Raw genomic sequence first — 144,179 nt, 5'->3', positions numbered from 1 at the left:
GAGGAAGTATGGCAAGAAAAACATCAGCAACATCAGTAGTTAACATGTAAACTTACAAATGAATCTTTACCCATTGTAGAGAAGACCTTTATAAATTCCTGTTGGATTCACTACTTCACCTTCTAAGTTAGGTTATGGAGTGCTTCAAGGAAGCCAGCAGCCGCAGCTGGATCTATCCCACAGTAATCCTCTGTGCAAATGGATTCTTCTCCACAATGAGGCCATCGGAAGCCTTTCTCACTCCTTACCTAGCTGGACCAGACAAAAACCTAACAATTGAGGAGGTATGTAACCACTCTCTAGAGCAATAATTGCAATATTTAAAGCAATAAATTGTACAGCAACAACTGAACGGAAGATAAAATGCTCAAGAAAATAGACAAAACTTGTCTAGAGAACCTTATTTAAGATTCTGCTTACAAGTAAAGATCTTTGCTGAGAGTCAACATTGGAGTTTCTACATTCTTAGTGCTCTGAAACCAATTCAACTGTTATTTAAGAAATGGATACTTTCAGCCACCTAAGTCAGGTCACCTAATCCCTCTCCAGGACTGCAGGAGAAGCAATACTGAGATTTATTTATGCTTATTGTGGAATTAATTACAAGGACAGTAAAGCGACAATTGAAAACAGTGAGAAAACTCACTATTATAGACTTCTCCCTTCTGACCTGTTAGATTACTGTATCACCTGTATTACCAGACTGTTCTACGCATTAATTAGCCTGTGCAAGTCAGATTCACACTTTCCCTTCCCCCAAAAACCCCAAAAGCATATATGCCAAGTTTCCTTGCTCTGCTCCTGCAAGGAGTGGTGGCTGCTTCAGAAATACCCACTGTAGCAAAAAGGGGCATGGGTAATAAGCAGCTGAGTCACAAGGTTAACGGTATAATTAAAAAAAACCAAGCTTTATACAGGCACATACACCTAATACAAAGAGCAGTCATTCCTGATCTACACTGGCAAATTCAGAAACCATCTAGCATAGCAGGAAACTAAAGTTTCTTCTGAAAAAGGTATCCATCTATTTTCTCAGCTGCTGAAACACCGCTGGAGTCGAACTGCTTATGCCAGAGCCCCTCCCCAGCACAGCCATCGAGCACGCCACTAGAGGAATGCAGATACCTTGACAGCATGTAATCAAATCCATACCCCTACCCAAGCTGCAGGCAAAGCTGGTCAGGCAAACGCCGAGTTTGAGAGGCGACTAATACACAGCACTGTTCAAGATGACTGCAGATTAGATCCCAGAAAACCAGACTTCTTTTTCAGAGCAGCCACTGAAATTTGTTCAAGTACTTTTCCATCAAGGACTTGTATTTACTTCTAACACATAAATATTGAAAAGCATGTATTCATAAGGTATTTCTAACAGTAAGAGCTATGTAATCACTATGCACAGATCCAAACCCACTACGGTAAGAAGGCTATGATTTTTTGTCTAATTCTACCAAAAGGCAGGATGATCAAAGAATGATTTATGCACAAAGACAAATAGGCATTTATCTGCAATCTTGGATGAGAATAGAATTAGGTATTAGACAGACCTCTGCTCAGAAGCAAAAGCTGTTACAACCCTTTAAAAAAGTAGGTATCAAAAAATCTACTTCCTTATCACATCTCTGCTTCTATTGGAATGGGTTTTATTTTAAGCCAGTCTACATGCTTCTGTAATGTTAGTCTTGCAACGTTCCCTTTTACCTACTTAGAGTATATTTGCTGCTGTATACTTTATGGTAATCTAAGCAGGCACAGATCATGGCTTCCTGTCATCACAACTCGTTTTGTTCCAATACCATCATCAAAAGACTCAAAAAAACCAAACCAAACCAAACCAAAACAACAACAACAAAAAAAACAGAGATTTCTTCTTACCTTCTAGGTGACAAACCAGATTTTCCCAGTCTGGACATACTCCTACCTTGCACTCCTTATCCCAGTCTTCCTCATTACAGACTACGCGCGCTACAAGCCCATCATCATCCTGCAGGGCCTCAGCTTCATCGTCACGTGGCTCTTGCTCCTCTTTGCACGCGGCGTGCTGGCCATGCAGCTCATGGAGTTCTTCTACGGCATGGTGACGGCCACCGAGGTCGCCTATTACGCCTACATCTACAGCGTCGTCAGCACCGAGCACTACCAGAGGGTGACCGGCTACTGCCGCAGCATCACCCTCGTGGCAGCCACCGTCGCTGCAGTGCTGGGGCAGCTTCTCGTTTCCTTGGCCCACATCTCCTACTTCTACCTCAATGCCATGACTTTGGCTTCCCTGGGATTAGCATTTGTGTGCTCCCTTTTCCTCCCGATGCCCCAAAAAAGCATGTTCTTCCACAGGAAGGATGCTGCAGACAAGTCTCCCGGACCAGACAGAGCGACGGAGATGTTCAGCCCCAAGGAGCCTGGAGGCCACCAGGAGGACACGGACCCTCCCTCCGCAGGGACGGGGCCAAGGCCCGAGCAGCCGGCTGGCCAGCCCCAGCCCCGGCCCCAGCCCCAGGTCCTGCGGGTGCTGGTGCAGCTGAGCAAGGACCTAAGGGAGTGCTACAGCTCTAGGAAACTCCTGTACTGGTCGCTGTGGTGGGCTCTAGCCACTGCCGGCTTTAACCAGGTTATCAATTACATCCAGGTGCTGTGGGACTTCAAAGCCCCCTCGCACAGCGCTGCAGCCTACAACGGAGCTGTCGAAGCCATTGCAACTTTTTTAGGTAAGGACGTTAGCACCTATTTCTAATCTGTCATCCCCCGATGACCTTCTTCAGGAGCGTCTTTGATGCCTGTGTATTTCCCTATGAGAGTCAGAGACCAAACAACAGGAACCTTCAACATGCAATTCCCTACAAATATTGCATAAAGTATGTTACCATACAACCTACGTGGAGTCCTAAAAATAAAAAAAAACTAAAGTTAGATTTTATATTTTCATAAGAATACTCTAAGTTTCTCCTTCTGCTATATAATAGTAAGAGCTTATGTTCTGAACCGTTTAAATCATGAATTCAACCCCACGTGGTGAAATACCTGTTCAGCATGACTCTGCCTCCTCCTCCCCCAAATATGCATAAACATGCATAAAGAGAAGGTGGCTTAAGAACTGAAGGTCAGCATATTAACAGAGAAACTGCTCTAGATAATCTGGTTAAAGCGTGGATTAAAATCATTTCAGCATCAGTTATTCTGAACGAACATTCTGTGAGACCATGTATATCTTAAAAAACTTTACCTGTGGATGTGACATACAAGGAGAGAGAGAACTGGGAATGGTTAGCCCGAAAGCAAGAAAGCTCGGAGGGGGCTTTATCACTGTGTATAAGTACCTGGTGGGGGAGTAAAAGGCTGAGACATTGCTTTCTTGCCCAGTGATAGGACAAGAGGCTATGGGCACAAATGTAAACATGGGATATTCCACTTACACACATGAAAAAACCTTTTTTTATTATTATTATTGTAAAGGTCATCAAACAGTAGAGCAGGTTGCCCAAAGAAGCTGTAGGATCTCCATCCTCGGAGATAATCAAGATTCAGCTGGACACACACATGGGCAACCTGCTCCAGCTGACCTGCTTCGAGCAAGGTGGGGTTAGACAAGATGATCAAGAGAGATCTTCTACCCTCAGCTTCCCTGTGATTCTGAGACTTCCTTTATTACAATTACCTGATCTGCCTGAATGGCCTCCTCCTTTCCCTGCAGGCCTTCTGCTTTACAGCCATTTCAAAGCTTCACTTCTTCCTTTCAGTAGCTGTGCAGCACCAACAGAGCCTCATTTTCAAGCTCACATATCCACAGCTCCATAACCTCCTTTGCATCAGCAGCTCTCTCTCATTCCTGCAGGTAACTGGCCATCCACGCTTCCTCCCTGCAAGCAGCATGAAATGTGTTTTACTGAAGCTACCCCAAAACTAAGTGTCTCACTTGAGCACTACTCCTAGGAGGATTTTGTGCTTTCAAGTGCTCTGGCACTTGAATTGTATTTCAGAAAACAAGATAGCACTTGTGTTACTAGGAACCTCATTGCTTAGGGCAACAAACGGATCAAGGTGCAAATCTACTTTAACTTTTACATTGTGCTGTAGAGCAGCTGCAACCAGCAAAGTGTCCAGCTCGGCACTAACGCATGCACCCTGGAACATCTGGTATCTGGTACTTGTCTGCCCTCCACAGCTCCGTGAAGTCTGATGGCTCACACTGCCACAGAATGCAAGTGCTGCAGGAACCAGACTTCTTCCATCTAAGCTCCTAATCCTCAGAACACTGCGTCTCAAAACTTTCAGAAACGTGCAAGATCCTCTCTGCAAAAGGAACATAAAAGATATAGCTGGATACATTCTGCTACTGTATAGCTATACTCTATACAGAGCCATGTGGAGAAAAGTAAACCTCATCATTACTGACATATAAATTAAGGCACAGGAGTTTAATATGGCATATTACATTCAAGTAAGGAGTTTTACTATATCTGGTGGTCAGAAAAGAGTTGACAAATGCAGTCCATAAGATTATTACCAGCAACCAAGGCTACAATTCCCTTAAAAAAAATGGATGTAGGAAGGAGTATAAGATATATAATTCATTCATGTCCTTAAGACCTTCATGAAATGATCTCCATTACACACCTTTTTAGTGGTGAATGGTTGGTGGAGTTTCCCCCTCTTTTCTCTTTACTTCAAAATGGAATAACATGACAACAGGCAGGGTCATGTACTGCTGTGCCAAGGAAGCCTCTTCCTTGGAGTAATTCAGAATAGGATAGCTCCATAAACAAGGGAAACCGAAGACTCTCCTAATTTAACAGTGTACATAAGCCACACCATTATCGAAGCCCACTGCAGACCTAAGCAAGAGTCACATGGGTGATCCTAGGATGATCCATTCACTTAATTATGCCATAGCTCTAAAGGGATGATACTATTTTACAGTTTTAACTGTTATTTTCAATTTTTAGGTTCAGCAACATCCATGGCAGTTGGCTATATCAAACTGAATTGGGACTTGTCTGGAGAACTGGCTTTGGGGATTTTCTCTGCAATGGATGCTGGTTCTCTATTTCTCATGCACTTCACCAACAACATCTGGGCATGTTATGCTGGCTACCTTGCCTTTAAGGCATGCTATATGCTCCTTATAACAATAGCAACGTAAGTATAACTCACCCTTGCTAACAATTCTGTTGATTTAAATCAGTAAATTTCATATCATACTTTACATTTATGATATTTTTAATGAACACTTCCCTTTAAATAAGACGTTGAATAAGTTGTGGCAACAGCACATTATACTATTTCTAACTTATATAAAACTATGGTTAAGTATGATTAATTATGGTTAACTATAGTTACTATGACATAACCATTATAATGGTTACTCCAAGTAACTACCTTATTCTGCACTTAGCTGTGTAAATCTTTGCTAAACATCAAATGAATAAATACAAGCCTTCATTTCTGAATGTTTGTAGCTTACTGCATTTCACAGCATTTAGAGAGTTATCACACAAGTAAATTAAGCAAAGTGAAACATGCATTGTTAGAAAATACAGTTTAAAAAAAGGCATATGCAGTTCTGTAAGTGGCTGGAGGCCTCTAAAGTATCTTTGAATGGGAATTACAGAGAAATCTAGGGTTAAATACAAGTGCAATAATCTGAAAATTGGTTCCTTCCACAGCCAGGTTACATAGAGCTATGGAGAGATAAGCAACCCACAGAACAAGTTTCTGTCCAAGTCTGCTCACTATCAGTTACACAGCAGAAATATCCACTCAAAAGAAAAAAAGAAAGACAAGAAATAAGTTAATGTGTACATTCATTTTTAGGTTTCAGATTGCTGTCAACCTAAGTATGGAGCGCTACGCTCTAATGTTTGGCTTCAACAACTTTGTTGCGCTGGTGATTCAGACAATTTTAACCATTGCTGTAGTAGATTCAATAGGCCTGGGACTGGATATCAGCACACAGGTAAGCACCATTGTCCATGCTACTCCCCAGCCCCTTCCTGTCCTCCAGACGAGGGGTGGGAAGGGATTAGCTCCCTGACTAGCTTAGCAGTCACTCACTTGAAAACAGGTTCCTCTAAAGTGAACTTGGCAGCAGCCACTATAACCTACTTGCCCTTTAGTCCTATCAGTTTTGCATGTCTGGTATTCCTTTAAGAAAGTTTCCATAAAGCTAAAGCAAAGAAGCACTCCCTATGATTCAGTTTCCTTTTATTTAAATGTTTACTACTCGTCAATTTGTTAAAATACCCTAAACAGAACTAGGAAGCTAAGTAAAATGTAATCCAAACTATCTTCATTACTAGGGTCATTCTAATTTATGTAGTTACATGTATGCTTTAATTCTGAAGATATCAGTCTCATGAGTCCCAGGCAGCTTTCAGAATTAGTTTAAACTTGGACGCCGAGTAAGGTCCATTTCAAACCTTCATCTTTCAGCAGGCTCAGTAAGGTAGAACAGGAACATTTCAACAGTATTAGCATTTGGGTACTCAGAAGTTTGGAATTGCTCAAAGACCAAATCTTAATTCTCATTATGCCCATACTATGTCAAGGGATGTTCAAACCACAAAGTAGAATTTTTTGAAGTGTCATACCTGATGGGATTTCAGTAAGACGACTGATAAAGCTACCCACTGACAAATTTGCCTAAGAATTTTTAGAGAAAGCAGCTGCTCACCAAGATCAATTTTACAAAGTGAGAAAAGCTTGGAGCATGCTGTAATACAAAAGACAGGAGCACATCTATTTGCAGCATTCTATGTTTCACAGGAAAATAAGAGAAACTCAGTACTCTTCTACAACTCATCGACAACCAACCTGAATAAGATTAGTTTAGGGAAGTTTTAAGTAGGGAAGAGATTTGACAACACTATTAAAAAAAAGAAAAAGAAAGGAATCAGATAGTACAGGGCAGCTGTCCTCCTGCCTTCTTGAGATGGGGAGTAAGGAAGCATGTTCTCTCGCTCTGCTTTTCCAGCATCGGACTTGTAGGGGGTTAGGCCGGGCAGCCAGACTTCTGGAATTCTGTATCCCACAGGACCATTTTGGGGAGCAGGTGGCAGGGAGGGAAAAATGGCAGTGTAAAGACACCCTAAATGTTTTTTACTAACAAAATAAAATAGCTCTTGCTTCTTCCTCTCCCTCCCTGCCATCCCATTTCCCAGTTTCTCATTTATGGCAGCTACTTTACAGTCATAGCGGGGATTTTCCTCATCAGAAGCATATATACCATTGCGTCCATCAAATGCAGAACTACCAGTGCAGCTGGTGCAAGTACTGATCACTAAGCGGGTGCAGGGACGGGAAAGGACAAGAAAAGCTGCTTGCAAGCAACAGTGCAGAAGGCTCCATCACCTGAGCAATGACTTAGGAGAAACACAAAGCTTGATCAGGTAGGATTGGTGAAACAGGCTCCAGCACACAGAGCTCTGCTTTCCCCCCACTCCAAGCAATCATCTATTTCAACTCAAAAATAATAATAGAGGTCTAACATGAAAACTTATATTAGTGCTCACAGTAAGAGGCAAGTGCACTCAGAGGCCTGAACCTCACAACAGGAAAGCTTAGGAAACACACCTTTGAACTTCCACTTCTGCTGAGGATTGCAATGGAAGGCAATTTCACTTTCAAACATCTTCACACATTTTAAATGAAAAAAACAACTACCACACAGCAGCAAAGTGATCCTCGGATAAACTTCCTATGGAAACCTTTAAGGCTTATGGTTTTCTTACCTGTAAGTTGTGACACACATTTTAAATATATGCTACCATAGATAGTGATAAACTATTTTTCTAGAACTGCTCTTTCTGTATGTTCGAAAATTGATTACTGCAATACCATAGAGCATAGCCATGCTGCCATTTTAGCTTATTCTCACTAATCACCAAGAGGCAGTCTGTTCAGATTCTACAGATAAATACATCCCACAAATCCAGAATGATAGAACTCTAAGAATTCATGTCATTAGAGACAGATAAACTGCTATCGATGCAGTGAAAATTTTGCCGTAAGCTCAAGATGCATGGAGACAGCACTCTAAGTGCCCTTTAAAAGACTGTATTTTTTTTTGTTTTTAACCATGGGGAGGCATTTCAATGCCCCCATAAGGCAGGGACAATTAGTTCCAATTCTAATTAGTTACATTGGAACATTTTTCAATTTTGAAGTAAACTAATGGATGTCACAACCATATTTGAGGATGTCCACTTTAGAGTTAATTTCATGAGATGGTCAGTTCCACTGTACTCCTTTATCACTATGTACAAATTTGCAATGAGACTGATACTTACCCCTATTCAGCTCACAAGTCAAAATGATATAATTCTTCAAAAACAATCTTTTAAATTGTTTGAGCTTACTTCTATGCCATAAGAAGTTTTCCCTGCAAGACAGCAAATTATCTGCATTTTATTTATAGCTCCCATCTTTCAGTAATTCCAACCAGATATGCTCCCTTTAAATAAAACTCTTGATAGTAGTTGATTTGATACAGCACTTGGGAATTATGCAATCATTCAAGTTAAATAATTTAGAATGTAGTATCTGGGCATCACATCCCCCATTTTGGAACTGTTTCATGTTTTATCTTATGCTGTATCCTACATGTGAAAGAATTAATATATTAGGATTAAAAAAAATGTAGAAGCTCTCCAAATTAACATCTACAACATGAAGCAGATGAAATTACAAAGTTCAAATCTGTACAGCAGAAGAGGCTACTGAAAAGCTAATGGAAATATGGCTTTTGGGGAACTATGCCAATTACATGAGCAATTATGTGAGTAACTAGCTGCAGAAGTCTCTATGACAAGAATTCATTTTGTAAATACATCTATTATTAAAAAAAAAAAAAGCAACCAACAAAACGGCTATGGTGTCAGTTTATGCTCAGTGTCCTTTTGCAGTACTCAGCTTCGTTTGGACCAGAACAACTTCAGCGATTTCCATCTCCTTAGCTCTTGTCCAAAGGCTTTGCATCCATTCACATGATGGCAGCACAGGACTGTGTCCCTTCCAGAGGGCTGTTTCTCTCTTACTGATGAGATATCTAGGCAATTTGGTCTAGTTCCCTGCTCTAAGTATGTTGACGGGTTCCATAATTCCTTCTGAATTCTTGCTTTTCCCACTTATTACTGCATTAACATGTCATGAGCCCCACCCAGGTAAGAGTAACAGATCAGAACTACAACTATTTATACCATACTAAAAATTGTGTTGAGCCCAAGGGCACTAATAAAATCCCGAAAACAACTCGATCACAGGAGAATTTAGCGGATTTCCCAAAAATTCTTGGGATATAAACCACATCACCCTGCATCCATATCCAGCTGCTCTTGCTGAAGGGGGAGGAAGGGGAAGGGAAAATCAGAGTCCAAATCTGACAACCACTGTTATAGCATCAATTGTGTTAATAGGACAGTACAGCATTTAAGTGAGGAATACTACTGTAAGCAACCTGTTATACAACCAGTCTGTCCCCAGCTTTGTGGGCTCTTCAATATTTCAGAAAAGGTAAGCTACAGAAATTACCAATCCCCGTGGACAGGCAACAAAAGAAACAAAACAGGCATAAAATACAATGTTTTACAAGCAGTGATCAAGTCTTTCAGTTGAAATAAACAAATAAAATATTCAAGCAATCACTATTACAAGTGAAATTTCTTACCTTAAAAAATTCTCTGTCTCAAATTGGCTTGCATATCCTTTTCTTAAAATTCACCTAAAAATCACCTGATCTAACGTGTTCCTGTTATCTTGGAAACAGCAATAACATCACTTTTCAGCTGGTCAGAAATCGTATTTTAATCTTACAATCTATGTAGTCATGAGATACCTACATTCGTTTGCTTAGTGCCAGTAGTAGACTCAAACTTAAACCAAGTTGTCTCCGCCTTTATGCCTATCATTGCTTATTTGGATATAAAGAGTATTATAAACTTCTTACAATCTTATTACAAGCTAGAGAAGACAGACATTTTTACTACTCTACAAACTTTCAGTGGTGGGCCCTGATAGAACTAGAAGGAGCACTATACCTGTGATCAGATTCACTGTTCTGATCACAGATAAGTCATGCTTAAATACTGACATTTGCTGCCCCACAATTATGCCTCTATCCCAGTCAATTCTTTTCCCTGAAGTTACTGCTTTCCTCAGTGCTTCTAATGTCCTTCATTAAACAACTGTTCTATCAAAATAATCCAAGTTCACTGAAATACTTTGCTGTTAAGGAAGCTACTCCCCTTGAACCAGAAGAGCAGGTCAAGGACATCAAAAGAAACATGAGACATATCCAAGACTAAGCATGTGGAAATTTTCAGCTGAGCTCACCTTTGAGCATATGGCTTTAGATAACTTGTGTGTCAGATTCAAAATACGTACATTTTAACCCAATAAAATGTTACTGTACAGAAGTAAGTGCCATGCAATTGTTTTTCTAATATTTATTTTTTTTCACCTGCAAACTGTAGCAAAACATGATCAGCTTTATTATGCAGACAGGTATCCCTCTAACATTAGAGATTTAGGCATGTATAAATAGAAGAGCTCTTAGGAAAGGAAAACATTTTGAGAAATGAATAAACCTTCAATTTAACTTCATGACTTCCAATACCAATGGTTAAAATGATGTAGCTCATTCATTCCAAGAGATACAACAGCACCTTAAAAGTGGCTGATCTATTTCCCAGTAACATTTTTTTTCACATAACAATGTGTTAAAGTTACAAATACTGATATGCACAAATAGCTATTTTCTAAGAAAAAATATGTACAGTACTGCAGCATAATGAATGTGGTATCTGCAATAACTTATTAGCCAATTTTAATATACATGATACCGCTACTTTTTACCTGCCAATTCACAGGTTCAAGGATGTTACCACAGCCCTCTGTTTTGCACATTATTACCTCATGGTGGGCAGGGGGTGGTTTTGTTTTGTACTGTTTTTTTTTCTTCCTAAGGTACACAATGCAGGCTTTTATTTTTACTTTACTTTTTTTGTGTTTAAAGCTAATATCAGTGAAACAAGACAACAGTGCAAGAGGCGCAGAGATGTTATGTGACCACATAAGAGTTCTTTTAGGTAAAGTGTCTATAAGGCTATAAGAAAGGATTGGTTGATGAGCTTCCTGTTGGAAATTGTCCCGTTGGTGCACCAGCCTTGGGGGAAACAAACAAACAAACAAAAACAACAACAACAACAACAAAAAAAAAAAAAAAAAAAGAGAGAGAGAGAGAAGAGGAAAAAATTAGGATTTAAGATTTTTTTTTTCCAATGTCACAAACTCTAAATGCATGGAATATCAATTGAAATATAACTTACTAGGAAAGATTTGTTTTTATGGTGCAACTTTTCATTTTTTGGTAGCTCTCAAACTGTGCTACTATAAAGAGCATCGTAGGCATCTAGCTCTATTTCAATTTGAGCAGCACTATGAATGCCATGTTGTCATAATACCGAATGCATTTAGAAGGATTCACATGCTGCCTTCCCCAATTTGAAGGGAAAGCAATTTGCATGTGTCTAAACTAAGCGTTACACTTTATGCCTCCTTTCAGATATACATTCAGCTAATATCTTGCAGGGACTCACTTACCATAAAAGGATTACTAGATACTCCAACAGCTGCAACTTGTCCAAAAGGAGTTACTACAGGCTTTGCCTGTCCAAATGCAGCAAAACTTGCTCCTTGGAAAAAAAAAACAGTGAAAATATTAATACTAGTAGCCAACCTAGTAATATATGGATTTTACAAGATTAAATTTGACTTTATCACTCAACATTTATATTAGGACTGCTTTTACAAATTGGTTCCAATACTAGGTAAATATTAGCTGTACTTGCAAGAACTGTTTCTAATTTAAACATGCAGCATTCTCCTCCACCCCAATAAGCCTAGATGTAGATATAAAAACATTTCATACACTGGAAATAAATTCAATTTCAGTAAGAACTTTGAGTGTCTCAGGTGCTAAGTCCTGAAAGTGCTGAAAAGCAGTAGGAAAACCAGAACTGTTTAAGACTGGGAAGTGTTTCCTCCAAAATTAAAGTTTTGTTTTTAAAGCTTGACCCTATTTAGTAATTAAAAACAAATTTAAAAAACAGCCAGAGTTTTTAAGACTTCATCCTCCCCAGCTGCAAATTACTTCTTCATACTTCATTACTTCTTCGACACCAGTACAGGCTGGGGACCGACCTTGTGGAGAGCAGCTCTGCAGAGAAAGACCTGGGTGTCATGGTGGATGATAAGTTGACCATGAGGCAGCAGTGTGCTCTCGTGGCCAAGAAGGCCAATGGAATCCTGGGCTGCATTAAGAAGAGCATCTCTAGCAGGTCGAGGGAGGTGATCCTGCCCCTCTACTCAGCCCTGGTGAGGCCGCATCTGGAGTATTGTGTCCAGTTCTGGGCTCCACAGTACAAGAGGGATGTGGAGCTGCTGGAGAGAGTCCAGCGCAGGGCTACAAGGATGATCAGGGGCCTGGAACATCTGCCCTATGAGGAGAGGCTGAGGGAGCTGGGCCTGTTCAGCCTGGAGAAGAGAAGGCTGAGAGGGGATCTAATCAGTGTCTATAAGTACCTCAAGGGAGGGAGTGCAGAGGACGGGGATGGTCTCTTTTCAGTGGTGGCCACTGATAGGACTAGAGGAAATGGCCGGAAACTGAAACATCAAAAATTCCATAGGAACTTAAGGAAAAATTTCTTAACAGTGAGGGTGACAGAGCACTGGAACAGGCTGCCCAGAGAGGTTGTAGAGTTTCCTTCTCTGGAGATCTTCAAAACCCGCTTGGATGCAGTCCTGCGCCACGTGCTTTAGGTGACCCTGCGTATGCAGGGGGGTTGGACTAGATGATCTCTAGAGGTCCCTTCCAACCCTAAGCATTCTATGATTCTATGATTCTATGATATCTCAGCTATAGGGCAAGACAATATGAATGCTCAGTGTGCAGTCCTATGGACTGCACCAATCAGAAGTAATTCATCCTCAGTTCTCTAAAGAGCCTACTGCTATAATACTCAAGTAAAGCAAACAGACGTGTCTGGGACCAAGTTTCACTCTGATAACAACGAGCAGGCCCAAACTAGATCTGCTTCTGCTCTGGAGAAAAACTGCTCCAAAGAATTATTGTTTATCTATTAATACTGAATCATCAAGAGGACACTCTGAGATGACACTTGACAACATGACTGCTTTGTTAATGCTACTATTTAAGAACCATACCATCTCGGATCTAATGTCCAGGAGTAATTTTATAATTTTTGTATCATACTAGGATAAAGCTTCAGTTAGTCATGGTACAAAATCCACTCAGACAAGCCAACTAAAGAGCTGACCTACAGCATACAATCCTTCTCCCTGTATCAGCATTATTAACTTCATATAAAAAACAAATGCTCTTTACCACTAATGTAGAAGTATTTCCTCCATGCTCCTCATTTAAACAAGATTATCCAAACTGTATAAACCTACCATTTGGCTGCTGAGCAAAAGCAGTCTGTTGAGGGAAAGCTGCCTGGGCTGGGAATGTGGGCTGCTGGAAGTTGCCACTAAAACTAGTAGGAAGACTGTAGGAGGCAGGAGTTCCAAATCCTGCAGGCATGCTCATGGATGCAGTGCCAAATGTTGCTGCTGGTAGGGAAAGGTAATATTCAATTATTTGCAAGAAATCACTTTTTCATGAGTCAAATTACTGCAATAACATATTAAATAGAATATCCTAAAGCCTCAGAGGTCATACAGGAGCTGGATTCAACTTCTACAACTACTAAACTGACTTGTTAACTCAGATTGACAAAACAAGATGCATGACTTCACTTCTGCATTTTAAAATGAAAAGAGTAATTTCAATTTTGCTAGTTCAGTAAACATTCAGACAAACTTTCTAAAAAGGGAATTCTCTTCCACATGCTCTGTGTTATTAAATACTTTTCCCAGTATTTCCTGGTAAGAGGGTTTAAGTCACAAACAAGCATTTTCAAGCAGCATAAGCCCCTGTTTCTCTCCCACTAGCAAAGGAAGAAAATACCTCCCTCATTTTAAGGAAGCAAAATAAATAAATTAATAGAATAAAAATAAAATTATAAAGAACACATGCATCCCATTGCTGTGCCCCAACCTCAGCATTACTTTAGAGAAAATCCTCACCATGCACATCAACTAGCACGCAGACTGCCTACTGCAAACACTCTTAATGTTGAGGGAAGAATTAAACAAAACAAAGGAATTCTTTTCATCTGATTCTCTGCTGAACACTTCAAGTAAATAACATAAAGCATATAGGCAATTCCACATGCTTTCAGACAAATTAATAAAGCACGTTATTTGCAAAAATGCACCAACAAAACCATTATTAAGACTTTTGGGAATTATTCTAGGAGAAAGAGACATATAGAAGGCTTTTTGGTAGAAACACATACCAGGCTTTTGCTTTAACTTCAACATTAAACAGACCTATAAGTGTTAAAAGTTTTTTGCAGATTTTAGGTAAGCCCGGTTAAAAAAAAGTAGTTAATATAGCTTAATTAAGAGTTTACCCCCCAAATTACTTTATGGCAGGACATTATACATACATAAACCATTGATAAAATACATACTGAGCTAACACACTAGCTTTGTTCTCAAGTTGCAGTTAGTGAAGAACCTATGCAACAGCAAATCTTGCTAGAACAGCAAACCCAAAAGCACAATATGAGCAGTGACTTAGGATATTCCAAGAGGCATCAAGTTAGCACGAGTATAAATGTCAGGAGTCACACAAAATAACATTCTCTGTGACAGGGAGGTTATCAATAATGGTTTTGTTTTAGTTGCTCAATGCAAGTTGCAAGTTGCTTGTGCTTCTCTCCCCCACCTCTCCCAGCTGCCAGACACCCACACCCATGCCATTTTAAAAGATGGGAGGAACCTCCTGAAATCTATGTGCAGAGAACCAGATAGCTGCCATTAAGCTTTTACAAGCAAGAACAATTAGCCACACGAAACTTAATACCAAATGTGGCCACCTACCAAAATGAGCCTGAGGAAATATGTGAGAGTGCATTGCTCCCGAGAGGCCTTATGGAAGCCACAAAGAGACCAGACAATGTCAAATAGTTTATACGCTATAATTTCTTAGATAACTACTTTTACATATGCATAACACTTTAAAGCAAATAACTTTTTGATAGTATGACCAGCAATAAATTCACATAATAAACACCTAAAAATAAATGCTACAAATCAGATATCCCACCTAATAAACAGCAAAGCTCATGCAAAAAGTAAGCTGAGCATAAAGGATAAACTACAAGCTTGCACCTTACATTGGAAGAAGTAGAATATTATCTATAGTCAGTATGTCTATTATCTAACATGTAACCTCATTAACATGTAGCAGAAGAAAGTGCTGGAAACCTCTGCAAGCAAAGGGCAGCAGAATTTAGAAGGTGGAAGAAGAGTTGAGTGGTTAAGTTCGATCACATTTAAAGTGGATTTAACCAATTTACTTCAGTGTGGATGGCTACAAAATGGCAGTATTAAAGTTACTTCCTTCACAGTCCATTAAGAATGCAGCTTCTGAAGGCTACGAGTTCTTAAAGATGATCTAAAATAGCATAGCTAGTCGTGCAATTAAAAAAAAAGAGTCACTAAGTAGTTAAATTTAGCTGCAAAGCAACCCAAAAGGAGCTGGAAATAGAATTCATTTTAGCAGGAAACATGAATCTGATCAATTCGGTCTTAACTCAGCCTGATCATCTTAATTCACTCTACCTAGAACTTTGAGCAAAGCACAGTTCAACATTAAAACACACACATAAACAGACAACTGACTTAAGACAGAAAACTCTCCCCCACCCAGAAGTCCATGTAGATAAGAGTGCCAAAAGACAGCAGTGCTTTAAGAAATGAAAATAAGCACAAAATACCATGCAGCTAAATTCATGATTAGTGCTGTAAAAACAGCACAGGTTTGTTTGTTTTTGTGGAGATAAGCTATTATAAAGTTATAATTTACAGAATCCTGAGAAAATTAGACGTAAGCCATGAGCATTCAGATTATATATTCCAACATCATTGTTTTGCTGTTACAGGAGACCTGCAAATCCACCAAAAACCTGCAATCCACCAGTTTCAACCAACATTTATTTTAATTAATCCCTGATCCTGTGAACAGGCACCACCTTCATATTAATTTGAAAAAAAGCATTTTTAGGGTACTCCTGCAGAATCAAGTTTTATTCCAAATACAGTTTGGTATCGGCACACGGGCTCTTGTATGGCTTCTGCAAGAGTTGAATTTTAACTAAAGCAGAACAGGAACCCCCAGTCTCTTGCAAAGTCTTAGAGATTTTTAAAGACTTCTACAGCAGTATATTCCACAGTACACTTTTTAAAAATCTTTCTTTTAAAAACCCACCCCAAACTAGTTTAATAAAATACTACAACTGGAAAGGGAGGAATGAATAAAATCAAGTGTAACAGCTTGGCAGTAGGGCCTTCAAGATGCCCAACTTCAGGGCAATCTACCATGAAACCAGTTTCAAAGAGGAGTTCAGTCTTGAAAGGTATCCTAGTGACCATACAAATAGCTGAGGGAGTATCAAAAATATCTTGAAAGAGGTAATTTTGACATTTTAAAAAAATGAATCTTGACTTTTGCATCCTATTTTTAACTAACTGAACAAAAGACTTAAAGAATTAGAGAGTTTTCTAACCTGTTGCTCCTCGGCTATTTGTCTGGAATGGATTCGTTGAAGGTGCCACTGGGGCAACAGGGGCCGCTACGAATGGATTTGTGGAAGGTGTTGCTGAAAGATTAAAAAATATTAATAAAACAAAGTCTTTTAAAAACAGTCAGCCTGACTTGCATTACATTTATACATCTTTTACAAAGATACACAAATATGGCATGACCTCAAAAAAAAAAATTGATAATAAAGTGATTAACTTGCAAAGTGTGACCTACACAGACAACTATTTTTTGGGCATCCTTTAGGAACTTCAGTATCGTTAGTGTTTGCTAACAGTGTGGCAAAAGTGTTAGTAACTCTTATATACCTCCAAACGGAGCAGGCACGCTCGAAGATGCGGGCTGGGTCTGTGCAGTAGCAGCCACAGGTACTGTTCCAAAAGCATTGCTGAAAATAATCCACATGTTCAGTGTCAGTATCACTCATTTAACAATTAAATATAGTCTACAATTATAGCTGGCATGTAAAAGAATAGAAACGGAATTGGTATGCACTTCTGTATAATCCACTGATGCCACGATCTGAGGCCCTGATGACAGGGTCAGTGAATAATATGCTGAGCAATGGAAAGCCCTTTCCACCAACAGCAAGAGAGAGAATATTGAATAGAAGCCATCAGCATAAAGTTGCAAAGCAAAGGCTTTAGAGGTACTTGCGTAGCTGTAACAGGCAAATAGCTTTCATTAATGATCAAAATGCAAGTGATTGGCACTCTTTACATTAGATACTAAACCTTTTAGGTGGTAACACTTTCCTAGACAGAATATTTGTATGCATACTTAAGATCATAGCATTATCCATGACAAAGGTTTTTAGGATATTTGTAATAACTTCAAAGATGCAGAGAACATTCTCCTTACACTATTCATTTTCTCTTATACAGTGCTATTATAAATAAATAAAAAGCAGTATTCACTTAATTTTTTTTTTGGTAAAGAGAAAAAAAAATATAACCAACTTTAAGCAACTTTTCCTTGAGCTATTTTCCATATACTGATGAAGTGGGTTTACAGACCCATTAATGCTAATGAAGAGTACCTGCTAACGTTACTGGTGGAAGTATATGCATTACTAGAGGTTGCTGTGGAGCTGAACACGCTGTCTAACTCTGCTAGAGCCGCATACTTGTCTGAAGATGCACTTGACTGACTTGGGGCTGACAAAGCAGGACCTGCTGATGCTGTCACTGCAGTGCTGAAGCCACTTCCTTGCTCACTACCACCTACAAGAGAGACATTAGATTAAAAATAACAGAGATGGTTTCTACTTTCTGCTCTGCTAATGGTGACTATTACATGGAAGTTCAGACACAGACATACTTCAGCTTCCATCTTATAAATGAAATATGCCTTACGGCCTATTAAAAAAGTTACCAAGCCCCTGCTACTGGCAACAGTGTCATGCTTCAATAGACATTCTCTGGCCCCAAAGGCCTCTGCTTTTCCCAGAACATAATGATTTAATACTACTGTCTTTTCTTTAGCTAGAAGATTTCATTTTTTTAAAAAACACAGATACTGTTTTGGAACAAACCTCTACATTAAGAGATCAACATTTGAATGCTCACACCACTCGAGAAGGAGTAAAAGTGTTACAGAATAAATAGCAGTGTCTACTCAGCATAGCAATATGTAAACCCATACTCAAGCTTTTCCACATCCTGAATTTACATTTATAAGCATTGAAAGATGCTGCTTCTCAGTCACTTTCTACAGGGACAATGTCCTTACAGGACTAGTCTTACGGCACCAAGCAAACAGAGTATTCTGTAAGACGCCATGAAGGTCAGAGAGCCATGATAAAGGGAAGGGAAGATAACAAAACAGACCAAATAAAAGTCTATACGTCAACAGGAGGGCTGAACTCAAAAGATTTTTGTAAATAATAGATAGGAAGAAAGCTACGATGCCATAGCATCTTTTACCAAAGGACTACCCTTGAGTATCTACTTGGTTCTTTATATACAGGGCAGTTTTGCTAATAAAAGAATTAACTTTGTTGGTTAAAGTTTTAGAATCTTTGTACTGTTACACCTTATCTCTCCACAAGGATTGCTAAGCCAAGGAAACAGAGTTACTTGGTTGAATGTAGTCTACTTGCAGGCTTGCATGGAACACAGACTGAAGCTCAATTCTGCATCTGTGCTAATTAAATGCAAGTACTTTCAACTTCAGCTTTGGCAGAACAGTCATCCACTGCCAATTAACACAAGTTCACCTGAGCAGAAACTGTGAAGGCCAGGCAAGCTTAAGGTAAAGATCAACAGAATCATTTACAGTATAAAAATTTTTGGTAGCTGATGAAACTCGTTTAGTGCTTCAACAAGCACAAAACCAATCTACATGTTAGTGAAGTGCTAGTAGGAGGAAGCTACTACAATTCTAAGTAACTGCAGTTCTTCATTAAACAAACTTTACCCGAGGTTTTAGCTCAAGTATATCACAAAAAAATGCTCCCTGCACTAATCTTTATTTAGAGATTTCAATCTAGTATTCTTCATTTTGACAGCAAGTAGGTTCCTAAATATCCATTCTAGGATGGCATCCTTTTGGAGTGACCATGTTAAATTTAAATTTACATCTTTTAAACTTATGCATATTAAGGGTACATAGCAACACAGTATTTAAATAAGTGAAATTCCGTTGATTGTTTAAAGAACAGACATCTTGGAATACAAAAAACTTATTATTTCGATAGACAGACATCCTTGTGATACAGAATAAAAGCTCTGTAGTACAAACTCGTGAAAGAATAAAGTTTAATACCTTGTCCTGTGCTGAAGATATTATCTAAATTAGCAAGAGCTGCATATTTGTCTGCTGACTGGAGATTCTGTTTATTCACTGCAGCTTTACTGACTGCGGTTGCTGTTGTGTTGCTCTGAGAAGCACTGAAGGCTCCAAAATCAGCACTGGAGGATTTGGGGAAGTTATCAAAGTGAGCAAAGTTAGCATTCACTGATCCAGCACTTCCACCTGTAACAAAACAAGTCAAACATGATCAGTACTCAAAGACACAAAGTCTCTCCAACCACAAATAGTGTCACAATAATGCTACCTCTTTGGGGTTATGTGAGGCAACATCTTCCCCCTGCACCATCCCACAGGTTTGACACCCTTTGCCATATCCTTCAAATTCATGTTGGATTACCACATTAATTTTTAGACTGTAGATCAGAGATAAAAAACACTTTAGCAGCTTAATCACAGTCAGATATTGCAAAACCATGCACTACCCACAAACTGTTAAAGCAGTTTCAGCAATAACACTTTGCTGGGGGGTGAGGGGGGGCGGAAATCAATACTGTTCTCAGTTTTACAAATTCAGGATACAGGACCTTCGTTTTCTTCTCAAGTGTGTCTAATTAACAGCTGCTATTTGGATTTACTAAATGGTACAATATGTTTGATTATTTCAAATATCTGTTCATGACTCCAGGCAAAAAACACAGCCTAGAGGTCCAAAAGTTGCATGCCAAGATTCAGAGAGACTATTACACTCTTTTATTTTCAGATTTTCAAACTGCATCCAATCAAGAAGGGGTGAGAGAAAAAGAACACAGCTCTTTTGATATCAAGTCTCTACTGACCTCAAAGACAAGCCAATTAGAAAAACCTGGCTGAGGTTCATGAAATAGAAATGTATTTAAAGCTACAAGCATCCAAGTGTTCAGAGTCCAGAGTGTTAGATTAAACTAAGTCAGTCATATTTAAATTTAATTAAATTGTTCCATTGGGTACATTAAATGTAACATAGATAAAAATTGGTTAAGGATTCCACCCATACAACGACAACAACAACAACAACAAAAGACAGACAACTTTAATATCTTAATCAATGAAGTTAAGACATATGCAACAGTAGAACTGAAAATGCTATACAACAATGGCAAACAATGAAGCAAGCTGAGTTTTCCACTGCGTGGAACTTACTGTGCACAGCCTGGAGAGGAAAAGCTGAAGTAAATTCACCAAAACTGCAGCTAGATGAAAGCGTTCTGAACGCTGGACAGCCAGAAATTGTGTGTGGGTTAAAGTTAACATAAGAAGGGAAAAAGAAAATTTGAAAAAAAGTTTAAAACGACACCACACTCAAAAGAAAAAAAAAAAAAGAAAAAAGAAAACAAAAAAAGGAAAAGAGTCAGTCAGCCAAAGATCTAGACAAACAGCAAGTGTAAGCTCAAGCAAGAGTTTTAAAGCATGAACAAATTAAAGAAAAACAAAATAAATCTTAGTAGTAGGCTCTACACATGAAACCCTCTGACAGTCATAAAATGTGTGCATATATAGTATATATATGCACACAGAGACATAAGCTTTTAATAGTCTGATGTCCTCTGCATTTACTGAAACCCTTCCAAGGTGAAAAGTCAATTTAATGTTTATCATAAGTAATATGGTTGCATTCTATTTATTAATTCTTTCAGGTGTAGAGCTAACAAACATACAGTGCTCAAAAATCAGACTTCATAGTAGCATTAAAAAAAAAAAACACACACAAGAAGAAAAGAAAAAAAAATCAACACCAAACAGAAGGAATTCATTTTGAGTTTCCCCAGAGCTTCAGACAGCTTGATTGCACTCAAGCAGGCAGATGCAAGAAATAAACTTAAGTGTCTTCCAACCTAAAGGTATGGTTTACTTCAATTACATATTAATCAAAAGTGCTAGGAGTTCTACCTGTATTTTGGGGCTGAAAAGAAGACTGACTTGCTGTGGGGAAACCTCCAAAATTACTCAAGCCACTAGACTGTCCAAATGCATCAAAGTTTGCAAAACCTGCATTTGCAGAGTTCTGCGCTGTAAATTGCAAAGGAACAAAACATGTTAATGGATATGGGGAAAACAAACAAACAAACAAAAACAAACAAAAAAACCCACAAAAACAGATGTATTAAGTTAATTAATGGTCATGACAGCCTCCAGGGACTGTGTTCTACCTTGTAATTTCTTTTTAACATAAAAATTATATGTGATACTCTACAAGTAAAAGCTGTTCTTGAAGCAAATTTTCATGAATTGCTTTTTGCAGACCTAGGTCAGTTGCTGCTACTTCTCTCCTCACACATTCTCCTCCTCGCAGCTACACGACCTAATAAAGTCCAGTTTAGTTTAGACCTACAGTGTTCAGGGTGGACATGGGTTGGGGAAAACCAACCAAAGAGCACAGAATATCAAGGACAGCTGTAGGAGCCAAAGAAGGTATCACTCTAAACAGTGCCTCCCCAAAATAGGATTTGTGGACTAACCAAGCGTTTGTTTGGGAATAAAAATCAGAACAACAGTTATACAACAATTTGAATTCTTTCTATAAAAGGAGCTTCTCTGTTGGAGGGTTTTAGTTTAGCATCACTTGAACAGTTTCCACCAGGCTTATAAGTGCATTTTACTGGAAAATTAAGTTTTACAAAAAGCTAAAAGTACAAGAATATGGAAAATTAATACCAATGTCAAGAAGATAACATTCACAGAGTGAATCCACAAAATAAAATCCAAGGAAATTTCGAACAGAATTTCAGTTAGGTCCTTCCTTTCATGTCATACTATAGGAGGAAATAAAAGTTAAAATCCACCTAAGTTTGAACAGCTGGTCATTCAAGAATGGAAAAATTAAACAGGAATTGCCTGACTGTAAGCTGCCCTGAAAGTCTTAGCCAGTTACAAGCAAACAGAAAATGTTTTAAATCAAATATAAATCAAACCCCTTTAAATAGATAACCTAAGTCGCTCTTTAAATAAAAGAAAAACAAAACAAACAAAACGACAATACATTGAATTATTAGGCCAGCCCTTCCACATCCACAGAAACAATAAATGATGCTGACGGTTTCAATATTGCTGTAGGTCATGTAAGCTGCCTAAAGTTACATTATTCCACACACACACAAAAAAAAAAACTTCTAAAAACATCTGTTCTACAAGTTTATAAACTAACAGGGCATTTTTATACAAGCTACTGCACAGTGCTAGTACTACAATCACAAGTACAAGTATTTCCCCTTCGTGTAGGGGATCAGGAGAAAGGCCAAGGTGCGACTCTACTTCATAAAGTTTTTGTTAAGAGAGCTCATGAGAGTCAACAATGAAGGTGGTGGTGAGATGGGCAGGGAAGAAGAGAAAGCAAGTCTCAAGAGTAAGTGCAGCCCTACAATTTTACCCTTTAAAGTGGGCAAGGAGAAAAAAGTTGTCAAAAAAATAGAGGAAAAAATAGTTTCTGTCATTATAGACACCATTCTAAAGTCTGCAGCTTCAAATTCCAGTCAGAATTCAACTGCAATTTGATTAAAAATGGAAATTATGCTATTACAGCAAGACTTCAACTGGGTATGAGCTACTCAAATATCTGTTTAATTTACTAATTAAGTTCACAAAATGTGTATTACTCCTAGATTTGGGAAAAAAAATGTCTTTGTACAACTATCAAACAGATAGCTATGTGAATCTTGACACTGAAAAAATGAAATGTACTCTATTACAGTCTACGTTTAATAATTATTTTGAATCAGATGATACAAAGTGTGAGTTACAAGATAGCCCATGTTAACACAATAGTACTCTGCTCTTCTGCAGAGTATTCAGGTATTCACCTTGCATTATTTTACACAGGTTCAAACTTTACCATGAGAAAATAGCACAAGAGTAAGGCCCAGATAAGGACCTGACTTTCCTGCACCTGTATGATATGGACATCATGTTCTAAGGATGGACTGTCAATTCCAAAATTAATTCTCCACCTAGAAGGTCAAGAACAACACGAACATAAGAAACCTCAGCAGATAACAGGTAGGTCTAAACCTGCAACTGACTAAAGCTAAGTTGGATGGATGGCAACACAGCAGTCATGGCAATACAAGCTAGTCCTCCCAGGCACTGTTCAACTCCTCCTGTGAGGTTTCCACTACAAAGTGGAATATTCCAAAACAAAAACCTCTATAACAAAGACTGTACTTATTTACTTATAAAATTGAAAATAATTCTCCAGAAAACAATAATTGCGTTGTGCTACTATATTTCTTCTCAGTTAAGTCTGTTCTTGCTCATGATCCATGACAGTTACCCTGTGCCTTCCTAAAATCTATTGCTCGGGTACCGCAAGTTCACAGAACTGCGGGCCAAATAATTCTTAGCTTCTTTTGCCACTAGTGGCAGTATGCAAGCAACAGCGGATAACTCTGCACTCCTCCTACTTCCTTCAAAATATCATCACTTTGCACAAGTTATGCAACTTTGTAAGATAGATACAGAAGGTAAACGAGCAGTCAGCATGATTCCGCTTCAAAATACAGCAATGTCCTGAGGCAGCAGGGTGTATCAGGAAACTCCTAAAGAGGAATATATGAGAAGGTAACACTGCCAGGGTTATTTTCATGCTTTATGTGTGGACATCACATTAGAGATTCTTAAATGTTTTCCTTGCAGCTTCTACACTCGGTTGTGTCTTAACTGCAGAGGAAATCCTTTAGCTGATGTCAACCTTGCCACTGCTCTTCAGCAAGTTCTTTACACAATCACAGTTACCAGATAGAACTCATGAACAGTCCATTCCATTCTGCAGGAGTAGCAAAAGCATCAATGCCCTAACAAGAACACCAGCCATTACACCTTAGACTCTAAGAAAGCTGTGCTGGATCAGACGCAAGATCTGCCATCCCCTGCAACAGTGTGACTGGCTGACAAGTTATATGTTTATGACTCCCTAAACAAACACGTAAAACTTCTTTTGCACAAGTTGGTAGATTCACCTTGTGTATCTAAAGGGAAGAGCCTGTAGCCTCTCATGGCCTGCTCCAGTTAACGCTGCCTTGTGGTTATCACACATTATCCAAATCTTATTAATATTTTGTACTACTGAGCCAGAAAACATCTTTACCAAAAAAAAAAAAAGCATTCGGTAATCACATGTTTGGAATTTGATTTTTTTTTTTTTGTCAGGCATCCAGAGGATCCCTCCCTAATTGCAGGAATCTGCAATTATTGTAATAAAAAATCTGGAGTGATCACATTGCATCCTACCCTTATAGCTATTACCCAGAAGAAATGCAGCAGAATTTTGTCTACCTCTGGAGTAATATTGAAATACTGCTTGAGCAGAACTTCCATGTCCTGAAACTCCTACAGAATCATCAAGTACAAGTTTGAACAGAATTGCAGTTATGGGAAAGAGTTTAAGTATCTGCCATTCTTCAATTACTTGCAACACTGGCCACTTAGCACAAGTTTCATCTCAATTAAATTGACCTCCATGATTAACATGGAAATTTAATTGAAGCATTTTACCAAAAAATCACTGCAACAGCGTGTCCTCTTCAGCCTTACCAAATTCAGCCAAACATTTCACAGCATGTTTTAAAATGTTTCCTTTAAGTACATCTTGATACTTTTCTCAGTTCCTCAGGTATGTGACTTGTGTCCCACCAACCACGAATTTTAATACAATTTTAAACAAATTTTTCCAATTGTTACTGACTTAGCAGCCAGTTTCTGTCAGAAGTCAGTTTCCCTCAGGAAAAAAAAAAAAAAAAAAAAAAAAAAACAGTATGAAAAGCTCTTTCAGGCAAGTCAGGCAAAGATACTTTCCCACAATTACAATGCAAGTTAACAACAATATACTTCAGTCATCACAGGATCAGCTTTTTTCCTTAGAATAGACTTCTAAGGTCCAAGATCTGTGAGCTGAAAATAAACCCCGAGGGCTCAATATATTCTACTAAAAACATTCTTTAAGAAGGCCTACCCCCATCTCAGTCAAGACATACGTTCAATGGATGTTTATTCTTCCTGAAACTATAGCATACTGCCCACATGGGCTTTATTCAGTTTGGTATAGACAAAAAAAAAAAGGAAGAAAAAAAAGAAAGAGTAATTTCTTTAAACTGAAGAAGTCTTCTAAAAAGTTGACATTTTTTGTCCATGTATTTGAACTCCTTTAAAGTCTCCACATCTGTTTTCTTTCTGTGAATGCTCTTCCTATTAATTTTCAGAAAGAAAATTGAAGGTCTAATATCAGTCTCTCTCCACATTATGTTACTCATTCTCACTCACTCCCCCAAAGAATTTAAGTCCTGGTAATAGGCAGAAAACATTTGAATCATACTTATCCTGGAAAACGACTATAGCAACTACTGCCTGATGAAAACATACCCATAGTATCTGCTTTTACCATCATTTGCTTTCAAGCCTTCTTGTAGATTTTTTTATAAGTAAGAGTTAAACAATGAAACATTCAAGGCACAGAAACTAACCTCAAATTACTGTAGTTCAAAGCTGTAAAATATACTTTTATTTTTTGCTAAGTTTAAAAGGGATAGTCTGCTCAGAATACTTACCTGTATGACTGTTGAAGTGTGCAAAGTTAGCAAAATTCGCTGTAGCAGTTGAATGAGGAGCAGGAGCAGCAAAGATATCTGAGCCAAGGTCACTGAGAAGATCAAATTGTTTCTTTTCTTGTGGCTGCTGTCCTTGAGATCGAACTACAACAGGAGACTACCAATAACATTTTAATTAGCTAAACAAACAAAGCAACTGATATTTTACTACAGTGACTTTTTTGCAAGATGCTGAAAGGACGGAGTACTTCTAGAATAGCTCTACATTAATACTCTCCTCACTGGTAATTCCTTCCAAATCAAAGTTTATGAAATAAAACTGCATTTTCGTAGACAATCACTTCAGGAACAAGTAACCTATTAAAGATGCTCTATCCGACACAGAGATGCCGTAGGGCAGGCAGGCATTCTACCTATGATACTGGAATGGTTAAGGGAATTCTGGAAAAGGCTTCCATTCATTAAAGAGCCTTGAAAGAATAAAGTAGCAGCAAATAAACAAACAGCTTCAAAATTATGCGTTTCTATAGTACTTGCAGTGTTAAATAAAAGCAGTAAGATGTAGGTTTGCAAATCAGAAAAGTTATTCATCGCATTCTGAATTTTGCATTCAGTAAAGGATAAAAAAAAACCCTCATAGGAAAGCTAGAGGTTGCAAGATTCTGTGTTTTCAGACTGCAACAACTCTAATCAAGGGCTGTCTGTTCTCTAATGGCAAAACAGCTTTCCAAAAAGTCTTACAGACTTAAGCTATAACGAACTTTGGCATTCCATAACAACATGCAGACACACCAGGAAATGCCCTTGATAAGACAGTTGCAGATACATATAAAGTAACAGTGAACATGCGTACTTTTCACCCACGTTCTACTAATTTCACAATTAACTGTATCAGCCATTTTATTGCTTTAAAGAAAAAAAGAAGCAAGAAAGCGCAGCACACTGGATTCAGAGTATTGACCTTTAAGCAAGTAACAATAATTAAATTTGTCAACCACACTGAAAGATGCTACTTTGAGGGGGGGAAAAAAAAAAAAAAAAAAAAAACATTAAAAAATTCCATGTGGTCAATAACGAGGTAGCTACTTCTCAAATAAACTTAACTTAGGGCCTGATCTTCAATACATAAAGTTACTTGGAGTGATATTCATATTTTTAGGTAGCAGTTGCTATTGCAAAATTTCTCATCCTACTAACAACAGAAAGATACAGCTGAACAGTTCTGTCCTCTTTGGCTCTGTCACTGTTTACTCACTTGACTAGGTGTGCCCTTGTTTAAGTGCAGTGCTGGTGCAGCTTCTCCCAAAAGAGATTTAAGTGGCTTCACCTCAGGTGTGCTGCTTGTACTACTAGCAGAAGACCCCGATATGGAGGCATGGACTGATGCCACCACCTTTGCTTGCTCTGGAGGAACATACCTACATTGAACAAGAGGAATTGTTTTTGTAAGTTTAACATGAAAATTTTTGTCCAACATCTACATGTGAAAATTGCTTGGAGATCTCAGCTTTGCCATTTTAACCACTAGTCCAGCAATAAATTCTATCAGTAGTCTGTGAAATAGCTAGGATTTAAATATGTCAGATATATTCTTTAAAATGGGTTAGAATTCCAAACCTTCAAAATTCTATAGCCCTTTAAGACCACATGCATCTTTACTTTGTAATAACAGTCTGCAAAATTTGCTTTATGCTGTTGCCAACGCCACCTTAAATGACTTCTGATCCATCAAGATAAGATACACATTGAGAAATCCTTGAAATAGTTTACCTTCTCCACTTCCTGTGTGATTTATGGACTTTATTCAGAAGTCTCTTTACTTTATATAGCTATGTGATCGAGGTAAAAGGCCACACAAAAGGGAGAGTGATTTTAAGAAAAACATTAGTTAATTTTTACTCCTGATCAGAGAAATAATCTCTATAAAAAACAGTTCTTAAAATCAGAAAAACTTTAGAGCTATCTTACCATCTTTTCTTTTCATATTTTTCCTGTAGAAATTCCTTTACTTTCTGTGGATCCCTGAAGTCTGGAATTGCTGATGATCTGTCATCAAATAGTCCTAGCCAAATCTGTTTGCACACCTTATATTAAAAAAAATACATATATATATTATTCAGACATCATAAGTAAAAGCTTATTTAAATTAAATAAATAAACAGTTAATGCATCAAATCATAAAAATGTATGCTGCACATGAACTGTTTGGATCAGTATAGGGTGCACTAGCTCTATCTGAAATGATTAAAGCTGGGAGACCACTTGTCACTACAGTCCAAGCAAATCCTATCATCCAGCTTCACTGTCAAATAGTGCCCCTGCAAAAAAATTTATAATACATATCCTGGAAGGAGCAAAGCATGTGAATTCCACTTGTAATTTTTAGAAGCCTTCGCCCAATTCCATACAGTTACCTCTATTTGAGAGTTTAAACCGTTTCCCCAGAGCCCCTTTACCAGTTTACTATATCCCAGATGCCAACTTTCAAAATACTCTCAAGCTTTAGTATTTATAACCACTATTTGAATATATGAATTAAAAAAGAAATACTTTACTTAGTGTGATGCAATCCCTAAACTGAATATATAATTTTGATATATTTGATATCATTTTATATACTTTTAATGTGAGCAGTGGTAGGAGAGAAGGGAGGGAAGAAACCTTTTTGGTGGTCTTTCATTTCCTAGTCGTAGCTGTGAATCACCAAAACTTGAACCAGCAAAGTTGCAAGATGCTCAATATGGATTATGTATGGACACCTTTGATTCCTGACCAGGATGAGAGGAAAGGTAGCTTTTTTCAAAGCCAAACAAGACACAAAGCAGATATTGGAATAATTAACATCAGGTTTTCTTCAAGGTCTTAGTATTTTCTCTGCAAGTAGCCTGAAAAAAATCCATCAAAACAATATGCCAAGTATGAGGTGCCTTTTAAAAAGGGACTTCACTGCTTTAAAACAGGTTTCTTTGAGAAGAACATCTTTTTTCCTCCTGCAGCCTTTTCTGAAATAGTCCTGACCCCTCCCTCTTTAAAACTCCTGCAAACATTTGGCTTTACCCCTGCAATAGTGCCAGCTCTGGCTGTCAATTCTGATAAATCTGGTAGATCATTTCAAAGATGACTCTGAGCAACAGAAAGATTAGACAAACAGCATATTTTATGTTTTCTTATGTCTCAGTTTCACATAAACAGCATTTAGCAGTTCCTGTTTTAAGATGCTGGATAGAAGCTGACAATGAGAGTGAGAAACCAATGCTATGATCAAAAGGTAGTTATTAATTAGTAATTTAGATACTCATCTAAAGGTCAGACTAGCAGTGTTCGGTTTAACTAAGCCTCTGAGCTATCCAACAGTTATTCAGCAAATGTATTGCAGAAGAGGTAATTCTTGTGCATCCATTTCAGTTTATATATTTAAAGTCATAACTTGTTGTCTAATAATGGAAGAAATAAAAAAAAAATCCATCTATGGCACAAAATTTACCAAATTCACATGAAGTTAGAAGTGAAGAACTCGGTCAAAAATGTCACAAGCCCCTCATACCCAAGTAGCTAAAAGCACAAGCACTGTTTTAACAAAGTGAGACAATCTTTCATGTTATCTGCATGTCAGCCATATTTCCATATTCAAAATTTGGTGGCAGACACTGCAAGAATGTGAAGGGCTGTAGCAGTATATTGGACTCTCTACACCTATGTGTGATTTTTCAGCAAAAGCAGGAGACTTCTTCCAATCCTTTGCCAGGGATTTCCTCAGCATAATTCCCTTGATTCTCTCTGCAGAGGCAGCAAGATCTGTACTGGCCGCCCTTTCTGATGTGTAACTGTACAAAGTGGCCTGCACACGATAGCCGTGACCTGGGGAGCAAAGAGGTCCTGTCTGCAGCTGATTACAGAACATCGGGTGGCCGGAGCTGGCAGGAGCGGCCAAGTCTGCGCACCTCTCCCCTTCGGACCTGAACACGCTGGGAGGAACAGCAGAAGCACTGAAGGCAGGCAGCAGTTTTGCACAGATTAAGACAGACAGAAGGACCACGTTAGAACAACTAGCACCTGCAAAAACACACTGAGCTGAACCCTGATGATCAGTGTCCATCTGGCCTAAACACAGACTGGCACCTGGGAGGGAGGTCCCCTTTTCCACCCATGTCAGGCCATTACATTCTTTCCCTTTCCTTCTATCACAGAAAACTGCAAGTCAGATCAAAGAAACTCTTTTCAATTATCTTGCTACCAGCAGCACTAAAACCAGCACAGAGATCAGCCCACAGCTCAGTTTTTTACCTTTTTCCCCGTCCCATTCCTCGCTTCATCTCCAGCTGACACAAAGCGGAGCCGTTCTGCTTTCCAGGGGCAATGATGGGGAGCGGGGAGGGGAATGGTAGAAAGATTTGGACAAGAAATCTTCTCAAATAGTCATGGCTCTGCCTGGCCACGCCAGCAGTCTCTAGGCAAAACCGGCAAATTGGAGCCTGGGAGACTCTACATCTACAGCAGCTACACAGGTCGGGAAGGTAACAGTTCTGAGAGTGTGTTCACAGGTACAAGGGAAGATGGTAGCTGTCCAGGCACAGTGTTTAAAATGGTGCTCCATGCAAGCTTTTTTTTTTTTTTTTTTTTTTTTTATATAAAGGAATCAAATCTCTGAACATTAAATGTTCCAAAGTAACCTTCCAGGGGTGTTTCTTGGAGCCACCAATTTCGTTTAAATTCCTAAGCACAACAGTAGTGTAAGTGTGAAACAGGCCTTAAATCACTATTACAGCAGTGATGTTTAATTAATCTGCCAAGCACTCCTTATTGATTCTCTGTAACTGGAAGCAGAGCATCGCTAAAAGGCAAGGGTGGCTCCATGACAACACACGGCTGCCAAAAGAGAACTTAGTTCCACACATCTCAGCAATAAGCTCTCATTTTAATAAGCAGCATTTGACAGCAGTAGCTATGCAAACACTCCTTAAAACACTTACTACCTTAGACATGCAAACTGCAAACGTAGAGATGCAAATTAAATTTCATGCAAGTTTCTTTATATAAAGAGTTCTCATAAGTACAATTTCTTAGAAGTCTTAACTACAGACAAGCTGTTCAGAAAGGCAGCTTTTATAAAGCTTTAATATCCCAAGAGAAACTAATAAAGGGCACAGTTTTGTCTGTGTCTGCAGAGTACCACCCAACGCTTTGAACAGCGGCAGCGGCTACCAGCAGCATTCAGCAGGCAGCAAAAGGCTCATTGTCCTGCTGCTTTGCTGCTGACCTGGCCGCTCTTGCGGGCTGCACTTCTGTTCTAGCAGCTGACTTGACAGGCAGCTCCAGCACTGCATTGATTAGGCCTCGAGCCAGCCATAATATCCAATTTTTCTGCCATCACCCACCCCCAAGCAAACAGCAGTGCACTGTGCTTGTCAGCACGTGGGATATCATGGGATGAAATCAAAGTCAGAAACTCAAATACAGGAAAATACTACTTATGGTTAGAGACAAAAATTGCATGATTATATGCATTTGAACTATAAAACAATTACCTTTCCACAGCCTTAAAATAAGAATTCACTAATGCAACTGAATCTTGTCCAATGGAAAGTTTGTTCTCTGAGTGTAATGATGAAATGTAAAAACCTTGCTGACTAGACCATCACCTTTTTTTTTTTTTATTTGAAAGACATTTAAAATTTACTTTTATGATATGAACATCAAAATTTTGGTTTTTTGTGTCATACAACTTCCAGTGATTTCTAATGGGGAAAGTTTGTATAGCATTCAAACCTTTGGCATTAGGATCCTTGCTTTAAGTCACTCTCCACACATCATAGCTTTAAAACCCCTACATGGATTTGAGAGAACACAAGATATCAAGAGATTAATTGCACGAAAAAGTCAGTGAAAAACAAGAACACCAGACTAGGAACTTCAGTGAAGAGAGTACTTTAGCATAAGCTTCAGCCTTATGTTCTCTCTGGTCTGACTCCTGAACAAGCAAATATACAGTCATTCACAGCATGTGCTGACTTATGCTCAGCTATTACTTATGGGACAACGGGGATAAAAGCACAAGACATAAAAAAAAATAATAATAATCCTGAACAACCTATGCTTTGAGAATTTTGGATCCAACAGGCCAAACAATGCGGAATTTAAACTCCCCTCTTTGCTCCGTAATGATTCTGTTTATTAATTAGACTTGCAGGACCGATTCAGATAATGCTACCACCCCAGTTTCATCTTGGGCTCCCCTGTAACAGAATTAGTCACTCCTTAGTTTTTATAAATGATGCATAAAGCAGCATCCTATCTCATCATACAGCTAAAAAATAAATTCTTCAACCTTCTCACCATCTCTTTGGTCATACTCCGATTCAGTCATTTAATATTAATATTGTTGCTTTTGCCAAAGCAGCACAAATAAGCTTCTGGCTCAAAAGCTCTGTTCACTCACTCAAAGTCTTGCTACAGTATCCCTTTTGATAACCAAAGCTCTACTAAAATAAAATACTCTGCTTAGGGGAGAAGAGCCTGGCTTTGCTGGAGCCAAGAGTAAACATTCGAGTTATGTCGGAGCCCCTAGAAACAGTGGAACATATCCAACAATCCATAATCATTGTCAACTGTCCCTGAATAGTATAATTAGTCCATACCCCACTGGTTCACCAATGAAGGAAAAAAGAAATAAATAAAACAGGACCACCAAAGAGAGCATTTATGTCAGAATGATTTAAGAGTATGCAGTATTTAAAGTCTACTTTTGCAAAAAGGTTAAGAGGAGCAAAACTTCTGCCTGCTCCTACTTCTTTTGCAGAAGCTGTTAAATAACAAGATAAAACAAAGTTTTGCCTAAGTCAGCTGACAATAATAAGCAAGATTAAGCTTTATTTATCCCTGTGAAATTCATAAAGCTCATGAGAATCATTTTACAATTGGTTTTGGGAGGAACAGCACCTGTTTCCTGCCAACAGGCTACAACCCTGCAAGGGACATCAACAGATATTTCCCAAATAGCTACTGGGCAGTTCACATTCAGGCAAGCACAGCATGAAACACAGAATCACAACTCCCTTCAGCCTACTCACCCTGACACAGATAAAAATCCAGAAAGGTAGAAAGGCAGAAACACTGAGTTATCGTAACTTAATACATTGGGGAAACGAAAAATTGGGCCAAGTCATACACTATGTTATAACAAAGTCTTTATATACATTTTCCCTCATATCATTAGTATGAGGAAATCCACATACTAATCCCTGAATCCACACTCAACAGTGAGTTATGTTGAGATTTTTCTTTTTTGCTAGAATTGCATTTACCAATTCTTTTTTTCCAAACATCATCTAGCTTTGTAGTCCTACAGTATGAGCAACTACTTTCGTTTTCAACTTTGCCATTAGGGAATTAAGAACTCATCCCATCCACTACGCATCCTGTACACAAACACACATGCATGAAAAGTTTCAAGTTTAAAATCCTCCCTCTTAATAGCATTTGGTGCTTCCAGGAGTTCCAGGCAGGGGTCAAAGGATGAGAGAAACAGATTTTACTGTTTTCCATAGTTTTATGGCTTTCGGTTTTCTTTCTAGTGATTCGGCAGGGAAGTAAAGGATCACTAAAGAAAAAAAAAAGAAAAAGCACATGCAGACACTAGTAAAGAAAAAGAATCCTGTGGCATCTGTCCAGTTTTGCAGGAAGCCTGAAATAATCTGAGATGGCAGCTGCCTCTATTCCGGTGCTACATATTTAAAACACCAAACAACAGTTAGCCATGTCAGAACTATTTCGCTGATGCACATTTCGGTACGTCTGTGGGGAGCAGCTATGGAGAGCCAAAGGCTGCCTGCAACGCACTAAGTCAGCCTGCTAGAAACTCCTGTTAACACACGTCTACTGGGTAGGAATAACACGGATTCAGTGAGGCCACCGAACTAAAGCTTTGGCTCATGAAGCCTTGTTCTCCGGTACACAGCAAAGATAGTGGGGGAAAGGAAAGCTAAGAACGCTTTTGCTTTTTAAGCTAGGGAAAGAAAGTAATATAGGACAAGTCTGCTGGTAAAAGCTATAATAGACTTGGAAAAGCTACTAGACCTACAGCAGTAGATCATAGAATCATAGAATCCTTAAGGTTGGAAGGGACCTCTAGGGAACATCTAGTCCAACCCCCCCTGCACACACAGGGTCACCCAGAGCACATGGCACAGGGCTGCGTCCAAGCAGCCCTTGGAGATCTCCAGAGACAGAGACTCTACAACCACTCTGGGCAGCTTGTTCTCGTGCTCCGTCACCCTCACTGCTAATATATTTTCCTTAAGTTCCTGCGGAACTTTCATTTCTTGCTTAGACCTGAACATTCCACTGTGTATCCAATGCATAGGAAGATTGTACAGGCCAATCTCTAGTTTAAAAAGCTTTAATGAGATATTACCTTTAAGGAGTCTGGTAAATGTCAGATTAGATTTCTTTGTTGCTCCTGTCCTCCCTACTCCCTCCATATTCTCAGTTTCAAACCAAAAGTAACCCCAGGGTAAAAACTGCAGATTGCCACACAACAAAACTTTTCCAAAACATAACACCACCACAGAAAGAAAGATTTGGAAATAGCTCTGCTATATAAGCAAGCCATAGCTTTGTTTAGCAACTCAGAGCTTCTGATGTCAATATTATTCATCAATCTCTGTAGGTGAAAAAAACTTTTATACTTCCAGCATACCTATCTCCATGTCAGTTTTGGTCCTGAAGCCATAGCTGCTTTCATAAGCACAGAGCCAAGCTAGCAAATCCTGCCGAACGAAGAGCCACAATCAGCTCCTGTGTGTCTGTGCTATTAGTAGCACAGACCACTGTGGCACCACTGCACAGGTCGTACCATCAGGACTCTTGAGCACTCATTTCCTCCTGCCTCTCCTCTTTATTTCTATCATGTAAATACAGCAAAGAAATACTTCAGCATCATTCTCTGAAGAGATAGGGGGATGGGTAGAAATCCTATCGCTCAAACCAACCACATACACAAAAAAAACAAAACAAAACAAACAAACAAAAAAAAAAAACAAAACAAAAAAAAACACACTTTTATCCTTCAAAAGGAAGCCCAGAAGCTGCTTAAAGTAGCAGCTTGAACAAGTTGCCATTTCTTTCCACAAAAGTGAGCTAACCCCAAAGTCAGCAAAAGTGGAATCTGGACAAAGCCCATACCTGGCACAGATTTAAGCAACACCAAGCTATAAATGTCCCCAAATACAGCGAAGATTGCCCCACTTTTGTTCAGTTTATGAGGAACTGTGACATCTATCATTTGCAACTACAAATATTGATTCAATATTACTTTAGAATTAAGGCAATGCACTCACTGGAACAGGCTGCCCAGGAAAGTGTTGGAGTCACGGTCTCGGGCATTGTCCAAAAAATGTGTAAATGAGGCACTTAGAGACATGGTTTAATAGACCATGGGTTGATGGTTGAAGTTGATGATCTTGAAGGTCTTTTCCAACCCTAGTGATTCTATGATGCCAAATATCCCCAAATTGATTTAGGAGAACATCTTATTTATGAGGTAGCTCACTCAAACCATTCCAGTCCATTAATTGGACGAGTAAGAATAACACCACCAAGACCCCTGCTACCAAAGCACAGTATACCATTCTAAATATCTGTTACATGTTTTTACGTTGATAATAAATGATACATAAACTACATCACTTCTGATGCTGGCAGAGTCAGGACTATAACCAGAAGGAGAAACAGACTTATTGACTGAGCAGGGATAATTCAAGTTTTCAAGCAACAGTAAGGCAAGCTGGTTGTATTTCTTAACTATTGCAGAATCAGGAGAAATTGACATCTAAATAAGATTCTTTTTTCTGTACAGATCTGAAGTTCAAAATGAAGGAACTATCCGCTATCAGTTTTTTTTTTTTTTTTTTTTTTTTTTAAACTATTTCATCCTCAAATTGAGGAGTGCAATAGCCACATGCAGAGTTGGCATACTCTGTATGTCAGAGATTTACCGGGGCTTTCCTTTTCCCCCGGGTGGTGGCGGGGGGAATGCTCACAACACACACACACAGGCACTTGCTTCTTCAAAGCTGCCCCAAGCTACTCTAAACATACAGTTGCTCCTAATTTCCCTCCTTCCTCTTTTCAAGGACCTTAAGCAAAGTGACATATATTCTTCAAAGAAAGAGGCTAGTGACTTTCTGACACCTACTCTGTAAAAATACAGCTACAGGCAAGAAGTTTCCTTTAGTCACAGAACAATCTTTCAGGCAGCACTGCTGCAGCCACTATACAGGCAGATGCGCACTGCTTGCCTTGTGCAAAAGCAAAATGCGACCCAGCTCAGAAGCACTGATCATATGAATCTAGATAGTCTAGGCTGTGAAAACAACACACAAGAAATACTATGATGACATCAGCCTAAGTGAAATGAGAACATTAAAATGATCGCTTCAAAAGACTGGTGGCTTCTGTCTACTCCTTGCTAGGGAAAAAAAAAATGGGGTAAGTAGTATTTCAAAGTTTGATATTAAAATGCTGCCACACACTTGATACTTTTCATTTAATACTTACTTCATTTCCATGTTTCTGCAGAAATTCTATTTCCTGTTGTGTGAAAGTAGTCATTGAAATCGACTTCACTCTGTGGGGTGGATTCAGGCCCCGCCTAAAAGAAGCAAGAAGCATTTAGTCAGTATTCTGGAAAACTGTCATGATACAATCTCTTTTAAGCTACAAACACAATTAAGTCAGTTTTAATATAAAGACTTGCCTCTGGAAATTGCAGTAATTTTGGTACTGTCACACAACTTAAAGGCTATATGCAAACTCATCTTAGGGTAAAATTTAGTGTGCAAAGTTAAGGAACTGAATTTTAGATGAGACCAGTGTTTATAGTGGTGCACACAAACTAAGTCTGGCCCTTCCTGTGCAAGTTTATGTACATATTATTACACCTTTTAAAACACTCATGTACCTCCCTAAACTTGTTCACCCTCACTTGTTCATCTCTCAGACGACCTTGTGTCTCTGTATAGTTTTCCTTCCCTTTCCTTTACAGGGACCTATTCTCATTACAATTTCTATCTGACCATTAGATTTCTTAAACTGAATTCCCCAGCCCAGATTCATTTTTCTCTCTTGCTTTAACCTATCTTTCTGTTAGCTTCCAGCATTTTTTCCTCTATATTATCTTTGCCCCTCCTTCCAGATCCTTCTTTTTTCACCAGCTCAACACTATGCAAGTAACAGTGGCAGAAGCTAAAGGAAAACGTTTCTATTGTGCTTGCAGAGGACAGCTACCATTACTAAGGCAATAGCGCCAGGGTTCAGTGGCTCAGTCTTAAACGAAAAATTGGCACCAGTCTCATATCCACATCACACAGGCTGACAGAAACTCAAGTCAGTCTTTTTGCCAAAGCCTTACTTGTCAAACCTCATTCAGTCAAAACTTGTAAGCATAGAGGAAAAAAAAAAAACAAAAAAAAAAAAACAAACTGCTGGGCAACAGTGCCAGTTTAAAAAAAAAAAAAAAAGGCTGCTCAAACTTTTTATTTAAGTATGTGCTAACTACCATTTTTGCCCACAAATATTTCTAATTAATATCTAACCATGTTTTTCTCTGTGAAATCAAGGACATTATACCAAACATATACTAAACAGTAGAAATACTAGGCACAGCAATATAACTGTGTTAGTTAAAACACTCAGGTTAAGCAGCCCTGTGTTTATGTGATACCATCTTAAAAAAAAATAACAACATACAGTGCTTTGATATCTCATAGCTACATAAAATTGTGTGGTTATGTATATGAGAAGAAAGTTTCCAGAAAAAGAGGTTGAGGGAAGCTTTCCAGGAAAGCAGCACAGAGCTAACAAATTACTAACAAAACAACGATAAGACTTAGCTTTATTGCTTACATTTGTTACCTGGCATTAATTATAATCTTGGTTGAGAATGCCCTTAGGAATGCAAGTCACTGACATGTAATTAGAGAAGGCTAGTAGTTTTCTTTAATACTCCCTACTCTCTGTGACTATTCCAGGAATGCTAACTGTAAATTGAATTATTTTCCATCAAAACAGGGGATGAAAAAAAAACTGTTGCAACAAAGGTTAAAAAGATCTTAACCTTTACAGTCATTGCTGAATTTTTAAAAAGAACATTTAGCACTTTGAACTTCCAGTTAGGCAGATTACATGGAAAAATATACATACTTGTTGTGACTTGATCTTTGCAAATTCACCTTTGTCTAAATTCACACCACACCTATAAAAAGAGTTCAGTTCTGTTCCTCTCTAAAAAAAACTTGTTTTCACTTTTAAAAACCATAAATTAAAACATGGGCACTATTTAGAAAATTGATCAGTACATTTTAGGCCACTTTCAATTTATAAAGTTTTAAAAATCCTTGATATTTGAAGCACTTTGAAAACAAACTCACTGTACTTTGCCAGGAAATTCAGTGAAACTGACTGAAACTACCCTGAAAGCAGAAGTCATATGCAAACCTATCGGCATAAGAATTACAAGTTCACAGAAAGTTATTTGCTTAAGCAAGTTCTTCAAATTTAAGTGTCTAAAATTAGACTATATGGCTGAGCAGCTCAGCTCAGTTCTTGCCTCAGCAAGAGGGCAAAAGTTTTATTAAGTTCTGTGAGAAAGACTGAGGTAACTTGCTAATTCTACTTATCTTTTCAGTAAATGAACTTCTCAAGATGTCCAACTTTCACATTAAACCAAAATTAATAATCCAACTTCTTTCACTGAATCACCAGTTAAACGCATAGTTTCTTCACAAATAACTGAAGTATAGCATTACCTATTTTTTTCCTCAATACTCATGTTAAAATGTATTTACTTTAAAGAAAAATCTTAACAGCTTTATGTAGCTAAAATCCAGGGAGTTTCAGATCTACTGTTGGTTTTAGCGTTTTCTTTTTTTCCTTTAAACATAACATCTTGCTCGGTGTGTGTACAATTGAATAATTACTTTTCACTAAGCCACACTATAGAATCACAGGCTAAAGGCCAGCACAGTGAAATCCAGCTGACGCCTCACATAGTTATATTTCATTAAATATTATAGCACCAGCACTGCCCCTTGCACTCAAGCTAAGTAGTGTTTCCATCTACCTTGGTCTGTTCAACTTAACTGTTCTCTCACTGAGGAACTTTCACAGTTAGATTGCTATAAACTAGGAAGGAAATATGCCCTGTTTCTACAGTGCGGGCCACAACACAAGAGTGTCAGATATCTTGCATGATGAAAAAGAGGATGTGGCCCCACTAGCGATTCAGGAGATTCTGCCTTCTAGAAGACAGGAAATTTTGAGCATGACTTTAATGCTCTGCATTGCAAAGTTAGCAACCAAGCTGCAGTGGTTGCAGTATATGACTATTTTTTGAATGTTTAAGATGGAAAAAGGAGGAAAAAGGCCTCCTACACAAAAGAAGAATACAAAGTCATACTGCAGCATGCAGTGCAAGACTAGAGGCTGCATTACACAGCATATAAATACAACCCAGAAGACACGCACAAAGTTCTTTAGCTAAACAACCACACTTAGATTCTACCATCAGGAACAGCTTAAAAAAGGGAAAATAAAAACATACACACAGTGCAAAACAGCAAACACACCCACGCGCCTCTTTTTATGCTTTCCAACTAGCATCAGACACTCAGTTGCATTAGCCCCATCAACTAACTAGATCCTCCCTAAGACAGCTGCAGGATTCACGAAGCAGAACTCCAGAACCAAACTAAAGCTACTCTTCCTTCAAAATCCTATATTTTACCCTTCCTTAGCTATAGAAATACTTTTGACTCAAACGATTCACAAACAACTTGTCTGCATACGGAGGAAGCTTACTGGTAGGCAGCCAAGTAAAACCATCCCTTACGAGGAGATAAACCTTATTTTCCCACAGGAGAAACAGATCTAACTCCTCCGCTGTTTCTTCTCATCTATCTGTCAGGTGCTTCACACGCTGCTGGTGCTTTACTGTCTCCCCTGTCAAGGCAACAAAATGGATGAGTCCTTAGGCAAGAGCAGTAACACACAAATTTTAAGAGTAGCACGTTCTCCTCACTGCAGGTAGTCACCTTCTCACAAGGCTGCACACACACTGGCACTGGCCATCTGTGACCTGCACACGCACAGCAGTAACAGCAACAGCTGCCACCAGAGCACTGCCCTGGACCCCAGCACTCGCTCACGTGAGGCTGCTCTGCCAGCCCACGCTCCAACACCCCTCACTTTGAGTCCACTCCTATTGGCAAAACTTCTTTAGAGGTAGCAGTCATGCCAGGGTAAGTGCACTGAGCCAGAGCCTCCAGCTACGAGATTGTCCTCTGCTGGGCTGCTCCGAGCTGCCAATGGCGCTGGTACGCTACCAGAGAGCATCAGAGTAACTACTCTTGCTAAAATCCTATGCTTTTGCAACCACAGCGCGCTTTAAAACCACCGATACAAGATTCTGAAGCCCAGCAACTTAAACATTAAGATTCAAAACACTAGCTATGAGCACTGAGAGTTTGTTATTAGTGTAATTCAATAGCAAATTATAGTTGAACTTGTGACTGCTGGCAGAGCAGAGAACAGGCATTCCTGTGTTCACCTCAAACTAATGTTTGCAAAGCATCAGCGAATGCTGGCCAGGGATGGCAGGAGAAGAGGGAGAGAAAAAGTGGCTACTGTGGAGATTAAGGGTCATTTCCATGAGAGAGGTGATTCAGCCCCCCAGTGTTACCCCATTTCAGATTCTAGCATGATTTCAAGAAAAATCTGATCTGCTGCGCAGCAGGAAGATAGTGAGGCAAGTCAACCCCGAACCAACATAGAGCACCATCATAGAGCGATGTTATCTCCAGGTATCTGAAAAGAGCCTTTTTAAAGCCCCCAGGGTCACAGTACCCTTTTTTGTTTCTAGGCTATTGCTATTACAGGAAAGAAAGTGTAAGCAGTGGACTGGCCCTTCCTAATACTTGCAGACTTCCCTGGAGACCCTCTACCATCTCACAAACTTACTATTTTTAACAGCAAAAACCTCATATAACCTTGTCTGTGCTTCTAAATATGTAACATTTTTTTTCTTTTAAACAAATCCTTCCTTTCTCAGCTGCATAATATTCACTGAGGTATAGACACTTCCCTAACTCTCCAGCAAATACACTAAATAAAAACCAAAGAAATATAGCCACATAAGGCCTACCCTAATGAAGACATACATACATATATATACTCATATGGAACCATTTTCCAAACATGTGCCTAAGAAGGGGGATGGGGAGGGGGAAGGATTTGAATGCCATGTCAACACAAACTGAATTAGCTTTGCTTCAACATTATGTATACAGAGCATTTCAATTTCTGCAATAATTGTGGGGGGAAGGGGGAAGAAGTGGAGGAAGGAAAAAAAAAAAACACACACACAATAATATGCCATTACATAAAGATATATGTAAAAGATACATATTTTTACACTTGTTACTGCTATCTGCCATCAGATATTCCAATTTGGCTGACAGAATTCCCTTATCCAGGAAACAGCAACAAAATATTCTAAATCTTTGTTGCTCCTTACCAGCACAAGCCAGTAGTAGGAGCACACGAACGAGATACTTCCTTAGAAACTCCAAGAGAAATAGCAAGTTACCATATAAAATCATATTTGATTTAACCCTGTCTATACAAATCGCTAAGTTCCTAATAGTATGAAACTTACAGATGTGGAGTCTTTCATCAAACAGAAATTTGTCCACTCAGGAATCATAAAATATGCTAATTTATGAGAGCTGGGAGCTGCCTGATGAGCAGAGGCACAGAAGTGTTTGAAAGCCAAGATGCTCAGGTCGCAGAGAAGAGAGGCAGAAGCGTGTGATGAAACACAGAGGAAGATGCCACTGACATACAGTAAAACCAAAACCACACTAGACATGGCTGCCAACATAAACCTCTGGTTCAAAGGATTTCCCCCAAACCAGAAGAACCCTTCTGCCAGACGAAAACTGGAATAATTCATCTAGATATGGTTTTGGTATATAAAAAGAAACCTTTTCCTTTTGGATTACAGTACTCTTTGACCTAATGCTATAGCAATTGTTGGCTGCCCCCTCCCACTCTTGGGGAAAAAAAAATGGGTATCTATTTCCACAGAGCTTACGTTCTTGTCCAACACCTGAAAGCAGAATTATGCGCAGCGTGCATGGTGCTTGCTTTCTACATGAGAGGAATTTAAGCAGAGGACAAGCAAAGGTATTTTAAGATGAAGCCACCATCCAAAAACTTTCTTCTACTTGCTCCATTTTACATAGCTCAACTTTTCCTCTGTTCAACCCAATCTAGTGAGAGAATTTAAACTTTTGGTATCATGGAAAACGGCCTCCTACAGTATTCATACTTCACCTTAAAAAGACACAGACAATTAAAGTCAGATACCGAATTTTCATAATAGTCTTTTTTTTTTTTTTTTTTACTGCTTTTAGCAGCACTTGAACCAGCCAATCAGTCCATTTGGAGGCAGCTGAGGAAAAAAAGTAATTTTAAAAAACTATATCTAGCAATATTTAGTGTTTCTATCTTTCTTTACACATAAAATACTTAGTGATAAACAACCATGAAATGTGAATGAAGGCTTTGGGTTTTTTGTTGTTGCTGTTGTTTTGAATAAATTGTCCTTGACAGGATGATAAAAACACTTCAGAAAAAAAAAAACTGCAAAAAACTATAAGCCAGGCATCAGAGTTTGAAAGTTTGGAATTAACTCTATCTAGAAGAATATGCCTCTCTAAGGAGATACTGATGTCATCTACACCAATGCACGTAGCACGGGCAACAAACAAGAGGAGCTCAAGGCCACAATGCATCAGCAGAACTATGGCACTGCCGCCATCACTGAAACGTGGTCCCAACTGGAGTGTGGCAGTGGATGGCTACAGGCTCTTCAGAAGGGACAGGCAAGGAAGAAAAGGAGGTGGGGTAGCGATGTACGCCAGGGAGTGTTTTGATTGCATGGAGTTCCAAGTGGGTGATGGAAAAGCTGAGTGTTTATGAGTCAGGATCAGGGGGAAGACCTGATATCCTGGTGGGAGTCTGCTACAGATCACCCACCCAGGATGAAGAGACAGACAAGGCATTCTACAAGCATCTGGCAGAAGTCTCACCATCAGCTGCTCTTGTTCTCATGGGGGACCTCAAGCTACCAGATGATTGCTGGGAATACAAAACAGCAGAGAGGAAGTAATCTAGGAGGGTCGTGAAGCGCGTGGAAGGCAACTTTCTATCACAGCTAGTGTGCTACACAGACTTCAGGAAGGTCTTTGGCACAGTCTCCCACTGCCTTCTCCTGGAGAAGCCGGCAGCTCATGGCTTAGACAGGTGGACTCTTCGCTGCGTGAAGAACTGGCTGGATGACCAGGCCCAAAGAGTGGTGGTGAATGGAGTTAAATACAGATGGTGCCCGGTCATGAGCAGTGTTCCCCAGGGGCCAGCGTTGGCGCCAATCCTCTTCAGTGTCTTTATCGATGAGCTGGATGAGGGGATCAAGGGCATCCTCAGCAAATTTGCGGATGACACCAAGCTGGGAGGAAGAGCTGATCTGCTCGAGGGTAGGATGAATCTACAGAGGGATCTGGACAGGCTGAGACCAACTGCATGAGGTTCAACAAGGCCAAGTGCCGAGTCCTGCACTTGTTGGTCACAACAACCTCAAGCAGCGCTACAGACTTGGGGCAGAGCAGCTAGAGAGCTGCGTGGCAGAAAAGGATCTGGGGTGTTGGTCGACAGCCGGCTGAATGCGAGCCAGCAGCGTGCCCAGCCCAGATGGTCAAGAAGGCCATCAGCCTCCTGACTTGCAACAGGAACAGCACAGTCAGCAGGACCAGAAAAGAGATCGTCCCCCTGTGCTTAGCGCTGGTGAGGCTGCACCTCAAATACTGCATTCAGTTTTGGGTCCCTCACTACAAGGACATTGAGGTGCTGGAGTCAGTCCCAAGAAGGGCAATGAAGCTGGGGAAGGAGCTGGTGCACAGACCTTACAAGGAGCAGCTGAGGGAGCTGGGGTTGTTTAGTCTGGAGAAGAGGAGGCTCAGGGAGACCTTATCGCTCTCTGCAGCTACCCAAAAGGAGGCTGTAGCGAGGCAGGCATCGATCTCTTCTCCAGAATAACTACGGATAGGACAAGAGGAAAAGGCCTCAAGTTGCGCCAGGAGAGGTTCAGGTCAGACATTAGGAAGAATTTCTACACGGAAAGAGCAGTCAAGCATTGGAACACGCTGCCCAGGGAAGTGGTGGAGTCACCGTCCCGGGCAGTGTTCAAGAAACATGTAGATGAGGTGCTTAGGGACATGGTTTAGCAGGTAGGCTGTTGAAGGGTTTACGGTTGGACTCGATGATCTGGAAGGTCTTTTTCCAACCACAATGATTCTGTGATTCTAACTACCACTTATCATCATTAATTGAGCTACTGCACCATATTTTGCATTGAGCACTTAAAATCTGAAAGAACTGGTTTAGTAGAATGGAAGAATACTTCCTGTATCAAATTATAAAATTAATATAGGAAGCAACGTACACTGGTCAGAGGGCACACAGACAATATTATTATTAAAGCCTTACAGGAAAGCAAGTGCAGTGAGGTAGAACACGAGCTGCTGTGAAGAGCTGCAGAAGCAGCGGTACTTTTACACCTTTACCACTACATGGTTTCTTTCCAAGTCACTCTTCTTCGGTGTAGAATTCTACAGTGAAAAGCGTTAATAAACAAATTGTACACACAACTGTCCTGACAGAAGTACCCCTAGGCTTTAAGGCTTGAAGTGTTAAAAATCACAGTTTTTAGTTTTGAAGTAAGCATGACCTATCCCTGCACTATGTCTCACAACTAACAACGAGAAAAAAAAATCCCACTGGCAAGGTTCTTGGGTGTTAACCATTACACCTGCCATTACACCTGACCTTGCATGCACAACCTAGGAAGGCATTTACAAGGCAACGGGAAAGAATGAGCATAAAAATATTTCAGAATAAAACTTTAAGAAGTCCTTTCAGTGGCTCTTTACTGTAGCTCTAAGTGTAGGTGTTACTAGCTGTAACAAATGAAAGCGTTGTATGCCTATAAAAAAAAGATTTTTTTTTTTAAACAGCATGTTTAGAATAAAAGAACTATATATGTTTTCTCGCACTGAGTCACAGACACCTCATCCAGAGGAAGGCTCACTCTCTTTAGGCATGGTAAACCCCTAAAGGACGACAAATTTAACAGCAGTGACAGGTGTCCCCTGTTTACTGATTGCTTCACTGCAGGCACATCCTTTACAGTATGGCAAATTTGACTAGTAGACCGAGTATGTAAATTGACCAAGCCCAGATAAATTGATCAAGTCCTCTCAAACTCATGCTAAATATCTCAACAAAACTTGTGCTGTATTTGCCTATTAAGCCTGTAAATAAGAGAAAGTAGACCATGGCATAGTTTTGTCATGCTGTCAGTTTAACCAGGAGGAACATGTGCAACCATTAAATAAGCTCTGCACAGCAGCTTAAAATAGTTTCACATGCCAGCACAAATAACAGTTTGCTAATAGAACAAACAATAGCCAGAGCTGGCCGATTAAGTACCACATACATGTCAAGAGCTAAACTCTATTTTCATTCCACAACTTGAATGTTTTTTATACCTACATCAAGCCCATTCAGAAGTCTACAAAAATACAAATAAAAAAGGAGGAAAAAAAGATTAATTACAACAGCAGCTTGTTCCATGTAAATTCAGCACGATACTAACGTGTTCACTTTGTTCTATATTCCTATATAGTAGGCAAATTTGTTCTAAAACAGCATCTGCTGGATAGTTCTTCAGTATGTCTTAAAAATGGCCTCAAAATTAGCTTAGATCACATGTTTCTCCTGAACTCAGACCCTTACAACCACTGATGCACATTACCTGGCCTATTAATTATTACCCAATTTACCCATTCTTTCGTTTTTCTCCATCCCACAAGCACAACTCCACAGGAAAGCAAACAGATTTTGCTGTGCAAACAGTAACAATGAAGATAGCAGGATTCCTGCCTGAGCTGCATGCACGCACCTGCTTCCCTAGGGAAGCACAGGGACATGCGGATCCTGAGGGCTCCAGTTCTACACACGCTGCTCCAGCACAGTGGCGCAGGAGGGAGGAGAAAGAGAGGGAGGCCCATGCAGGAATGAGGAACAGGAAAAATGCAAGTCTATCAGAGCCAAACCCATTTCTTAAAGATAATGTCCAATTTTGCAGGAAGTAACAAACACAAGGGAGGAAAAAAAAATACCATGACATTTTCCTATTGAGAACACCGAAGAGCCCAAACCAAGAAATTTATAGAGCTGTTTCACAAACTATTACCGAGCCTTATCCGACACCTTAAGAGCTGTGTTGGTGGATGACATTAGCGTTAATTTAAAAATAAATAAATAGATAAATAGAGAAGGCCCAAGGAAGGCAGCCTCTGCACCCCCTCGGCTCAGCCCGCGCTGGCTGCGGGGCCTCGTCCCCCTCCCGCCAGGCTCCCCAGACCCCGTCCCGGGCCGCGGCTGCCCCCGGGGCGGCGGGAGGCACCGGTGCCTCCCCGCACCGCCTGCGGGAGGCGGCTGGGCGCAGGCCGCGCTGGGCCCCGCCAAGACCCGGCCCGCGGGCGGGTAGCACTCACAGGATGCCGGAGCAGGAGGTGCACACGAAGCTGCCCACCGTCATGTCGGTGTAGGTGGGGCCGCGCTGGTCGCAGTCGAAGCACTTGCGGTTGGGCGGGAGGCTGCTCATCTCCCGCAGCAGCTTCAGGTGCTTCTCCTCCTGCTTCCGCTTGGCGCTCGCCGCCATGGCGCCGCCGGCGAGGCCCCGGGCCCGCGCCTGCCCCGCTCACACCCAGCAGCGGCCGCGCTCCGCGGCCCGCCGGGACAGCGGCGCCCGGGGCTGCGGCCGGGAGCGGGGAGGGCAGCGGGGGCGCGGCGAGGCACCGCTCGCGCCGGCCGCCGGCGGCAGCGCGGAGCGCGCCGGCGAGGCGGAGGAGGCCGGCGGCGGCGGCAGCGCCAGGCCCGGGGCGGCTGAATGACGAGCGCGGGCGGAACCTGCGCGACACCTTGACGGGATGAGACGCGGAGATGGCGGCGGCGCCGGGCCCGGAGGCGGCAGCGCCCCCTGGCGCACAGGAGGACGCGGCGCGGCCGCCGCTACCTGGCCTGACCCGGCGGGGCGGAGCGGGGCGGGGCGGGGCGAAGCGGCGGCCGCTGCCGTGGCGCCGTTAACGGTCGGCGCCAGTAACGGTCCCGGGCGGCGCGGGGGCCGCCGGGCGGGGCCGCGCCCGAGCCCTGGCTCTAGCAACGCGCCCTGCTGCTCACGGAGGTGCGGAGCCGCAAGGAACGTCTGTCCACGGCGCGAACTGTTTTTAAGGAAAAAACAGTATTGAACAGAGTTTGTTTTGTTAGTGATCTGATTTGCAGAACTGCCTAGCAACACCGTGCGATTAACATCTTTTCAGATTTAATGGTGTGCCTACACTCTCTCTTTGGGGTCATGGTTTGCATCGCTGACGTCAGTATGTATTTCAGCAACGGCTTTTGTAGGAGCCAGGTCTGCTGCACAGCGTTTGCCTCATCGTTTTCTTCTAACAGCCCTAGGGCTAGGTGCTCAGCATCAGTAACTGGGCTTTCCTTCACCGATTTCTCTGGAAATGCTAATTAATGTGAGATGATCAACCAATCCTAAAAACAAGGTATAATGCACTGCTCTCAAATATTTTTAATACAGATGTCAAAAGTTTTCATAGTGAAAAAAGTATAATATTAAATAATCACAGATGTATGAACAGAATTCACAAAAGCAAACATGAGATATTTCCACCCCAATGAGGAGCTTTAATATTTCATTTCTCTGCAATGATGCTTTTCATGTTACTGAAAAGCTTTTTTTTTTCTTTGCCTTCCATTAATCACATTTTTTAAATACAGGCCCTTTCCATTCTGTGTTTTGCAAAGAGAATTTACACCAGGAAATTACATAGTATGATTTCATGGGGTTAAAGGGATTCACCCTTTTACAAATACCCACATCTCTGTGGGATTCAGATCCTACCAGAGAGGACAAGCACATTTACTCCACATTTGGGTTTCTACAGCTAAGCATCTCAATCTGGCTTTCCATAGGGACTGGGGCTTGAGAAGTACAAGTACCAACATATGCATTGATGCCTTATATTTTAGACATGCGCAGGTCTGAAAACTGGCTGTGGATTTTGACATACAGTCTTTTTGTCCTGTTCACTCAAGCCCCATTTCACCTCCCCCCGAACACCAGCGTAAGTCCTGTGGCTCTTCCAGCCTCCCCTTTCCAATTTCTGTTGCTCTCATTTGTAATTCACAGCTAACATTAGTTTCCTTAAAACAAACAACTGTTTTTCTTTCTCTCTAAATCACTAATGATAAAACTGCACAAATAATACACAACTAAAACCCTATGTGAGATTTACTCTTCAGTTTGACTTTTCCTGATGCATTTTCCTGTTTATCTACCTTAGACCCTGAATTTCTATTCCTACAGCTTCTCTACCCAAAGAATGTGCTTCATTCTCTCCTGCAAATGATCAGATTGATGCTTTTGTGGTTGGAAATATACTGGACAGCTGTTTATTCTGAAAGTGCTTAATCCCAGCTGCACCTGCTCCAGCTTTCAGTATTAACATTAATTTGCTCACAAAAGTATAACAATGGCTTCTTGCAACATTTTTACATAAAATCAAACAAAAATCTTCAAAAGATAGCTCAGTCTTAGGCAATCATTTCCAAAAGCAGGACTTAAGTAAGCTCTCAAATATGGGATAATATGGATATAAAATATAATTTGCAAGCACGTAGTTTAAGGAAATTATTGTCTGGACCAAAAGAAACAAGTGTCTAAGAATGTACATTTGGGAGATGAATAAGACAGCCTCTGTTTGTCGCTAGGATTGAGGTCAATAATATCCATTTTAAAGCAATTAACCCAGCAGGCTAAGTGACGTGAAAATGATCATGCTGAAAGACTAATGGGCTATTAAACCATCTTGCTTCGCTACTGATGAGCATACAAAATTAATCCTGGGATTAAGTATACAGGATCTGTGCTAAATTGCCACCACAAGATTTGTATATAAAAGACTTTCTGAAAATACCAATAAAGATCATGGCAAGTCTATCTGATAGGAATGTTCACCGATATGCTCTACTAAAGATTCAGTCAACTGAGCATAAATTAATGTCCTTTCCTGTGCTTATTTGAGATATATCTCGTTAATAAATAGACACTTTTTAGCAAAAGATCAAAATAAGAGAAAGTGGGGTAACATTTATACAGATCATTATTGATTGTTGACAGATATTTAAATCAAGAAAACTAAATCAGGAAAATAATCAAACAAATATGTTTGAATTACCAAATTGTGCTTATTTGAAATGCGATTTCCCTTTGACATTTCCCATCCACTGCTGTGACATTAACATAATAGAAAATGTAAATGATTCATAACCCTGTCTTTACCCATAGAAGCTGTGTGTAGGAAATAGGCTTCACAACAGAGAGCGGAGCACTAGCACTTCAGCTTGCTTGCTTTTCAAGTTAATGGTCTTTAACTCTTCTGAGCACCATGTTGTGGTAATGTACCATATATCTAATTCCTTTTGGGTAATGTAGCCAAATGTGAAGTGATTTGTGGCCATCATAGCAGGGAAAGTCAGAAAGCCCATGCGGAAGTGCTGGTTGTGAGGAGGATGTGGAGGAAGGTGAGGGCATGGGCCGAGACACACAAAAGCAAGAGATAGAAGAGAAAGATCTATCAAAAAAGAATACAAAAATGGGGAGATCAGTAGTATTTCTTAATCTCTTTCCTCAGCAGTTTATATTTTTATTATTACAATAACGTTTTCAGGTTTTAAGTCAGATAGATGAAAGCTGTATGGAGCCAGATATCAGGCATTAAGAGCAAGACATGTACTCTTCCTGTTGCAAAGTAAAGTAGAATTTTCCTACTAATCTGGACACACCAGACTAGCTTTAAGAAGAGGTTCACAAGGATGTAGGCTGCCTTTTCAGTTAACATAGCAGATTAACATCAAAGGTGGTAAAAATGTTCCAAAAATAATATTTTTGTTGTTGTTTTAATTTTTTAATTTTATAGTAATTGAATTTGAAAGCTCAGGTCCATCTTTCTCTTCCTTGTAACTTGCTTGGTCAGTGATGTTGAAAATTTATAAAAATTTCAACCTTGTCTCTTTATTTGACACAGTTCTTGAATTTCCCTCATGCTTTAGGTGTAACAGATCCTATTCCGGTTCGTAATCACTAAGTAGTGGAAAGAACACATCTATATACGGCTGCAGTAAAGGCAAAACACTTGTCATAGGCATATTTTGTACTTCAGATATTTCTATTTTGTTTTTCGGGTCATCCTTGTAGTGCCATTTCCTGATTCTAGGATATATGCCAAGCCTTCTATTAACTCTTTTAAAATTGTTTTATTTTATCATTATTCCGCAAGTTCCTGTAGTTGAAGGATGCTTTATAAACTGCACCACAGATGGCAAGGCCTTGTGTGAATCGGTTGTTTCATGTTGCCCTTTAGAAGATCCTGCCAGAAGCAAAGTGAAACATTTTATGCTAAAAGGGCAGCATATTCACATTGGCTTCTAAAAGAAGCAAAAAGTGGGGAGCCCAATCATATTTCCTGCTTACAGGAACCACTCCATGGGAATGTTATTAACACACAAGGCAGTCTAGGGCCTGGAGGTAGATGGGAGGGGAAGAGACCGAGACCGATATGGCCTAAAGCAAGGAATAAACAAACAAATGACCTTAGGAGACAAAGATGTGAAAGACTTTAGAGATGAAAGGGTAGTTTAAGGCATCCGCTAACATCTCGTTCTAAATCAGAAGGGGAAGAGATAGAATCTATATAGGTATTTAATTAAAAAAAAAAAAAGCTAAAAAAAGTGCTTTAAATACTAAGTTAGGAAATGCTCTCCCAGTTCTCTGGATAGGAAAACCTCAATTTTCATGTTTATCTAAAAACTTATTTCCTGAGCCATGAAAGATTTGTATTCAAGTCAGTTGCTTCAGTACCCTTTCCACTTGATAATGAGCATTTCCTGCCTGTTTTCTGTAAAACTCCCATAGGAATGAAGAAAGGCCTTTGTTCCTCTCCACTGATGAATCTAAATTATTGATTAGTCAGTCTAATTTATGGAAACTGCGATCAGTTAGTGCTATCTTAGAGCTGCCTCGGATTTGAAGAAGAGAATTAGGGGTAATTTGACAAGCATCTTCATTGAGGAAAAAGCAACGTTAGATGGGGAAGGAATATTTTTAACCAGTGCATGTTTTGCCCTTGGCTCTTCAAAATTGTATCCTCACCAAGATATTTGCAAGGATCCCCAAGAATTTATCATATCCAACCTGCCACTCCATTAGGCAGGGAGTAAAGGACTGAAGTGCATTGTGACTGGCAGTATTAATAGGTTAAAAGTAAGAGAGCACTAGTAGGAGGCAAGCTAAATTAATTAAAAAAAAAAAAAAAAGAAACCCATCCTAGGGAACATAGAACATAGTAAAACTTAATGCAGTTGCTCTGAATAGATACAGATAATCCTTAGTAGCTGTAAATATCCTCTTAAGGGAGGTTCTGCTGCAGGAGAAACCTAATCTCAGTCAATACATAGAGAAAAAATACTGTTAAAACTAATAATATTTCCACACCCTCTCTACAAATCATTTTGTTTGGAAGTAAAAGGACAAACTCCCACATTTGCTTGCTCCTTTTATAAATAATTTCTTGCGAGGAGCAAGGCTCTCTATATATTCTGCTGCACAGCATGAGTAGATTTCAGTTTCCTCCCTTGAACTGGCCATTTTCAGTACTGCAAATCATAGCTGTAGATACAAATAGCTTTAAAAGATCTAAGATTTCCTCCAATAATTTATTTTGTAGTGAAGAAACAGTAACAAACATGTCCCTTTTGAAATACTGGCTATGAAGTTCAAAATTTTGGAGGATCACTCTAAAAATGATTTATTTATTTATTTATTTATAATTTTACCTTGTCCCTGATGTATTTTAATTATTAGGAAATGGTGACAACACTATTCCAGTTGTGAAAAAAATCAAATTTCTTATTTCTGAATTGCCTATTTTTCTCTTTGATGGGGTGACAAGGTCAAGCAAATTCATTTGGGTCCCTGATTGTCTCCTGGACACTGATCCAAGGCAAGCTTGCAGGAGAAAGAAATAAATCAGCAAGAATCATTTGAGAAATAAAGCAGGAAATAGGTTGCCTAGCTTTAAAACTTGCGAATAATCAAACGTTTTGCTATTGGTCCAGATTATAAGGAAATACCTATTTGCTGTTAATGCTGCACAGACACTGAATCAAGAAAATCAGAAAAATCACCAAACCTCACTTTGTCATCATGCCTCAAGTCACTAAATAGAGTCTCATTTTTACGAGTAATTTCAAGCAATAGAGAAGAAAACAATCTGCATTACCAAGGGTCTTAAAGTGAGAGTACATATATATCTAGGTATATACTAAGTATGTATCTATATACAAAGGTATTATTTTCTTCTCAGTACTAGAAGCAATAATGAATTATCCTAAGCCCTACATGCATCTAATAAATGGCAATCTGAAAGACATTTTTCCTCTAAAATGCTGTCTCACTGGCCTAGGGATACAAGCTGCTGAACAGGCTATTCCCGCATGCTTCCAAAGAGGCAGGCGTCTATTTGGAGTAGAAATGGAATATTTAATAGATATTTCCATAACAACAAAAAAGCATAAAAGCAAACCAAGTTGTTACTCTGATATTTTAAACAGGAAATGATACTCAATTGCACCAGGCTCTAAAGCCATTAGCTCCCTAGTGATGAAAGGCAGATCAAATTATAAAAGTAGTTTTAAGCTCATTGCCACAGTTGTTACTTGATGCAGGAGGCATGCGTAATGGAATAGGCAAATCTTCAGACATGCAGCTTTAGTTTGGGCAAGAATTTTATTCCTAATGAACCATAAATCAAGATATTTTGCAAACAATCTCATTTTGTATCATTTAAAATTGAAGAGAATAATTTCCATTAGCACTCAACTCTCAAGCCATTTTTTTTCTATGTTCTCTCTCCTTAAGCATCTTCTTATGTTGGAATTATTTCTACAAATGGTTTTGTAACTTTATCATCCTAAACCTACTGGTATATTTCTGCCAACCACCTAGAGAAAGAAGGCGTACCTCCTAGTTCTTTCTATTGCAGTTGCCATCAATATAACTGTTTTTTTTGTTGTTTGTTTGTTTTTTTACCGGACCAAAAAAGAACTTTTAGATTGTCGCCCTCTAATGGCAGTCTTGTACTTTGTTTCTCCTGATCAGTTTCCACACCAGAACTAAATGCAAAATTCTTCTAATTTCAGTAATATCAAGACCAGTAAATATATACAGAGGTAAGGTTTTATATTTCCATACCAGAACAGCAAGGTTCAGCAAACAGACAAAAACCAAACCATTAGATCAGTGGAATCAATCTGAAAAGATAAAACAATCTGCCCTGGGATGTCCACTTCTCTACAGTAAATGCATCCCTTAACACTAAACTTCAAAGCTCAGATATACTTTAGAAGAGAAGGTGTATAGTTTGAGCCTGCTTAAAGTTTACCACAGCACTTGGTAAGAGTTGAAGACAAAAAGTAGGGCTCTTCTAAGGTTTCTATACGTCATCATCATCATAAAAAAATCGTTTGATGTGTTGATTTCACAGCTTTTTATAGCAACATGACAGGAAAGCAGCTTATTTAAATTTTCCATTTGCCATGGAAAAGCAGGAGTATTTGGTTAAAAAAAAAAAAGTATAATGTTTTAGCTCCTTTTTTGAGATTATGCTGTTACTCCCCCAGAATACAGTAACCTTGTCGGCCTTGCTCAGGGCTGACAATAGATTAGCTAGCTGATTTTTTTCCCACTTAAAATTATCTTTTAATTTTCTAATTATTTTATGCTAGACCCATCATGCTGTTCCTTATGCATTTGAGCTTTCCTACATGTGATCTCCCAAGCTAGAAACCACAAGAAAGACTTCCCCGCTATTCGGCCACATAAACATTTTACCTTTGCTTAGGATGCAAGTCACCACAAATACTGAGGATGTGCCTCAGTGGCAGACAACCAATTGCTTTGCTTGAATTTAGTACTAAATGTTTCATCAAATAGCACAGCCAAACCTCACTGTCACTCGGGGTCCCGTGGATATCAGCAGTGAAAGCGAGTGCGCATCCTGCTCTGCATCACAGACCTGCTTAACAGCCAAGACTGCAGCCTGGCATCATGACAGGATAAGGATAAGGCAGGAAGCACTTCAACCACTGTCCTGTTTCAGCTTCTTTCTTTCTCCCTCTGAAGGCTCCACCTTGCAACAGACCTTGACTACATTTTGAAGGGAAACAATTCCAAGAATCACACACTCTGTGTTGATAGCGTAGGCCCTATAAGTATCTGGAGGCAGTCTGGAGAAACCTATTTCATTGCAGTGAACATCATCTTCTGGGAGCTGAGCACGCTCAAAAGTGGCAGAAGGTGCCTCTGCACATGCCCTGGGCAGGAAGCCGTGCCGGATCTGCATCCCAGCACAGCCAACACAGTGAGAAAACACGTAAGAAGCACGGCTGACCTGGATTTATAACTAAAACACAGCCTCTCTCAGTGCCTACGCCCAGAGTATAAACCAGTGCGTATGGCAGATAAAGTCCATATGCAAGCAGTAAGCATACAAAATTGTCATTGACACATAGCCCCTCTTTTTTGGTTAATTTCAATCATCCACCATGTCTATATGTTGGGCATCAAAGGACAAGTGAAAACAAAGCAACCCAGAAGTCCTTGTTGCACATGTAATTCAATGGATCTTAATAGCAGCACGCTCAAAACAAGTATCAAGAAAACACCCATGAAACCCTTTTGCTATACACAGTGGATATGCTCAAGATCAGGGAGTCATCACACACTGTTACACATCATTAAGAAGGGTCTCTCCTGGGATGCACAGAGAACCTTCCCAACCAAAAGGCATGAGTTCAGAAAAAGAGTGCTTTTGTAATACTTAGGAAAATTACTAAATACTAAACATTGTGCAAAAGACTTTATTTCAAGTCAGAAAAACAATGTTAATACCACATCTGATTTGCAAATTTCAAGCCCCTATGTTCAGAAGACCAAGCTGAAATTTGCTTTCTATATTCATGCATCTATATTCAGCTGAGAAGTTATGAATTCTCTGAACACACACGCAGCAGCTTTTATCACCTAGCTGCTGCTGACTGCCTTTTCTGCTGCCCATCCCTGTTTAGGTTTTGAGTAATCCCAAGGTCTCCTGTTCTCTGTGTACCCATAGAGCTTCCGGAGTGCCACCCGGGCAGCTTCTTCTTCTGCAGCAAGCAGTGTTTCACCAGGACCTTCAGCTATAATCTTTTTATCACTAAAAGGGGGAAAAAAAAGCATATAATAATAACAGGCACACATTTTCATCATAAAGTCCTGAGCACTATACAGTGCATCATGAATGAGGGCTGCTACTGGGCAGAAAAACAGGTCAGCTACTGACCAAAGCTGAAACACCAGTTACAAGTGTCTGGCAATTGTAATGGGTGCAAGCCAGTCCTCTTGCCTAGACTGCAAGGCCCCTGATTTGACCCCAAACTAAAAGTCTTCTTCAGAAATTAAAAGGAGCTGGGCACAGCTGTGGACCTTCCAGAGCCATTGGGTTTTATTATTTGAGAAGTCCCCATGCCAGCTCAAGCAGCACATGCACCCAAGCTCTTCCATGGGCCCATTTCAGCTTCTTAAGCCCTTTGGGCAGACTGTCATCATGATGTGTAAAAAGACAAGTTACTGGCAAGGTTCAAGTAATTCATTTTATATTAAAGTCACTATATGGTTTCTTCTCTGTAATACGTGGACCAAAGGGCACCTGAGTGAAAAGGGGAAAGTCCCTCCTTCCCTCCCCACATTACAGCTGTTTGCCCCGGGGCTAACTCCATACTAACCAGTACAAGCCGACGAAGTAGACCGGCAGAACCGTGCTGACCCCGGTCTGCCTGGTAATCCTGGGTTCTGGAGAAGGCAGATTTCTCTTGGTCAGTTCTTCCACGAGCAAGCCCATAGGATTGATGACTTCCCAGATCTCAAACAGGTCTTTTCCAATCAGTTGAGGAATTAAAAAATCCTAAGCAGAAAATATTTAGAAGTTACAGTTAACAAGAAAGGGAATGAGGGCTGTAGCTGCTGGTGTATGCTAGTAAAAACACAACATGAAGATGCATTAAAACAGTTGATACTAAACTGCTGAAATCAGTTATGTAAGAGACCCAGCGCTAGATCACTCCTAAGCAAAGCTATATGAGTGAAACTAAGCTCTGCAGCTCGGCTTGGTATTTGGCACTCTAGAACAGGCGCCTTGGGCAAGGCTGCCCTGCTCAAACATGAGGAAGAAACCCCAGCTGCCGGTGAGAGGACGGGGCTCTGAGACCCTTCTGTGCAACCTTGTTTGGAATGGTCTCATCTAGGGCTTTGTGCAGGACAAGTTTACCCTTAGAAGTGTCATCAGATATTAAAATATCACTGCTGTAAACTCAAGAGTGATCTTGTCTATTCCTTTTGGTAAAGAAGAAAAAAAAAATAGATCTCCTTGGGCTTCAGCTGGCATCGATAAACTTCTGCCAACCTCTATGAATCTCTGGCCACCACAGTATATTCAATTGCTGCCTTTCTTTTCTCTTATTTTCTGACTGAGGCCCTTAGATTTTTCTGTTATTGATGTTAGTGTAAGAAGGTAAGTAAGGACTTACCCTGACAAAGATGCTCGTTTTGTCTGGGCCGCTGCTGCCAAGCAGCGCTCCCACGACGGCGAAGAACATCCTGTGCAGCACGTGCGGCGGGACGGGGAAGTGCGCGCAGAGCGCCAGGTCCTGCAGGGCCAGGTTCTGCGCCACGTGGGCCACCAGCTCCTGGCTGCCGAGGAACCCGACCAGCGCTGCCACCCCCTCGGCCGGCAAGCTGGGGTAGGCACCTTCGAAACACTGCGTGAGGTAGGAGCGCGCAAACGCCTCCCCCTGCTCCCACAGCTCAGTGTTATCTTGGAGGTTGAGGGCCGCGGCTTCCTGGTCCAGTCCCAGTCCCCGGCGCCTCTCCTCCTCGGCTTTAATGTAGCAAGGGTTCACGAACGCCCTTTTGAGAAGGTCCAAGGAAAAATCTTCTTGTAACCGGTGGCCGAACGCTTGTATCTCTGCATGGTAATCCCAGTTGGGCTTCTCTGATCTAGAGATGTGAGAAAAAAAAAAAAAAAAAAAAGCAGATTCAGAAATGGGACAAATGGGACAAGAAGCTACTGTACTGTCACACCTCCCGTTTGAGAATGCAAAAGGGAAACGAAAATAATAATGTTATCTGAGGCACTTTGGAACAAATACGATCTCCTAAGTTCCAGACAAAGAGAACACAGATTTTTTTTAAGGGAATGAAGAGAGAAAAAGGGGGAAAAAGTCCAAAAGGAGGTTGCTTTCCCTTAACACAATGATTTAAAGCGTCACCGCGGCCCTCACCGCCGCTGGGGAGGCTCCAGCAGCCGCTGCTGCTCCAGGTAGGCGCGGAGCCACCGCTTCTTGCCGTGGCGCGGCGGGACGATGTGCGCACCCCGCCCGGCCGCGGCCCCGGCCCCGGCCCCGGCCCCGGCCCCGGCCGCCGCCAGCAGCCGCCGGGCCCCGCGCAGCAGCAGCGCGGTCGCCATGGCGGCGGCCTGAACAGACCGGAAGGCGCCGCCGCGAACGCGCCCCCGCCGCCTCGTGCCGGGCAGAAACGTTCCGAGGAGCGGGGCGCTCCCGGCAGGCCGCGCGCAGGCGCGAAATGGCGGGCGGCGGCAGGAAGCTCGCGGCGGGGGCGGGGCTTATTCGTCACTCAGGGGAAGAAGGCAGCAGCCTCCAGGCACAGCGGGACAGGCCCGGCCGCGCCGCCGCCCTGTACCGGGAACAAGCTGGAAAAGGCGCTCGCGGCCCTCTCGTCACGCTCAAACACACGAGTTTCTTACGTCTCAAAATTGCTTAAAATAACGTTTAGCAATGTTTCGTTTTGAGAGTTTTATTAAATACGTTACATCGGTACCTTGTACTCCATAATCTTTCAATCACTCACAGACTGACTTGCTTACAACTGTATTTTATAGAAAAACATCTGCAAAATTAAAGCTAAAATAAAAAAAATATGTATTACACACCTCTGGACAATCTACATGTTAGCAAAGAATAGCTTTTGTTATTTGACCTGAATGTGTATTTGAACAAGGAACTTTACTCATGAAACAGGACAGACTCCTGGGACACTTCTGTAACTAGGCTGACTAAAGGAAAACAAGTGCAATAATGTTTAACTGTCTCTTAACAACAGAACAATAAAAAAAAATCTTTTTTAAACCTTTTTTTTTTTCTTTCTCCAAAGCCATGCCTTTTGTTCTCTTCCTACAACAAAACATCCAGTGATTATTTCTGCAGGTCACTGTCCTTACACTGCAAGAAGCAAATTTCGTTTTTAAATCATCTGATCCATATTTACACTGAAGCATGCAAAGGGAGGATACTGCAAGTATTTGCAATGCAAATCTGTTAAATACAGCATAACTGAACAACACGTGTCCCTTTAACACTGCAATTCTATTGCCTTTCTCTGTGGTGCGTTTTCCAGTGTATGAATTATAAAACAGCATACAATTCAGAAACAAACCAAATAATTTTGCATTTTTTAAATATTTTCAACTATTAAATCCTCTGGAGAGCTGTGTCTAGCGCCGAAACCAAAGCCAGCTATTGAGTAGCCAGAAAGCTACAGTAATCGAGTACATGATCATTTCTCTTTTAGCACGTTCTTTATTTTCTTCTTCCAGAAGTTGTAGACGTCGATTAAGTTTGATTATCTAAAAATAAATAAAAGATTTTAGTGCTTTGTTAAGACATGCCAGATCTCTCAAAACTTCTTTAAAGACACAGAGTGAACACTTTATACAGACAGATTTTAAATACTTGTTATTTTTACTCCTACCTCTAGTGCCAGAGCTTGCACTCCCTAACAGGCAGGAGCAGAAACAGCCGGAACCTCCACCTCCCCGATACAGACTCTGTGAGTCAGCCCAGCATCAGGGACGGAGAGGATCCACCACCCACAGCTTTAGGGCTTCCTTTGCAGCCACACCATTGCATTGCAACAGACAACCTGCTCCCCTATTTCACCTCTACAACCTTTACTTGATATTATTGACCACTATGCTTCACATACCTGTCTTCTTAAGGAGGCGGCATCCACAGCTGTCATGTCATCTGGTGTCCCCTCCAGTGCAGTATCCAGGTTGGAAAGACCATATCTATCAAATAAGGAAGATAGAGATTAGCTGTCTCAGCCATACAGGAAAGATTAGCAAATACGATACTTTATGCTCATTCCAGTAGTATTTTTTGGTGGTGATGGGGAGAATATAGGACTTTTTTACCCTTTATGGAGTTCTATATTTCAATAGGATCCTAACAAGATAAAGAAGCACAAACACCTATGGAAAGGTTAAGTACTTAACTGTATCTCAGTATATTGCTTTCCACATTCAAATGTTTTTGGGATTGTCTGTAGACAGACTTCTTGCTGTGGCCTCAGTCTCTCAAAGACTTTCCAGTATTCCACTGATTCATGAAACCTGAAAATTGCCTCAGCTAAAAGTCTCAATGTTGCATTAAAAACTGCAGCAGATCTGAAACAAGCAAATGAAAACTTGGAAAGAAGACTTTCTTAGTAACTAAAATATTTCAAATTGACACCCACTGAGATTAAGGATCTCGGGCACAATGATTTAGTATTTTAGGCAAAGACTGAGACTCTTGCAAAGAAGCATCTTAGTGCAGAGCCACCGCCTGCTGAACTTAAATGCTTTAGAAAGAGGCTTGTTTCCAAAGCACTTCTCAGCTTTTTAATGAAGCAATTTCTTTGTACTTTAAGGCAAGAAAAGTTTCAGAAAAAACATTATTTCTAACTCCAGTGAAAGTTACTTATTTAAATACAGCCTGTTTATTTCAAGTTGGAAGATGGCAGACATTACATGAAGTATATGTTCTAACTGTCTAAATGCTGCCTCTTAAGCAGATTCATTTCCAACAGATAACAGTAAAAGTGGTTCCTAGTGCCATGTTATTGCTGAGTTTCTCACTTACTATCTTAAAGTTTTATTTTCCAGTATTAATCCTCTCTTTGGCCTTCACTGCCTTTCCTATTAGCATGCATGAACAACTGGTGTAAACAGCTTAGGAAACTGAACAAAATACATGTCAACACTACTAAATTCAGAACAAAAGACACCTGAAAAGAATGTTTATCATTTAGTCACACAGCTGCATTAATGGTCAGCTTAGATATGTACTAACAAGGTTAACATTGAATATAAGTAGAATTTCTTAAGCTTACAGAATACACTTAAATATTGCTAAAAGTTTTGCACTGTTGTCTTTTACCACTTTTAGGAAACTTCTATAGACATCCTTAATTCATGATTTTTTGTTTCCCTAACATAGAATTTCTCTGAAAAGTTTCCCTGTCCCATTGCTCATAAATATATTGTTGTATGTAAATGAGAATTGCATTAGTCTGGACTTAGATAAAATGAGATCCTGTAAATACTATATAAAAAACAGATGAATTAGTTTTTGAACAATATTTTAGGGATTGGAGGTTGTAGAGAAACCACACACAGAAACCTTCTCCGAGACAGATCAGGGCAAAGTGACTTTCAGTAAAAAATACTCGATTGGGCAACACCTGTCAAAAGACAGCTCTCCTAAAAATGTAATATGGGACAAGAAAAGTTTTGAAAATTCATTCAATTCTAAACAAATTCTCATTAAAGCCTTTTTTTTTTCTACTTAATTAAAAAGAAGGGGACTAAGCATGAAATTCAATGCTGTTTACTACTTGCAGTTCTGTCGGTTGGGCAATATTAGAGACAGAAACTGTTTTTTTTTATTTCCTTGGTGCTGTGAAGTTCACATTGCAAAGTCCACAGAGGAAAAGTTACTTAAAAATAAACTTAACCTCATACTAAAACAGCAAGAACATTTCTATTAAAAAGAAGTTTTGAACAAAAATTAGAGTTTTCTGACAAATCCAGGCAAAAAGGAAAAAGTTGGGTTTGTGTGTGTATGTATGTACGTGTGCATGCAGGTGTGTGCACATGTGTGTATCTTTCCCCATTTACCTGCTTAATTTTAGAAAAGAAACTAACCCATCTTATATTGCCAAAAAGTGCCCTAAGTGAAGACATTTTGTGCGTACACAAGCTCTCTGTTTAGCAAATGAATTCATAAGCCTTTTTCTTCTCTCTGGTGATTCTGAGTTGCTTTGTAGACCAACTTCCCTCCTCACAGTTTTGTATGAGGAAGACTTAGCCAGACCAAAAAGAAGATAAGTAGGAAAAAATTAAATTCTTTCCTATAACAAAAAGGCTTGATGCTAGCTGGACAATTTCTACCTATTGCAAACCCTTTGTGTCATATACTGAAGATGCTGTGGAGAGCAAATGACTTCATAAATCTCTTAGAGTGATTGTATCTTAATTTATTTTTTACGTAAACAGTTGCTTAAACTTCCATTTCAATTCTTTCCCTTTACTATCACAGGTCATTTGAAAAAAGCAGTGGCATTTCTGAGGAGGGTCTTTTGGAAGCCATTTTACTTATAGCAGATGGCAAAACTACTAGAAGATCTCCCGTAAGCACATGGCAGAGTTATCCCTTACCACTTCTTGGGAAAAGTACAAAGGCCTTTTGTTTCAATGCCAGGACAGGCATTCCTCCAGTTCACAAAATTTAATATAAATTCACAATATGTGGCAGCTGCTTTACCAGCTTCTGAACATATTTAGTCCAGGCATTAAATCAAGATGGTTACCAGCTAGAAATCCCTTCCCATAACATCTTTGACCAGCACAAGGGCTGAGGTGCTGAGTCTCTGCAGAATCACTGCATGAATCACCAGCTCCCAGTTAAGCATGGATGCAATCTCCCCTTTGAAGAAGCTGGGGAAGTGTGGTGGGAAATGGGAATGAGATATGGACGGGAATACTTATTTTCCTCGATCTCAACCACATTGGACCTGTCTCCAGTTCCACTTGATGATGTCAATCTATTAAGGTCACAGCAGTAAAAATGTATCTAGCTACACCAAACAATCCTAGGCATATTACTGAAAACACACTTTTTAAATGGATTTTGTGGATATACTGTGACTATTAAAAGATGCAAGGCCAGATTTTCTCACAAGAGAAGAATTGAGCTAAACTACTACCAACTATGAAGCATACTGCTAATATCATTTAAAAACCTTGCTGACACATTGAGTTGAATTAGAGTTCAGCAACACATTTTATGTATTAGCTGTGAGGTTTTGCAAGTGAACTGGATGGGCAAGGGCCTAAAATACATCTAGAGTCGAGATGGACAGTATGACACTGAGTGTTATGTTTAAAACAGGGGCCTTCCAGAAATAGGGAAACTTAACTCTGAATTTTAAGATCTAAACTACTGTATCATGACTAACAAAAAATACTCTTTACCTGGTGTTGTCATGATGAGGGTTAGAGGAAGTGGTAGCAGCTGACCCACCACGTAACACTGGCCTAGAGCAGGGTTTGTAGATAGAAAGCACGAGACAGAAACATGAAACAGACACAGAGAAGAGGTAAAACACACAGAACAAAGGAACATCAAAATATTTCCTACTTATATTGTATGTTTTTTCAACACAATACAATATCTATCTAACGAGTTTTAAGTTGTACTTTCATATATCTCTAATTTAAATCAACACAAAGTGTATGCAGCTGTCTTAATATGTTGATGGTATAGCTTCATTTATGGAAGATTTTCTGTTGGAATAAGACTTTGGTGGGAGGGTATCAACCATATAACCATGGGAAACTTCATATTTCCTTATAGCTTCCCCAAGATAACCCTCCCACCCAACAACTATGAAACAATGGAAAATAAATCCACATATACTTAAGAAAACCTTCTTAACTATCTTCTCTATCTCCTCTCATCCCACTAAAGAAAAGGGTGTTTTTAATGTTTCCTTTTTTCATCTGGGCTAGTAGCCTAAAGACCTTACGCAGTCACAAGAGAGGTAGATCTCTCCAGAAGTGACTAAAAGCTTAAAGTAGATCATATGACTATCCCTTTAAGTGTTGCTCTTTCAATCTTTTTGTTTCCTTTTTTTTTTCCTCACTGTCCAGAAAAAGAAAAAGAGGTTAGAACAGTTGAAGTTGCTACAACTATATAATATATCTCAATTTAGTGGGAAGAAGCTACTGTGTCCTTATTTTCCAGCAAGCCAGGACTACAATGTTTTCAATACCTCTGGTAATGAGACACTACTTCTCTACATTTACTTCACAAAGAAAAAGAAAAGGAGAAATACAAAAGAAAAAGACAAAGAGAGAATCTAAGCTTTAATATCTTTAGACCAGGTATATGCAGAAAGCAGAGCCTTGGTATTCAGGTGGCTGGGAGAAAACTGTGGTCTAGCTTGGAAATGAACAGCCAAAGTGCAAAAACATTATTACCAGTAGTTTCATTTGAAAGACTGGGATCTAGGAGCCTCTGTATGTATTGGGCACTTGTACTCATCTAACTAGCAAAATTTACGTGTTCCAGTTGCAGATCTATACGCATTCATGACATTAAAAATAAGTCCCATTGCATACTACAATGTTTTTCTGGCTAGTACACAAGATAAGTCAGTAAGGTGTTATTTTACAAAGGAAAAAAAATCTTCCAGAAACACAGAATAAATCACTATCTTACCCACAAAATCACACAGAAAAATATCAAAAATTAAATTTACATTTTTAATCAGAAAAACAAATGCACCAGCTCTAAAGTTTTGTCCAACAGATGCTAGAACTAAACAGTTAAAAAATATTCTAGCAAACAGCAACTCTGGAACAAATTGCAGAGTTTCTCTGCAAACATAAGCCATGTGTAACTGGCAGACAGGCCAACATCAGCATGCCAATATCCAGCATGCATCTTCCAAGCATGGTAACAGATCTTCTCATTACACGAAATACGGATGTTCTGTAGCATTCTAAAATCTTGACTTTCTTGGTATTTTGTGGCAAACTTCAGGTTTTGTAGGTGCTGTAAAAATAATCAGCACTATTTTACACACTAGCCTTCCCAAGAAAATCCACATGCGTGGAGGTAGCTGAGGACTACAACACAGAAAGGGAGTTAGAGCATTCAGGTTTCTAGCCAAAACAGGCACTTAATTTAATCTGAAGTCTTTCATCCCAATAACCCAAGTTGATTTAAGAAGCTACGTGTGGTTTCTTCCATTGCAGGTCACATTATTTCTTTTTGAGGTGGACTCAAAGGAGCCAGCAGAATACTGCCCTGACTTTCTCACCCTATTTATTTGCTTAGTTTCAGGGATTGATAAATAAATCTCTCTCATAGCTCAGTGACCCCCATAGATGAGGATGCCTTATCCTCCAAAATAGTGGTTTTTTATTGTAAACATATAATACACTTTCAGTTAACCTATTAAATAGAGAGCCTTCTTTAAAAGAAAAAATATGCCAAAAGGAGATTAAAAGGTTGAAGTTCCTGGCTACCTGTTTCAGTTACTATCTTAAACATTAAGCCACGGTCAGCAGAAGCCACCACTCGGAAGCCAGGCACACTCAGCCCTGCACTCTTTCCCAGCAGACACAGTGGCAGCCTAGGACAGGAACGGAGCACGCACTAATGCAGGGAAACTGTGGGAAAACAGATGAGAATGAAATGGCCAAATGAACATGGTTTGTCTTCCTCTGTTTAAAACAGCATGCCACAGAAATACCGCAATGAAGATGCTACAAACACATATCTGAGAGGAAAGCAAGAGGTAGGGATCATCTGGGTGCAGCTGGTGCTGTTTGTGTGCACGTGCACGGTGACCGCGGCCGGCACGCTGCCCTCGCTCAGCGGCGCAGAGCTGCGTCCGCCCCTCGCTGAGTGTTGAAGCATCTCTGGGAAATGCAGAAGGGCCCTAAGAACGGGTGTTGGGGCTCCGCGGAAGTGATCTGAAGGTGAATGGGCTAAAAGGGCTCAGCTTGTCAAGTACAGAAAGGATTTGTGCAATAAGGAACCACAATAACAGCACAAAACTACCCGCCCTGCCTGTCTCGGTGCAACGCCTCAGCAAAGCGCTGGGCCTCCTCACGCTGCTGGCTGACCTGACTTCCCTTTGAGCCCAAAGCACCCTGACCCAAAGGCACATGAAGCCCTCCGTCTACCTTCTCATTTCACACCCTGTTTTATGTCTGCAGCATTAAACTCTCTCAACATAAAGAATGATCAGTTCCTGAAATGTTACCAGATCCAGTGTGCTGAGCCTAACATTTCAGAAGGATAGTAGCTGTTTAGAAAGGGAGTGTTTAAGCTCCTATTCTTTCCTCTTAAACAAAAATGACATTGCTTTGTGGAAAGTTTTTGGTCCAAGTGGTGAAGTGGTCAAATAAATAAAATACAGGGGAAAAAAAAAAACCCCACACTTTCATATATGAATAAAGCTATGTTAAGAACTGCACTTTAGTTAAGACATTTCTTAAATGCAGCTTTTTCTTTGCCTAGAGCATAAAAGAAGATTGGCCTTTAAAAGGCACCAACTTTGGCCCTGTATTCATTCTACAGAACATGAAACAGAACATTGGTTAGAATGAAAAAAATGAATTGACCTAGTCTCCTTGTCCAAGCTGAAGGAAGTGCAAAAGCAAACAGCATAAATAGTGATCATTAAACTGCTGCTCATTTGAATAGCCTGCAATGCTAGCGATGCTGACAAAACTGGAAGTAATTCATTATTTGCAGCAATACAATCAGCAACTGCCATTAGTACTTTTAGAAGACTTTTTTTTTTTTTTTTTTTTTTTTGAGAAAAGCAAGCCATGAAACAAACATATTTCCAGTGACTAACAAATAGCAGGAACTTCTTCATTAAAAAGTCTCTTCTAATAGTAAAGATTTAAAAAGTTTAAAATAGATCAGATTTACTTTGAAATAGAAAACACATTACACAGAGCAAAAGAACACAGTGCAGTGGTGCAGTGTCAAACAATTTAACATAAGCAATATTTTGCAACCATGCAAGTGGATCATCCAAATTTCACATTCCTATGCCAGTTGTAGAATGCAGTAGGTGTCTTAAGTACCCAGCCACAAAGAATACTCTTTGATCCTTTACTGAGAATTTCAAACTTTTTTTAAAAACAAGATCTATTCATAGGTAGATAGCAATCGTTTCCAGTTTATTCTAGGAAACTTGGTAAAGTTATTTCAAAAAACTCAAGCAAAACCAGAAAGAATAATGCTGCTTTCGAAGTGTTCAGAACTCTGGACATGTTTTTTGCTGTTTGAATTGTTTACACAGAAAAAAAAAAAGATTTCTGTTTTCCAGAATCCAAGAAAACACATCAAGAACATGCCTATAGGAAACCAGGAATAAAACCTGTTACTGCAGGAATAAAATCTTCACTGCAGACTGCAGTGAATTTTGAAGTTCAGAATTTCTACATTTAAGTTGGCAAAATGTACCTAATGATTGCTATTAAGCACAGACAGTAGAATTCCTCCATATTTGTAATCCTTAACATTAGAGTTATAAGTATATTTTACTTTTTAGTATGGCCAAAAAAGGTTATTACTATCCACCAAAATTTTGACAGCCACCAAAACCTTAACAGCTGCAGCCTCAAGTCTGGAGCTCTGCACAATTCAGAGATTGTAAAATGGAACGTTATATATTGCTGTGGCAACAAGCACGGTGAGCTGGACAAGGTGCCACTTTGAAAACTGACCACAAACACACAGACACTTTCACAAGATTGGCTTCATAGTGACATTTTTACCAAAATAATTTGTGCTCAGCAAGCACTAGAGATAAGAACTGCACACAGCAAAAAAAAAAAAAAAAAAAAAAAAAAAGCTTTTGGTAAATTAACCTTGCCATTATTGGTCTTTATAGATGCTCCTACAGCATTAAACAAGGCATTCTTGCAATGTTTAAAAGTGCCAAATTAAAACAGTCAAAGGATTCAGCAAGTGGGCAAAACTCCATTGAAGAGAGTGGAAATATTTTTATTACCACAAGGCTTGTTTATCCACCAAAATAGAGTTCTGGAGAGAGGAGCAACCGGCTCCTCAGGAAACATTATCTCCTTTCTTGTTCCCTAGTAAATAACCAGGAAAGTGATGGTCACCATTAGTCCCACAGCATCCAGAGGCAACTCGTCAGAATATAAACTGACACGGTCTAAAGTTTTGGCACATTTCCAAAAGCAGCATCTACTGTGTCTTGCTTAATATTCTACCCTGTATCTGTCCATCTTACTGATTTGTACCATTACCCACCACTAGAAAATGGTAGGCAAGGCTAATAAACCATCCTGTGCACAAACCTTGCAGTCACAAGTTAACACTTCTATTTTGATTTTTATTTCGAAGGAAATCAAAATAATGCTATATATGATTGGAATCCAGGATTACTGTGAAATGTGAATTTTGGATAATATAACTGCTTATGAATAGTGAAAGCAAAAGAAAGCAAAGCAAATAATTTCACCTCATTATTTAGTAAACAGAAACCACACTCCACTAAAAAGGAGGAAAAAAAAAAAAAAAGGCAGCAAAAGTTGGCAGAATCAGTGACAACCAATCACCTGCGATTTTCATCCAGCACATCCAAGACCTGCTGGTAAGCCCTACGAGTGGAAGACTGGATAAACGACAAAATGCCACGAGCAGAGTAAAGATTAGTCCCATCTTCAGGTAACATATTGGGAGGACAGACACGAGCCTGTTGCAGTGATGGTGTCACACTGTTCGTACAAGCATAGTAAATGAAGAGAGAAATACTGTGGTCAGATTTCAAATTCAGAAAAAGCTTTTTCAGATAGCCCCCATTCCAAAATTTGTATTGCTTGCTTTTAGTTTTACCTTTCTCCCACCATTATATAGCAACACTCCCAAATTCCAGTGGTACAAAGGATCATGAATTACATTTGTATATGCTCTTCAGGAACATACACACATCAGAATAATACAAGGGTGAGATTCCATCTGTTATACAGGATAATTTAGAAAATCCTTGCCCAGCTAAGTCTGTATTTGCAGAAGTCAGCAGTCAAGCCCTAATAAACACAAATGAGGTGTTTAGCAAGCCTAGGCTTTCCAAAAAATCCTACCCATAATGTCTTTTGAAAACACAGTAAGGAGAATCTCACAGAGAGCCTCTTCAAAAGGCAAGGATATTTTCTTCACGCTGACTAGAGATCAAGATAGCATTTTGTGTGTGAATGAAGTTTAAAGGCAACTGCAAGGAATTCAAAAGCAGCACAGAATTCTTATCACAGTGACAATAACAATCTAAATTTTTGATCATGAGGCAAAAATAATACTTTAAAAAATAAACAGAGTAAAAATGCAAGCATAACAATTTTGGTTCATGGGATAATACATGCCACATTTCTATCAGACAGAAGTGAACTCTAATAAACTTTGATTTCTATTTTTCTTCATGTTCAATCTGACATATTCCATACTGGCTTTCACATATCAAAGTATTTTGTTAAAAAAATATAGGGATGGTAATTCAAGGTGATTTTTAAGTCATTCTATTAAAGTAGTTGTTAAAAGCAAAAGAAAGTGTGAGTTACTGCAAACTTTAAATCGTGCAATAGTTTTTATACCAAGATTATTACCTATGATTCAACACATTTCCTTCGATCTTCTTTGCTTCCCACTCAAGCTTTGCACCAAGAGGGTTTGGATTTACAATATGAATGTTCCCATTATTATTAGCATTTTGAAGAAATTGTTATATTTCAGCAAAACATTAGTGTCTGGGTGCTTGGAAACTGGCTTGGTAGTTAAATAATCTCTAGCTCAGTCAGAACTCTGGCTGGCTAGACATTCTCATTGCGAATGGAGTTATTCCACTACCAGCTGTCACCAAGATAACAAAATGAGCAAGAAAGGAACCATAATTGAAAAAACGTCAAAACATACAATGATGTCACTTCACCCACAGAAGGGCATAGCCATCCTGAGCTTTAATAAAAGTGCAAAGACTGCAGCAGCTAGTGACTGACTCATAATGATCAGTTATTTATTAACCAAAGGGCAAATATCTTTGCATATTCTAAGCTTGGACGCTCTCCTCACTCCTCCAAAAAGAAGTTAAATGGAGGGTAAAAACAAAACAAAACAAAATCTCTCTTGCTTCTTTACAGCTCCTGCTACTTTCCAAGATTCAGAGAATCCATCTTCTTTCTATGTTTACACATTGACTTCTACTTAGCAATCAATGGTAGTTTGACAGCTGCACTATTTTACTCTTGAATGGGATTTGAAACCCCAATATTCCCTAGAAAATAATTTCAAGAGGCAAAGACAAGTAGGGAAATACTGCCAATCAAGTGAAGCTATGAGACGTTTGACTCCAAGTAAACTTGCTGGCTTGAGGAAAATGAAGGAAGAGCTGGAGGCACAGCTTAAGGGAAGAGCTGAAAGTCGAAAAGCGTATTCTATATAACTTTTTTTTTTCCTAATGGAAAATATGACCTTAGAAACTACTGGAATATGCTGAATGACATTTTCAAAAAGTTAATACACAGAGAATTTAGACATAACTGTATACTAGAGGATGCTACAGAACTCCTGCTCTCCAGAGTACGATTACTATAAATACCACAGTAATGTTGTGGACATACAAAAGCTTCTATAGATACTATCTAATGATCTAAAATTGCACAAAATTACCTTGAAGCAGTTGCATCATTAACTTGTGCTAAGTAAACAGGAAGTTTTACAAGAAGAAAAAGCCAAAGCAGATTTCACAACTAGATAATTCCTAAACCTGTAGTCTAATCTTTGGACAGCTGCATGTTCATTGCTTTATAGTGGCTTGTAATAGGAGGCAGTTTCAAGAGATAGGCAAGAATTATCTAATCTCATTTAAGTATTAAGTATTTAATTTAATGGGAAAAATTAAATTCAGGAAATTACTTAGATCTATTTTCTCTTGGATATGAGCTAAAATTATTCATCTTTCTCCACAAAGGCCATTGCTAACTTATTAGCCTTTTAAATCGCATAATAAAGGAGAGACCTCCCTTTTTTGCTTCTGAAAATGAGAATTACAATGAGATAGGGTCAAATTTCAGGATTAGGGAATATGTGGAGAAACAAATAAAGTTGAATTCCTTTTCTATGCCCTTTTCCCAGGATTTAAAAATATTCACTTGTAAACTTGTGGGAGTCCTTTGAACTGCTGCAGACACTATGGAAAAGCAATATTATGAGGTAAACATGCAATATACAAACCTGCCAAGATGACATAAGCAAAATTCTATCATTTAATACCATTATTTGTCACTGGACATTATAACTCCCCACCTCCCCTCCTTCTCTCCTCCATTTGCAATTAAACCCTCTTAGCCCTCAAGATGATTTAGTTTCTGAAAATGACTCTAGGAATAGCTCCAGCTAATTGTTAGTACAGCATTCCCTTATTATCAGGTAAGCACCTGCAAGGAATATGAATTTAGAACCAAAATGAGCAAGAAATTACAGAAATCAGTATGGAAAAGCTCAATTCTACTGTATCTAAGGTTTCTATATTAGCAGTCACCTCCCAAAAGTCTGTTCAAAACATTGATGATAAACACAGCAATGGATTTAGTTCAGATATTTTGCTGACTCACAGTTCCAGAAATATCAAATGAGCTGTGAACAGATCTAACTAATCAAAGTTACTTTGGATTCAATCATAGCGACAGACCATGCCCGCAGTAAGGACGTGCGCACCATCACCTGCTCCCCAACAGCTTGCCTGAAGAACAGCATTTCTCAAACTGTGGAACTATATTCTCTAGGGAGATACGGATTTTTCTAAGGGAAAGGCAGGAGAGAGCAGAAAGTTAGATCCTCCGGTTTTTCTTTCAGTCTTGGTGGTTTGTCTATTTGATGCAGAAACAGAATCCCAAATTCAGCACTGGCTGAAAACAGCCAGCAAAAAACTTGGTTTCTCCAGCTAATCCGAAGCAGCCAAAGAACCAAACAGACTAAAGCTATTTTGAAATTAATCTTTTTATTTAGAAATTTATTATTAGCTGAAGCTCTCCTTTCCTTCTGTCCCTGGATATTTTTCCCTGTGTATCTTACGCAGGGAGAGGGCATGGTAAAGTTTGAGAAACCCTGCAGTAAGATTAGACACCAGGCATTCAGTGTAGCAAAGGCTGTTTCAAATTTTATGCTCTAAACTACTGATACTTAGGCAGAAAATTAGTATTGCAGAGAGCTATGTAATTAAACACACTCTTGATTTTCATATACCAGGTAATATTTAGGCTTACGTGCAATCCTTAGTCGAAAGAGGTGACTGGAACCGTGGCATTTTATTTCTTGGGACAGTGTCTGATCTGTGCAACCTTGAATAATAATTGTAATCTCTTAAGTGAGCATCCTTATAAATAAAGGGAATGTAACTTAGAGAGCTGTCATTTTTGCTGCACAGCTAGATAGTTATTCTACAAGTAGATGCCTACTTGTCAGCCTCCATTTTTTAAAAGCAATTGAAAATTACTGTATTAAATGAACTCTCAACAAATTCTCAGAGCAGCCACTGCATGAAACTACACACAAAGAAGAGAAAAAACACCCAAAAAACAACTATCTGTACCACATAAAGAACACAGTAATAAGGAGCAAAGGCAACTCTTTTGCTTCAGTCTGACAAGCTTTTCGAGAATGTTTAATTGTGTCACTTTCGTAGGTCAGGCATTGAAGTTTTACATGGGACATCTGAACATTTTGTCAGTGGAGGACAATAGTGTCCTCGACTTTAGAAAGCAGAAGTTCTGAAGGACAACGCTCAATACACACTTCCAATGGGGCCCTTTCTATTGGGGACCGAGTAGACTATCATGTCCATCAACAAGACTAGACAGAGTTGAATCCAGGAAGTTAAGAGAAATAAACATTAAACAGGAATAAACATTAGACAGGAATTAAATTTTTGAAGTAACTTGAAATTAAGCTGTAAAATTATGCTGCGAATAGCTGGACTATCTGAAGATGTGAACCCAACTTGCACAAACACAGGAGTAATAAGCTGACTTTTGTCAAGTCAGATGGCAACTGTAACACATTTTACCGTATAAGTAAAATATTTCAAACATTAAGTGAGCTTAAAGACAAGTCAGTTTTGATAAAGCAGCAATATCTCATGACAATAATTACAGCAAAGATGTTTTTTCAGTCAATAACACTGGAAATCAAAACTTTATAAACAGCTGGTTTCTTGCAGTTTTTTTTGATTTTTTTTTTTAAGTTAGTTCTAGAGGGTAAGAAAATTACGTGATATAACTGAGACATAACTTGTGTAGAACTAAATATTCTGTAAAGAATACATTCATGGTAGAATTTACCTATTTAAATGGCCTAATTTATCAATAAGGGAATTAAACTTACAAGAAATGTATCACATTAACTCTGCACCACTAACAGCTTGTCTATCAGTTTGTGATAACCAGAACCATTTGAGGTAGCATAATTTACACCAAATTGGTGTATTTGCTTTTACTATTTTGAACCATGAAATAGCACTTCTACATGGGTCTCTTCTCTGAGGTGGGCAGTGAAATGCCTCACTTCTGAGGCACAGTGAAATGCCACGGTACTAATTTTGTTTGTACAATTGTGACTTAAAATTTTACTCAGATGGTGCTAGCAATTTTTTTTTTGCAGTTTACCACATATTTTCTGTGGGCTTAAATTGTGAAGAAATGGAAACAAAGCAATACCTTTTCATCAAGTAGTAAAGGTTTGTATGGCTCACACAAACACAAGAAAGCCAAGTTCCACCTTGAACGTGATTTCATAAGATAAATTCACAAAGCATTCTTCCAGTTCAGTTATATTCCTTACCTGGAGACTAACAAAACCTGGATGAGCCAGATATGTCAAACACAGCACCACTAAAATGCCACAGCACATGCAAGAATTGTGCGTTTTTTGCAGTAGGTAATGAGTGAAAAGGAGAAACAAGAATGACAGAAAAAAATCCACAGTAATTTATAGAAATTACAGTGATTTCAAAGAAAATAAATGAAACGATATTTGACAGGGCAAGGGGCATAGGAAATTCTATTAAAATACATGTAGTTGAGCACGCATAAGTGCAAGATAGGTCCTTCTGCACTGTCAGTAGAACGCAGCTACAACAAGCTCAGTGCTAGCAAATTGTTAGTGTTTGTGTAAACAAATCACGAGTGATTTTGGACCAAACTCAACAGAAATTCTGAAAACAGAAAAGTTGCACATAAAGAAAATACTTTGCACTCATTCAAATCAATTTCCTTGCTAAAGCAAAGGTAGCAATAAGGACCAACTTCACAGAAAACCCTTTCTGCCGTGAAATCACTGAAAGCACTACGATGCTTACAGCATTGACATCAAAGGATTGCCATCTGGGAAAGGACTGGGCATCCTTATGTGTATTTCCTATCTCTGCTTCTGAAAATGAGGCCACAACTACTGCCCTGAGAACCACAAGGATGCTGCCTTGTTTACATACCCATATGGGATAGTTCTGATAACAACAACTCTGATGTTATTTATTTGATACAGATATTCACATGGATCAGAAACTGTTGTGACAGCTTCTTTCAAGTACAAATGCAAATAAATAGCTATCTTTTTTTTTTCCCCAAAATCATTCATTAATCTAAAAATTTATATTTTTTTCTAAAATACACTGATAATGGAAACTAACCAACAGTTGATCTTCCATTTATTTAACAGATGTTATGCAAGCATATGCTATGCAAGCACTGTGAGACCAAAAAACTGATGTCCAGATGTGTCAGTTTTCTGGGGTTTTGAGTATGAGAAATGTGTATGAGTCTTGCATCCTACCAGCTGCACACTCCAATGATCACATCCTTTTTTAAGTTAAAGGATTCCAGGCTCCTCCTGCATTGCTAAGCCTCTTTGAAGGACTGCAAGTAGATTAAGTAATTCTGATAGCAAAAAAATATATAGTTTTAAACCAATAAATCCCCATATAGTTACAGGGTCACAGCAAAACATACAGAAGAGTTTTTTTTCCATTTTCGGATTTTGCCAATTTAGAATTTTTAGCATTCCAGAAGTCCATACATATGTAAGAAATGCCTCACAGCTGGATAAATACAGTCAGGGCTGGTCTTACCAATTTCTCTCATAGTCAGCTAGACAGATACTGCCCACGACTTCCAGAAAATTACACAAACCTGGGGAGCAGGTGATTTCAAAAATCTGCAAGAATTCATATTCCAACTGCTCCTCCTACAAGTGCAAAAACACATCAAAAATGAGGTTGCCAGTTACCAGCTCTACTTTGCTAAAGGGGTCAACTGACTGCCAAGCAGCTTCCACCATGGTGAGATCACCTATTCCAGCAGGTATCAAATGCAGATTATCAAACAGGCATCTGAAGGCCGCTCCTGCAGGGCAATTCTACTGCATCTGGTCCAACATCCTGTAACTGGATGTCTGATGCCAAACGGGCCGTGGGCACTTAGTAGGTGACCAAAACATTTGCACACTGAGCTGATCAGGAGCTTATCAACGAGTGTGTTTTGGACAACTCAGTGAATATATATGACTCGGTAGGCTTCAGTACCTAGAGATGTGTGATCTACAAGCTTGTGTGAACCAAAGAAATAACAAATAAGAAGAGGATGTTATACAGAGTGGTATTAATTTCACCCATTTTAGAAAATGAATTCACAGTTGGACCACATGTATGTCGCACATGTAGACCCTCCCAGTGCTCCTACTATAAACAGAAGGAAACAGGCATTTCTAGGACATAGCACATTTGATCTATTTTAGACTAAAAATAGGTAGACCCAAGTAGGTCAGATGAAATGCACTAATTTTCTTTTATTATTGAAAATGAAGCTTAGGATGATTAGCTCAATACAGGTGTCTGTTACAGAGTCTACATTTGGACAGGTGACCCCTCTTCTTAGGTCTTATATCTAATGTGTTAACTGGGGACAGTTTTGTGTCATTTCTTTATGGTAGCTGCATGAGAAATCATTTTGATCAATAAATATATCAAGTTCTATATTTCAAAAACAGACATATATATCTCCAGAAAGCACCATCAGAATTACTACCTCAAATGGTATCAACAGATGAAGCTTCTGATTCAAACCAGTACTTGTCATTTTGGTCTCCAAAGCTTAAGATTACAATTAAACTGTATAGATATCAAATAAAAATAAAAATAAAAATGACTCATTGCAATATTTATGGGACAGATATTCTCCTTTGTTATTATATAATGTTCACTTTCATAGGCAGCAACAGGAATGTTTCTGATGCACAAACAACTCAACTTCTTTGAACAAACAATCTGAAAACTTTGAGGAAAAAAAGATATGCCAGATAAGAAATTGAAAATCTCATTCACAGGCTGACAGATACATGAAAAAGCAATTGACCTGAAGTAACAACTTAAGGTAACTGGCAAAAAACATCAAGTCACCAAAACACCCACCACAAACACTCCCACCCATCAACTGTAGAAAAATCACTTCACAAATGAGTCACCTAAGAAAGAGTAAAAATTAAGAAAAACAGTACCCTTGTAACATTTAAAACGATGTAATTGCCTCAACACGCAAAACATTACTTAGAAAAGGCAGTGTGAGGAAGAAATACCTAACAAGTGTAGCTGTGTCCCTGCACCCCATTGCTCTACTCACATGGAATCATTTCGGGCCAGCTGGCCGTTCTGCCGGGCAGCATTTTCACTCATGGAGCGCTCTCGCTTCAGCCTTCCCACCGAGCGGGCCTGGGGGAAAGGGGAAAGGGAGGGACATAAAGGCAGGGAATTCCGGAAGAGTCTTAGGAGTTTTGCACTCCTAAGAGTGGATAAGCTTGTCAGCCCTCAGATACAAATGCATGTTTTTATGGGTTTCATAGTGATTAGGAAGAAACATCTCATGACAGGATCCAATACTGATACATTAAAAAATAAATAGATATATAAATAAAACCAAGTTCCAAACTTGTTGCAGTCCTGCCCTCATTTATCCATATGATCTGGTACCAAAATGTATAATCAAACAGAATTTTCATTGTGTAAGAAAGCAATCCATTATGCTTAATGTTATTAATATATTCCTATTGTTTTATGACCCTACAGAGTATGCAACTTCATAAATATTTTTCAGCTTGTAAAATATCAGTCACATATCATCTATGTTATACCATTCCCTGAAACAGGTATTCATAGTTTTGTTAAAAGAAAATTCACTGTTTCTATTTGCTATTATATCATACGGCAATGAGTTCCAAAAGTTAACTATACGTGCCAAAAGAATCTGGCTGCTTTTCTGCTTTCTGATAACCTGCAAATTAAAAAATCGTGCTATTTCTCTATAGTCAAAAGGATATTTTTTGTTAAAGTATTTTGAATGGTTCCAAGTATGCTTATACTTTTTCTGGAGGCACTGTGTAAGCTTATTGAGAGTGCAAACTCCCAACCATCTATCGGGCAAGATAAATATAGAACTTAAGAGTCATTATTAGGACCAATAAAGTGCCTATAAAAATATTTTTATATCTTCCCATCTTATTATCAAGTAGACTAGGACCATAGTGGCAATACCATTGGTCGTTCCACTTCTTTAACGGATTGTTCTCAACTAGGTAAAAAGCAAAATAAGTACTAGCCTCTTCATTTTGAGGTGTCTGCTGCGGGGGCCTTTCCAAGTCCAAAAAATCTAGTGGTCGATCACTAAGAGAAATAACACGAGGAGGAGTTTTCAATGCCAGTGGTTTGAATGGAGTAGACTGAAGAAGGTCAAGGTCTGGTGGTCTGGAAAATGGAATGTCTTCACTGTTACCTGGAAGGACAATGGATGCCAATAGAAAACAAGTTGGTTTGAGGCCTTAGGGGCTAATGTCAAAGTTCAAAAACAGAGTGATATCTCATTTGTTACCCAAATAACTAGATATTCCTTTCTCTCACATAGTTTGTACATTAAAAACTATGTCTAAAGCTCTTATTAATAATTATAATAATTCACTCTTGTTTGAGCAGTATCTCTGAAAAAATAATACTGAATAATCCTGAGCATTTATTGTTAGTGTTGTTAGACCATTTTTATCTCAAGAGATAGTCCTATTAAAGCTCTGTTTGTTTACAGAGGTCATGACTGGTGAGTTTGAAAATTTTCCCTCTCTCGAAGTATAAAATATGCATATATCAACTTTTACAAATTGGAAGGCCTTCAGCTGGTCTAGATCCCCCAATGTAAAGCCCATTACCTAAACAATTGTCAATACAATCCAGCCAACAATAGACAGACAATAAACATAATTAGTACTCTGATTATAATCAAATACCTTCTGAATAGCAGCAAATGGCTAAGATACATCACACCCCCAAAACTTGTTAGAATTACCTTAGCCTATATTATTAGGAAAACATTTATTATGAAAAATAGTTGCAAATCAATAAATATTAAATACAGAAATGTTTTAGTAAAATGAAAAGTCAGTGACTAAGCTTTCTGTTCATAGTTCACTCATTAACTATCTACACTGCAAGTAACCCCAAACCTATTCAAGAAGTATTTTCAGTTTTTCAGGAACTTCATAGATTAAAGTTGATAAAAATTTCCATTTGGCACCTTACAGACTTTTCTTTTAGGAATACCTTGACATACATTTTTGCACTCCTAGACATTTTAAGAACTAATTCAAGTTTTTGCCTATATTTGCCTATATTCTGCCGAGCAGCATTTTCACTCATGGAGTGCTCTCGCTTCAGCCTTCCCACAGAGCAGGCCTATGGGAAGGGGGAAAAGGAGGCTTTGTATCAAGATCAACAAACCTACCTGCCACTACAATCCGCTCTGGCACCTGCATAGTTACACTGGCATTTGGAAATCCTTCTTGGACACCCTTCTCAAGGTCGGCATTTGGAGGAGCTACTTTGAGTTTCTCTGGGACCCTCATGCGCTGACTGATTCCTTCGGTGTATTCCATCTCATACTGAAGGCGATTAATTTCTGCCATCTCGGCAGCAGGAGATGGAAATGCAGCCCCACTCATTCTGGAAAAAAAAAATGAAGATAAATAAGCTGTAGTGGCTATACATAAAAACTCACAGCAGCACCCAGAGGAAATTCATTCTTCGGATTGCTAGGCAAGTGTTAGACCATCCTAAATTCTGGATCCAACCAAGGAAAAATCAGCCTCTGCGATGTCTGTGCTAAGTCTGCAATCATGATATACTGGGAAGATTTTTCATGATCAAAAAAACCGAAACAGTATTGTTTATTTATTTTGCACATTGAATACAGATAAGCCAGTCGACCCTTGATTTGTTGGCATATAACTATACTGATACTGAGCTATTGATAGGCTTCTCAACATCACAGAGAAGCAACACTTTTCGTCTTTATCAGTCAGATCTGATTATTAAAGTAGCAGTAATCTTGAAACATCAGAAAGAAGCATACAGAAAGATGTGGATTGTATATGATTATATTAAATAAACATGTTTGGCAGATTTGAGATGTGATTCACTTGGGAATCCATCCAGGGACCCTGAGTGCTATTTTCAGACCTTCTCTATCACGGCAGCTCAAAGGAAAGACCTTTGATCCCTGGAAGCCTCACTCAGCCCCACACACTAGGAGAGCTGGCACGCAGGACAAGGCAGAGTGGTCTCTGTTCCACGTGAGCCTTAAAAAAAAAAAAAAAAAGACCATAAGGGAAAATACCTGTAATGATGAAAAGACTTAATCGATATGTATTAACTCTTATTGCTTGCATTTCTCAAGTTAAGGAATCCATACAATTAAAAATAAACGCTTGAAAATATATTTATGTGGCTTGTAGAAATGCAAGAGGTGCTTGATCAGCTCTGCCGCTTCAAAGCGCTTGTCCTTCAGTGTTGCAAGCCAGAATTGCCTTCTTTTGAAACACAAGCTAGATCAGCCAAAGCCATGAACAAAGCACAGAGATCTCTAAGATTTTCACATCTCTGAAGGTGTTTTCCATTTCAAACCAGAGTCTACAATCAGCAAAACATTCTGAGACATACAGAAGTACAATACTCATACAATACAGTACTCCTACAATATGTCAATTAAAAGATTGAGTTTTAAGAACTTAAAATATCAAGAACATCTATTGGCAGTAGTTTATCACTGCTCATAAGACTTGACTACGTGCCTTTCACTCCTCATTTTGAAATATCTGCACAGCTCTCTTTTTTTTTTGCAATTCAGTATCACTACACTGCAGCACCACTTACTTTACACCACAGCCTCCCTGAAGTTTGGCATTGCTTCTGTACCTAAGACTACACAACAGGGGCTTTGCAACTATAAAACACAACAGACACACACACAGAAAGACAGCATTAGAACAATCGCTTCATAAACTATTTCTATTGTAAATATCATAGTGTGGGTCTAGCTGCACCTGTGAAGCACCTGCAGCTACAATACCTCAGTATCTTCATACTGTGCCTACTGCTTGGCATTCAGAATTGTAATTTCTAGCAAATTGATTTTATTTAGACCTCTGACAAGAGCAAAACAAAAAGCATTGAATTTCAGCAAAATAAAATTTATAATATTTAAACAGAGCTTGTTAATATAAAGCCCAACTGTTTAAAGAGACCAGGATTCAAAGTCACATTGTTTGCTGTTATATCTTTCTTAGGCAAACCATACTTACAGAAGACATTAATAATAAATCAGGGAGGAAAGAACATTTAATGAGTGATGTTTAAGGAATTAAGTTCTCAAGAGACATCAGACTAACAACAAAAACAAGGTATGAGAGTGATGAGACAATAAAAATAGGCACACAAATACAAGAGACATAAAGGATGTCTCTTGCAGCTGGAGCACAGACACGTGTTGGAGGTTTATAAGCAGGAAGAGGGGATAAAAAAGACTTGAGGGGAGGATGAGAGAGGGGAAGTTATGAGGTGAGTTATACGCAATCAAAAAAGCCACGCGGGCATCTCCTCGCCTCCCTCCCGTGAACAGGCGCTGTCCTGGAGCAGACGAGGCCGCAGCGCAGCACGTGGGCTATGGATGCCCTCCCGGCAGCCGCGCGCACCGCGACCCCGCGACGCTGGTGCTCGGGGTGAGCCCGGCAGGACAGCGGCAGCGCAGGGGGGCCCCTGCGCCCGACGCGGGGCCGCCGCCGTGACGCTGCCGCTCGCCCCTGCCCGGCGGCGTCCCCGGCCGCCCGAGCTGCAGGTGCTGCCGCGGCGGGGGCTGCGAGCGGCCCGGGACAAGGCAAAGAGGACCAGCATCTTGAGCAGGGCTATGGAAACGTATTACAGGACTCAAAGGACTTCTTCCTCACATGGCACGGCCACCACTGCAGCGATCACCCATACGGTCACTAGCGGAGCAAGCTGAGGGAAAGCAGAGCCAGATCTAGCCTAAATAGCAAAACGTGCTTAGCACAGTACAGTTATGGACGCGGACCATGAAAGTACATTGCCCGAGCACAAGCATGACGTGAATCCCTCCAGAAATCCATTATATAAACAAGGTTATCAAATCATGCAACTCGAATTACTGCTTCCCCCTTTATTTTATTTTTCCCCACTTTGCAAGCAGCCCCTCTGTAGCTCCTCCAGCATCGACTGGAATCTCCAAACAGATCCCCTAACGCCAAACACCTTTTGTTTTATAAAAGCCGCCGCCGACAGTCCCGCTCCCAGCCCGGGCAGACCCGCCTGCGGGGAGCGCGGGTGGCTCCGCTCCGGCGCAGCCCGCGGGCCCCGCGGCGGCTCCTCGCAGCGGCGCCCGGAGGCAGCGGCGGCCCCGCACGAGGGGCGGGCGCGGGGCCCGGCAGGCCCGCGAGGCCCGTACTCACCCGGCGGCGCCGCGGCCCCGCCGCTGCCCGGGCCGTTGCTGCCCCGCTCCGGGCGCGCGCGGCTGCCTCGCGCGGGGTGGGGGACAGGGACGGGGTCACGCGGCGCGAGGCGCGCTCCCCACACGAGGCGCAACCGAGAGCCCGATTGTCCCCATTGGCTTCCCGTAAGAGCTGCCGGGCCGGGGGACTGCGCGTCACGTGACTTAAAGAGGGCGGAAGCCGGGCCGGAGACTGCCCGTCAGGTGACTTAAAGAGGGCGGAAGCGGGGGAAAGTGGGGAGATGCCCTCGGGCATCCATTTTTAGTGAGGGAGGTGGGTGGCGCGCCATGTTGTCCTGGGTCGCGCACGTCAGCCGCTGCGTGCCCTGGCCACCCCGCTCCGCCTCGTGGGCTAAGCGGTCCCACAGCAGAGCTCCTACGTCTCCGATACAGGGTGATAGCCTTTCTGAAACTGACCTTTTTTTTTTTTTTTTTTTCCTTCCCCTCTAAACAGTGATAGGCGTGTCACTGTATTTCCTCAACTTTTTTTTTTTTTTTTTTTTTTTTTTTTTTAATTAGAAGCAATCCCACATCAGGTAGTCCATTACCTGCAGGTGCTGTTGGCTCACACCCAGTCAGAGCTTCATGTTGTTTCTAATACTGACCCGTTTTCTCTGGGGCTGTGGGGAAGCCCCTTGCTCCAGGCTGTTACCAGGAAGGAGGTTATCAGCCATGCCAGATACCCGATGCCACCCTGAGCCCTGCTGCTGACAAACATGGCCACGTGCAGCAGCTGCACTTCTTAATGCCCCTTTTTAACGGGTATTGTAACCAGTATTTTTACAACATACCCAAGGTCAATCTGGGATATTATCCTAAGATTTGAGAGCAGCCACAGCAGTTCTTCCAAGGTGGTTTCACAGTACAAGTCCCGCCTGGAGATTGTGACTCTGGCAGCTCGTCCCCACAGTTCAGCTCTTGTCCATGCTGGCCACTAGCACATAGCTGTGCCCTGCCAGTGTCCTCATCCTTCAGGACACCCTTCCCGTCCATCATCGCCCAGGAATCCTGGCAGGAGCCCTTTCCGGGGATGGTGTGCCATCTCTCCCCTGCTATTCCTGTTTTTCTTGTTCAGTGGTTTCAGCTGCTATCCTCAAGAAGCTTTTATACAACCCCCTCTTCCAAGGTGCCTGTATGACTTGATAGGTGGTATCTTGGCAATAATAATGTTGGTAAAAAGCATAGACCTGCCTTTTTCTTTCTAATGCACTCTGTGTGTAGTCATAGGATACTTGGGGTACTCATCACTGTGTGGAAACACTGTGTTGTCCTGCTCCTCTCCTTTTCTTTTTTCCTGCATCTCCTCAGCAGATGTGGCTTCCCTGGTGGCCAGTCCTTCCCCTTCTCCTAGCTGTAGGTACAGCGGTGCCAGAAGCAAGCTGGGAATGCGTTCATCTTACTCTGCCCTTACACTCCTCTCTTTTGCAGCAGCGACATGCAACCCCCCTGCACCCAAGTCAGGGACCCGTTAGAAGAGGGAGCCAGGACTCGGCCCCTCCAGCTCCGAGCCCCTGCCCAGCACCTGCTCCCTGTGCAGACCTGCACGGAAAGGAGGGCTCTGCACGTCCCGCGCGTGTCCCCACCCAAGTGGGGGACTGCAGCACACTCCATGGAGGAGAAAGAGGAGCTCAGCCCAAGGCTAACATCCACCTGCTCTCTTTTAGTCATGGGCCATGATCATGGATCAGAGTATTTTGTATTATACCTACATACCAGAAAAGAGCTTTAGCACTCCAAGGACCAAAAAAGCATGAGAATTTTTTTTTTTATAGTCAAAATTATTTTTATTGTGTTGTACGGAGCAGAAGATTTATCTTTCTCTTTTTTTAATTATTATTATTTTTTATTTCTTCCCCGCCTTCACTTTTGCCATTCTTTCAGTACAATATATTAACACTTTGCATCTCTTTAGTACTTTCCAGTTAAGGCTCTCAAAGCATTTACAGACATGAGCTAATTAATTCTCATAACAATTATTAGCAATAAGAAAGTAAAATGATCTGCATCTGCAGGAGAAATTAAGATGAACATTTTTCAAGTTTCAAGTTTTTCTCTGATTTTCATCATCTGCCTTTTAATATGCTGGATTTGATGATCATAAATATCTCTCCAAGTTTTGAGTGTTTCAGGTTTCTTGAAGAAAGCCTGGGGCTTAATGCTTGAAATCCAGATGTATTTATGGAAATCTTTTAGTGAATCATATAAAGTCACACAATAAAGGAGCAACAGAATCCAGAACTGGAAACAAGGGATAAACTTCTACTTAGGGGCAAGTTTTATTAGGAGGTACAATTTCCTCATTTTAACTTACCTTTTAGTTTAAAATAACAATATTCCCTTCTCCTTACATATTATAATTTACTGATCATCTCTAGCAGACTTTAATCGTAGATACTTAAATTCTGCACTTTACTAGTAAGTTTTACAGAGGGTTTCCCCAGTCAGGGGTTGTATATAGTACATGATGCCCTAGTCATGTTTATGTTATCCCACTCTTAATAAGAAGAAAAACAAATAACAAATAACTAAAAAAAAAAAAAAAGCTATGCAACAGGTATGTATTTCATCTCTGAATATTTAAATCAGATTTCAGTGTTTAGAGAAAAATCTAACATATGATCATCTTAAAGATTTCCCCCATTCCCAAACATGATTCAAATGGAATTGCGATTGACAGTGCCATCCTGTCAGAAGTGCATCTGAATATTCTTCATCAAACCCTGTAAATTCACAATTATACCTGCAAACAGAAGTACAACAATCTGTTCAAGAAAAGAGTAATTTTAAAATATCCACTCAATCCACATAATTGTTGTCTTCAGATTAACTTCCTCAGAAGGTACTGACATAAAAACATACAGATAAAACTATTGTCTAGTTAGATTAACAGTGAAATTCGAACAATAAGACAAACAATGCAAATTTAAGAGAAACTGAATATAAAATTTCACTTTTTTAAAAAAAGATTTAAATGAGAAATCTTTGTTATTTCCATGAATTGCTAGAGTCTACATTTAAAATGAGGCATTTACAGAGCTTTTCGAATGAATTAAACTTTATCTATATAAACACTAAATACTGAAATTGACAGTTGTGTGCAAGTATTAACACTTATTAACATTTTAAATGTTAACAATACATTTTTAAATAGCCTTGCAAGTGCAATGTTATAAATATAAAAAAAAAATCAGAGCTACTTTTATATAAATTATATGAGTAAATGAAAGTGCTTTTCAAATATTTATATTCATTTACAATTGTATTCTCTTGTATTAGTCAGTGCTCAGATGGTACAATTTAAGTGCCTATCTTTTTTTTTTTTAATTTAAGATGCATGAATTTAACTGGATGGAATAAGGGATTTCATTTCCAGAAATGTTTATGATAATATTTAAATACTGTAAAATGTGTACATTTTACCTTTTGTTGTGTGTTTAAAAATGCAATAAAAAAAGACAGATTACATCTGGAAGGGTGTGTGCTAAGCTGATAATGCCATGGGAGCCCTTGAGCCATACAGTAACTGCAAATTCCATCAACATTTCAAGTTATCGTAGTTCTTCGTCAGTAGAGACAAAAGCATGCAATCATAATAGAGGCCCAATACTATCAACTTGTTAAGAAATTAAAGAAAGCTACTTAATCTAAAGACTTTCCAAGAGTTTTGGTTAGTCAGCCCTTAGCCGAGGTTGCACAGGAGAGCAGAGCTAGCGCCCGTCGCCCCGTGGTGCCTACGAAGCAGAGCGTAGCTGCCTTCCTGGCTAGTAACCAACCATTGTTATTGCAGTGATACAAAGAATACATATTCCTGTACCTCATCCCTCTGTGGCTGAGATAAGTGGGGAGATACTTGTTTATTAGACAGGAAAACCAAACCAAAACAACCTTAAATATATATTGATTCATTTAGAAGTGCACTGAAAAATGATTTCCTATTGAACTCCATCTCTCAAGTGCCAGATTTTCATCTTGAATTATATCTACTTTGAACACTGAACATCCGTAAGCTGATATTATAGCATTTAGTTTGTCTTGTAGATTGAAAAGCACATGGTACAAGGCAGCATTAACATCTTTCATTAAAGATTGCCAGCAGTGCCACAGTTTTATCATGAAGATGCTTAGCAATGACACAGTTCAGGAGAAGACCCTGAAGGACTGCTGTTATAAGCTTATTCCAACAAAGTGCTTTGTCATTTGCCAAAGGAAAAAGTCAAACTGTTGCCCTACCTCACCATGGTGCTGCACTGGCAATTAATAATTTTCTTTCCAGATGCAACTGGGCTTTAATAAATTAGAGCTCTTCAGAAGTAGGCTTTCTTCTTCTTCTTCTTTTAAATAAAAGCAGTTTGGTGCTCCATCAGCCATGCCCATTGTTTAGACTGGTATTTTCATGCAGACTTGACAGCGGCTGATGATGTTTTCCAATTCTCCTGCTTTCAAAGTCTGTGGCAAAGGTTTCCTAAAATAAAGGAAAATAATCTTTTTTTTTTTTTCTCCTTAAAAACATGGAGAAGCAATGAAGGTTTTCATATTACTGTATTTTTCCTGCTCTTTTCTCTATTCCTCCCCTACCTGCACCTCCCCCATTTCTTTTGCTCAGGTGTTCCTTGTCCTGAACACTAACTTTGAATTGCTACGGAAATAAAAAGGAACTACAGTGACATAACTGAACACAAGCACATTCAGGCACTTAAATGGGGTTGGCTGCAGGCACTTGGGATCTTCATGTTCTTAAAAACGTATTTCCCCCTTCTTTTGAGTTACAGACATAGAAATTGAAATCCTCGACTCGCTAAGGCCTCTTTAAGCTCTTCCAGCACTGCAGAAAGATGTTAATCCTCACCCAGGGAGATATCTAATCTGAGGAGAATTATGAGGAGAGCCCTGAAACGCGAGCAGATAGGCTACTGGCTCCTTGGGCACCTGCCACGTGGATGCGACAGGTATAGATACAAGAAATGGGGAAGAGTTAAGCTGCCAGGAAAGCACATTTTACCTGAACATTCTTCTTGGATTTAGTGATGCCAACCAGAAGCTGTAGGAATTTGTGTAGTAGTTGCACGTCCCCCTGCCATGGCACTCAATGAATGGGATGGCTCGAAATTCTTCCAAGCAAGATCCGGGTGATGCCAATGCTTGTCCAGAAGCTTCTGAGCCAGCACTTGTATACTGTAAATTTTGAATAAGAATCATCCATCAGCTTTTGATAACTGCAGACAAAAAAAATCTGCAAACCATGCCATAGGTAGTGTGGTACATCTCAGACAAAAAGTCCTCACACATGAAGTTTTATCAGACTCCTAATAAAGAACAGAAGCCTTGTGAAAATTCAAGCATAATTATTCTGGCACACTTCTTCAGGCACTTCAAATAACTTCTGCTCTGTGAAAGGGCTTGAGACCATACCCAGCAGTAGAAAGACTAGAAAGTAGCTGACATCTGTCCAGTTGAAGACCAAAGTAACCTAATTATGAAGGAGCCAAATCTTCTATTTGGTCTTTATTCATATTTCTGCTGTATTGATTGCTTCTCCAAATGCAAAAAGCAAAGAAGCTTTTTTTCCCAAAGAAAGAATCAGTTTCTATCACTGATTTTGGTAAATGTCCATAGAAATGCTCCTAAAATAAATAAACTGGCTCTAAACTACAACTAAGTTGATGTTTGAAATAAGCAAATTACTTTAACCGCATACTTTTTTTTTTTTCCTCCTCCTTCTCTCCAAGATATTTAATATTACTTTGGGGCAAATCCCAAGAGATGCAACAAATTCCACAGCAGACCTAAAAATACTTCCTATCAGGCAAATAGGAATGTGGGCTTGAAAAGAACAACATCCCCTTGCAAAGGGTGTCATTTACCCTTGCTTGCTGGCATCCTATGGCATCTCACAGACAGAAGTAACAAGTGTGAAGTATTACGTCCTCCAGCACCAATGCACCCTTATCCTCACACTCAGTTTTCCTCTCATTGGAAGCACATTATGAGCTTTTCCACTCAGACCTCTTTATGGCATCAAAATTGATGAGGCCCTTCTTTGCAGACAATGGACTATTTTTGTTTTAATCTTTTTAATTTTTATCTTCTGGAGAATTTTGCTCCAAGAATTGGTTTATAAAATAACTGCCCAACAAGGAAGTGGGGGGTTATCCTCAGTTACTTATGCATATATGTGCTCACAACTGTTCTAGCCACCCCACTGCCCAGAACTGTTTCCTAGAGCTTTGTATGATGCGTGAGAATGAGACAGGGCAGTTATTTTTGTCAGACTAAAATTCTAACATTTTTCCGTTCATCAATTTCCCTTTTTGTCCTGCCATCTATTATTAAGGGAAGATAAGAATAGTTTTTCCTATGCTTCTGATAAGTGGAGTTAATGGAATTATTGACTGTGCCTAAGGAAAGGACATTTTAGTTATTAAAAAACAAACAACCTAAGAGAAGAAAACATCAATGAAAGTTGAGAGGAGAGAAACAGATTATTTCTGGCCTTTATACCCTTACCATAACAAAAGAAAATCCCTTCCAGAGAGCCATCCAACCTTCTGGGCATGCAGGAATTGCAGTTGTTTGGCTGTGAACAGCTATTACCATCGCAGCTCCTTCGCAGACAACGCACCTGTGAGAAGAAACACGCACGCAGCCGGTGCAGAGCTGAGGGCAAACACGTGAGCGCACAAAACGCCCCTGATCTGCAGGCAGGGTAACCAGCTAACAGCGAGGCTTACTATAAACACTACCACTCCCACACAGCATTGCTTCTCATTAGAAAGACAAAAAGTGAAGGTAACCCAAATACCTGTGTTGCTATCTCTACCAATAACGCTGCACAAATATTGGTACAAGATGGGGATTAGTCTCAGACCACTCGAGCTTCCTAATTTTGCCTTTACTAATGTAACAAGCTAAATTTTACCTTCTTCATGTGCTCATTAATTTTCACTGCTATTGTAGTCTATTGTAGATCTATTGTAGTTTAGATCAAAGTTTGTTATCTGTACCTTTATTTGTTAAGATTAAAGCAAACAAACAGACAAACAACATCTTAATCTTTATTTTCTAAAGTAACTAGGAAGATAGACTGTTAAATTGCAACAGCTGGACAGCACAGGCTGGAATACAAAATGCAAAGTTTGCCTTCTCATCTTTTTCTTGGTCTATTGGGATTATTTTTTTATTTCTCCTTTAGAAGACCTCATTCTGAGCCTTCCTAAAGCAGCACAGACTAGAAAGGACCACACTTGCACAAGAGTCTTTCATAGGAGAGATCCTTCAGCCAGAGGATCTCAAGTTCTTCATGGACTTCATATCAAATGTATTTGGAAGTAGAGCTTGTTTTGTACCACATTCCAAATGCTAAAGTTGTCTTTATTTTAGTTTAGCCCACCTCTAATTATTTTTTTTTAATCTAACTTTAATCAAACTTTTCTTTGGGTATCACTGAATATCCGAAATATTCAGGTGATTAATCAAAAAATCAGGTGGATGAAATCAATGTTGCACTGGCTGAGATAAACAGTAAATCTCAGAGCTGCCTATGTTGCCTGTGTGGTTCCAGGTCAGAAAAGCCCAGGTTCTTGTTCTCTTACCTGCTTATATAGGGTTCTAGTGCTCTGCCAGAAATCGGTGCCATGTCTACTGGCATTGTTGCTGCAGTTGACAGCCAGTACGAATAATCATTGCGAGAAGCAAAACTACAAACGTTATTGGTGTTACAGAACAAGAATGGCATGGTGGTAAACCGCTGCAAGCAGCTACCAGCTGTTCCTAAAAACAAAAGGGGAGAGTTCATGATAAATACGAAATTATATTTAGGATAGCAAACAGATGAGACGTGATGGGAACCAATCTACATGGTGAGAATTTTAAAAGTTGGTACCTATAAAAAGGGGGAGAAAAATGTTTGTTGAGTGCAATTATACAAAAGCAAAATGCTTACACTTCGTATATAATACACCCCCCTGCCCCGCAAGGGCTAAGAAAAAAAGTTTGTGTTAAACAGTAATACTTTGCTGCATTGTATCAACCTTTGACAGAGCAGCAGGGATACAGTTGCCTGAACACAAGCTTCTGGTGCTGCTTTAGGTTCCCTATAGTATCCTATTTGGCTTCCAGGGAAGCAGGGTTCCTGCCTAGATCCTGTATCCTTACTGCCAGCCCTGTGCACATTTTCTAGCCATTACTTTGCAGATGCCTATGTGCCACTAACTCAATCTCTCCTGAAAAGCATTTAGGGGTAGTAAAAGTGGAGTACAGGAGTGCAAGAAAAAAGCCTATCTTTCAAGCCATGATTCCTGCATTTTCTCAGAGCCGTGGAGCTCTCTGGAGCCTGATAACTAATGTTATTTTAGGTATTTTCTGCAAGTTTGATTTCCTGAAGGCAGTGTAGCATTACTGCTCTCTACCGAAAGTGATGTGAAAATGTTTACTTAGAGTACCAAGGTCTTGTCCATGCGCTCGCTCGTTTCCTTGTACAAAAAGCAAGGAATAGCCAACGTAGATCTGGGATGTCCCATAAGGGCATGCAGGGATCTTGACTGTTTGGCTATGCCGGGTAAAGATAAAACCTCTTCTTGATGGACCAGGGACAATGACACCTGGTGAGCCAGGTAACCCCTGGACACCTGGAAAGCCAATCAGTCCAGATGGTCCTGTGGAAGAAAAAAAAAAAAAAAAAAAAAAAAAAAGATAAACACTATTATCATGTTTGCATTCTTGCTTTACTTTAATGGAGTCACTCAAAAAAAAAAAAAAAAAAAAAAAAAAAAAAAAAAAAGATCCAGCCTGAAAGTTGGTAGTATTAGCTCTTGTATTAGCTCTTTCAGACTAGGATGAGGTATGTTTACATTACCCATTTTTGTGAAATAGTAAAACATTTGAAGAATCATGGCCCTCCTTATTGAAGGGTTGTAGAAAAAAACATTTTTAGTGACCAATATTTATCATGTTGTATACTTCTTTTATGTTTTATATTTAATTGATAAATAAAAATATATACATATTTGAATAATTATATTAATATTTATTCTATTGCATTTTATGCCATATATAATTGCATTTTATGCCATATATAGAAAATCCATTTAAATCCCTAAGTATCAGTATTCAAGTGGGTAAATAAATGGAGCTGGGTAAATAACAGAGAAGCAGAGCCAAGCCATATTTTTGGAAAAAACATTATTTCAGTGGTGAACGTGTATCTGCTGAAAACTAAATGTGTGCTCATATATTCTTAAGGCCCTCAGCTACTGAGGGAGTTATAGAACATCAGTATATACAGAAGAAAGGATTTACAGAAATTGAGAATGCAGTTTGCTCTGCAACTTTGGTAGTACAATCAGAGATGTCTTGTTTGTTGTACCTCTTTGTCCTGGAAAGCCCTTGTCTCCTTTTGGACCAGGCAACCCTGGTCGACCTGGACTCCCATAAGTTCCTGGTAGACCTTTTAGTCCTTTAGGTCCTAAATTATAATCAGGAAAAAGACACAGTAATATTGTGGTATCTTTTTCTAGATTCTAATAACAATTTTCAAATAAAGTTTTTTTAAAAAAACCCTGAAAGTAGCTACATTATAATAAAAGTGTGAGTATCAATTTGCTAAGCTTTGAGACTTTGTGTTTACAGTGTTACTTTCACCATGTTTTTTTAATCAGGATGATGACAGGGCAGTATGGAATGTACTGCAGAAAAATATTCTCATGGGAACAGTTGCAAAAAAAAAAAATCAAAAAGAAATAGCTTTCTCCTTTAGCATTTGTTGTACAATAGAAATATTTCAAAAATACAACAACAAGCCACAGCCATCTCAGAAGCTGTCCATAATTCCACACATAATGGAGCTTCTTTGTAAAGTAACTGTCTGTTATCGCTGGGGGAGCTCTGTCTTCCCCGAGCAGCACGTGCCTTTCTCCAGGCCTGGCTTCCCGAGGAGCTCCCTCCTGCTACGAACAGCTGTGGTGTGAGTCCCACTCGTTGTACATTCACCTCCTCCACCTGCTCTTTTCTCCCACATGACTCACAGTGGTGGCAGGCTTCATTTCTAGCACTACTTCCCTCTCCTTCCCTTCTACCTCCCCACACAACCAGAGGGAGGATCACTTTGTAATGGTACTTTATGACTTGTGGTAATTTTCCTCTCAAGATGACAAACACACTGAGCATGACGCTGCTCATATGAAAACACTGAATGTTTTGTCTAAACTTTATGTTTTATTCCATTATTTTGCCTAGTTTTATGTTGAGGGAACTCCATCACTTGCAGACTGTGTGGGTAGAACAGTCCCCGCAGATGTTCAGTGGGACAGATTAAAAAGACAGGTTCTGAACATGAGGGAGTTAACACGGCACCATTTGCTATTAAGTAGACAGTAAGACATGTTGATTTATGAAATATGTTTTCCTGCAAACCAAAATGCTTCATTAAGTAAGTATGTACACCCATTAAAAACAAAAAAATAAACCCACCTTGTAGTCCAGAAATCCCCGGAATTCCTTGATCACCTGGTGTTCCTGGTCTTCCAGGTAGTCCAGGAGCCCCCTTGTTTCCTGGGACAGAGAATACTTTCCCAGGGACTCCAGGTGGACCTAGCAGCAAACGAACAAAGAAATAAGAAATCAAACAAAAGAAATACCCCAAATCAAGGAAACAACCCACACAACCAAGCTTAATCAGTTTGTATTATAACAAAAAGGACTGTAAGAACATATTACCATGTTGGCCCTTTGGTCCCCTTGGCCCTTCTGCACCTTGTGGTCCAGGAGGTCCTCGATTACCTTTTTCGCCTAGAAAAGGAGATTGGAGATATACCTGGTTTGAAGCATTAAAACAACTGCCAGAGGTACAGAGGCTTGCTTAAGAGGCTTGCGCGACTCATGCAACCTTCCCAAGAGTAACAGTCAGCAGACTCATGAAATACTCAAGTGGACTGCTACTGCTTTTCTGTTAATTCTATCATTTATAGGTCAAACACAGTCAGTTTATAAGATTTTTCATGCCTGTCTTCATATAATAGCCTGACCCATAAGCCTGGCTTAAAACATTCACATTAGACTATGCATGTTTTGTTTGTTTTTAAACTGATCTTGCAGTACAAGTGCTGCCTTCAGTGAACTTGTGCACTTCCCCTCAGATTTAAGCCACCAACTAGAAAAATGTCTAAGTTACAAGGATTTTTAGCCACCTGCTGATTCAGCTAAGCCTCAGGAATACAAAGTTAACGAAGGCAATGAATTTAGGAGTTAGTCTGTCAGTGAACTAGTGAATGAGAACATAATTGGGCCTATTATGATAGCAAACAGAAGGCCCAGGCCTTTGTACTGCAATTCTGATTCATGCTGTTGAGTTCTGTAGCTAAGGGGTTGCCAAAAAAACAAATCTTTTAGCAGTAGTGTGGCATTTCATGTTAGCAGACTCAGTCCAAAGTGCTTACACTGCATTACTCACTGGTAAGCACTAAGGACAAACTTGTTTTGATGTAGTCTGTAATGGAGGCCATGGAAGTTCCAGCCCTTCCTCATTCAAGCCTAAGTTTAGATGCACCCATAACACAACTCAAAACAAATTATGTCTGACCAAATCTGCTCCCTTAATGAGGGATCTCATTTATAGCTGACCCACATCCTGCTGTCTTTATCGGAAAGATTTATGTCTATCACTACAATACTATCACTACTACAATAACAAAACACTTATTTAATTACATTTGGCATATAGAAGAGGTATAAATACCTTTTACACCTGGGAATCCAACAAATCCAGGATCTCCTCTAGCACCAGGAAAACCTGATTGACCTTCCATTCCCTGCAAGTCAGGTAACATCAATAAATAAATGGAAAACAGCATTGCCACACTAAAACGTATATTTTCTTTTTATTCAGAACATTCAAAACATTATGTCTACAACTAGAAGCATTATTTGCTCTGTTTGCAACAGTGTTAGAAATAGCCAGACCATTGTTACTATTTTTCTGCAATAAAAAAATGGACAAGGAAATAACAAGCCAGAAATTCACAGTATTTTTTCTTTTTTGGTTTGTAAAAGTCAAAAAAAAACTGATTTTCATATCCAGTTTAATATCTTTCCCTCTACTCTTCCCTCCCTCCCCTGGGTATAGTTTTTATGGTAAGAGAAAATTAGCAATGGAGTTAAAATAAATAAATAAAAAATAAGGAGTATTCCCTTCCACTGACTTTTGGACCTGGAGGACCAGTGCTGCCTTTTGGGCCTGTTGGCCCTGGTATGCCATCTGCCCCTCTAAAACCTTTGCTTCCTTTCAGGCTGGGAGTGGGAAGACCAGGAGGCCCTGGAAAGCCGGGAGCACCTGTAAGGAAACATCCAAGTAAGCAGGAATTCCTGCCAATGGTATTTCATAACGTTGTACTGCACTCTATACAATGTTTCAGGGACTACTACGGAACTTCATATTTATTCTCTCCCAGCAATTTCCAGGGAAATATACCTATTTAAAACTAAAAAGGCTTCCTTTTCCCTAGCCTGTTAATTAAATCTGAGATCAGAGCTAAGTTCTCTCAGTCCTCTAAAGTACTACAGTTTCTAAACACCCTGTAGATTGCAGAGGAAGAAAGCAGAACCATGCAAGCGGGCAGGCTTTACATTCTACTGCACAGATAACTGATGTTTGCAATGGTAACATTGCATCAATCAACTGATAAGAAGCCTGTTTAATTATGAAGCACTCTGGCACAGAAACTCTTTCAATCTTGAATTTTGGACAGGCTAAATTCTGCTTGCAGTTAGCAGTACATCCTTTCAGATCAACGAGGAGATGTAACAACACACCTGGTCGTGCATCAGCACCAGCAATACCTCTATTCCCTTTTTGGCCAGGAATTGCCATGCCTGTTGCACCTTGTAATCCGGGGAATCCCATCATGCCAGGGGGTCCAATGGGTCCTTGATCCCCTCGACAACCTTTGATACCTGGTGGCCCAGGAAAACCAGGCAGCCCCATGTCCCCTTTGATTCCTGCGGGGTATAAATATTACACAACGCATTTTGGAAGAACTGTCAAGATGTTGTGAAGCTTTTAAAATTTTGACTACACAGAATACGTGCATTTATCATGCTGCCAAGCTGAAATTCAGCCATTGTTTTTAGTACAGAGAAGCCCCGAAAATCAACTTGCCACAGTAACAGAAGGGAAAAGATTGTGGAAAGACAGGACTTGCTGCAGTGTAGTGTACAAAACCTGCTTTTCTTTTAAAAGTACATTTCAGAGTTTGCTCATACAAAGGAATAAACTAGACAGGAAAGGGTGGAAAGAAGAGAGTATGGAATATTTCTCTATACACTAATAAAGAAAAGAAAAAGCTGGTTAGAACATCACAATTTGCAAATCCTATTAAATTAAATTCTAGCTATAAGTATCAATATGAGTGCTGCAAAATAAGAAAATACTCCAGACAGATCAGTTCATTCTCATATTGATCTTAGGGTGAATGGTTAATAGAGAAGAGAGGGGGATGTTTTTTGGTTGGTTTGTTTGTAGCAAAGCATATCGATATCCACCAGTCTTAGATGTAAAAAGCCTAAAAACTAGCAAGTGTCTCCCTATTCAATTGCTTTTTATTCTTGAGACCATGTCAACCTAAAAGGAGAGATGGTAACATATTAAAATGCAATCACTGTACCTTTGTTAAAATCTTCACTTGACAAGAAAGAACTCTTAATACTTAATATATAGCACCAAGTCATGGTTATAAGCAGAGAATCACCCTTTTTTGCCTCTAAATCTCACAGTACCATTCCTCAAGAATGATGTCACTTAAGGGAAAAGATGACAAGTCTAATATTTAAAAATTAGGCCTCTGCTCTCTGAAAAGACAACTCACCTTTACGACCAGGAATACCTCGCAGGCCAGGGATTCCTCTGCCTGGTGCCCCTACAAAATATTAGGTCACACTATACCCAACAGTCCCAAATAACTGCTAGAAAACATCATAATTGCTTAAAATTTCATACAGTTTTTTTAATATTCACTGAGTCAAGAGTGATATTTTAATTATATGAAAAACATCTTCATTCCTTATCTTCTACTGGTTCTTTCCAGAAATATAAATTAAATTTTAAGTTTTTCTTTGGAGTGGTAACTCCTATTTCCCACTCGTATTTGAAGGAGAAGGGGAAGGAGGAGAAATTTTGACAAATCAAATGTATAATAGAGAAGTAATGAATGTACTGGGAAATCTTGATAGTGTGTCAAACGGTTGGTGCAGAAAGTCTTTGAATTATGTAAAAATTAAGAACCCTCTACCTATCAACATAGCTTTTGTTCCCCAGAAGCCCTTTAGCCATCCTCTCCAGAAGTGATAAGGGAAACTGGGGGCATGGGGAGGCTTGGCAGGGCAGGGGAAGAGCAATTTTAAAACAAAAAGAAAATACTTCACTGCTGTACCTGGTTCTCCCTTATGCCCTGGGGCGCCAGGCATACCATCCTGACCTTGATTTCCTCTTTCACCAACAAGCCCATTCTTTCCAGGTTCTCCAACAGCACCTGTGAATTACAGTGGGCCAGAATATCATTTTCACATCTCCCTTCATCTCCCCTTTTGCATCTTCACATGCAAAACAATAGAAGATATTAGTCTCCTTTATTAAAATGTCACTAGTGCAGCTCCTTCAAAAATAACTGTAATTAGTAATGTTAATGTTATCAAGATAAAGAGAAGTATCTCATTTTTATTCATCTCTCTGGACTTCAATGGATTTAGGACCCTCATTATTTTTACAGGTAATATCTTTTTGTCTCAGACATTTTAGGATCCTGCCTTTCATTTAACCAATGCTAGTGGGACAGGCAGTACAATTTTTCACCCTAGGTTTATTACAAATTCAAGGTTTCTCTAAGCAAGGAGTAGAGTGATCTTAGCCAACTCTGCTGATAAATCAGTGAGTTTTTCTGTTGCTCTAACAAGAGAAACTCTGTCCTTTCCTTCTTCCTACTCTAATCATGTTTCTTCTCCTTGTCTAGCTAGATATTTATTATTCTCTTTCAGGAAGTAGAACAAGCCTTTCTTGCTACTTCTCTGGATATCATGTCTCCTTGAGACCTCTGGATTAGAGAAAAAAAAATCAATAAGTATTACAATGATGAAAATAAAACTAAAATCTTTTGCCTGAGCTGAACTAATACTTTAAAAACAGCCTGGCAAAGACCTTAGTTGGAACTACAGAAGGCGAACAGACTCTCATACCCACATAAACAGAGACTCCAAAATCAATTGCAAAGCAAGAAAATCTGTTAACTCATTACAATATATGAAGTGAATGACAAACCAGGAGACAGTGATTTGAGGGAAGTGCTAAAAATCATACCTGGAGGGCCTCTACTGCCGATTTGTCCTGGGTGGCCCTGATGCCCTTTAGCACCAACACCTCCAGGAAGTCCTATTTCCCCTGTAAGAAGAAAGTTTGGGACAGGAAAAAAAAGACATTATAACCTGGAATTCAGATTAGGACTAGCCTAAATCTGCTAACCTTGCTACTATCTGTGCTTTGCTACTATCTCTGCTTCAAGAGCTGTGACAGATCTCTACTAGATGTAAGTTAGACTGGCTGTGCTGACTACAAGCTTCAGTTCACAACAGCTGAGCATAAATGCGCCATAGGCCTTCTGTGATATATTGAGAAATTCTCTTCTAGAAGCATGTCAGCATCTCGCCACCTCTCTTAAATATATACACACACACACACACACCTGGGACTCCTGCACCTCCAGATTCCCCTCTGATCCCATCTGGTCCTGGCACTCCTGCACGTCCTGGCTGACCTTGAGATCCTTTTTCTCCTTTACTCCCTAAACGCCCTGGGGGACCTGGATCTCCCTGAGAAAAAGAGGACAAACACAAACAGATAAAGAATCACGTATTAAATACATGACATTGTATGTTTGTACATCAGAAAGTTATATGTAATTTTAAGTGTATATAATCATGGTTCAGTATGATTTCTATAAAAAGTATAAAGTAGACTAATGTAAAGTCTTTAGACGCTCTTTTCACCAGCACTTTGTACAAGCATCCAGGCTTCCCTCCAATTGTATTTGATCCTCTTTGGATCCAAAAGGACACTTCTTATATAATAGACAGGCAGAACAGGAATGCACATTTTTCCTTAAATTTCTACTTTCGTCTGTCATTTGGACTAGAACAGAGGCAGCAGATGACTGGGTTTGTCCACATAAATTTAAGACTGACTTGCAAACTCAGGCTTATTTTGTCTACCCAGATAATACAGAATCTAAGCAGATAGAGTGAATTGTAGCAAACCTTACAGCTTGAACCACATATTTCTGATACTCTCACATGTAAAGAGGTTTCCAAGTATTCATCAATCTGAATATGTGGAGTAAAATTTTATTAATTTGATCTAAATTCCATTCAACAATAAATATTTATTGCAAAGACAACAACAATTTATTTTTGTGTAATGATATTACTGTCAAAATCAAAAACACAATTTTAGGTATCATAATTTTCACATTTTCTAAAATATATTTTTGCAAACTTCCCAATGTACAAGTATACCTACTACTGCCTTTTAAGTGGAAGTCCATATTCTCAAAGGATTAACACCTATTTCAGAAACAAAGTTATTTCCAGGATGTTCTTTACAAATATGACTTTCTTTTGCACACAGAGAAAAATGAAATATATGGAAGTCAAAATTGTCCTAAACATTGACATAACAGCATTTTAGAACTTCTCAACATTAACAAATAATCTACTTATCTGCTGCAGACTCCCAGGTCTGGCATATATACTATTTTGCTCCTACAGTCAAAGGCTCAGCTTATAGGCCAAGATGACAATATGTCCACTGCCTTTATACCTTTGGACCAGGTTCTCCTGGAGGCCCAGGAACTGGGTACCCGGGTTCTCCTTTGTCACCTGGAGAGCCACCAGAGCCCGTTTGCCCAGAGTCACCTGATGGTCCTGGAAAGCCTGGAGATCCTTTCTGCCCTTTGGGACCTGGAAAAACAGAAGGTGTTGGTACCATTCTTACAGGAATCATAACTGCAAAAAACACACTGCGCTTTGCAAAATTCCACTTGTATTTTCAGATACTGAGTTTTCATTGAAGTGAGTTGTACAGTAAGTAATTTTAATTCTATGTGCATTAAAAGACTTGCTTCAAAATAACAGTGTATGTTACTTATATTTCATTTATTTATAGAGCTTACAGAAAAAGAGACTTGTTTACTGAGCTAACAGCTTATTACAAGGAAATGTAAAAGCACTATATAGTACCACATCCTGACTAATTCTTGCCCTGTACTCTCCAAAAAATAATTACCTGAGAGGAACACTTGGAACACACTTACTAAGATTGTAACTGAACAGGGAGAACTACATTCAGCAATTCAAGAAGCTATGTGGGTGGGTAGAAGTTTACAAGCCCAAGTTTATAATTCTCTGTTTGAATCAGCATTGTGTAGTCCACTAATAGTAACTGCTCAGATTTCTGTAAACACTTCTACACAATTCTATGAATTAGTAATGTGACTTGATAAAAAATAACCTGGAATTCCCATATCCCCTTTGTCTCCAGGTGCTCCTGGGAATCCTTGTCCTCCAGGAATCCCTGGAAGACCCATAAATCCTTTGACACCTGTAAGATGAAGAAATAGACACTATTTTCACATCTTTAGTTTCTCTATTTGTACATCTTTAGTTTAGACATTGGCTAGCTGCTAGAGCTATCACTAATACAAACATTTTGTACTTGTATTTGTTTGAGGTGCCTTTTTTTTGACCTCATATCCTGGCAAGGTATCTGATTGTTTTATAAATCAACTAATAGATGAAGTAAAATTCTTCCTCTTGCCCCAGACATCCATAAAACTAACATTATTCTTATTGGAAAGTCAAGGCTTTTATTTATTTGTTTATTTTCCTCCAATCAACATTAACATAAGGCTTGTGATGATTCATAGTATTTATGGGTGACAACTGCAATATACCTTTGCACATATTCATTCAGACCAAGAATCTATGTTTGCACATTCAGAACTTCCTTTGTTTGTCTGAGTTCAGTTCAGTTTCTGAGCACGTCACAGCTACACTACTACTTTGACATTACACACTTCTCATGGCTGTATGCCTATGAATTTTTCTGTATCTTGATCTGTTTTTCCACTTCCTTCTCTTTTGCTTAGTCTTCTATCAATGTCAGCTTATTTTTTATTTTAATGGCTATAGGTCTGGTTGCACTTGGACTGTACACATGTCCAAATTCTAAGGTAGAGGTAACCAAACATTTAGGCAGGTCAGTCTGATTTTCTTCCAGAAGAGGTCAGAGAACATTTGCATTTTTTTCCTGCATTTTTTGCACTGCAGTGACTACAAAGGGCATTAATAAAAAATATAGTAGTAATGCTGCAGTGACATACAGCATGGATGATTGCCATCATGACCAGGGTCAATTTCATTACAAATCTAAAATGCTTTCTAATTACCTAAAGAACCCATTTTTTTAAGAATCTATTTATAGATGTATCATCATGTGACTTATGCAAAAAAGTTCTCAAAGAATCAACAATACAGAATACGGAGAGTGAAAGACATTTGATTTTTTGAGAAAACAGATGCATTATCTCACTCGAGGGCCCATATGTATCATTATGCATTAGGGTAATGGCAAAGCAGAATTTTGAGAATGTCTTATTTAGGTTTTTAATTTTTACATATTTGTTTTTAAGACTTCTCTTCAGTGAAGGCCTGTCAGCATTCAACATATGCACATGCAGGCTTTCAAAAAGGGAATAGAACCAAATTGAAAGCTTCCAAAATAATTCTTTAATATAGAGTTTTCAGAATTCTTACTGTTTCTTTACAATATTGGGAATTCTAACTTTTATTCAGTTTTATAAATACCAATTTCAGCTCATTTGTCTCATTAGATTTTGGAGCGTAAAGTTATTACCATTCAGGATCTCATATTACTTTTTCATTAATCACCTCAAATTAGGTCAAATAAATGTCTGTATTTGGAATAAAACAGAGTCATTTGGAGATAGTTAACTTCCAAATAACAGTTTTGCAAATTACACAGCTTCAGAATACTCAAAAACTTTAGCGTTAAAGTGAACATAGTTTTTCTACTGAAACTATTAAGTATCTATTAAGTATCAGTGCTGAAGTAATATTAACCTTCACCCTCTATCTGATACAGTAGTTATCAATAAAGATGCTCTATACCTGGTAAGCCAGGTGTTCCTTCTGACCCATCAAAACCTGGCGGTCCTTGCACACCTACATCTCCTTTTTCTCCTTTAAAACCCATTCTTCCTTGAAATCCTAGAACAAAGTTTTGTAAAAATAGTATTAAGAAACAGTATCTCAGAAAACAGGCAAAAACCTCTCCTAAAAATAACAGAGAAACAGAACAGAACATAAGATACTTGGCCTGTAAACAAACAAAAGCAAGACACAAACACACAGTTAATGTTTTTAGTATTTTTCATTTGGAAAGAAAGGGAAATTTTCAAAAGTTTCTACAAAATAAGTCTACAGAAAAAGTCATAAGTAATTAGTTTAGCATGTACAACTATTGGTGTACATCATCTAGTTGGTGAGCACACTCATTTTTGTTTTCATGGACTGAATGTGTAAAATGTGTCCTTTGTGGTTATATTCTATGTTTCTTAGTACTACAGAAATACTACTGAATTGAGAAGAGAGCTTTTAAGGATAAGGGCTTGTTTAAGTGGGAATAAATATTCAGTGTAATAGTCAATTATCCAATTAATAAAAAGGCTATTGCAATGCACTAATTATACCGAGGTTTTGCGAGTATTCTGAGCCCTTCCTTGAATTAGTTTCTTTCAAGCATTAGAGCCCACTAGAACTGCAACACAGTTTTGAATGACAGAGAAACAGTGCATACCGTCTGAGCCTCGTTCTCCTTTATTCCCAATTCCAACCAAGGTCTCAGATGGTCCAGAAAAACCTTTATCACCTGGTTCACCTTTTTGTCCTAGAAATCCTTTTCTTCCCTTGAGTCCTGGCAAGCCGAAAGAACCTGCGGTAAAATAAAAATAATTATTCTGAGGAAATTTTCCCAGCTGATAACATATATAAACAGCCAAATGAAATTTTTGCCCTTAAGAGTAGCTAAGTATGTAAAAATACATGCTAGATAACAACCTCAAACAGCTTCTTAATTACTCCAGTCATCAATGAAACATCTATGATGGATCACTGCAAGACACTAATTATTTCTTATAAGGCGCAAAAGTTTAGTATTAAATCTGTTAAACAGATAAGAAGTTGAAAACAAATTGGATAGACAAAAATAGAGCAAACAGAGCAAAAAGCTTTCTGTTCTTGTTTTTTTCTCTAGCAACATTCCCAGCCATTTTCCACACGTATCCATGAAATCAAAAAAGATTTAAAATCGTTAAAAGAAAATGTGCTGTCACTAGTCTGCAGACCTCACAACATACCGAATCCAAGAATCAAGGAAATTTCAGTCATTAACTGCAGGCAGGAGAACTCCATAGTGATAATATGCAAGGAGATGGATCACAAGACTACTTCAACTTTAAAGATCCTATAGTCTTAAGGAAAAATGAAAGCGGATACTATGGCCACTTACCTCTGCTACCAGGATTGCCTGGGTTTCCCAATGCACCAGGGGGTCCAGGAACTCCTAATGGGCCCATGATACCTGGTTCTCCCCTTGAGCCTATGGAAACGAAGTATGAGGAACATATTTTGTTAATATTTGATCAGTGAAAGATAACATTACTTCAGAAAGTTACATATGTGCCTGTCAGTTAAGCAGTTAATTGCACTTGATGGTGAGTACTGTGCATTCAAGATCCCCACACAGGGCTGGGATATCGTTCACAGGATGTATGAGAAAGCTGTTTCTTCCTGATCCAGGAGTTAGAGACCGGCTGGAATACGACAGCTTATCTCAAATGACACTAGATGTCTATGTTTAGGCTGCTGAGCCAGGCGCTACATGTTTACAGGTTGTGCAACTAAAAGGCATATACCATCTTCTTCCCACAGAATAAGGGATTGAGAATACTGAATATATATATCTATATCTATATATCTATATCTACAACATAAACTTTGAACAAATTTCCAGAAAAAAAAATACAAGAATTGACCTGTCTTTCTTAAAATCAGCTCTGGCTAACATGACAGTTTGATCTGAGCCACAACTCTGTTAGATTCAAGAACTGAACTTGCTTTTGTTGGAAAAAGTAGATTTGAAAAAGGCATTGGCATGTTCTCTCTTGAAAAGGGAATCTGAATAAAAACTTCTTAGAAGGTTCTTAAGAACTATAAACATTCTTCTAAATACTAGAAACTATTTCCTTTAAATACTAATACTGATACTAAGCTTCATAATGCTGGGGAATCACTGGTTAGCTGTCCTGGTTAGTTGGTTACTGTCCTGTGGCAAAGACATTACTGTACAGAAAACTAGAGCAGCTCAAAAAGCTGCTTTAGAAAATTGATTATTGTGCCATGACAACCTCAAGATACACTCATCATTGAAGGAATGGTGGTTAATTTGTTTTCCATATAGATCTCAGTGATACAGGAAAGCTGAACATCTATGTTTTAATGGAAAAATCTTACTGAATCTTCAATTTGGAAAAGCATGATCGACATCTTTCTGCAGAGGTTGATTTAATTGCTATATCAAAATATGCATTTGAGGAATCCTTACCAGGCACTCCAGAGATTCCTGGCCTTCCAGACTGTCCCTTGGGACCAGGTAATCCTGTATTTCCCTGAGGGCCTATTCGTCCAGGCTCTCCAGGGTTTCCAAAAATTCCTGGGATACTCAGGCCAGGAGGGCCTACTTTTCCTTTTGAGCCTAGTGAACCTCTTCCTCCTAAGAAAAATGCATGACACGGTATCTGTACTGCTTTCTGGGAAATAAACCATCATTACCTCTACCTTGCCATTATGAACATGAAACTCAAACTCTGGGAGTATTGCTTGCTTGAGAACCATCATCAGGTAACATACTTAGTCAGGCAATCTTAAGGCAAAAAAAAAACCCCAGCAACAACAAAGCCAAAAACAGAGCAGATGAGCCCACTGTTTCTCAGAACCACCCCCGCCCCAGAGTTCTGCATTTATCCTCCAAACTCCAGACTCTGTATTTTCACAGAGCACCTGTGGGGGCGGGGGGAATCCTTCTAAGGATATCTCTAAGAGGACTGAGCTGCGTGCCTAAGACTATCCTCTCTTGGGAGGGATTTCATAAACAGTATATGCAGGTGCTGTGAGTCTCTGAATATTTACCACGCAGCTGAGCTCTTTCTCTGTTCTTCCTATGTCCTCCACTACATTGCACTAAGTAACCTAAGCTGAGATCCATACAAGGGTAGGTCACGGAACTATCCTTTTCTTGTGGAATTGGGGTCAGTTTATGATTAATCTTTGTGCTGCACAATGGATTCTGAATCTTTACCCAGGGAGTCCACTTAACAGATTTTTTCCCTGCGATTTGTAGACAATGGATCTTTTACCAGAGCTCAAATTTTCTTGCAAACTTATGTATAACCAATATCCACAAGAAATCTCAGTTCCCACAGACCAGTGGGAAGGCACAAGCACCCAGACTCACCCTGTCAAATAGCACATTTAATTCAGAAAGTCCTACCTGGAGGGCCTGTAGCTCCCTCACCACCTGGCAAACCTGGCAGACCGATAATACACTCTGCAGGTTTTCCTGGAGGACCTGGATCCCCAGGAATTCCAGGCAAGCCTGGATCTCCTAAAAGGAAGGAGACTGATTTCATAATGCTGAAACAGCAGTTCGAAGTTTTGAATGAATATTGTTTGACTTGGCTTCCCTTTCCTTAAAGGGCAGATGTAACTTGCTCTGTTCTCTGTGCTTGTTTGACCACAGTACCTCTTAGCCCATCATCACCATCATGTCCAGCATGTCCTGGTAGGCCTGGAAGTCCTGGAAATCCAGCATCACCCTTTGGGCCAGGAATGCCACTACCTCCCGGTGAACCCGTTCTACCTGGCTCTCCAGGAATAACTACACCTGGATCACCCTGCAACACACAGAGAAATGTAAACAAGCCACATGCAGCACACTTGCTAAATATAACAAATATAACTTTCTCCATCCCATGGACAGACACCTTTTTAAATTAGCTAATTGAAAGATCTCTGGGGATCTTTCACAATACCATTTGCAGTGGTTCCTATTCAGAAGAGCACTAGATATTCCCTACTGTTCACCTGGAGGTCCCACATCAGAAGGATAATTCATGTAAGCATTGAATCCTGCCTCCTTACTCTGCTATAGACATTGCTACTGAGCAATGCAAGGCACTTCCCTTAATCTGCCCTGCACTGTGATGTTGGCTGCAACTACGAGAATTTTTGGACATGTATCTGAAAAAGGACCGAAATTTATGCAATATAATTTTTCCTTTATTTTTCCTTATAGTCCTATTTTCACCCAAGTATTTTTTTAAATAATCCAGGTCAGCATCCAGATAGGTCTCATAATACTCATTTCCTGTTCTCTTTTTTCTATCAATCTTCTGAACTGCCGATTGGTGTAGCTTTGAGTACTAGAAGTTAATATTAAAGCAAGCCAACGAAGCCAAGCTTATACAAGTCATTGATGGTTCCTTTGCACTACAAAGGCCAGTCTAAATTCAGTTTTTGATGGCTTCAAGCACAGAATAGATCATTTTAAAAAGTATCATACACTGTCTGTCAAGAAATGCACAAAACGGATGATGAAATATGGACAGACTCAAAAAATAAGAAATGTCTCCTCCTCAAGGCATTCAAGTGTTATTAATTTTTTAAAAGTAGTCAGTACACTTCCATATCCTGTCAGTAGGTTAGATTCTGTCAATCCAGAAGAGGGGTTGCAGATCATAGCTGCGACTTGTTTCATTTAGGCTTCAGTTCACTGAAGCACTTGCTTGAATATATACTTTTTTTGTATTGATCTCCATTATATACTTACTTTGTATTGACCTCCATCAAAAGTGTGCCTAATTGCAATTTCTGAAAAAACATCTTTGTAGAAATTTAATAGCCTTAATAATTTGCTGTAAGCAAAGGTAAGCAAAATACCTTTTGTGTGGACTGAAAATTGCACTCCCAAAACAGCCCAAATACCTGGAGCTCTGAAATTCTGTGATTGAATTGAAAACTCTGGTTTTAGCTCTCTTTTATAAACAATTTCCTTTTGTAATATATGTGTCACTGGTCAGGAAATATAAAAACTGTTTTCCTTACTCATGTTTTAACTTTGCTTAGTATCACACTTACTGAATAGATCTATAAAGATATTTGGGCTGCATTTCTAACCAAACCTTTCCTCCTGGCAGTCCTAGATTTCCAGGCCGGCCTGGATCTCCAGTCTTTCCTTCACAACCTGGTGATCCTCTTCCTCCTGCAAGCCCTTTATCTCCTGAAAAAGGAAAAATGCTATGGTTATCACCAGGCTTTTTTTTTTTTTTTTTTTTTTTGCAAATAGTTACTCGTATAGATATGGCTATGAAGCTCTGACACTAATGTAGACAGCATCCTGATTTTAGAGCTGATGTGACATGCTGAATCTTATTCCTTACATATTCACTCAGCACCAATTGTAACATGGCTCAGTTATTTAGTTTTCTTTTACCCACCTTAAAAAAAAAAAAGAAAAAAAAAAAAAAAAAGAAAAGCCCCAAACTGAAACAGATTAAGTAACTGACAAATAAAACATTTCTGATTATCTATCCCTTACTGTTTTCTTCAAAAAACAACACGGTAGTGGTTTTAGTTTCAGAGAGTGCTTTTCTTTTTCCTGGATCACAGAAATGGCTCCAAATATTTCTACTATTCAAAGACATTTTAAAACTGGGGCATGACAGCATGAGGAATAGCCACCCTCACAGTATTCAAAACACTTTATTACCTGCACATTACAGCAGGCACTGCACTGTATATAACCAAAGTTGATTAAAAATAAAGTACTAGCACTTATGACTCTGTAATACATACACAGGTAAAGATAATCCATCTGAAGTAGGTGTGGTACCCAGATGAACTGCATCTATCTGGCCAGTTTTACAAGAAGCATCAATGTCTTACCCCTCTTCTGACAATAACAGGTACTCTTTTAAGTAGATTCAATGTTCTGGATTTCTCTGCACTTCTCCAGAGGGTATCTCTTGCCATCAAAGTCTTAGAAACATCTTTTAAAACATTCTGCTACTGACAGCTTTGATGCTTGACTTTTCAATTCATAAGCCCAAAGGCAGAAAATCATAAGAGTATTAATAAACACCTGCCTGTCTGACTAGTTTTAACTGTTTTTTTTTTTTTTTTTTTTTTTAAACTGTTCGTTGTTTTTAATCTGGAGGGAGAAAAAAAAAGAAGACAATAAAACAAACAAACAACAACAAATGCAAGAGTATTTTACCTTTTGGACCAGGATTTCCAGGAAATCCAAGCCCTGGAAAGCCTGTGTCACCTGTTGGCCCTGGGTGACCTGAATCACCTGGCTGACCTCTAGATCCAACTCTGCCTGTACAAAGAAAACAGCTGAACTCTAATGCATCTTGCTTCAAAACTTCAAAATACAAGGATTGGGCATTTCACTAGTTTATCATTATTAATTAGGACATCACTGTAGTTAACTTCATTAGAACATAGGCACTATTTCTCCTTCACAACAGGTCCTCACCTGTTAAATTGAGCATTGTTAAAATGCTATTGTGATCTCTCTCTTAACATTATCATACCAGGTACAAGCCTGTAAATTAAGCCTTTATGCAATCTACTCAAGTCTCAGACTTCCACGAACAGCAATGTGCAGATAAAAAAAATTCTACTTGTTAAGAATATGCTAACACATGATACACACTCAGAAGCAAGTGTAAGAATAGAAGCTACTGTAAAGATGACAAAAGATTCTCCCATGATATTCAGTGCAGCTTAAGGGACTCTTGTTCTATAAAACTAAAGCAGAGAGATCTTATGGTTAAGCTGGTTCTCATTTATTGTCTTTCTGGGAATGAGAAAGTCTGCAACATGTAAGACAGCAACAAGCAAAGAAATAAATTCCCAAAACCCATTGAAAAGGAACCCCAGGCTCCTATCATCTTAAGATAACGCTTAGTAACAGTCACTTAAAAAAAAGAACCTGGAAACTCAGTCATACAGCTGCTTTTTCTAGGAAGCTTGCAAATACCTTTACAAGATTTTCTGACTCTGCCTCTACAAGGTATATGACAGCCCAAAGGTTTCAGGAAGTTTAAGAATGCTTTAAGCTAATTTTGGTCCTCCTCTTTTGAGGGCTGCAGCAGTCCCAACATAACTTAGGCTAGGATCTGTCAAAATTATGCCGTAGGCTCCTTCCGGGATATATGAGCCACAACATGTATGCCAGGGGTTTCTGGTTCTCCGAGGAATTGTGTCATAGCATAGCTCTCTTTGGAATCTCAGCATTACAGCAAACCATGGACGCGTCCCCTGTGCCCTTCCCATTCACACTTACATTCTCTTTCTCTATTTTTTTCAAAGGAAATTCTACGACAAATTTCACATTTTCTTTATCACAGAAACAGAGATATCTCAGCTAGATTACCTCTGAATTTTGCTGTATTCAATGTAGACATACTCACCAGGCACTCCTGGGGGTCCAGGCAAACCAGAGGGTCCCTGTGGCCCTGGTAATCCTGGTAATGAAGTTATTGTACTGGTCTCTCCTTTCACACCTTCGGCAAACACATAGTCAGAACTTACAGAGGTATATGGTCTGGAAAGGTATAGTCTTCAGCATTTAAAAATAAAATGAACAATTTACTCGATTAAAAATGCAGTCTTCCACACTTCCCATACATCTGAAGCTCCAATAGATTTTGAAAAGCCTTCACATCCTGGCTTTGTAACAGCAAAAGTATTTTATTAATATCAAGGAAATACCACACTTTTCAGCTCTGCTGCAGGCTTATAGAGATCCAGAAAAAAAAAAATGGAATTAAGAGATGATGAATCTGCAGCTCTACTCCATAAAGATTTAATAAGTGTCATGGCCTCCTCTGAACTGATGGCAAAAACACACCATAGGCTCCATGTTTGTTTTGGACCAGAAAGATTCCAAAACACGGAATCTATTGTTGAAGACCCTGGAAAGAAACTAAAACAAAACAAAAACGTCACAGTCTCCAACAGACTACTGTGGATTTTTATATTGGAAGCAACACAACTACACCAGAACAAGTCTCAAAAATGCCTTGTTACTGGATCAAGTCCTGGGTAACTTGGTCTGATCTCACAGCTGATCTTGCTCTGTGCAGGTAGTTGGACTAACACCTAATGGGGTCCCTACTGTCCTCAGTGGAATCAAATCTGGAACACTGCTTGGAAATGGAAAACTCATTCCAAGATAAACTTCCTATGATGCCTAGATCACTTCTGTGTCTTCAAACTCTATAATTTCAAACAAGTGCTCAAGTATGTAAAGAATGGTAAAATCATAAGTTACAAACCAATTTCTCCAGGTAATCCGAGTGGACCAGGTACTCCTTTAGAGCCTTTGAGACCTCTTGTTCCTTGTGCTCCATATCCTGGTGGTCCAGGAAGTCCCATCTCTCCAGTGAGACCAAGATTACCAGGCAATCCTGGTAGTCCTCTGTCTCCTTTCGATCCAGCTAGTCCCTATTAATAATCACATATATGTATATACCAAGTATTATTTCCATGACAGCTTTCATAACAAGATGTCTGATTTTCTATATGACTATAATCTGAAATTATTTTAATGACAAAGTAGCTCTGTCAATTTAAGAGGAATTATTTATCTGACCTAGTTATGATTTTCATTAAAGGAAATGGATTTTTACCAACAATGGTTATTCATCCTTTCTATTAAAAGAGAAAGTGCAAATAAATATGGAGGGCTTGATTTTCAACCACTGTGGCACTATACTATTTACTTTCTAAATAACTTATGGAAAAAAAAATTCAGCTCTGGTTCTGCTTGAAGACAGGCTTGGAGATACTTATATCTGAAACATTTCTAAAGTTTTTCGATAAACACATCACAATAATAGTTAAGTTTTTATTCTGCTGAACAAAGAGCTCTGCTCTAAAGATCCTAGTCCCATGGTAGGTCTGCCAGCTTTTATTGTTTCTCTCAGCCCTGACTAATGATTAACTCCTAAAGACGGAACATGAATTATTTGGAGATGACAATTATTTCCTTTTAAGAATCATGACTAGACAGGTAAGTTGTCATTATTATTTTCTCATATATGTCCTAGGAATCCAAGGCAATGCTCCAATTTAAATATCCAACCAACAAAACAATTGACTGCTGAGATTTTTCCAGCAACATGACTCTACCAGAGTTCACCTCTTGCTGATATTACAGAATACTCTCTCTCTTACTTGCATTTCACCTTATGCATATTGGATGCTATAGCTGCATCAGAGGATATTCAGTTAAGACATCCAAACAGATTAAACAGATTGTAAAGGGGATATTGACACAATTTTCTGTAACAACTGCAAGCAGTACATACCCACCTGCTCTCCTTTAGAACCCTTTGCACCTTTCAAGCCAGGTCTTCCCAGAAATCCACTTGAACCTTTTCTTCCTTTGTCTCCTTCAGCCCCTTGATCTCCTTGCTCACCTTTTGGTCCTTCTGGATACACATATCCTGGATCACCTTTTGATCCTTTATGTCCTTGGTTTCCTTTAAAACCTGGAAGTCCCTGGAACAAAGCAACCAAGAGAATTTATATGCTAGATATCAAAGTTTCCAAGCTTTCATTTACATTTAAATTAAAGCTTTCATTTCATTTTAAAGTAAATATCTGAGGGTAGCTCTCTTTATTCTCATTTTTATTTGCTGTAATTGCATATTTCAATGAACAGTGCCTTTTTTTTTTCTCCTAGCCTTCACTCTTTCTGGCCCCAATTGTCATCTCATATATACTACTGTAAGCTGCAGTAATGCAGGATAAGACTATTAGGTATGCGTTTGTGCTTCTGTAGCACAAAAGTACAGGCAAGAAAACACCTTGAAAGCACCTGATCAGTGGTTTCCATAATGCTGCCATATTTGGCTCTGTCCACTTGCATCTCCTGGTCTCTCTTGTCTCCCCCTCAGAGTAGAATGTGGAGCTGAAAGTGCACTGGCCTCTAGTGATCTGGGGCTAATGAATTCTTGGGAGCCTTTGGAAAGAGCTTGTTAGCAGGCTCTTTCATTCTGCATTTGCATGGCACTGAGCACAATGAATTCTTGTGTGTGACTGTTTTGTATTGGGCAGTACAAGAGTTCTGATAGTAATTCTTCAAAAATAATTATTACTACAGGCACAAGTTAGAAGAGCCATAAGGCATGTCTATGGCAGGTGTCTGCCTTCTCTTTTCAGCAGTTTCCCCAAGAGGGAATGTCCTGCGCATCTCTGAAATAGATATTATGAGAAGAAAGTTCCTCTGCACAGTTCTTCTGGACACAAGATATGTAAGAGGTCTGACTAAGATCAGAGAGCACACAGATTACACGCTTTATAGCCACAGTCATGATTATACTATTATGCACATTTACATGATCTGATGGTAAACTAGCCAGGTCAGGCAGAAGCAGTCTAGCCATCCTGAAATACAGCACAGGTTAGCTGCCCACGTATCATGCACGATGCTTGTGCCATGAGCTGAATTTCCTACTGCACTGAGCAAACCAGGCTTATTTAAATATGTCAGCTGTGTTCATATTATAATCACTACTTAGGCCTGCTAGGCAGACATTCTTCATCAGCACTAAAGAGACAACTATTGTAACCAGCTGATATGCAGCTTAATGTAGCACCAGCCAAGAAGTTTCTCTGAAATATTTTTTGTAGAATCTGAAAAATAACCTGAAAGTCATAAATAATTCCTGTCTTACTTGAGGCCCTGGAAACCCTGGTGCTCCTGGAGAGCCTGGAGATCCTTTGGAACCTGGTGTTCCTTCTCTACCTGCAAGAGAGACAGCATCTTTTGTACAGAAAAAAATAAAACAAACAGATTTTGGCAAGCTCTGATCATCACACTTAGCCCTGAACATTGCAGCCTTTCCCATTTACTGCATAAGCACAAACTGACTTGGCTTCAGGCTGCACCTGAGCCCAACAGTACTCTAGCTTCAGTTTTTTAGGACTTCTGCTTGAATCAGTACACAGAGTTGCATAATGCTATATTAAATGATCACATCCTCAAGGCTACATCAAGGATCGTTGAGTACAGGTTTATACTGCATACTGCGGACATGTCCGCACCAATTCCAATTCTCAGGCAATAAACAAAAGAATGTCCCACTATCCCCTTAGGCAAATCATGATAATTTACCAGGGATTCCATCTTGGCCACGTGGCCCAGGAGGACCAGGAAGACCAGGTGTTCCTGGAACATAGCTGCAATCAGTACACAGGCAAGCTTCATCACCTAGAATGAGGTTGTAGATTCATTAATTGTTCTATAGCAATTAATTATTTGCATATTGCAAATTAAGCAATTTAATTAATGTGCTGCATTACTTGTTCTAGAGGATGGCTAATAATTTTTGGACAGAGAGTTGTATGAACATGGCCTTAAATCTGTTTGTGTATCAAACTCTGCATGCCTTATAAAACAAGCAAACAAAACCACAAAATTCTTCCAGTACAGTATTTTTCTGTGGTCAGACAGTGACTATTAGAGCTGACTACATTTAATTGCAAATGTAGGAACATTCATTTGATTTTTTTTGAAGTCTAGTTTCAGTGAACTAGTTGGAAACACCCACTGATACGCCAAATTCTCTCAAAAGAAGGAAGGGACAGAGGCAATGAGCTAAAACGGCACAAGAACAACTTGAAAAACTTCAACAACTGGCAAGCATCAGAGAGATTCAGTTCCTGTGCCGATATTCACAGGAAGAAACTAGCAAATTTTAGATTGATGTCCTTTGGGAAGCTAGTAAAAGATTTTATTTCTAGTTCCTTCTCCCAAAGATCAACTATTGAGCAGAACAAATACTAGGGGAACGTGAAAGCCCAAAAACCCCACCTGCCCCGTAATAACTGTTTGCCCCAAGGGAGATCGGCACTGCACACTTCTGCTTTTCCAGATGCTCTTCACTAACAGAGGAAGACATCTTGCTGCCCTTAATGGACTTTCTTTGTGCTCTGGACTCAAATACAACGAGAAGTCAAGCAGTTTCTGAATTTCATGAGAACTCATGAAGATTGACAGATTGTACCACCTACTTCTAGAGGGGTAGTTTTAAAGAAGGATGTAGAAATGACAATAGTACTTGTTGCACTCAGCACTGCATCTTGGTTTTCACTTGAAAAAGAAGGACCAGTGAGTAGTTACCAACACAATCCAGCCCAGAGAAAGCATTTTCATGTGCAAAATACGGTATATGGAAGCAAAGTGAGACCTGACACAAAGAAGAATACATATAGTCCTGTACTGAGACTGAACATAATCGTTTTGTACTCCTGCCTTTATTTCTCCTAAACTAGAGCAGCTCTCGTGAACATGTTTTCCTGCCTACTGGTAAGAGCGAACATCATACCAATCCCAAGGACATTGTTTGTCAACACTGTAACTGACCTTTCATGCCAGTATCTCCTGGATATCCTGGAGGTCCCACACAGCCTGGCTCTCCAGGAAGACCTGGTAGGCCAGTTCTAAATGTTATTCTACCTGTTAAAAAAATAAACATAGCACCATTATTTCACTAGACTGTTCAGATATTTTTCTATTTGCTGACAGAAAAAGAAGGTTCAGTGATCAGATAGAGACAACATTCATTTAAAAGAAAGAATAGTCTGGACAAATCCAAACTATTCTTGTTTGAAATACTGAAACCTCACCTGGTTCCCCAGGGGGACCTGGTAACCCAACAGAACCAGGTCTGCCAGGAATCCCAGGTAGTCCTGGAGGGCCCACAATGTGCATGCCAGGTTGTCCTTTCTCCCCTTTTATTCCTTTTGGCCCAGGAAATCCTGGGGGACCTCTCAGACCAGGTCTTGACATACCTAACCAAAGAGAAAAAATGCAAAAAGAATTGCAGAAGAACCAGAACTTCAAAGCGAAGCAAGCAGGCAGAGTTCAGCCAAAAAGTCTTTGCTGTATTGTGATAGAAGTTCTCTATACAGCTGGCACATAGAAACTTTGAAGTGATGAGTTTTTGTCTCTTAGAGATGACTTTAAAAACACCTTAAAGATTACACAAAGCTAATAGGGTGTAACACAGAGGATAGACAATGTATTTTATTGTGCTGCTGGATCACTACACCTACCTGGTCTACCAGTATCTCCAGGAGGACCCCTTGGCCCTGCAAAAGCAAGGTATTTAGAACCTTGGTTAGATTGCTCTATACTTAGCAAAATCACAATAACATTAATTGCAAACTTTGGGTTTTGGCATTTTATGCTAATTTTATCTTTTAAGAATGTCTGAGTAGGCATCTACCATTTATGCAACTGTTGCACACAGTCCTCACAAACCCCGCAAGAGCCTGACATATGCAACAGGTAAAGCATCCATCACATTTGTCTTAAGTGGTGGTGCTACCCAATTACTTGAGAAGGACTTACGGCCTTAACACCTCTTTCTTTTCTGCCATTATTCTGCATTTCTTCTAATAAAGATACTACCTTCTCCTACTAAACTGCAGCAAATGATGTACTCGCATCTTTTCGAAGACTGACTTGCCTCTCACAATCCCTTGCATATGTGCATTCAAGGGGATTTACAACAGCAAGGAGTGAAGGCAAGATGAACACTCACATAAACATTCATAAAACTGGAACATCAAAGAAAAGTAAGCAAGCGCTTAGTAGGATGAGCATGAGACAAACAGCTTACAATATACTGCCTCGGAATTCAGTTCATAAATTTTTGTTCTACTGTGAAAAAGCCAAGATAAAAATAATTTTACAGAATATCCAAAAATAAACAAAAACTTGCAGATCTTTATTATTTTCAAAGTTCAGACAATAAAAACGGCATAAGAAAATCAGTGAAGGCTACAACAAATCTTAGTTTGATCTTTAACAAAAGACTACAGCCCTGATGGTTAGTCTATGGCATACACCAATAATGTGCTGCTGTAGGATCCCACTGCAGTCACAAAGCAGGATTTAAGTGAGCTTTGGTGCTCATCTCAATTGTCTGGAAGGAAAGTGTGCCAGCTTCATTACTTTTAATAGGAAACACGGCTATAGATTAACATCTCAGGATAAATTTAAGTTCTGCAATTTTACAGGAATAATTTGGAAATCAAGGCAGAAAGGCAGAGGCAGATGACCAGGAGATCACACTATGAAAAAAGCTAGCTTGTTAACAAGGCTTTTGAGTAGGCAGCTCCTGCTAAAAGACGGTGGTTTCACATGTCACTCACCAGGCACACCACGTTGACCTTTTGGGCCTGGAAGTCCAGGAAGCCCTTCATCTCCTTTTTCACCAACCACTTTATCATAATACTCTGTCTTAATAGAAAGATAATAAGAAAAAGAAAGAATAGTAAGAATGAAGAGAGAAGCACAGTGCCTCATATTATAACATTCTAACCAAATGGTCAATTTCATTAATTACTATGATCTTGTGATAATATAAGACCTCTCTAAAATAGTATATGATTAGCATACTATTTTTTCCACAAACAGCCAGAAATGAAATTGCTACATGTATGTAACATCATAGACCTGCAGAAACAGGTGGGCCTGAAACGTTCAGCTCAGTACTTGAGCTCACAGAGAACTTCTTTGTGTGGGGGTATGGTTGTACTGGGCAGGTACAAGCTGACAACCCAATCACGAACATTAATGAAGAAAAACAAACAAACAAACACTCTTGAAAGGAATTGAAAGGCATCACTTAATCTATTCCATTGTCTCCAGCCAGCATCCACTATATGAAAGCCACTAATTTCTTGCTCTTTTCTGGATTATTTTCTGTAGGCACCAATGCCTGAGAACAAGTATTATTTATGTCCCAAAATACATGCATCACTTTGAAATTTAAATGGATGACTACCAAAATACTGTTTTTAAATGGAATAAAACTGTGATTAAAATCAAAATTCACAATTTTTATTTTTGTTCTCTACATTCTTATAAGAGGAGTGTTTTGTCCTACTCTGTCAGTATCACAACTTTTGAAAAAGTTACTTGTTAAATTGGGCAAAAGGTTTCCATTATGGCAAGGAGATGACAGAAATTTTACGCAACTTCTTCGCATTGCAAGATTAACATTACGTTTGGAACTTACTAGACTATCAGTTTAAAAATTAACTCCTATGAATTTCTCTAACTATTCTGTAACAGTCTGGTCTCCTGTCAAAATGCTGGAACCGCAGGGAGACCCTGCATCAGCATATCTTGCATTCAGCTTTCCATAAAGGGAAATCCCATTTCTGTCAGATCTCCAGCAATGTTCCTACTTTTAGAAATCCATACCTTGGCTGATACCCTCATGGGACATCCATTATTGTGACATATAGTCAGTTTGGCTTAATTTTAGTTTACAAATAATAATAATGATAATTTACACTTACTCGACCACAAGCTCCAGGTGGACCAGTGTCTCCTTTCGCCCCCTTCATTTGGGAACAGAAATGGGTCTTTAAGTTTATTTATTAAAAACATATTCATGACATTTGACACCCCCTGTTACTTCAGTACATTGCTTATAACATGCAGGAAGGACTTCTGCTCCTGATAAGTCCTTCATCAACATCTGTGTCTGTTCCTGACAAACTATTCACCATATTACTCGAACCAAAAATTGCAGGAGCACATCAGCAGGCAGGGATAAAAACCTGCTCAAACATGTACTCTTTTTCAGCCAATCTATTTAAGATTCAAAGATATCATTAGTTGTCAGATTTTAGGTAAAATAAAACATATTGTACATGCAGTGATATGCAATAATAACCACAAAACACGCCCTATGCTCATCCTCACAAACAACGACAAAACCATTAGACAATACCTTAGCTCCTTGTTTTCCAGCAAACCCTGGTTTGCCCTGTTTGCCCTTTTGTCCCTGCAGGTGACAGTACAGAAGTATTAGGATGGTTATTATTATTTTTTTTAAACCAATGTCAGCAATAGGATTCAAAATTCAAAGCTTTAATTTTTCATGGTGATGCCAAGATGAATGTGACGTGCTCGGGGAAGAAATCTGTGAGAAATTCCTATGGAAATTCACTCAGTTTGTCATAAAGTTCTGCATCTGTACAAAATACCACATGGCTAACTTCCAAGCCTGTCTTATCATGGCACATTCTACCATTTCCAAGGTGGAAACACTAAGGATCGTACAAGAACAGGAGGCTCTGGTTTGTTTTTCTTCTGCAAGCTACTGTTTCTGAAAAAGTAGAAACTGAACGCAGTCTGAAATCCTCCCATTCAGCAACTCCTTCTCTCAGAACTTATCCAGTCTCCAGGATAATGCAGATCTCTGGAGGCCTCAGCAAGCCAAGCCACGAAACAGTTTAGGTTGCTACTATCACTTTCTACAAGTGCATTTATGTGAGGAAAGGCACTTTTGCTCCTTGAAGGATTACACAGTTGCATACATTGCAAGCCAGCAAAGTTAGAAATGGTAACAGAACAAGGACGTACCCTGGACATGGCAGAAAGTTTGCTTTCTGATAGCCGAGTAATAACACAGTAAAGCTTTGCGGTCTGTCATACCACATTCTTTACTGGCCTGGAATGTGTTTAGACTGGGCACTGAGGTTGTTTTTACACAAAGAAGAAGGTTTTTCAGCAAGACATTTGCAAAGCTGGCCTATTCTGACAATAAGAGTTTTGACAACATATTTGTAAGGTCACTGTGACCTAATGATGCTAAGATGGAGGCAAAGTAAATATAGTAGAATTGATATTTAACTGCTGGAATAAGCCATTTCAAATATATTTAGAAAATATTAGCTTTTTAATTAGTCCATAAATGAGATCATTTTGGTTATCAATTGGCATATTTAAAGAATGTGTCCCAAGATGAGTTATATGAAAGGAAATGTTTCACAGGGTATGCAAATTGTCATTGCCAAAACCCATACTGCAATGAAATAAAAAGCTTCAGCAGGAAGATATGACCTTGATAAACGCATTGTTACTTAAATATATATTACTCGGAAAACATTTAGAAGGCTTCCATCATTACCGGCAAACCAGGTGGACCTGGGGCACCTTCTTTTCCAGGTTTACCCTACCAAAATTAAAGAGAAATATTCAAAAGAAGTGTCACTGCATTCTAAAAGCATAACAACTAAATGACGTGCATACAACTGTACTTTATGTCTTTATGAATTTAGAAAAGCAAGTTAGGTTATTTTTAAAATGCTCCTTACTTCTAATCATAATTACTGTTCATAAAACTACAAAACAGAGAGTAAGGCATTCCTTGGAATGAAAAGCTTGAGCCCTCCTCCTATGAAGGATTAGTACAGGCAGACACTTGACCAGCACAAAGTTTCAGGGAACTGCAGAAAGCCCAGTTTAAAAAAAAAAAAAAAAAAAAAAAAAAAAAAAAATCAGATCTCTGCAAAGGCAAGACAAACTTCGATGAAACAACATAGCAGCTAGCAGTTCCTAGGAATAATAGGAATTCCTTGAAGAGAAATTACTTAATGAAAAAATGGTAGGGACTGAATTTAAAACATAGTGGGGGTAGAGCAGTGAATGAAAAAGTGAAAATGGAAAAAGACAGCAGGCCAAAGGTATCTGCTGCTTTCTGTGGTACAGAGCACCTCAGGCCGCCTTCTGCTGGGCTTCTGGCCTGGAGCGTGGCTACCATCCACGTTAAAAGATTCAGAGCAGCAGCAACAACGGGAGAGAATGGTAAGGAAAGGGAGAGGAGGGGGAAAATGGGGAGAAAACAGAGGGAGAGAACATAGTTCTGGATAAGGGTACCTTATTTGGCACCTAAAAGGTGGAAATATAGAAAACGTTCATTAAAATGCATAGTAGGAGGGTAGTGACAAGATAAAAGTAGAATGAAAGATACTGCGTTCAGAACAACAGAAAAAGAGTACAAGTCTTTTTTTTTTTTTTTTTTTTTTTTTTTTTAAAAATACTGAATACATCGAGGAAAGATTTGAAATAATTTCAAAAGAGATGGCTAGACCATGAGTTATAGTCTAAACATTAGCAGAAAGAGTAATACTCAAAAGATAAAATGATGACATGTACACAGACAACATGATCCAGAAGCAGAGAATATGTAGAAAGAATAATGAACATTGAGTAACAGGCACGCTTAGTACTTTATGCCAGTAATTCAAACAGAAATGTAGTGTTTCATAACCTACAGGAGTAATAAAAATAACAAGCAAGATGTTCTATAGCATCATCATTATGACTGAAAAGTGCAATCTAAAGATGTTACTGGTCTAGGCTTGCTACCCTTCCTTGTGTAAGTATATTGCAACTGCAAGTAGTATGAGAAAAGCTATTAAATAAATACATATCTTTGAATCAGATTAAATATTTAATCTGAAAATTATTTTTTCTTAACATTGCTTTTAAAATGTTCAGACTTATATTTGGAATTGAGGAATCAAAATGTTTTAATCAGAAGATGTTTTCATCTCTTACTCACACATTGGCACTGCAATGCTAGTACGTGGCCAGAAGAGTAGATTTTTTCCTAAGTTTTAGTAGCAGGACCCTTCCAGCAAAACAAATGGAAGTGCATTCACCATCTTTATCTCCTGTACTCATGGTACACGAGCCTCTAAGAACAGATATTTGACCTTCTGATCTCAAGTCTGTTATACCAGACAAAAGAACTTTTGAACTGTAGAAATTTTGCTCTGAATGGTGTTGAAACAAAGCTTGAAAGCAACATCGGTGCGACACTGCCCTTCAGGTAAGGCTGGCAATCAGTTTGTTCAGTTGTTTGCACACACCTGTGCTCCAGGTTCTCCACGGTCACCCTTTTCACTCTGAGAATCACCAACTGGCCCCTGTAACAATGCACAATATTTGAAACACTAAATTAATTTAATCTTCTACCACTTTCTTATCTTCAGTAATTATAAAAGTGAAGTACAATTAAATTTATTAACAGCTATTCATTAAAGGTCAGAATAAGTTAATGTAAATGCTGGACTCTGAAGAGTACTATTTACTAGGTGATACTCCTTGAATGTCAGGACTTTCAGGATTTATTTCAGGTCACTTACTGTAAACCCCACTGGCCCTGGGGGTCCTCTTGATCCTTTTTCTCCTTTCTCTCCTTTCAAGTCCTATCACAAGGAAAGTCAACATTTAATATAGTACCTTGGATTTTTCTGTGCTGACCAAAAACTCAGTATTTACAAACAAATAAATAAAACACTTTGTGTTACCAACAAGTTGCTAATCTCTGTAAGCAGAGATGGTACTTGAATGACTGAGAAAGGAACTACATTTAAATGTCCAGTCCATATTGTCCGAATCAGGAACTAGCTCTGCATTTATTGCTAAACACGAAGACTTCTAAAGGACCTTTCTGTGGCAGAAACATGGCAATAAATATCCAAAGGATCAGCAATAAATCCCAAATGGAAAACAAATAAAGCTTCATTGCTCAGGGGAGATGCAGTTGCCCACAGTGCGTGAATGCCAGCAACTAACCATGTGATCCATGCTTCTCTTGGCTCAAGATTATGTTGCCTTACTGTGTAGTGCAGCTATGTACTACATATATGTAGTACAGTTATGTATTTTGTAGTGGGCCACAGTCTAAACTCATCATAAAACCAAAGTTTATTCACTGCCTACCTAATAGCTGGTTGGACTTACACTCCAAACTATACATGTCATATGCATCAGGAATGTTAAGGTTTTTTTATAGTTTTATTTGTTTGATAATCTGCAGTGCTCTATGCCTCTGAAAAATAGCCATTCTCTCATTCAACGCTGCCACAGCTGTGACTGTAAAATACACCAGGTGCTCAACACCTGATTTAAACAGGAAAGAGCTGCTGTCTCGAAGTTGAACTTTGATTACTCTACAATCTTCTCTCTCTGTCCTGGAGTACAAATGAATTTAAGCCCACAACAGAGAACAAGGATTGATAACTTCAAGAAAATCAAATCAGGAAAACAGAGGTAAAAACCAGGGAGAAAGAGTTGTTCAATAAATATGTGAAGATAGCAGTGTAGTTGATATACAGTTTTAAGTTCTTTGAAAGAGCAAAACCGTTTTTTTTTTTTTTTTGGATTTACAAGGCAGTATTTAAAATGAAGGTTGAATCACAGTATTATTTTTTCTCAAATACTTAGTTTTTCCAGTGTTTTCCATGAGTACCCACATTCCATTAAAAGAATGAGAAAAAAAAATGATTTAATGCATGTAAGTGTGTTGTAAGCTTTTTTTGAAATGGAAGTAGTAGCTAAGAGTCTTCCTGTGACAAGCCTCAGAGGTCAGCGTAGCTCTGGCTTTGAAGGCTATTCAGAAAATCCATGCTGGTTTGGACAAGCTAGAAGTGATTTACTTTTCATGTATTCAAGGGTTTCCACGATAGGAGGTTTCCTAACAAGCATTTAACATTCCACTAGCATCATGCAGATGTGCATATGAGTGCACAGGACTCAGCTGAGCTGGCTGAACAGATATGCTCCAAGAAGTGCTTATTATCCAATTAAACAAGTCAGAAAAAAGTTAAAATGGGTGAAAGGAAATGTCAGCTGAACAGCAAAGATGAAGATGCTTTTCTCAAAGTACAAAACAGCATGGATGGCTTATCTGTATCTGATCACAGACATATTTTAATACCGTCATGTTGTCAGGTCCACTTAATGTCACAATTACGGTTCCTGGTGGTCCAGGGGGTCCAGTTAATCCAGTGTCACCCTGAATATAAAAAAAATTAAGCAGTTGAAAAAAAATATATAAATATATATATTGTTTTGTTTCAAATCACTATCCCTATATTTTCAAATTTGTGAAACTTTCTCTATAACTATACTTAGCCATTAATGAATTTAACATTTCTCTTAGCTTGTTATTTACTTTCATTGACAAAAAAGGCATATAGAAGTTTTAATACTTCCACAGCATCCTCTTTCTGTACGAGAAATTGAAAAAATCCCTATACTCATTTATGTTAGAGTATCTAGAATTAAAGTACTTCAAATATTATTTACTTAAAAGTTATATAGGCATTTTAGCTGTAAATCACCTAAAATATCCCATTGGAACTATTGTCATTTTTCACCAAGACTGATTAAGTCAGTCAATAGAATACATGTCACCGGTGACATGGGCAAAACTACAGTCTATATACACCAAGTATAACTAACATATTACTGACAGTTGGCTGTCAGTATACATATTACATATGCATGTAAACACAGGCCTATTACAATTGGCTTTCATCATTAATTCCTTGAAGAATTTTAAGGGTGCACTTGAAACTTAACTACAAAGAAAGCAACGCTCCATAAGAAAGCAAGGCAGGCTCCTGTCACCAACTCAGAAAATTCTTTCTGGTAATAATTACAGTATTAGCCCCACTTTCAGATAATGCTATGAAATGCCCTAAGTATTCAAAATGATCCTGTCCGGACATTAGGACTGGCTACAGATTCCTGGCAATTGCATGATTCGGTTCTAATAAATAAAATATTTGCCCATAGACATTTCTGTCTTAGTGTAAGTTGTATTTGACGCAAAGTAAGAATATGAATGACAGATACTGGAAGGTTTTCTTCGAAAGATTTGAGTTTTTCTGGCATCATGAAGGCAGACATGGAAAATATGTTGGTCATAAGAAGGTGTGAGTCTACAGATGCTGTATATTGATCAATGTTTACCTACTTGGATTAGCAATGGAATCCTAAATGCTTATGACATACATATCACTTTAATGAGATTTGTTAGTAAATATTAACTGCTGGCTCCTCAAACTATTAGCCTGTTTCTACCCTTCTATCAGGAAGTTTATATCATTATCTTTTATGTGAAAACATGAAAACAGTTTGTCCTTAGATACTAATTGCTATGTTCCCATCTTCCAAAAAAAAGAAGAACGCCTTCCATGTATTTGCTGAAAACTATTTCACAGTACTTACTTCTCCAAACAGGTCACAACAGTATGTAAGAAAAGCAGAAAAAACCCTTCAAATATGTTTTAAGCATTTTATACAATTACCTTTCTTCCTTTGTTTCCTATTACTTTCATTCCCATGAGACCCTGTGAAAGAGCCATAAAAGTTAATGCTTTTATTTTAAAAAATACCCATAAAATGTATAAACTGATGTTACAGTAAATAGGAATCTTTCATTCTTATTACCAATCTGAGACTACCTTAGGTCCTGGAGGTCCTGCTCTCCCTGGCATTCCCTACAGAGAGAAAAGATTCTTAGTGTAAAATACTGCAGTCTTCAGCACTAGTTTAGGCCATTAATTGGGCCAGGGCTTTTCTGTTTTCTCTACCAAGTTCTACACACTGGGTTCCAAGTACACATTTTTTGCCTGCGTTAGATCACACTTTTATTCATTAGTCCACCTTTACAACTGCAATTTGTCATAAAAGCAAGGCAGAGCAGAATATTTACATGATCTGATTTGCAAACAGATCTTTCTCCCTCTCTTATAGTTCTACCCTTTAGTATGTAATGTGAGTTTGTGAGTAATTAAGGAAAACTGATGATTTATTCATAACTGTATGACAATACTTTGAAAAACATGGAGATTATCAAGCATAAAAATAATGAAAAGAGAGTGGGGGGGGGGCGCACGCGCAGGAAGTCAGGGTGTGTGTGTAGGTATGGATTTCACATATTCACAACTTCATACTCACTGAAACTCCTGGAGGGCCCTGTGGTCCAATTTCCCCAGGATATCCTTGAATACCCTGGGAACCCTGTATATTAAAAAAGAAAAAGGAATACATGTTATGGCAAGATTATGAACAATTCCCTTTGTTAAATTCAGTGAACTGAATAAGAAACAGAGAAACAGCATTGTCTCTGGATTTTCCTTTTCATGTCTCAGGATAATATAGTAGAATTTCTCTTCACTGCATCATTAGTTGGTATATGATTTGAAACATAAAAATACATGCCTGCACTAAAACAAAATTACTCAAATGGGAATGCAGTCATGGACGTCTTCATTATCCACATAAGACTGTCAGCCCTACTATATACTTAATTTCTAGGATATTGCATGCAATAAATTGTGTATTTTAAAATTTGGGAGAACTAAAAATATTCATTTGTTCATTGTCAATTTTATTCCTCCATTGATTGTTAGCTGTCCTCCATTTATTGTTAGGTTTAAAAGAAAAGCCTACTCTTCATCTTCTATCAATCTGTGTTTTGTAAGTATGGATCATAATGTCTTGTATTAATGATTCTCTAGAAGCTGAACAAGACTAATCTTTCCAGTGTTACCTATGGCAGTTGTCTTCATTTCAAAAGTATTTTCTTAATCTCTTAAGTATCTGTTTTGAGACTGGGTGATCAGAGGTAAATACAACATTGTATGTGGAATTATACCATTGAAGGTCACAACAACATTTTAGTTGACTTTTTTTTAAAGTATGCTAATAATTTCTTTGCTTTTATGTCATCTCTTGCCCACTGACTAAGATGTCTTTATTAAAACTGATAACATAGGTACCCAGTTTCCTCCCTGCCGCTGCAGTGGGAGAACAGTAATGTGATAAATTGACCAAATTATTATTCCAAAGTATATTAACATGTATTCATGAAAATTATTTCCATAGCAAGCTGCACATCTAGTTGGTTTAACTGCATCACTTTAACATACACTAGAATTTTCACTCATTTCATTAACATTTAAATAATTGTATATGATTACTCGTGTTGTCTGCCTCCTGACTTTTGCATACTGCTTTACTAATGTATGATGGAGATTTCTCATTCTTATGAGAAAACTCATTACTACTGACTTTGGGTACTCTTAAGTATTGAAAAGTCACAAGAAACCTTTCGTATATATTAACTAAATTAAATGAAGTTAATAATATTTAGAGAAACGGTTACTTGTTAGTTTAGAAACTAATGATACATACTTGTAAATTTTTATATGCACATATATACGTAAATATCTCTCTATATATATATCTCACTGCATTACCTGAAGTCCAGGCATTCCTGGCAATCCAGGGTCACCTTTTGCATCATATCCTTGGTTATAGCCATCTGCAGGGCAGCCCTGGACAATTAGAAAAAAATCCAAGACAATAAGGTTATGATGTAGTGCTCTTTACTGGAACTTAAACTTCAAGTCTGCTAATACAGAATAGGGGGGGCTGAGAAACAGAATGAGAATTCCATACAGATTCCAATAGAATGTACCATTTTCAGCCATATCACTCCTATTGGTTAGAAGCAGTCTTAATTTCAGACATACATACTTCTCTCATCTGTCGTCTGGACCCTTTTAATTTTTTAATTACTTTTTTCCCCTCCCTTTTAAAATACTCTAGCACATCTGTAGAATTCCAAACAAATTTGTAAGCTATTTTGAAGAGATGCTTAGTTCTTCATGTGTTTTGAAACAGCTAAACTTATAGCATACAATGACAGTAGCTAAAGGAAAAAGAAATACTGTGTTGGACTGCAAGGTGGATGCCATTAGTATACACCAGACACCAGAGTTTGTGGATCCTTCTGGATAATAAACCTATTTACTGCAGATGAAGACATCAAGAACTCTTTTCCAGTAACAAATATATATACAAAATTTTGATCATCAGTAAATATTTACAACTTATTTTGTGAAATAACTGACCTTTTCTCCTTTCATGCCAGGGATACCCTAAAGAGAAGAACAATAATCATATTACAGAAAAAGATGAGAGAGAATGGTGAAAGGACACATTCAAACTATTCTCCAAGCGCAATGATCTCTATGTATGATCTCCACATACAGGTTTGCCATGCCAGACTTCAATTTCAGGAGAAAGGACATATTGTTGAAAAATATCACAGTCTTGCAGCCACAGTTTTACAAGCCTGATCTTTTGATCAGGCCTCATCTTTTCTGAAGCCTGATCTTAAAGAAAAAAAACACTACCAACAACAACAACAACAACCAAAAAAAAAAAAAAAAAAAAACACGAGGAGTGCGGGTGGAGTATTAAAGATCATGTTTAGAAAGTATCATATTTGAAGCCAATGGAACTTGACAGGCAGCATTCCTTTTTCCATTTGCTGTTTAGAAGCAAATTTAATATATATTTCTACAGAGGGAGGAAAAATCAAAAACAAAACACACCCTCACATCCTAGGTTTAAAGCAATGAAGACAAAAATCAGAAGACCTAGCTTTGATTCCTTGTTCTGTCAAAGATGTGGCCTCATTAAGTCAATAAAGATGCTTGGGCATTAACTGAAATTGGAATCAATTAAATACATATTGGACACTTTTTGAAATTTGAGTGGAAAATCTTCATGAATATCTCCTGAGACTGCAGTACTACAGCTTGAGACACTAAAAAGCTGACAGCAGAGGATGAATTTGCAAGAATTAATTGCCTAAGTCAAAGTCCAACATGCATCAGATTATACTTCATGCTTAACCTTTATTTCTTTTCCCCAAAGTTTTCATATTAATAAAATAGGATAGCTGTATTATTCAAACAAGGAGAAAGAGCTGTTAAGACCAGTTAATTTGAGGCTTTACACTCTTTCAGAATATGGCTATATCTGGTTGAAATGCACACAATCACGAACTTCACAGAGACTTACTGGAACACCTGCAGTACCTCTTCTACCTGGAGGACCTGGAAAACCTCGATCGCCCTGGAAGTAGCAAGGGTGGCTGTTAATGTGCATTATTATTTGGATACTGATTTTAGTAGAGGTGATTGTGAAAGATGTTTTTACATTATCAGGTTAAAACTATAAGTTGCATTATGGCTAAATTCGTTAAGAAGGTCACAGTCTGACTATGTATGGCTTGATCTCTTGCCCACGGAGCAGGCTCTATTGGCTATGCCAAACCATCTTTTCACCAGAAAGTTATGATTCTCTGTAGTGGGCATTCTTCTGATTTTAAGAATGCTGAGAGCTATAAGCAAAGCAGAACAAGTAAACAACTTTCAATGTTATATTATGCCTTTTCTATTATTTCCTTTCACAATGTATGAATTATCAACTGCAAGGTAGATATAATCTTTAATAACCTTTCAACAGAAAGACTGGTTAGACTAAATTGATTAGATCTTCTGAACTTTCAGTGAAACAACTTTTATTTATCAAGACAGCAAATATCAGGTTATTCATAATTTTTTAACACAAGTCATTAACATGTATTACTACATTATCTATCTTGCACACAAAGGCAGCACTTTCTCCCTGTTGTCATTGTCTTGATTTAATATTGTCCTAGTGAATAAAGACATAAACCAACACAAATTAAAAGAGCGGTATACCACGGGGAAAATGAGGAATGCTTTTTGGCCACTCCTAAGCACAGTCAAACACAATCCTCACACTCATAACATGCAGCTTGTTTTCTACCTTTGTGCCATTGCATCCTGGAACACCCGGGCGCCCAGGAGGACCAACAGCTCCCGGCTCACCCTAAGAACAAGTGCAAAGTTGACACAGGCTTTGTTTTTGAACATTCATATTCCTTAATAGCAATGTTGAAATAGTTTATGTTGGAGAAAAGTTTCACAAAGACTCAACAGACTACAATGTGTTCTTCAACCACTACAACTGAATAACGATCTTAGCATCAGCGATTCTTATCTTTATCTTAATTGATAGAGACAATGCTGATGTTGACATTAGAATGAGCATGATTGCTTGAGGACATTTGCGTAGTTAAAATTGTGTTAAGAGATAAACTGGGTAAATCAGATTTGTTTTTACTTACTGGAAGACCTGGGGGACCTGAAAATCCAGGTATTCCTGGGAGTCCCTAAAGATATAAACACAGAGGTGGAAAATTATTAGGGAAAAGCTCATGGTGCATTCTTTTATTCTACTTATGAGAATAAATTTGAGTATGATTCTTCCAAAAGACTGTTACTTCATTACTTTATCTTCCTTAACCCGATTTCCTCTGAATGTGTACTAAGTATAATGGTAGCTTATGAACTATTAAAAATAGGTAAGTCACCCCCAGAAACAACCCCCTTCTAACAGCCCCTTATGGAATTCTGGTTGGACTCATTCACAGCACACATCACTACTAAATACACACAGCACAAACCCTGTATATAACGTGTAACAAAATGGAGCAAGTTATAAAAAGTAGAGAGTCAAAAGTTTTAAAATAACGTTAAGATAATCGTAGTGTTTTGTTTTTATTTTTCCACAAAATATTGAACCAAGTTAGCATTTAACATAACGTTAATACATTCAAATTTGTTTAAAATAGAAATACTTACACGTATACCTTTAGACCCAGGTAAGCCCATAAGTCCTGGAGAACCCTAAGCCACAAAAAAACCCCAAAAATTAAATTGCACATATATCAACATAAAATGCATCCATTTTTAATACTAGTACCAGCATGCACACAGGCTTCAGAAAAGGAATGGCTACCTGGAATACACTATGACATACATTCAGACTAACAGATGACCTTGTTATTTAAATTATCCTTATTTCTTGCCTTCTTTTCAGAGGTTATTATTAAAAAAATAGTATTATTAAATTACGATAGTATAATTAGCATTATTAAAAATAATACTATGGAAAGTAAAAGGAAATAGGATAGACTATTGCAATAACACCCAAAAGAGAATTACAAACAACTTTTAAAGGTGTGAATAAGGGCTAGGAGGGTTACACTAGCACAGGCCCAAGATATATGTGATTATGGCAGTTCCTTCAGTCTTTCTTTCTGATTTACACTATGGCTGAGTTCTGGCCAAACTTGCACATAAATAATCTATTCATCAAAGAGTCAATTTATTAATCATAACAGGAATGATGCCCCTCAAGGCAAATATAAATAAAGTGATATATTTCCTTCTTCTATTCCTTTAGGCCTGTTTTCAGACTGTGGAAAGAAAGCCCATGTCACCAAAGCCACTCTCTCCATACTGTAAAGCAACTGTGCCACTTGATGATACTTAAACAGAGCAAGATCTCAAAGTTCACCTATCCAATTTTTCTTAAGACTATTTCACTTAATTATTTGTCTTAGTAGTAGTTTGTTTCCTCCATTTCCAGTCACTGATGTCAGACAGCACTGTTAAGACAAAATGGCAGGGATGGTGCTACAAATCCTTCAGACCCACGTGCATTCGCTCTGGCAGTTTGGTCTAGATGCTTTAGCACTGGCCACCAGACAGCTGACAACAAAATCCCATATTCACATCATCTACTCAGTCAGATATCATCATAGAATGCTTAAGGTTGGAAGGGTCATCTAGTCCAACCCCCCTGCACACGCAGGGTCACCTAGAACATGTGGCACAGGACTGCGTCCAAGCGGATTTTGAAGATCTCTAGAGAAGGAGACTCCACAACCTCCCTTGCCAACCTGTTCCAATGCTCTGTCACCCTCACTGTTAAGAATTTTTTCCTTAAGTTCCTGTGGAACTTTTGGTGTTTCAGTTTGTGGCCATTTCCTCTAGTTCTGCCAGTGGCCACCAGTGAAAAGAGGCCAGCACCATCCTCCTCACTGCCTCCCTTGAGGTACTTATAGACACTGATTAGATCCCCTCTCAGTCTTCTCTTCTCCAGGCTGAACAGGCCCAGCTCCCTCAGCCTCTCCTCACAGGGCAGATGTTCCAGGCCCCTGATCATCCTTGTAGCCCTGTGCTGGACTCTCTCCAGCAGCTCCACATCCCTCTTGTACTGTGGGGCCCAAAAGTGGACATAATACTCCAGATGTGGCCTCACCAGGGCTGAGTAGAGGGGCAGGATCCCCTCCCTCGACCTGCTGGAGACGCTCTTCTTAACGCAACCAGGATCCTATTGGCCTTCTTGGCCACAAGAGCACACTGCTGCCTCATGGTCAACTTGTTGTCCACCATGACACCCAGGTCCTTCTCTGCAGGGCTGCTCTCCAGAAGGTCAGTCCCCAGCCTGTACTGGTGTCTGGGGTTATTCCTCCCCAGGTGCGGGACCTTGCACTTGGCCTTGTTGAATTGCATGAGGTTTTTCACCGCCCAGTTGTCCAGTCTGTTCAGGTCCCATCAACGCTGGTGACGACATACACCACACCTCACTGAATGAGAAAAAGGTTTCCTTCTTCCACAAGATTTTTACCTCTGCCAGAGCTCTCCCTCACAGAGGAGCACAGCCTCTCTCTCGCTCTCTCTCTCTCTCACATGCACACACACGGATGGAAACCTACCTTAGCTCCCTGTGGCCCTGGAGGCCCTTCTGGGCCAGGAAAGCCTCTAACACCAGCTGGACCGGGAATGCCAGGGAAGCCTTTTTCACCCTGTAAACATGAAGAGAAAGCAGTCCTTACAACACCTTTGAAGTCTCCTTTCAATAACTTATTTCTAAGGTTTTCATCATTTTGTGTACCTCAACTGATATTTTGCTAGTAATAGATTAGATAATGCTTGAGCATACTGACCTGCTCTTGTGGTTAGTCCTGCAGTACCACTGAAGTAACATGTTCATAAGCATCAGTGAAGATACCATAGACGTGAGTACTCAACTTTATGCCGAGTACAGAAGTTAACTAGCAGCGGGAAAAGTTTATTATGCAGCTGATATGCATGCCTTCTTATTGTGTCTACAGTGACCTTAGCCCACAGGAACACTCCAAACATGAATCCATCATGGCACTCCCAATTTCTACTTGGCAAATGGAATGGCTGCTGCTGTACAGAAGGGTCAGTTCCAAACCATCACTGCAAACATCTTTATGCAAACCATGTAAAGAAACAGTGTGAGCCAAATACAATAAAACTGTTTATATAGAATAAAAAGGAATTTCCTATAAGAGGTAACTTTTTTTTTTTTTTTTTTAAATTCTGAATCTCAAGGACTAAGCCACCAACCCCCTTTACATCTTTTTTTTTTTTTTTTGTCTCTTTAAGGTCAAGTTCAAATGGCCAAACCATGCAGAGAAAACACTGATAATTAAAGCTACAGAATACTGGAGGCTAAGCTACAGTTGCTGGGATATTTTTATTTTTTTATTTAAATATAATGAAGATGCTAGTCTTATTCTTGTAAAACTACAGCGCTTCAAGCTTAGAAACTCATAGAAAAAAAAGATCATCTCTACATATAGCAGCAACTCAGTCTGCTCAATTTTACATCAGTGAAGAGTTGCCTGTTCAAACCGTTGCCTGTTCAAACCCTTTCACACCATAGCATGATATAGAATAGAGAGAATGGAGTTATCTATTCTCTCAGATCCAATTTTATTATCGTTTCATCAGAGAAGAATTATATATATATTATATATATATAAAAAACTCAAACCGCCCACCAAACAGACTAAATTTAAAACAGCTTCTGAATTTAAATATATATAAGCATAGAAGATAATCCTGGAGTATCTGAACGCAGCTGAAACTTGTGTACATTGTGAAGTACCTTTGAACTCTAAATTACTAGATGCTATAGCTTTATAAAACAAATAGTTATTTCATCTAGCATAGTCAAATAAAATAATAAAAAAGCTATACCAAGATCTGCCACTGGAGGGGGTGAAGAACTAAGGCACAGAAAAATGAATCAATTCCTCCGTGTTTGCCAGCTACCGAGTGGCAATCTGCTCTTCCCAACACCTCTCAGCTCTAGATAGCACAGACAATTTTATCCTCCCGTTCTTGCTGAAAGATCAGCTATGGTCTTTGACAGTTTTTTTAGGATGTTTAGGATGTTACTAAGCAAAATGATAATTTACTTGCCCTCGTTTGCCAAGACTACATGGAAATTCTCATCAAGGTAAGCCACAACTGTTACCTTTCAAGCTCTCAGCTGATTTAACGTGAAGATATGAAGGTACGTAATGAAGATATGTAGCTGGTGTTCAATTTTACTGATATTTTTCCTTTTATTGGGCAGCTTAAGTTATTTTTTCTTAGTTTTCAATTGGTCCCAATTTATACAGGTTTGAGCAAAGTCAAGTTAGACAATCTAGGGAAATAAAAATACATCAAGATTTTTTAAGGATGGGAGTGTTTTCTTAAAATATGTTTTAATAGTGAACATATAATTTAGTTTTAGATAAATTTTCTCCATCACTGAAATTGAGCTTCTCAAGCCACGACTGGAAGTGCAATATGATGTACTTTCTTGACAGTAAAAGTACAGGAGGATGGATGTATGGATCAGTAAGAATATATGCAACTCCAAGCTTATCCGGACATCCTAATGTTGCATGCCCGGAACCTATTTTAAGGTTTAGTATGCCAATCACCGTGTCCAGAATTAGCCTGAATTGTAGTCATGATTTCTTTAATAATGTCACCTTAATTTTTGCATCAGTTGTTTTCCAACTACAAGCAAGAATATGAAAGAATTTGGCATTTGTATAATTCACATTTGTTTAAAAGCCACACAGAAGTTCTGCCAAGCTACTATTGGCAACAGGCAGATCTTACAGCTCTGTTACTTTTGACTTGACACTGCTCCCAGCTGCTGGTAAGGTGTTTCTGTATAGGGCCCAGAAACTCATCTCTTGTCTCGGTCTGCAGAAGACTTATCCGATTAGTACCAGCACACATAGCTTCCCTTCAGGGTCCAGAAAAGGTTGGGAGCGGTGCAAGATCCAAAGACAGAAACAGGGAGACTCTGAACAGGACTCTGTTCAGGACAATATGAAATCTGTAATTGGAAAGCTGTTGCCAAGGTAATGCTGTCTGCAGGCACTTGTTAAGAGTTTGTAAAAGGGACCTGCTGCTTCAGACAGTTGTTGTGTTGATAACAAAAAATGCATTAATTCATGTTTAAGATGTTTTTTACTATTAAAAAAAAAAAGAAAGAAAAAAAGCATGCAAAGGTCTTCTTAGTTAAAGAGTGCATGTAGAGTTATTTTAATGGATATATTGTAAGGTAATACAAACAATACCAGCAAACAATTACAACAGCAAAAATTTGCAATTATATCATCAAGCAAATTTTATACCAGCAAATAGTTTGCTATGTATTTTCTCTTACCTTATTACCTTTCGTGCTATCACAAAGGCAAGGACTTTTACCTTTGCACACACAGTTCTGTAAAAGAAAAAGATAAAAAATTCATAAGAAAATGATTCATTTCATTGTGTTCTTTAGTGAAGGATGAGTCATACCTCACAGTTTTTATTAAGACGTCTGTTTAAAGTTTTCTTGGAGGGCAGCATCTATGCTACAGCATCTATGCAGCATCTCAACTTCTGTTTGGTTCTCATCTCAATCGTCAACAAGAATTTGGGAAAACTCAATAATTGAGAATATACTTTTTTTTTTTAAATTGTTCTCACTGAAATTAAGTGGGAAAAACAAAATTTGAAAGAAGCTGAGCATGTAACTGGATAGACAGCATGACTCTAAATTATCTAGCAGCTGTACTAGGAAGTTTTCAGCGGCGTGAAACTCAGCAGCGCTGCAAAACACGCCTGAGATCCCGGGTGAACACAGGACCAGTTAACCCCTCTAAGCCCTCTTCCTGCCACAGCTCTCATGTGCTTTAGCCCAGTACCGCTAGCACACATCTGCAAAGGATATTTCCACACTCATGCAGACATGGCCTATGTCACTGGAGCGGAGAAGAAAAATAATAATCCATTATTAAGATAAATACTACATATGCTAAAATATCATTATGATTATCAAAAGTTATGTATGTCAAATCAACATGGAATAAATTGCATTTATAGTCTTTGTATACTTTAACTGTTCCCTTCATTTGTGAAGCTTCTGCTGAATGATTTCAATTGCATCACTTCAGAAAGAAAAGGCTATTTCCCCTCATTTTGGTACCTATATGTCTACCACCATGACTTACATTGTTGTACAAGTCCATTTAGTATGGGGCTAAATATCATATATTTGTCATAAAGATTTGTTTGAACTGTATGAAATCGTAAGAAAGAACAACTGCAACTTACAAGAACACAGCTTTTAAGATGGGATGAAAAATCTTTTTAGATCCTGAAGACAGAATTAATTAACCCCTACAGCTGGTCATGATACAACAGCAGCACTGTTCCAAATTTATAACTTTTCCAGTGGCATTCTCAAAGAACAGAAGACAAAATAAGAGAGAAAGTGTTCTCCATTATGTTTTAAAAGAATAATGTCAGAGCCATTACATTTGAATCCTTCTATATCTAATATGCTCAGGTAAAACATTTTACAGAACTCGAGAACATCTTTCAGACAGTCCTTTGCTTCCCACAAATTACAATAAATTTCATCCATCTTCATCACTCAAAAATGAGCTGTCTGGTCTCAGGAAATTGTTTCCATCTCCTATGCAGCTGATCTTGTCTGTCTATTTCCACTGACTAGGAAGGAAACTCAACATCCAGCTGGGAATAACTCTCTTTTCAATGCTTCTTGCAGAAACGAGGGAAGATGCTGCAGGTACCTGCCTTTTAACTAGGCAACTAGTGGCAGTAGCTGCTGCTCTTTCAGGTGCCTTAAGTTAGGTGAGATGAATCCATGCAGCGGGTAGCCAACAAGAGAACAGTTATTTAAATACTCATTTACAAAATAAAACAAAGTGGAATGACTGGCCACGAAAAAACAAATCCTCCAAGAATTTATTATATCTATGGGTTCTTCTAGATGGATTAATGGGTGAATAATGTCTCTAGCGAGACTTTTAAAGAGTTATAAGCATTAAATACTTAATTCCTTGGTATACATAAAGAAGATTCTTTCTTCTATCTGATCTGAGAGCTAGATTTAAGTGATACTGTATCAGAAGTCTGAAAAGTTAATTTCACATGCAAAACAGAAGGCATGTACCTATGCTACCTTTATGGGAGCAGGTAAAATGAGACAGAGATGGTAATGAACCAATCGATATTCATTCGCTGATCTCATTTTGGAGTTACGCAAATGATGACAAACTAATCAGGGTATCTTTGCTTTTTCCAGATTCAGAGAAGATCAGAATAGGTCAGCTACAATTAAAAAATACATACATTTATATTAAAGACACTGTACTAGGACAGCCAGCCAGAAAGCGATATTACTGCGAGATCAGGCACCATCTTCTTCAAATAGGGTTCAGATGAAGCCTTGGTAGTTACCAGGAGCTTTATTCAGTACCATGCAGTATTATCACTGCCAAGAAAGACATTCAGAGGAAAGCTGAGATGGATCTAAACATATTCTATTAGAATACAGTAATTTGGTTGAAGTGGGGCTCAAATTTACAGTTTTGACCTGACTGGTCTTTAATTTCATGGGTGAACTCCACTGATTCTAATCCAATTCTGGTTGACTTAAAATTATTGTGCAACATGAGGGATTTTAAAACAAATTAATTAATTGCAAAAGAATAATCCAGGTGTCTTCTCTCAAGCTCATGCTAAAGTGGTCACTTTCCTGCCTAAGCAGTTCTCATAGATCACCAGGCTCATTATTAAAAATTCATGTACCCTTTTTCACTTAAACTTGGTTTTTATTAGCATATCACCTATCCTCTCATTAGCCCTCATCTTCTAGGATCACTAGGGTGAAAACTGTATTAAAAAAATGAACATGCTGGACAAAAACTACTTTTCTGTGATACTTTTTTTTTTCCCTTCTCTTTTCCACCATTTTGCCAGGAATGCAGGTCTTCACGATGGTCCCTTCTAAGTAGAAGTATCAGCTCATTTTCAGTTTTCTCTAATTTCTCTACAATTCTAGTATTTATTAAAGATTAAATACCAGTGAGACAATTTCTTTAAGAAACTTAATTATACATTTTCAGGGCTGCTAACACACTGAGATTTCTGGATTCTTCCTGGCTGTCTCAATGCAATACAGCAATTTTACACATTCCAGCTATAAACCACAACTGGGCACAGCAGATAATATCACTCAAATCGTTGGTGTTGATATATGCCTTACAACCACAAAAGCGCCCATTTCTCTAACATTCTCTGTTTTCTGTTGCATCTAATAAAAGCAGATGCAAAACGCTGTGGTACAGGTTGTTGCAATAAGTGAAAAACTTTTCTTTAGCCTTTATCTTCACTACAGACTTGTGCTGGGATAGGAATGCTGCACAGGAATGTGAAAGGCTGTAGTTTCTGAGGAACATCAGGGTGCTAACTAAGGCCTTTAGCTTAGACACAATTTTGTTTTTGTCAATTCATTCTAACCTGCCCAGACAGAGTATCTGAGAGCACAGCTCTATAGAAAAAGAGTTCCTACTATGGAAAAGCTATAGAGCGAAAAATATTCTCAGTTTAAGGTGCCCTTCTCTTAGAATAGATAAACAGACTAGCAAAGTTAGTGATACTATCTAGACATTAGTAGGTATGTGACCTTGGCAGCATATTCCTCACATTGCACAACTGTAAATCACGATAGAGCATAGAAAGTACTCGAAAATCAAGTCCCCTCACTCCCAAACATTGCTATCAAAACAAAATACCAGTCTCACAATTACAATCTGTATACTAGAAGTTTTTCATGCATTCTAAGCATCAAACATGAATTCATTAAAATTTTCAAAGACCACTATGAACTTGATGTTTTTTTTAGTGATCACTGGACCAGTACAACAAAACCAAATTATTAAACCTTCAATAAATATAGACAACATCGAGCACAAATAGAGATGAGGAGATGAAGGAAAATATGTCAGTTCCCAAACCCTGAAACATTGTGTAGTCACTTGTAAATTGGAAGGAAGCCAGACATTCCTACCTTGGACGACTCCTGTTAACACCAATGCATGTAATCAGCATTTGTATTACTTTACCTATCAGTGGAACATCTAGCACTTGACGAAAATTATTTAATTCCATCCTTTCATTAAAAAGAAATACATCTGCAACTTTAACAGCTCAGTCAATAATGTCTTACGTAGGGAGAATTGATCTCAAAGGACAGGACAGAAGACAACTGTAATGCTACAGACAACGCTGCAGTTATTGAATAAACTTCATTAAACACTTGCAGGGGGAACTTTCCTCAACAAATAACTACTGAGTCAATAGCCCTTCTTGGTGACATGGGCCTTGTATTACTGGCTATGTGCTGCAAAAGAGCATTCATAATCATAGGAAAAACAAACAAACAAACAAACCCACTTCATCACATTGCACAATAGGAGATTGTTTTTGTCCAGCTTAAAAGTTTTCTATTCTTGTTTTGTTTCTTGCAATAAAATTTAGAAAGAAAAAGTAAAACAGAAGGAAGAAAAGATTTAATACAACTTTTGGTATCTCTTAATTGTGTTTAACTGAGATAAGTCATGTTCCTGAAAAATATACATATATATATATATATATATATAACAGCCTGCAAAATTTATTTGATTACACTTGCTAAATACTGCCTTTTTTTTTTTTTTTTTGCTACACATGAGCCCAAGGCCTGTCTGCATAGGGTTTCCAAGGAAGTAACTACAGCATAGTTGCTTATACTGGTCTTATATGAGTATATCATTTTGACACCTCGCTCGTACTTCTACACACAACTTCCACAGTGTCAAATGTATTCTTGTCCAGGCAGATTCAGATTCCAGGCAATTAATCATATGGACCTTCTCCCTCCGCTCCTGCTCACTGATAGTAAAAATCTAGAGAGCAGGGGAATGGTAGGATTTAGGAACCTCCAGTGAGTATATGGATACTCTGGAACAACATAGGTAAAATGTTTTCATTTAACGAAAGAACACCTTAGTGTATACACTGTCTTAAATTGTTAGTGAACTGTATAGTGATGTCCACTAAGGCTTGTGTTGCAGAAGCTGTCTGAAATTACCCAGTATCTATGTAACTAGACCTGGCATGTTGTGGGTATTTTTGGAAAACAGTCAGGTGAAACTCTCAATTGAATATCTCGTTTCTTTGTTTTGCCTGTGTTCTGTGAACAGCAAAAGACACAGAATTACTTCTCCTTTAAACAGAGAAAGATGGCTAACTTTTGCTAAGAACACAAGAAAGTTTTCATATTTAGATTTACAATGACCAATATCTTAACTTTACAAATAATCTCATTAGGGTGAAAGCCACTCTGATTAGGGCTATCAGAAGCGGGACCACACTGTTCACTCTGTTCACTCAGGCTGCTAAAATCTCCAAGGCACTCCAAGAACAAGGCGCTGCTGTGGATTTCATCTCCTGATCTAGAACTCTGCTGAAGCAACAAAGATGAATATTCTTTCTTTCTGCAAGCAAAAAGGAATGGGCAATTCAAGCCACAGCACTCTTTTGTAGCAAACTCTTATAGGTGCTTAATTAGCTTGTTCAGCTGCTCTTGCTTGCTAACACACTTCAAACGCTTGCTAGGTCATCTTAACAGAACAAAGAATAGATATCATGAGCTCATGAATTCTGGCTAACCTGCCACGGAATGGTTAGCACCGAATCAAACAATTTGCGCATCTTAAATAACGCCAACAGGAATGAAAGCAACAGTAGTTTGTTTGGGAAAGCTTATCATGCATGCTTTGCTTTCTCCTTTTCTAAAAGGCTCTAAGATCTTAAAAAGTAACTTCCTTATAATTCCCTACTAAATAGTATGTGGAAAAGTGCAGCATAGAGCCCTAGTTAAAAAGCCTTCATTTAACCAGGCAAAGTGGAAGACTTGAAAACTCGCAAGACTTGTACCCTATCATAAAACTGCTAAGAAATAAACACAAACAATCAAAATAAAGAAAAAAGTGTGGTAAAATTGATTTTTTCTCCATGTCTGAGAAACAGGGACTGCAAACAGTTAAGAAAAAAAGCCTTTTTGTATTCCACCTTCTTCCTAGGCTCCAGTAATTCATGCCAACAAACCGAGCCTTCTAGTATTACTCTGCTGGGCAGTAGGGTGAGAATGTGACAGTAAAACAGATGACCGGACATCTCATACTAGTTGCACTTAATAGCAAAGTATTTTGTTTCAAAGACATGTTATGATAAACCAGCTCTAGGTCTTGCAGAAGAGATTGCTAGTCCAGATCTCAAAACAAAATGCTGCTGTATCTATATAAAATGCAAAGCAATCAAGAAGGAATTTTGATCATTTGAATATTATTTAATCAATAAAAAAACTTCAGATCACAGTTTTGCTTACGCATGTATTTAACATGTGCATGTTAGGACCAAAAAAAAAAAAAAAAAAAAAAGAGTATTACCAGTTGCATTTGCATAGTTGTTTTATTAAGATGACCACTCAAAATGAGGTTTCTGTCTTCTTGCAATTGTAAAATGCAACATATAGCTTGAACAGAACATGTTTCTTAGGCAGCAGAGCAGGCCCCTGTGAGTGTTATATTGTTCTGCAAACACTCTGACATTGGCCTATTTCTCTATGGTGATGATGGCTCAATCTCAGCTAATCATAGAGGCAACCAGGATAAGAACATATGTTGGGCCAAATGATCAGAGTAACACTCCCATTGACTTCAGAGCCAGGATCATATTAACCAAATCAAAGAGGGCACTTCAGAAATAATTTGTTTTTGTCTACCATGCTCAGTGAACTCTCTTTTGTATATTCAGGTGCACATCTTCCCTTCACAGCTGCCTTGTGTGACAAAGAACCTGGCCACAAGGAAAGGCAAGCAGAGAAAGCCGTTCTCACTGAAGCTACTCTTTCCCTCCAACATTTTCATTCCTAATAAAACAAACTATCCTGCATCACTTTCTTCCCAGGCTAGGAGATGCTCACAGCTCAGCTAACACACCGCACTTTTTTTTTTCCAGAGCCATATTTTAAGACTTTGTGTCAGCAGAATTATTTGCTTATTAGGCAAAAAATATATATATTTAATGGAGAAGACTGTTGTAAGTATTTGCATGTGGGTTTTAACATTATTTAAAAAAACAAAACAAATCAAGGAATGCAAACACTTGCTAAGAGACAATAAGCATAAGTGAGAAAGGAAATTCAAAGATACTTTCAAGTCCTACAGTCACCGAGTTTCCTATCACTGCTTTCCTGCCAGTAGTACACGATGAAAATAGCATATTGATACAAACACAGAACATAGAGTATGTTAATCTGTGGGATCAGCATTTGGAGCGAAGGAATACATCAAGCAAGCGGAAAAGTCTCTGATATGGAAAGATGTGGAACTCTGCTGAGCTTTCAGACAATGCAATTATAGCGTGCCAGTGGCCAAGAATGCGGATAATAACACTCCCTAGCAGGTGCCAGAAAGCTCAAACTCCTCAGGGCAGGGAACATGTCTCCTCGCTACTCTGCAGAGGCCTCAAGGCCCAGATCTGCTACACAAATGTCAGAAGACAAAACTAAAGATTTTCTTTCTTGGCTTTGGGAATCAGAATCACAGAATGGTTGAGGTTGGAAGGGATCTCTAGAGATCTTCTGGTCCAACCCTTCTGCTCCAGCAGGGACACCTAGAGCACGTGGCACAGGGTGGCATCCAGGCGGATTTGGAAGATCTCCAGAGAAGGAGACTCCACAACCTCTCTGGGCAGCCTGTTCCAGGGCTCTGTCACCGTCACAGGAAAGAAGTTCTTCCTCACATAGGGGCGGAACTTCCAGCGTTTCTGTTTGTACCCATTATCCCTTGTCCTGTCGCTGGCCACCACTGAGAAGAGTTTGGTACCATCCTCTTCACATTCTCCCCTCAAGTATTTGTACATATTAATAATCTCCATCTTCTCTAAGCAAGAAGAATAAACTACTTACTGAGTTATTAAGAGACATAAACTGAAAAACATAGCCCTGCTATGCTGAAACATTTTACAGTCTATAAGCTTACAGCATTAATATTACTTGCTGATAAAACACCACTTTACTTATCTTACCAAAGCATAAATGATGACTAGTTTGTAACGAACAGTCCAATCAAGAGCAGCTGATTTACTCATCAATGAATCCATGTCAATTAACATTAACCACAAACATTTAATTAGGGCTTTCGATAAACATTTTGTTTTAAAGTTCTTATTTCCTCCATCCCCTATAAAACTTCTTAGAATTAACTTTCTTCTTTGCAAATACCAGTGTTCTCAACCAAGAACAGAAATTAGGACATCTGAATCTTTAACTGACCTCAGTTACCTGTTGCAAATCAAGTTTAATCTCAAACAACATATTTAAAATCCACTGGATTTTTAGGGCAATACGGAACCAATACATTGCCTTCAAGCTTTGCCTCAAGAGCAACATTTCCTCAGAGGACACTTCTGACTGTTCCCTATCTTGGCTTAGCATAAGGAAGGCTCTAGTAATGTCAGTGTTTCTCTAGAAAACTGGTATCTCTGAGCTTCATAATTTATCCTTAGCAGAAAGGCTGCCAATGAACAGGAGACTGCTAGACTTGCAAATATTCTGGATTCTCCTGAAATAAAGTGCTGAAAAAGAATGGAAATGCTTTACGGAGACACATTCAGTGGTGCATATACCCACTTTTCCTTTGCCTTGCAGATAAAAACCCAATACAGGGTTACACAACCAAAGCCACTACGCAGTGCAGAAGCTGCACAGCAAGAGCAAGCACGCAGGGACGCATGTGTTGTGTTGGGGACAGCAGGAGCTGCTAGTATAAAGCCTGGGATCGCAATGAGCTGTCCTGTGGCTTGCTTCGTACGGGCACAGGCAATTGCAGCTGGCTCTGGCAGAGGAACAGAGAAATGGGATAAACTGCAAAGGTGGGAGGACAGGATTTGGCTTTGTTCATCACTTGCTTTCAAGCAACGAACAGATCTAGACAGAGCCTAGAATGACTTTTCAAAAGTAAAAACGAGTATACTAGACTGAAATGGCAAATGGATCTTGTATCTCACTTCTACATCACTTTAAAAAAAAAAAAAAACCACTAGCAGGTCTGCTTCTGATAACCTTTACCACAGGCACAGTATTTCGCTCTATTTTTGTGATGACAAAGTAGATACTCAGAATTTCTACTTACAAAAGGAGAACTGTAAAATATGTTGAAAGGCAGTAAGGGGTTTGGATGTAATCGGGGCTGTCTCCTAGGACTTTGGAGTTCAAGAAGAGCCAAACACAGGTAATTACAGTGGGAAAAAAGAGATCTGGGGCCGTAATGAAGCTGGCAGCTTTGTCGCCTGGGAGAAGCACTGGGCGCCACAGCGCTGTTTACTCCCACAGCCGCGGGGGTAAAGGAGCCTCCGAGCTGCGACGCCAGAGGAGCGGCCGGCGGGAGACCATTAAACCACTCGGCGGGCGCCGGGAGAGCGCTCCGTGGCGGACTATGAGCTACGGACTGAGCACGACGGGCGCTCCCCGCCGCCCGTTTAACGGCCGTTACATGGGACAGGGACCGCTGCGGCAGATGGGCACGAGGCGCCGCCCGTTTAACGGCCGTTACATGGGACGGGGGCCGCTGCGGCAGGTGGGCACGAGGCGCCGCCCGTTTAACGGCCGTTACACGGGACGGGGGCCGCGGCGGCAGGTGGGCACGAGGCGCCGCCCGTTTAACGGCCGTTACACGGGACAGCGCCACACGCGTGTGACGTGACGCACTTTATTTTCGCGAGCGCCTAAAGCGCCTCAGGTTCAACACCGCGAAGCACCGTTTGGCGCCCTCACTGCGCGCGCTCGGGGCTGAGGCGCCGCATCCCGCTCTGCCGCGGGGCCGCCGCCGCTCTGTCCCGTCCCGCGCTGGCTCACTCACCTCCGCCGCCGCGGCGCGGCCCGGCGCGAGCAGGGCGAGGAACAGCAGCGGCGCCAGGCGGCCGGGGCAGCCGCCGCCGGCCATGTCGGCGCTCAGCGCTGCCTGCGCGGCGTCCCGCGGAGCTCGGCGCAGAGAGTGTGGCCCCCACCCGCGCCTTTTGGCCCGGGGATGCCGCCTCGGCGCTCCCGGCACCCCGGGGTGGGGACAGGGGCCGGGGCGGGGCCCCCGCGCCGCCCCTCCGCGCTCCCCCCCGCGCTGCCTGCCCGGGCCACCAGCCCGCGCCGCGCTCCGCTTCTCAGTCCCCGGCGGGCACGGAGTGAGGGAGGAGCAGCGGAGGTGAGAGCCAGAGCCGGGCCCGCGCCCGTGCTGGGCGGAGGGGCCGCACCTGGCGCGCTGCGGGCCGCCCGGCGCCGGCGGAGAGCGCGGGGGGCGGCCCGGGCGCGGCCGCAGCGGCAGGTGGGGGCAGCCCGGCCGACCCGAGGTTCGGCCGCCCGGTGCGCGCACCCCGCGGGCTGCGGGACGGTCGCGGGGCCGGGGGAGGCGCGGGGGAACCGAGGGGCTGCTGCCCGCCGTGGCGGGGGGCTGCCTTGCGGCCGTGTTTCTCTTCAGCAGAGGACTCCTCGTCCTGCCCTTGCAGCGCACCGCGAGTAGCTGCTCCCGCGCGGCGCGGCGTTCCGCCCGCTGCCCCGGCGGGACGTTTCTCCCTGGGCTTGGGCTTCTACAGCGTGAAGGACGCGCTCGGCTTGGCTCTAAAACCCCGAGCGGCCGCGGCAGTAAGCTGGCAGGTGGTGGGAGAAGGGAAAAAATGTCCCGTTTTCAAGCAGGGTTTGTGATCACCATCAGAGATCAGAGGAGATAGTCTCCTCTATGGAAAGAACATTAAATTGATCAATCTCATTTATCCGGTTCCTAAACCTGTCAATATAAACAGTGCTTTGCTCTTGACACAGGAACAGGGACAAAGATAACGTCTGCAATTCCATATAAGCAACGGGTGCTTAAAACTGATCAGTACCTGAGCCTGCCCTACTTGTTGTAATGCCTGACTTCTGTGCCAAAGGTGGAAACAGTAGCCAGTAATTGAAAATACCAATGGTGAAATACATTTAGTGAATCAAATTGCAGCCCTATTTGTGGGAAGTATTTGAACTTGCTCACTGTTCAACTTCTTGCAAACACTGCTCTGCTGGAAAGGCATGCATGAATAAAAATGGATCTTGCTTTTCTGGCAGGAAAAAAAATACCAGCTCAGTCTTGTGTGAATCAACACAAATGTGGGTCATCTGTCCAAGCTATGAGGGCATAGTGAACATCAGAGAGCAACAGGGAATTCAGCCTTCCTAGAGTTAAACTGAAATTTAGTATTAGAGAAGTGGTGTTAGACAGAAGGCAATTTACAAAAATGTGAAAATAAAAGCTGCAAAGTTCTCTGAGACAACACAATTAGAAGCAAAAAAGAGATTACAGTGGAAGAAAGTGGTCAGTATTTGAAAATGATGTGATTTCAGATTTCAAGATGAATAGTGTAGTTCCCATTCAGTACAGAACAGAATACTTAAAAGACAGCCCTTAAATACAAGGGCAAAGAAATACCTGAAAAACAAAATGAAAGAGAAGTAGCAGAAAGCAGACCAAACACTGTAAGGAGAAATAAATGAATAAATCCTGGAAACCTAGTGAATGAAGTGCTGCTATGATAAATAGATACTGAGTCAGCTGTCAAATGATGAAAACCCTGTGTGGAAATTTCTTCGCAAGAAGTGAGCAAGTTTAAAGCCAAGATGAGAGAAAGCTTACAAGGGAGATAAAACAGAAGGACAGAGTACTTCAGTAAAGTCTTTTTCCCCTCAGTCTTATCTCAGAACTAATTCACTGACTTCTGAGCCTGAGGAGCTTGCTGCTAAGAAGCATGGCCCAGCTGCATGTTACTTGCTTGTGAAACACCAAATAATGTTGCTCTGTTTGTCAGAGAGCACATGTCTGTATGCATGTGGGCAGATAAGTGACTTAAAGCAGCTAAAAAAGAGAGGAGCTGCCTCGGATATTCTTTCTGCTGCTCCTGGCTACCATAGTTGATGGCATCCATCCAGAAAAGGTTTATGAACCCTTGATGTGGACTGTACTGATGATATTGCAGCAGTCCATGGTATCTTCAGAAAGCTTTGAACTAGGAGAGGCAGTCTTGCCTGGCAAAACGTCATGCTAAGCAGGCTCAGCATGCATTGTGTGAAATTATGTAATTGCGTTGTCCTGTGGAAGACTTCTGCCAAAAAAAAAAAAAAGAAAGAAAAAAGAGAGAAAAGGTGAATCTCAAACCTAGAAAGCAGGTGAAAGGTGCTATCAAGTGAGAATTTTCAAATAG

General features: G+C 39.4%; 5 protein-coding genes across 11 annotated transcripts; 1 reads left to right on the top strand and 4 right to left on the bottom strand.

Annotated features, from left to right (window-relative positions):
* The first annotated feature begins 134 nt into the window (after positions 1-134).
* SLC19A3 (solute carrier family 19 member 3) lies at positions 135-7,292 on the top strand. Its single transcript, XM_088528555.1, has 5 exons — positions 135-284; positions 1,883-2,705; positions 4,941-5,133; positions 5,809-5,950; positions 7,155-7,292. Exons 1-5 carry the CDS (start codon positions 135-137, stop codon positions 7,275-7,277), a joined length of 1,431 nt encoding a protein of 476 aa, XP_088384681.1. The 3' UTR covers positions 7,278-7,292.
* A 3,129-nt stretch (positions 7,293-10,421) lies between these two features.
* Positions 10,422-46,933, bottom strand: AGFG1 (ArfGAP with FG repeats 1). 7 transcript variants are annotated; one of them, XM_088528502.1, is made up of 15 exons: positions 46,722-46,933; positions 36,604-36,697; positions 28,018-28,133; positions 27,305-27,467; positions 26,050-26,206; positions 21,404-21,523; positions 20,657-20,728; positions 19,490-19,699; positions 17,763-17,946; positions 17,032-17,111; positions 16,689-16,781; positions 15,001-15,048; positions 13,465-13,623; positions 11,593-11,684; positions 10,422-11,155 (listed from the first exon to the last, which is right to left on the bottom strand). In XM_088528502.1, exons 1-15 carry the CDS (start codon positions 46,886-46,888, stop codon positions 11,096-11,098), a joined length of 1,815 nt encoding a protein of 604 aa, XP_088384628.1. In that variant the 5' UTR covers positions 46,889-46,933; the 3' UTR covers positions 10,422-11,095. The 7 variants fall into 7 exon arrangements, with proteins under 7 accessions (XP_088384628.1, XP_088384629.1, XP_088384630.1 ...); XM_088528503.1 differs by lacking the exon at positions 15,001-15,048; XM_088528504.1 differs by lacking the exon at positions 15,001-15,048 and having other exon boundaries at positions 13,465-13,620.
* Positions 46,934-55,199: 8,266 nt separating this feature from the next.
* MRPL44 (mitochondrial ribosomal protein L44) lies at positions 55,200-57,891 on the bottom strand. The gene is made up of 4 exons (XM_088528497.1): positions 57,673-57,891; positions 56,920-57,388; positions 56,119-56,297; positions 55,200-55,550 (listed from the first exon to the last, which is right to left on the bottom strand). The coding sequence occupies exons 1-4, from the start codon at positions 57,855-57,857 to the stop codon at positions 55,379-55,381; spliced, it is 1,005 nt and encodes a 334-aa protein (XP_088384623.1). The 5' UTR covers positions 57,858-57,891; the 3' UTR covers positions 55,200-55,378.
* A 997-nt stretch (positions 57,892-58,888) lies between these two features.
* Positions 58,889-81,180, bottom strand: MFF (mitochondrial fission factor). The gene is made up of 9 exons (XM_088528515.1): positions 81,109-81,180; positions 78,093-78,310; positions 76,924-77,096; positions 75,951-76,039; positions 71,547-71,621; positions 67,851-68,009; positions 62,706-62,768; positions 59,393-59,477; positions 58,889-59,033 (listed from the first exon to the last, which is right to left on the bottom strand). Exons 2-9 carry the CDS (start codon positions 78,307-78,309, stop codon positions 58,902-58,904), a joined length of 993 nt encoding a protein of 330 aa, XP_088384641.1. The 5' UTR covers position 78,310; positions 81,109-81,180; the 3' UTR covers positions 58,889-58,901.
* A 3,922-nt stretch (positions 81,181-85,102) lies between these two features.
* COL4A3 (collagen type IV alpha 3 chain) lies at positions 85,103-127,584 on the bottom strand. Its single transcript, XM_088528498.1, has 49 exons — positions 127,530-127,584; positions 127,013-127,057; positions 126,652-126,714; positions 125,878-125,931; positions 124,920-124,946; positions 124,263-124,340; positions 122,959-123,021; positions 122,463-122,498; positions 122,307-122,348; positions 120,929-121,006; positions 119,352-119,414; positions 119,076-119,132; positions 117,329-117,373; positions 116,147-116,200; positions 115,710-115,751; positions 114,555-114,642; positions 113,451-113,486; positions 113,022-113,186; positions 112,759-112,851; positions 111,508-111,603; positions 111,068-111,138; positions 109,701-109,889; positions 108,662-108,830; positions 107,795-107,887; positions 106,591-106,695; positions 105,497-105,594; positions 104,059-104,209; positions 103,807-103,920; positions 102,862-103,029; positions 101,767-101,856; positions 101,056-101,190; positions 100,368-100,466; positions 98,689-98,778; positions 97,999-98,138; positions 96,866-96,992; positions 96,484-96,564; positions 95,564-95,662; positions 95,000-95,050; positions 93,948-94,133; positions 93,338-93,468; positions 92,875-92,947; positions 91,857-91,928; positions 91,611-91,730; positions 90,508-90,606; positions 89,585-89,797; positions 88,736-88,913; positions 87,651-87,765; positions 86,146-86,318; positions 85,103-85,608 (listed from the first exon to the last, which is right to left on the bottom strand). Exons 1-49 carry the CDS (start codon positions 127,557-127,559, stop codon positions 85,524-85,526), a joined length of 4,770 nt encoding a protein of 1,589 aa, XP_088384624.1. The 5' UTR covers positions 127,560-127,584; the 3' UTR covers positions 85,103-85,523.
* Positions 127,585-144,179: the final 16,595 nt, after the last annotated feature.

The sequence above is a fragment of the Tinamus guttatus genome, unplaced genomic scaffold (assembly GCF_059628265.1).
Source record: "Tinamus guttatus ecotype Peru unplaced genomic scaffold, ASM5962826v1 Tinamus_guttatus_pri_ptg000311l, whole genome shotgun sequence".
NCBI classification, from domain to species: Eukaryota; Metazoa; Chordata; class Aves; order Tinamiformes; family Tinamidae; genus Tinamus; species Tinamus guttatus.
Note: the sequence above shows the minus strand (reverse complement) of the source record. Positions and strands in the feature narration are given on the sequence as shown.

Bases quoted from the DNA above. Each gene is read 5' to 3' on its own strand.
- SLC19A3 (XM_088528555.1), top strand. From the start codon at position 135: ATGGAGTGCTTCAAGGAAGCCAGCAGCCGCAGCTGGATCTATCCCACA. The intron at 2,706-4,940 runs GTAAGGACGTTA...TTCAATTTTTAG, and splicing joins AGCCATTGCAACTTTTTTAG to GTTCAGCAACATCCATGGCA. The intron at 5,951-7,154 runs GTAAGCACCATT...CCCATTTCCCAG, and splicing joins GACTGGATATCAGCACACAG to TTTCTCATTTATGGCAGCTA.
- AGFG1 (XM_088528502.1), bottom strand. From the start codon at position 46,888: ATGGCGGCGAGCGCCAAGCGGAAGCAGGAGGAGAAGCACCTGAAGCTG. The intron at 27,468-28,017 runs GTAAGATAGCTC...TGTTCAATGTAG, and splicing joins AAATATGAAAAGAAAAGATG to GTATGTTCCTCCAGAGCAAG. The intron at 15,049-16,688 runs GTTAGAAAACTC...GGCTTCCATAAG, and splicing joins AAATAGCCGAGGAGCAACAG to GCCTCTCGGGAGCAATGCAC.
- MRPL44 (XM_088528497.1), bottom strand. From the start codon at position 57,857: ATGGCGACCGCGCTGCTGCTGCGCGGGGCCCGGCGGCTGCTGGCGGCG. The intron at 57,389-57,672 runs GTGAGGGCCGCG...TCACATCTCTAG, and splicing joins CTGGAGCCTCCCCAGCGGCG to ATCAGAGAAGCCCAACTGGG. The intron at 56,298-56,919 runs GTAAGTCCTTAC...TTTTCTGCTTAG, and splicing joins AAACGAGCATCTTTGTCAGG to GATTTTTTAATTCCTCAACT.
- MFF (XM_088528515.1), bottom strand. From the start codon at position 78,309: ATGAGTGGGGCTGCATTTCCATCTCCTGCTGCCGAGATGGCAGAAATT. The intron at 77,097-78,092 runs GTAGGTTTGTTG...TTGTCCTTCCAG, and splicing joins AGAGCGGATTGTAGTGGCAG to GTAACAGTGAAGACATTCCA. The intron at 59,478-62,705 runs GTAAAGAGTATT...CTTATTTGATAG, and splicing joins CCTCATCATGACAACACCAG to ATATGGTCTTTCCAACCTGG.
- COL4A3 (XM_088528498.1), bottom strand. From the start codon at position 127,559: ATGGGCTTACCTGGGTCTAAAGGTATACGT. The intron at 114,643-115,709 runs GTAAGTGTAAAT...CTTTCTATTAAG, and splicing joins CACCTGGAGCTTGTGGTCGA to ACAGAGTATTATGATAAAGT. The intron at 104,210-105,496 runs GTTTGGTTAGAA...TGTGTGTTGCAG, and splicing joins TAGGACTGCCAGGAGGAAAG to GGTGATCCAGGTGTAGTTAT.